We start from the raw sequence: 144,179 nt of genomic DNA, 5'->3' as shown, positions 1-144,179 counted from the left end.
GGGATACCCTTGAACACACAAAGCCACATACACAGGCAAAAAGACATTTAGTAACTGAACATGGTCAGTGGTTCCATTTTTTTTCTCCATTTTTACTTCTGTAATTGGCATCATTATCACATCCACACGAGCGTGAGGCGGGAGCACCCCATCATATCATTAAAATTATATTGTACAAAGTCTATATATATATATTTATATATATTTATATAATATATAACTCATTTCTCGTAACATTTTTTTTTTTCAATTTCCATTTCATTTGTTGGGGAATGCATTATGATGATTTAGAGAGTCCAAGATGTGCAACCTGGGAGAGGGCAAGAAGGGTCCATTGGGGGTGCCCGCAGCCACATCCTTGTTGCAGTGCCTGGGATAGACGTGGAAGTCAGAGCTGGAGCAGTTTGATTTTTAGGTCCTTGTACATAAATCATTGCTCCCGAGTCCACATGTTCTCCTCTGGAACCATAGCAAGGGGATAACCGTGTCCTAAACCAAATCAGAGGCAGAGAGAAAGGACAAAACTCTCTACCATCAAGATTACAGATGCCCCCTCCCCTTTCTGTATAGGCTTGCCCATTAACCACAAGACCGGAATAGGTGGACAGGGCCTAAGAGACATATGTCCAAAACATTGTAAATTTACTCCCATTCCTATGTTGAGGGGTAGTATCCTGGAGTGTCACCTTTCTCCCTTCAAATGTTCCACCAGTCTGAATAAGAGAACGAGGGCGAAAAAAAAAGGGGAAAAAAAAAAAAAAAAAAAAAAAAAAAAAAAAAAGGGACTTGTGTGGGTGGAGGTCCCCACCTTGTCTGTAGTGGACATGTGTGCGTTCTTACATACAATAAGGAACCCTCGCTCCCCCTACCATCACCTCAGCAGGAAGCTGGCGCATTGTCTTGTGAATGAGTCCACCTCTAAACCCACACAGGTCCGGTGGGGGGTCCCAAAGTGTCTTTTCTCATAGGATGGCACAGCATCTGCAGAAACGTTGCCTGCTGCCCCCTACTGAAGGAGGGGGTGTGACTGGAGCAAAGTAGGCATGGACTTTGATATTGGGGAGATGTGTCTGGAAAAGGAAGGAGATGGGTACAAATTTACATTAGAAAAAGATTAATTAACAATATCTATCTATTGAGCAAATAAACGTTTCCTCTCACCCGCAGCCTCTTGATACCAGCCCTTGAGATTTGTTGGCAGTCATACAACTCAATACGTTCCAAACTCTGGCAGCTTTTGAGGTGCTCCAGGGATGCATCGGTAATGAGGGGACAGTTATCTAACTCAATGACCTCCAGCCGATCATGGGCACAGGCACCATTACCAAGGTGGCGGATCCCATCATCTGTTATTAACTCACAATGGGATAAGCTCTGTGTGCAGAAAACAGAAGGTATGGACACAGTTATTACTTGTAATAGGCCATGGAAATAAGCTGAACATTTCTTAGACTCTAGACCTCAGGGGACGGTCACACTTGCGCTCCTGTGCACCCTGTGTCACTCCCTGGGTTTCCGTCCTATTCCCCAGAGAAACTGCATAGGGGACGGCTTCCCAGTGGTCAGTTTTAAAACCCATTCAAATGACACAGGGTTGTGAACATCCCTGAGCTTTATGGAGCAACAATAGTGCTGACATTGCTCCCAAGAGGTAAGTGGTAACCAAAAGCAGCACATCATCACTTCCATTCTGCCAGGGCTAGAAAATGGCTGAAATCGACTAGAACAGGCAAGTTTAATCGCAGGCATTGAATCTTTCAGATGCTTCGGTCACATCTGAAGGATCACCTTCACCTTTCCCTAAGATATTAAAAACTCAGCACTGAATATTACCTACCTGTGTGATATTTTAGCTTGGGTCTTCAAAACGTCAGGTCTTCTGCAGAAGTTTCTGCTACTGAGATTAGCAACGATAACTTTTGATACTTACCAACACCTGCAGCCGTGGACAGTGTATGGAGAGCTGGATGAGGGTGCTGTCTGTGATCTTCAGAAAAAATAAGTGAATAAGGAGGTTAGTACTTTTACAACGTGTCCTCAGAGAATCCAAGAAAACTTCAAAGTGTTAGTATAGACATCACAGCTCACCTGTACACACTCCTCGAGATCCATCTTCTCTAACTCATGGCAATTCTTAGGAGGGAAATAAAAAGTGAGGTTTAAGTGAGCTATGAAGATTTCATGGAGCCTCGTAGCAGTGACAATGTGACTATGGGCAAAGAGATAATGGTAGTAGTAATTGCTAGGGACTTGTACGAGCTCCATGCACAATGGGTTCAAAGTCTAGAGAAACCAGCCTGTCTCAGGGGAGTAAAACTGTTTAACAATATAGGGGCCTATGGAAACAATAGATCAAGATATGTAAAAATCAATTAAAATAATTTTCCAGGCCTATAATATTGATGATCTATTGTTAGCATAGATCATCAATAGCACCTTGGTAGGAGTCTGACGCCCAGCACCCCTACCGATCAGCTGTTTAAAGAAACTGCAGTGTACTGGTAAGTGCCAGTGTGAAACAGTAGGGGTAGTGGTGTGGGTGCTACAACCAAGTCAATCAGATATTGATCTATTCTAAGGACAGCTTATCAATATCCTAGTGCAGAGAAACCCTTTAAAAAGACATCCTGACATTTCTCAGATACTACAGAGAGATGAACTGACTAATGAATCTTAACCTTTTGTGAATTAATCCCCTGGGGGACTTTGGAAAGGTCCAGGCTTGTAACATCCTTTACATACACACGTTCATGGCACAGACTGTGCAGCATGATTTTATTCATGGCCAGATGGGGCAGATTTATGGCGCTATCAATGCCAGTCTTCATAACCCCACTGTCGGGGGAAGTTTTGCATGCCTGCTCATATATGAAGCGCCTCGACAAAGACTCATTCATTTCTACAGCCCCATACATAAGACCATGGTGTTCATGGATCCATGTGGGGTCCGTTTTGCTGCCTGGCCTCGTGAAAGTGTGTGTGTGGAAAGCACAGACAATCCCTGGTTGGTATCCAGGTGCCATCGGTTCCATTATTTCACTGATCCATACATGCACACAAGATTGTGTGCATTTATCATAACATTTTAGCAAATATATAACAGTGACATGTTATCTTCCACCCTGGCTGATGCAAAGACAAAAAACAGGTAAAAAGTCACATACAATTGTAAAAATCCGACCAGCCTTACTTTAGCAAGAGTGGTGAACCCCAGATCTGTAAGTTGTGAACATCGAGCTACTTCAAGTATTCTGCAAGAAATAAATGCAATGGAGTTTATGGCCAATGGCAATGGTGCAATCCTGTAATCACAATTTTCATGACATTCCTGACTCAGGTACCATCTATGTTTTGTCTCTGTGCTCGGAAAGAAGTCAAATCTGCATAAGTCAACCTTTACTGCAAATTCCAACATTTCTCATACATCTCAGTCTCATGGCACGTAAAAATACAAAAATTTGTTTGAGAGTACATCATCATTTTACTCTTTTGTAGATTTAGATTTTTTATGGGTACATTTAACTTTTCTACTTTCCCTCCCATATCAGTACCTGGGGATCACCAGAAAGCCAAGACCAAGGGTTGTTCTAGAGTGCTTCCTCTTAAATATTCATTACACCACCCAATGCCACCAGGTATGGGTGGTGTAATGAATACCCAATGCCACCAGGTATACCTCGCCCATACTTTATACCATACCTCTGCTCAAGTTCAGTGCAGTAGTGTAACCTGCACACAGTGATAAGGGTATCCATATAGATGTAGGATAAGGGTTCATTCCCTTTAAATGAAGCAAATGAACACATTTATCCCCATCAGGAATAGGTAAAGTCAATAATGTTGGTGCATGTGGGACAGGGGGATCTATACATTTCTGCCTCACTGACTGTCTATAGTAAAATGCAACCCTGCCCGTTACCTGAGCCGGGGGCAGTTCTGTCCCAGTGCATTAAGAATGGAGTCTGTGATGTTGGAGCAGCCGGAGGCGCAGAGGGATTGCAGCTTGTGGCATCCACGGCAAATCGTGATGAGACCGTCATCCGTTATTTGCTGCTGGGACAGAGGCAGTGAGAGCTGGGACATGAGCTAAAAGCATTGCTGCCATGGCTTGGGCCCAGGCGAGTGGCCAGGGATATAATAAGCAGGTGTCACCTGAGTTACAGTTAGAGAGTGGGCAGAGGTTATAAGACAGACTCAGAGGTTATAGATAGGAGGTGGAGTCATGGGATAGATTAGAAGGACCTCAAAATTGGGGGAGGAAGCAATACCAAACCTGATAGAGAGGACAAATACAATCACTGAAAAATTGTGAGTTATAGAGCACATACTAATGAAGACATGAAGAGATTACTCCCAGGGATAGGGCCTGGTTTGGTGATTTCAAACATTTGGTAATAAAGTAGCCCCTGCGAGTTCACCATCTAAAAACTGGGGGTCTACTTTATTCCTCTGTAACCATTATACAGGGTTACACACATCCCTTCAGGGGACTACTGTGCTACAGAGACCAGAGCAAAACAAAAGTGGAACAAGCCTTCCTTAGTGATCAGATTGCAAATTTGTACCCAAACACAGTGGTGTCATAAAGGGAAGGAAGATACTACTGAAAACTGGACCCATTTTAGGCTGGATTTACGGACCAAGCAATAATCATTAGGCTTATAGTCTAGAGTAGTGGTCTTCAACCTGTGGCAAAACCACAGGGGGCTACAAAGACATGCTGGGAGATGTAGTTGTCTATCACATACCCACAGAACTATTTGGACCTGTGTCCAATGCAATCAAAGTATTAAAGTGATCAGAAAGGGAATTATGGATTAAAATATCCCCGTTTGTTAGCCAGTTCAGCTTCTGTGTTGCCCTGACCAGAGGCATTACCATAGTGGGGTGCCGGGGTAGTAAACATACCTGAGGGGGACCATTACTATAGTTGGGGGTCCCATTACAGATTCTGCATCCAGAAGCTGTTACTTACACCAGTGGGCCAAACTTACCCAACCACACCCATAAAAACTAGACAGCTCCTTACAGATACGGAGATGTCTTGTTTAGGGATTCTTCAGGAAAGAGCTAGCAGACGGTGGCAAATACACACAGAGTCTTAATCTCAAGTCCACTTACTGAACACGCCTGTAGATTTAATGTGACAAGCTCTGGACAATGTGATCCAATGTACTTAAGAGCTTCATCTTCCAGCTATACAGGAGACAAACACAGAAAGAAAGATGTAGAGCTCATGTTCATATACAAAGTTAGACAACATTCACACTAATGTCCACTGCCGTTGTCCATCATAGGAGGACCGCAGCAGACAAGAACAGAAGCAGGGTAATGGACACAGAAGCAGCCCCCTCAATCTGTGTCCCTTTCCATTGACTCTAATGTAAACAACATGATGGATGATGTCGTCTGTCTAAACTTCCATCATGTTACTTTACACTGGGGCGAATGCAAGCAGATAAAGGGGGGGGGGGGAATCCATCTGGATCTGTCATTTAATGTTCATCACTCTCAACTTGCAACAGATGAAAGCAACATGCACTAAACCCACCCTTACAGAGACCCTCCTCCAAAAAACAGCGTTGTCACTTTTGGCCAAAGAAGCGATTTACTATTATAAATGGTTACAGAATGTTCTAACTACCTCCGAATTTCATCAAAGGTTCTGCTGCTGTTCCCATGCTAACACTTCCCAGTCTCTGCCCACCCAGATTCAGCAGTGACATGTCAACATGGCATGTAACTGCTGCAGGGGTGGCCTCAGGGGGTCAACAAAAAGCTGCTACAGCCAGTGATTGGTTGCAGAAGTCGTCACTGATGGAGCCAGATGAATAGAGCCTGGCGAAGGACCAAGTACTATTACTTTTGTTATTTTATTACACTGTAAGAGGTTAAACAAAAAAAAAAAAAAAAAAAAAAAATCATCTTTACATTTCTTTATGCTGCTTTTCACTCGTGTAGATTATTATAACTTGGGTCATTAAAAGAGGTTTTCCAGGCAGAAAAGTTACTGCAGACCAACCCATATTCACTTGACTGGGAGCCAAGCTGCAATGATTCGCTTCAGCCACCACAGAGGTCTGTATGCTTTCTGTTCCTTTCTCTGTATATCAGCTGCCAAGTACAGCTGATCGGTAGTGGTGCCAGGTGTTGGACTCCCACTGATATGGATGATCTGTAGGTCACCAATAGCATATTTTTAGCCCAGGAAATTCCTCTAACCTATATATCTGCATTGCTCTAGCCTTAATCAGCTTGCCGTGCATGAGCCCTTTGTTACATAAGTAGAGACTGAAAAGGTAGTAACCCAACCTAGCACCTGAACACCATACCTATCCCGGCAGTATTTCTGTCAGTCAGTGGAGCTACTTTTATCTAAAAAGATGTAACGATTTACAATAAATTGCTCATAGATCAAACCCACAGAAATCTGAAACAGACATACCTGAGTGCATCCTTTGAGGGATAGAAACCGAAGACCCCCACAGCCCTTAACCAGAGCCTGGATCCCATCCTTGCTGATTTGATCACACCAAGAGATGTTCAACTGCTCCAGGAGGGGGCAGCCCTCACTAACAAAAAACAAACAAAAAACCTCACAAAATCAAAATGCAAAACAGTAACTTTTACTTTTAACTATTTTATGATTACTTATTACTTTACTGCTAGCTTTGACTGTAAAGTGGAAGATGCCCTGATAAGTGAAACTTCAGCAGCACTGACTAGGTTGAATCAACAACATAAAGTTGTTGTCCACAACTAATCACCCCCCCCCTTCCAAACCCCCCAGGTCTATGGTCTATGTGTGGGGTACTGCAGTACTGATTGAACGAGCATAAGCCCAGAATGATTTACTACATAAAACACCCATTGAACATATTTTCTTCTTGTTTTTTTTTTTTTTTTTTTACATCGTGGGCATTACGATATTGTGTAAAAAAACACAATTACAAAAGGGGGAAGATGTAATTTTGGTAGTCCATTTATATTTGTGAGCATCCAATAGTAACCACGTGATCGAAGAAGGATCAGAAAGGGCATAATGCAGGCATGGGATGAATCTGTACCCTGCCTAAAAGATAAAGAGCCCTCTACAACATTTGTCATCTACCTAAATAATCCTCACCTGAGAGCCTTGAGGGAAAGGTTGGTAATGGATGTGCATGAAGCCAGGTCCAAATGTTTCAATTTACAGCAAAATTTACTGAGGCTAGAAGAGGTTCTGGAAGGAAAAACAATTAGAGTCACTTGATGCCCCTGCAGACTCCAAACACTCTGTGAGGAAATCCAAGCAGAGATTTCTATTCCATGCCGGCTATAAAAACTCCCAGAATCCAACAACAACCCGCAGACAAAGTCGCGCGCAGAAGCTAGTCTCCAATAAAAGATAAGGATCCTTTTGTATTGGACATTGGGGCACGTCCTTGCCGATTACGCCCTGTCATGCAATACATCTATCTTAAAAGGGGACAAATCCTTTACATTGTAAACCATACAGCTCACGCTAGGTTCACACTAGCGCCTGGAGTCCGTTCTCAGCAGAACGCTTGCAGAAGACGGAAAGCTGTCAGACCGGGTCCAGCCGTTTTATGCTCTCCGTCGCGAAACCGTTTTTTTTTTTTAAATCGGACACAGAGTACTGCATGTCCGTTTTGTTTTTTTTTAAAAAAAAAAACAAAAAACACGGTTTCGCGGTGGAGAGCATAAAAACGGTCACCGGCTCTCACGGCCGGACATCTTTCAAACCCATTCAAATGAATGGGTGAGAAAGAATCCTGCAGGTTTCCGTCTCCTGCACAGTTTTGTGCAGGAAACGGAAACCTGCATGAATGGAGACCGGGCGCAGATGTGAACGAGCCCTAACAACCCCCCTGCACTCTCTTTTATCACAATGCCAAGCTATGAAGGCACTGAATGTATTAGGGCAGGTTCACGCTACCTATATTAACCCCCTCTCACTAAAATTTCAAAAATGCTCCCGAAATTGTCACGTTATTGCAGATTTAGAAATTATGGTTAAAATTAATACAACTTCCAAAAATCACCTGTAAACACATCCCCAGCAGTGCTAAATACACACTGATCCTTTTTGCACCCTTTGCTTGGCTTCATTTTACTTGCTGCTCCTTGTATCACTGTTATTTACACACAGTGAAACTACATTTCCCATGAGCTACAGACTTGAGCCATTTATAAAGTTATGGTGTCTCTGAACTTGCACTTAGCTCAAGTCTGGAATCCTGCTCGTCCAAAACTGTTTGGGGGTTAAAGGGGTCGTATAACAGCAGAACATTTTTGATACTGATGAGCTAGTCACTGGTTAGGTCTTCAGTATCAGATCAGTCGGGGTCCAACACCGGAACTGATCAGCTGAGGTGCCTGCCCCAAGTCCCATACTAAGTATACAGCTGTAAGCTCCCCTGCTTGTATTCAAGTGAATAGGAGCGGGACTGTAGATCCAGGTGCCACCACTCCAGTGTATGGAGTCCTGTACGGAGCTGTGGGTCCTTACAGTGTAGTGTTGGCAACTGGAACAGTTACATTATGGGAATGCAAATAGGATGCAAGAACAGTCGAAATTCATTTTGGTTGTGAACAAACTTTACAAAACCCAAAAAGACTAGAAGGATTCTTGGACAACTTGTATGCTAAAGAAGATGACCAGGATTAGAAAACAGCAGAGGATGAGCTGCAATACCAGACGAAGTCCTTTTTCTAATCCTAGAAGGCATCTATAAAAAGATCTCTTCATTATGAAAATCCAGTCCAATTTGGAGCACAATGATACGTTTCAGGTCCGTTTAGCGGATGACATTCGTGTGCAGTCTGTGCCATTCAATCACGCCTGGCGACACTCATACATTCATGTGCATATTCCCTTAAGCAGAGAGCCTTCTGCACACTTCAGTGTTTTGGTCAGAGGAAACTACAGAGAAGGTATAATAGAAAGATTTACACCTGGTCTGTGTTTTAAAACCATTTCTGGTTTTGGCTTACCATTGCTGATGCAAATCACTGATCAAAACAATGATGGGTGACAAATAAAGTCAAAATGGTACCATGCAGTGGTAAAGAGGCTACAGATCATTAAAGAGGACCTTTCACCACCTCCTACAATTCTAGTTCTTAGCATATGTTAATAGGTGCAGCTCCACTGAGTCCAGCACAGTTGGAATTTTTTATCTAGCGCCAACCTTTCCTGAACAACAAGCGCAGTTAATTTTGATACATAATATGCTTGTTCAGCTTTGTAATATCAGAAGGGCAGTGTCAGGCAGGGGGCGTGATTCAGAGCTTCCATCAGAGGTAGCCAGTGTCAGAGTTCAGAGTCACACCCCTTGTCTGCTCCTGCTTGACACCGCCCCTTTGACTTGAATAGCATATCAGGCACCAAAAATAACAGCATTGATTGCTCTGGAATGATGGGGCTAGAGAAAAAAAAAATCCAACTGTACCATAATCAGTGGAGCAGTATCTCTTAATAAAAGTAAAGAGCTGGTCTTGTTGGAGGTGGTGATAGGTCTGGTGTCAACAATATACTATGTCTGGGATAAATTTATTTTCTGTGAAGCAGAAAGGGAGACCTTGACAGGGGTTATATGGGCAGTTACATTTTGTGCAGTGTACATACTACCCAATTTACATACTGGCTCATCCCTATCACACCAATCCTTAGACTTGCAGAGCACTGAGGGAGGCTAGAAGTATCTACATTGTGTCACATGACCAACACAGCTCTACTCTAAAGAAAGCAGGAGTAGAGCTGGGTTAGTCATGTCACTAACCAGAACCAGAGGCAGAGTGCAGAGACGTATAGCGCTCCCCAATAGTATACAGAGAGGCTGCAGTGGTGCCTTCACTGTATACAAAGAGCAGCAGAGATGGAAGAAACAGCTGTAGAGAATATAGTGAATATTCTGCCCCAAATATGTATCTGCTCTATCATGTTGCCAGCAGATAGCATTACATGTTCCTTTGGACAGGTACCAGAGCACATTACTACATGAATACTCACGTGTCAGTGATTTTGGTGCAGCCATTTAGATTTAAAACCTCAATATTCCTACAGTTCTGTGCAAATGTTCTACAAGGCAAAATTGAAGACATGAATGGCACTAGAAAATAATTCACCATTTAGAAATATTGCAGATAATACTGAGTCTGTGGTTCAATATCAAAACTGAGGGCCACCTGTACACTGAGAGCAGCACTTGCCCGTCAGGAAGCCATTACTCACAAGCCAAATCTGGCCCGTTGTGTAATTGTATTTGGCCCAACAGAACATACTGATTGTCTACTAGAGTAAATCAGAGTGCAGCAAACTGTAATAAGCTTATATGTTTAAGCAAAACTTAAGTTCATTTCTATACGAAAAAAAATCATCATTATATCTGACGAGCAGGAAAAACTTCCTCAATTGTAGGGGGGGGGGGTTGTTTTGTTCTTTTCCAAATAATCAAGGTTGGCCACGACTTTGTCCGCGTTTAGAATTTTGATCCACAGTATATTTGAGTTTGACATCCCTACATTAGAGGGGATCTGTTACCAGGCTGGAGCATACTAAACCAGCAACACAGCTAGATATATCAGGCTCACCTGAATGTAACGCCCCCCACCCCCCTTCCAGTATTGCTTTAAAATGCTACTCCCCACACTATTCTAATTTGCTCTTCCCCCTTCTTTCAGTGATAGGAAAAGGGAACTTTGATAAAATAGGATAGTAGAAGGGTTAAGGATTGTACTATGGCTGTCAACTGTTGAGCGAGTCAGGACAGCTGGCTCTGTTCAGAGGTGGGTATAGACACACAGCCATAGAAGCGACCTGCAATGAGCTCTGTGCTGACTCAAGAGGCAAAAGGCCATATTGATGGAGGCATGTGCAGAAGGTTCAAAAATATCTTCTAAAGGCATAGGAGAAAGCACCTGTCCCCTCAACACCCTAGTGTGGATCTACAGTACTCTCAGGGAACCTATGAATTTCTCCTGCAGTCCTACACCACATAGGCCAGGTCGCTAACTGGAGCTATTCATTTTATAAGACTATAAGCAGGTCCACACCTACCTTAGAGCATTATCCCCTACACCAAGGCATCCACGTAAACTGAGCTTGCGGAGGAATCCCCCACACCTCTTTGATATATTCTCTACCACACGACCCTAGGATATAACAGACAGTGGTGGAATGAGTGCAAAAAGTTAAACAGGCAACTTGATGAAGGTAAAGAACCTGAAGGATTACTCAAATACCTCAATGTCCCTTTGGAAGTCAAACAAGTCAATTCGCTGCCAGTTGCTTCCATCGAGTGCAAGGACATTCCAGGCCTGAAAAAGGAATCAATGAACTTTAAGAACAGATCATAGATCTTTGGTGGTGTGCAGGTAAATCTTCACCAGCAGCAGAAGCAGAATGTAACTACACCTGGGGCAACAAGTCATGGATGGACAATACCTGGGCCTGGTGAAGTCACTTACCCTGGAGACTTGAGCACATCGACATAAGGTTACAACATCTAGGAAGGAGAAGATCCTAGGAACAGAAAAAAAAAAAAAGTGGTCACTTTATGAACTGTCCCACCAAGAAAGACCCAAGTGATGTGCCATCATTAAAACTTGCCACTGCCATCCCAAAGACAAATTCTCACCTGAGAAGAAGCTCCTTAGGAAGCTTCTTGTTGATCAGAGCCTCATCATTGTTTGAGAACATCTAGGAAAAGAAGCATAAAATGAAGAGTTAAAAAGTAGAAGAAAACACAAAAAGGAAATAAATCATGTAAGACAGCAGAGCAGAGATATCGCACAAAACGCTGACACATCTATATGGACACCCATTAACCCCTGATAAGCACCAGGAGGATTTTTGACATTGAAACACATGGAGGGGGGCAGGGGGAGGCTTTTTGTATTTCTCTTTTGTTAATCCCTGCAATGCGTGAGGATTTGCCTGATCTATGATGAAGCGTATCCATGTGAATGACAAATTTCACTGTACTGATGGCCACCGCCATGTCACGCACACTTCAGCAAAGTGATGACTGAGGAATAAAAATGCTATTTGCTACAAAATTTTGTCACAAATTGTGTTTAAAAAGTCGCAACCTTAAAGTTTGCAACTTGTTAAAAAAAAAAAAGTCTTTTTTCTGGTGTAGTGACTTTATCTCTCTATAGTATTTATGGAGAGCGCTAGGTTCACACTAGCATTCGGATTTCCGTTCTTCGGGTCCGCATTAGTATCTGAAAGATGGAAACCTTGTCTGCTTAAAGAAATAATATGCGGAAACCCGCAGAACCCATAGAGGACTTTTCTCTCTACCAATTTTAAACAGAATCTGCGGGCGGAGACTCATACGAGCCCAGCCTTACCCTTTGTTTGTTCACATCTGCGTTCGGTATTCCGTCCGGGGGAGTCCGCATGGAGATCCCCTGAATGGAATACAGAACACAACTGCAAGCAGTGTGCAGTAAAAGCACACGGACCCCATAGACTAGAATGAGGTCCATGTACTGCCCGCACGAATCATGCAGACGGGAAAGTAGATTGTAAAGTGCTTTCCTCTCAGCTTGTTCTGTGCGAAGATCTGGTGGCAAGCACATGGACCCCATTATAGTCTATGGGGTCCGTGTGCTTTCACTGGCACACTGCTTGCAGTTGCGTTCGGTGTTCCATTCGGGGAACTCCTCATGTGGACTCCCCCGAACAGAATACCAACGCAGATGTGAACGAGGCCTTAGAGAATTTCTTCACCTTTCTGCGGCCGATTTTCTGAAGGAGGTTCAGCTTGTCTGCCTAGCTCAGAAGAGGTAAGACATTACCAGAAGTGTCGGACAGCACCTTATTCACATTCACAACACATACATGCTCGACTGAGCTGAGCATGTGATAGGATCTATATGTAAGTATTCACACTGTGCTTTTTCTTAAGTTTGCCAACCATTTTAATGTTGGCAAAACACTTGTTTGGATGACAACTATTGCAAGTGTTCCATACACGTGTATGCTTGGCAATGGTGGGCACGTTCTAACAGGGTAGAGTGGAGTAAACAGCTGCCAGACACCAGTGGGTGTGCCATCTCTTCAAGAACTAAAGGATCAGGCATGCTGAAATCCAGCTTGAGGATTCTTATCTCCCCTGACATAGAGGAAGGGTTGGGACGCTCCCATACATATCAGATGGTTAGCTGATCCTGCTGAAATTGGCAGATTCCTCCAACATTAGTTTAATCTGTAGAGCCAGCTTTAGACTGGAAGGCACAGGAAATAAGATTTATTACCTCTGTAACTGATGAATAAAGCTATCTAGAGCAGGCAGGACACCGGGTCCGCAGATCTCAGAACAAGTATTAGAATTGCCTAATGCAACATGAGTAACAAGGAATGGGGTGTTTCTGTACAGAGCTTGCACACTTACAGCTTTACTGCAGTCCTATTACCAAGCATCTGAGCTGATGGTCCTCGGAAACACCAAAGCGTTACTTTCCATATACCTGTTGTCAAATGGCAGCAGGACAAAGCAGTCTCCATAAGAGAGGCTTCTCCCCAGGACTCCCACGTAACACAAAACTCCAGGGCTGGACAAATGCCAGTCACCATGGAGACTACAAAATCATCCCTGGTGGCCGGATCTTCTGGCCAGTCACATACATTACTTACACCTGCTTCCCAGTGCATGGAGCTGGCCTGTCGTAGGTCTCAGACGGCCCAAAAGAGATGGTTACAGCATAACTAGCTGGCGCAGCATCCAATGACTGGCCTCCTGGCTGCCCACAGAGGGCGCTAGCACTCTCGTACTTATGGATAGGGCTACTATCGAGGCACTGCTGGGGCTACTGTAAACCCGCACCCAGCAATCTGCGACGAGACGTCAGGACCGGAAATGACGGTTGTAGAAATTATTTGTAATATTCATCACTTGGATTAGTAACACTAGTGAAAATATAAGGTACTGAGGTCTAATAGTGGCTTTTAGTAATTGTCACTAATTACATAATTATAGTACATAGAAGGAATGAATTGATGTGAAGAATAGTCCTTAGATCTGTCAGGACTGCAGGGTGGCTAGTCTGTGTATTGGCATAATAAATGGGTTGGTTGTGATAGACCCGATGAGTCTGCTCTTTAATGTGCGTCAGCTCAGACTTTTTTCTACCATTCCAACAGTTCTAAAAATTAAATAAAAAAAATAAAAAATCTAACCCCTGTGATCAGCCACTGTCAAGTAGGGAAACTCATTTAGATAAATGGACCAGGCCTGCCAGAACAAGAGCCCCACCTTTGATAGTACTCATATGCCCAATATGGCATGTTAAAGGCGGCTGTCTTCAGGACTTAAATGGTCATTAACTTAGTGTATTACCGGTACAGGTTTGTCCAGAATCACTAATTAAAAATATGGTGGCAGCCTGGAAAAAAAAGATAAGACAAAATACCTCTCTAATGTTTATGCTACTCGGTGTCTCCCTTCTAGCCAATTTACTGTTCGCCCTTTTGTTACTAAGGATGTCCGTCACTAGATACATTTCCATCTTGCGTATCTCAGTGTTGCTAAGTTCACACTAGCATTCATGTTGCCAATATTCGGGTCCACATGGGGACCTGAAAGACAGAGACCCTGTCTGCTTAAAAAAGTGGTTACACATGGAAAATATATACTATAATGAGATATAAAACTGGCAGAGAGAAAAGTCCTCCTTTAAAGACAACCTGTCACGTCCTCGGGCACATGCCGTGTAATACACCACTAAATTCAGCGTACTATTGGCTTTCCCGTTCTGTGCCCCCGGTGAAGAGCTATTGGTGACGTTGCTGTAGCTCTTCAGTGTCAGAAGGGCGTTTCTGACAGTCTGTCAGGAACGCTCCCCCTCACAGTCACATCTATTACAGTGTACTATCAAAAGGGGTGTTCCTTACCGCCCAGTGATGACACTATGAAGGGTCCCATACTAACCAGTACCTCCCATGGGGGGCCCTGCAGATCAGGGCTTCTTTATGACTCTCTCTGGTCAGACGGCTGTAAGAACCTGGAGGGCACCTAGAGAAATGAGACATTCCTTGCCATCCTATATAATGGTAATGAAATTATCCTAACGCTTGTCATATTAGGTGTATGTCGGCCGAACCTGGTGACATCTGATGTGTATGGGACCTTCAGGGATCTTTTGTTCTTGGGGAGACAACCCATTGCCAGGTGTCCGGCAGCTGCTTTCTCCCCCCTCCCCACTCAGAGCATATGGAGCCTCAGCCAAGCCAAGCATGCAAATGTATGGGAGAGTCGGCAAGATAGACATCAGTAACATGGCCAAAAAACATCCCTCCCCCCTCTGTTCACCAGGAGATTTCTGACGCTGTATCCACCTCTTTATAGGACCACACATGGACACGCACACTTGAACTGATACAGAGGAGAGGTATCAGCGTTTCCTTTATACTTCCCCTTCCTTTTGGATATACTTCTAGTTTGGGTTCAGATATTGGACTTAAAACTGCATGTGTGATTCCTGCCTAATAGTATATTCATATTTCGCAATTTGTTATAGAAAGTGCTACATGTGGTTGCGTTGACACAAAGCAGATGGATTTCTGTTAGTCCCATTTCGATAAAAGGAGGAGTCATGCAACAAACTTCCGGTGTGTGAATATAGCCAAAAAGCATCAGTCTTTGTGAGACATTTCCACTATGATGTGATTAGGATGTTATCAGATTAGGGATTTGCTAGATGTGTACAGTTTTTTAACCCTTCATATTTCTATTGAAGATGCTGATAATAGACAGATGGTGCGACATATATGGCAGGTTACAATTGCAGCGTCACTACCTGACAGGTGCGGGGACTTTTGCATACCGGCTGTAAGAAACAACACACAGTGCTCCTTGTGTTATCTACGAGTCAATAAGTCAGTATGCAAATAACATGTTGTCAAAGGCACAATAACCCAACGTCTATGCAGAAAGCTACAAAGCATCATTCTCTTACGGAAGCCATTTCAGGCAGACATTGAAAATAGAAGGTACAATACACCTTCAACAGCTATTCCTCCAGACCCCCTCCCCTTACACATGCAAGCTCATATCGGGCGAGAGTAGTGTAAAAGCTATGGCATATCTCTGGTGCCAGGTTCTCTCTCTGGAAAGAGAGGAATCAGAATGTCCGAACCTACTTATTCCTCACCAACATCACCTGCTATAGGGGTCAGGACAGGGTATCCAGATTGTTATCTGGTCCCCAATGTGTAGGGACAAAAATATCCCTGACCCACGCAAAAACTTCTCACATATGTCCAGGGTATCTCCACATCATGTGAATACAGCCTTATGCACTTTTAGCAGCTGTAAGTATATTGTCAGTGACCCTACTAAAAGAGAAGAGTAGCAGAACATTCAGCAGTGGGATTTCTGGCTCCACCCACATGAGGGTGACAAGGGCACTGGGGCTTGTACAAGCTTTTATGTTCCAGCTGTTATAAAAGTCCTCTGATCCTCACATAATACCCACTGGCTGTCTCTATCCGCACTGAATGCAGGAGACACAACGCCCGCCTGGGTGGGGGTGGCGGGTTTAAATAACCAGCAGCATCATTCTCAGGGAAGTTACACATCAGTGGCATGAACAGAATTCATCGCAGTTGTAGCCTGAGTACATAGTGAGCCTCCCAGAGCAGCCATGCTACCCCTCCCTCCATGACACATACCAGTACAATGACAGGCTTCAATCTCGTGCACTATATGACCCAGAAAGTCCTGCAGAGCCAATTTATCTAAGAACGGACTGAGGCTGGAGTGCTGGCATCAGATGGTACTAAGGTGTTAAAGGGATCAGGTAGGACTCAGACATTTCCAGGCCAGTCCTTTAAAGCTGGTGTTAGGTAAGAGATTACCAAACTCACCAATAATGGCTAACTGAATGGCAATTGTTGGGGGGGGGGGGGGAATTGGACCAACTTTATATGGCCAGCTTTAGCGTTGACCATCAATTTTGAGTCAGAGGGGTTCAACTTCCAGACTCGCAGGAGTTAAAGGGATCTCATCATTGAAACTCAATTTTTTTCTCACTAACTCGTCAGAATAATCTTAAGAAAGGCTATTCTTCTCCTACCTTTAGAGGTCTTCTCCTCCCCGCCGTTCGGTATAAATTTCGGTTTTGATCGGTATGCAAATGAGTTCTCTGGCAGCACTGGGGGGCATCCACAATGCTGCGAGAGAACTCTCCAGCGCCGCCTCCATCTTCTTCAGGAACGTCCTCTTCACCCATCTTCTTCCGATGCAGGTTTCAAACTTCTTACAATACTGTGTAAGTGGCCATTTTCTTGTGGCCAGCAGGCATGCACAGTCGGCTTTGCCCTAGGCCTAGAAGTTTGAAGCCTGCGCCGGAAGAAGATGCGTGAAGAGGACCTTCCTGAAGATGGAGGCAGCGCTGGAGAGTTCTCTCGCAGCATTGGGGACGAGAAAACTCATTTGCATACAAAAGAAAACCCGGATTTATACCGAACGGCAGCGCGGAGAAGACATCTAAAGGTAGGAGAAGAATAGCCTTTCTTAACGCTTTACCAACATGTTCGAGAGAAAAAAAATTGAGTTTTAAGGATAGGATCCCTTTAAACATGTAAGTATATGCCACAAAGTCCTGGAAAAATTCCTTCAAATAGGATTTCCCATCACAGATATTTAAGGTGTATCAATAGGACTTCAGACCCCTCTTACCAGTTTTTCTAGCTGCTGTGACACTACAAATACCAGCATGATATGAAGGGTACCCTCTATATGATGTGACTTGCAGTTGGTGAATTAGAGGTTATAGACTACGGATGTAAATGTATAGTCATCCTATAAATAGTGAAATATATAACAAGCAGATAATGTGCACTAAAATAAAGCATATCACTTGTACAGTAGTTCATGGACGCCGACCTCTAGGCCCTGCCATACAGCCGACCTCTAGGCCCTGCCATACAGCTCCTGTGACCCACCATATTACCACTGAAAGCAGAGCCCAGGTACAATATGGTACATACACTCAGAATTGGGGCAACATACGTCATGAACGCAACCTAAATCTTTATTACAGCTGTACTTCTTCCCCCTACCTATCGTATAAGGCTATGTCCATACAGCCACAACGTGAACACAGAATTACAGGCTACAGTGCAGTTGCTACCTCTTGTGTCCCCCCTCTACCTCATAGATTGTAAGCTCTTGCGAGCAGGGCCCTCAGTCCCATTGTGTGAAATGATTATCTTTGTAATGTATCTGTCTGTATTTGAACCCTACAAATTGTACAGTGCTGCGGAATATGTTGGCACTATATAAATAAAATGTATTATTAATTTATTACAGTGTCTATTAATGGCAGCCACCTAAATACTGACAGACTGATACTATTAATGAGGCCATATACAACAAAAATACATTGGTTGATCTAATGCAGGGGTAGGGAACCTTCGGCCCTCCAGCTGCTGTGACACTACAACTCCCAGCATGCTTCATTCACTTCCATGGGAGTTCCAAGAACAGTGGAGCAAGTATGCATGATGGGAGTTGTAGTTTTGCAGCAGCTGGAGAGCCAAAGGTTCCCTACCCCTGCTCTAATGTATATGAAGGTGTTCTGATGTTCCCCCAACAGCATGACAGATGGTAGATTTATACATACTGGCTTCCTCTTTGTTCTCACGGAAGATAAGCAGAGTACTCCCCTCTCCCAATTTAGATCACATACACTCTCTGCTAGGCCAGGTGTGCACAGCTAACAAAAACTGTGACATTTTGTTAGAGACAGGACACAACAACATTGCAAAATTACTGCAACTCCAATGCACCCTTATGATTAAAGGGCTGGGAACTACAGAAAGAACATAATATAATTATATATATCCCCCTTCTGAACCAGGCTTGTTCTGCAGCAGGGGCTTACTCAGAAAAGAGGATGTTCTGATGTGATAACCACTTTATCACACCAACTATAGACGGAGTCTCACTGATGCTGCCTTCTGGTGATCAGTGACTGCTCAGACCCCAAAATAGAGACCAGAACCCAGCCCCACAGATAGATAGAATAGGGTCACCTGAATCTAACAGTGTTTCTTCCTCAGATCCTCTATTACCGAAACATCGCTGATTCTGTCAATATGTAAATTAGTTCTTTGGAGCAATGAGGGTGTTGCCACTTACTTTTTTTGGAGCAACAGCAATACTCTCATTGCTCTATAGAAGTCATCTGCACATTGACTAAAAAGGTGATATCTTGGCAACAGAGGATCTGATTCAAAAGGGGAAAACATGGATTCGGGAGACTAACCCAGGGATCCTCAAACTGCGGCCCGAGGGCCACATGCGGTCCGCCAAGCACTTCTGTCTGGCCCCGCCGACAACGCCGGCAGGAGTGCATTTATAATGAAGCCCTGGGGAGCTCGGGCCAGGCCATGGAGCGCACTTCACTTTACCTGTTGGAGGGCACCGCTCCCGATGTCTGTGCGGCCTGCTCTGCCTCCGGCCCACTGTTTAAAAAGTTTGAGGACCCCTGCTCTAACCTATCTGTGCGGATGGGTTCTGGAATCACACTCCCTTTAGGCAGGTTCCTAACATGAGCTTCTATGTACAAGAGAAGCCTCTTGTTCCCAATCATAATGCAGATGACATTCCTGCTGATATTTCATAGGGCAGTGACTGATGTAGGAGTGAATCTCCATAATAAGTGTGTCACACATCCTACACTCGCATTACTAGAGCCAACACAGACAGAATTACACACACACACACACACACACACACACTAGACCCCAGAGCAGCACATCACCACCTAAAAATGGAAAGTAAAATCCACTCACTTCTCTGACACTTGTGAGTCTTCTACACCAGAAACATCCCAAACCTAGACCACCACCCCCTGACCCCACCATCCACTGCTGGCTCTTCTCCATCAATCTGGTCTATTTTTAGTGACCAGCAATGTCCACTGCAGTCCAATGCCATACTACTGGCATCATGGCTCCCACCATCACACGTAAGCACTGCAACCAAGTGCCATGCTACTAGCGCCATGGCTACTGGCATCATGGCTCCGACACTGGTTAACTGGGGAATACGAGGAAAGTATTGTTCCCTTATACCATTAGCTAGTGGAGAACTCCTTTAATAACCCAATGCAAGCAATTTAAAGGGGAAACAATTCTGAAGTGTGGGTAAGAAGGCAGAATGGGCTTAAAAGAAAGGCTTCCTGTCCACACAGCAGGAAATGCCTGCCTAGCTAGTCAGCGGTCACAGCAGTGACTATCTCTAGACACAAGACTAGGAATTACCTGCTAAGGGTCCACAGCACTCAGGGACATTGTACTGCTTTGGAAGATACCTTCAGCACATTCTGCCCACTTGTTACAAAACCTCTCTAGGCTTTGTTGACATAGAAGTCAGCCACCATCCCCCCAAACACATGCCAATCCAGCCTGGACAAGAATACATGAGCAGCCTTCAGTATATGAGAGACAAGCAGCTGCCAGACACCTCCAATGCCGCTGATCTCTTCACAGAATATAGGATCAGAAAGAAATGTCAACATATCAGATCCTTGTTCCCTTCCTAGGGTAAAGTCTATGAGATTCAGCATCTAATGTTTATGGGGAAGGGGATAGAACCAGTGACAGTCTCAGGATCAGAGCAGCCACCAGAATAAGATTATTTGGTGTAAAAGATGACTTCACATCAAACCTGTCTGACATCTCTGATTAACTGTTGCAGTGCTGAATGATCACTGACAACTCATCGTATTGCCACATAACAAGGCTGTCCCAGAATTTTTAGGATTTGACATAATCCAGTAGATTCATAGGGCTGGATGTGATGGTGCTGGTGTGATCATCACAATGGGCAGCCATGTAGGATATAGATCTATTGTGACAGATCACTATGTCTGTGACCAGCCCTTAGATCATAACAATCCCATCCCCCCACCATCATCATCATCATCATCATCATCACCTTCCTCCCTCTCCATACAGACCTCAATCATCATCCATACACCCCCCGACCCCACATACCACCACAATCCCCCCCTCATATAACACCCAGATCTGAAATACACCCGGATCACCCGCTGCAAGAAGCCCCCAGTACAAGTGTCGCACCTCAAACCGGCTCTTGGTCACCCCGTTCATCTCTCTCCGCATGGAGGCGGCTGTGGGCGCTCTCGGGGTGCTGAGCCCCTTTGTGTCCTGGATTCGCCGAGTAGTGACAGGGGTGTCGCCTGTCCCAGCAGCCCTGACCCAGTGACCCGGAGCTCGGGCAGACTCAGCAGTCCGGCTGTGACTGGAGTCCCTCTCCCCGGGGTGTGTCGTGTGTTGTCACCGGGGGGGCCCGGGATCCTCTCCAGTCTCTGAGGCCTTTAACTTTAGCCCAAAACAATAACACCCGCACCTGCCAGCATCAGCGCCTGCGATTGGCTGACGGAGGCAGAAGAAGGCGTGGTCACAAGCTGACAGCTGATCGTAGCCCCAGGGACTAATGGGAAAACCGGCACCGGGGACTGGAGCAGAGACCGGAAACTCCCGCCTACTGCCGGCTGCCTGCCTTACATTCCTCAGACAGATCGGGCCCTAGGGGCCCCTGAGCCCCCTGCCCGATACACAACAGTCCTAGCCAATAGGAAAGAGAGCCTGGGCATTTAAACGTGACATCATTATCGCGGGAATCCTTAGACTGGGCGTCCAGAGATTTAAAGGGCCAGTACCCCTAATAAAGTCTATGCAGCCTGTGCAGGGTGAGGCTGGCTGTAGTGTCTTCTATGGTACCATAGACCTATAATTCAGGAAGAATTACTGCCTAGAGATCGGTACTTTCCAGACACATCCACATAGCTACAGTATAGGGGGGTGATACTAGCAGCTGTATAGTATATACAATTCTGCATCCTGCACAACTTATATCAAGCGCTGCTTTAAAGCGACAGAGACGCCATGGCCGAGTGTTTAATGGGTTAATCCGCTTTGTCTGCTGCGTTTTTATATCTTAAACCCGTGAGTAAGAAGATTTAGCGAGGGATTTCAGAGAGAGAATATATCAGTCACCTGGAGGATTAAATCCTTTTAGGGAAGTGGGAAGAGTGTCTCTCACAGCAGGCCATGGTCCAGACTTGTTTCTCTACAAAATACCAATGATTGTAGATTCACGAGGAATGGAAGAAATCGGTAGCGCCATGACGGATTATCATAAACTAACAGGTTGCTAAGGTTTCCCATGATATATCACTAAAAACCTAAAGGGAATATACAGGACTAAAAAAAAAAAAAACATGGCTGCTTGTTCCAAAAACAGCCCCATCCTGTTTGTAGCTTAGCCCAATTCATTCTCGCTATTGCCACATGGCGTCGCATGACCGAAAGAGACTAATAATGTAATGAATGGAGTCACATTGGGAACATGGGACTGCTGCAAATGTGACTACAGCTGCCAAAATCCTGAATTTCTGGATTTTTTTTTGGCTACTAGAAATCACAGTACGGCTTGGTTCACACCTGCGCCTGTTCTACATTTGGGGTTTCCATTCTTAAATCTGCTTAAGGCTAAGACCCCACATTGCGGAAACGCAGCTTTTTTTGTTGCAGGTTTTGTTGCGGTTTTATGAGCCAAAGCCAAAAATGGCTACAAGAGGAATGGGAGATATATAAAGTACTTATACTTCTCCCGTCTACCCAATCCACTCTTGGCTTTGGATCAAAAAAAAAAAGCAATAAAATCTACAACAAAAAAATGCTGCGTTTCCGCAATGTGGGGCTTCAGCCTAAAGTAGGATTTCTCTCTCCGCATTCTTCAGGCAGAAACCAAACGGAATAGTCTATGAGTCCGTGGGTTTCCACAGGTAAGGCCTGGTTCAGTCTGCCCCCTTTTCTATCATAAGTACTAATGTTCTGTCTACATGTAATTCTGTGAAGAGTAACTGTACAATAGAAAACAAATACATAAGAAAAACCTAAATGACCATAATATATGAGATCCAGGGACTCTACAAATATAGGGCAGATACATGCAGGTACCCACCACATTCTAGCATCTGCCATAAAACATGAAAAGAGCAATTTATTAGCACAGTCAAGAAAGCTGCTTGCGGTCAGTGAATAATATCCCTTCTGTAACCACACAAGCAGCCATAAGCACAAAGAAGAATTTTCTTACATTGCAATCTATGAGATGTACAGAATCTTCAGTCCTTTGCACACAGTAGTTTGTGGGCCTGTGTGTGAAACTGTAAGGACAACTAGCTGCTCCTATCTGGATTCACTGTGTAAGAGATCATCCCCTCCCCCCTTCCACTCATTGTGATCCGTCTCACAACTATGGAAATGAAACTAGCCTTGCAACAGAGAATGAACTGTACATTAGTTATAAGGGAGACACCTAGTAATAGGAAGTTTAGAGAGATTTTTCAGGAAAAAAGCTGCAGTATTTTTAATTAAAGTGCATTACATTTTGGTCCAGAATCACATTCTACTAAATGAGAATAAGTTGTCAGTAGTTAGTGACCATTTAACCACCTGAATTATAAGTCATGTAACCCATAGAGTAGAAAAAATACAGCACCAGAATTGCATTTTTTTTTTTTAATTATCCTGTCTAAAAAAAAAAATGAATATTTTTTTTTAGCCAAAGCCAGGAGTGGATTTAGCAAAACGGAGAAGTATAAGCACTTCCTTTACATTTTCCATTCCCTTTTGAAGCCACTATTTCCTTTGGCGCAAAAGAAAAAAAACTAAGTCTGTAATGAAAAAACATGTGGCCTCTGCCTTAGTATATCAACCTGTAGAACAATCAAAGGCTCCGTTCCCACGGAGTAACGTGCCGCACATTCAGACACATATACACGTGTCAGAGTGTGAGCGCTCAAAACAGATCCCATTCACTTCAATGTGTGCCGGCTTACGGGCGCTACACATTGAAATCAATGGGTTAAAAAGTCTGCCATACGTATACGTGTCTGAATGCGCGGTGCGTTACTCCATGTGAACGGAGCCTAAAATGTCGTGCACACTGCAATTGTTTTATGTTTTTTTGTTTTGTTTTATGGTGGTGCACAACGTAATAAAATAAATTAAACGGAAAACAATTGCAGTATTGCTGGGAAATTTATCTCATCCTACAATAAAATCCTCTCATAAAAAGTTATCGCTCTCAGAAAACATTGATTCCCAACATCCACTGTAATAGTATGGCACAGTGGCAGAACTACCGCCTTAGAGGCTGTAGTGGCTGAAAAGACCCCAGAGTATAATACTAGGCTGTGAACCCCAAAAATTTCAGGTTAAGCCAAACCTGAATTGTTTGCAATATTTGTAATGAGGGACATATAACTGTGTGGAGCGGCCACTATGGGACATTATACTGTATGGAGGAGCCACTATCGGACATTATACTGTATGGAGGGGCTACTATGGGACATTATACTGCATGGAAAGGATACTATACTGTATGGAGGCCACTATGAGACGTTATATTGTTTGGAGGCAACTATGGCACATTAAACTGTGTTCAGGCCAATATGGGACATTATACCATGTGGATGGGCCGGGCCACTATGGTACGCTGTACTGTATAGAGGCAACTATGGTATACTATACTGTGTGTAAATGGGGAGTTATACTGAGTGGGGGCTAGCAAAGGGAGTGTTTTACCATTTGAGGGCCAGGAAAGATGGTCCTATGCCACATATGTGGCAGTGGCAGTCTTGCTAGTTACGTCTCTGGCACAGCGGATGTTTGTACTTTAAATATGGTGCCTGCTCAGGAGTACACAGCAGAGATCCGGAAGTAATGCTCACAATTAGAGTCTTCTTTGATCCTGGGTATTAACCATTCAGATGTGACTGAGGTTTCTGATCACTAGCAGCATGTGGGCGCTTCTATGTTCTTTTGGATCGCTGTTCCCCATAACAAGAAGTGGGGATTGTGATCCATTTGTATGACAGCCAGGAGCTTATTGAAGGCTCCCAAGGCTGTCATTACTATACTTCTACTACAAGCTGCTATAGTACTGCAATATATTGTAGTTGTGATAAGGGGTCTAAAAATAAAAGTTAAAAAATAAATTAAGTTTTTCTTAAAAAAACAACAAAAAAAACATATCAAATCTTCCACTTACAGAAATGGCCAAGCTTTAAACATATAAAAATATTTATCTCAGCAGCATTATATAGTGAGGAGAAACTGTGGAGTATTATACGGTGTGGGGACACTGTGGAGTATTATACGGTGTGGGGACACTGTGGAGTATTATACGGTGTGAAGACACGGTAGAGCATACTACTGGGTGGAGACACCAAACGTGTATGTGTTTGACGTGTGTTTTTGAATTTCTATATGTGGCTTAGGGAAAGGGGGGTGATTTGAATTTTTATTTATATTTTTTACTTTTTTTTTTGTTCACTGTAATAATTAGACCCCCCTAGGGGTGTTGAACCCCAGGGTGTATGATCACTAATGCAATACATTACAATGCTAATGCAACATATTGCATTTGTATTACAGGCTGCATAGAGCAGCTTGTAATACAAATCAATGCCAAACAAGTCTGTGAGCCATCAATAGGCTCCCGGCTGTTGTGGTGAAGGGTCGCTTGCCCCGGATCTCATTCTGGGGGATGGCAATCCACAAAAAAAAATGACAGCAGCCATGCACCATCACAAAAACAGAGTATTGGTCAGCTTTAATTGAGGTGCCAGAGGCCTTGATGCCAGCAATCAGTGCAGGCAGTGATTGGGGGTATTCGCACTGGGCTATGGTAGCTGCTCTTAAGGTGGATGCCAGGAATGGGTTCAAAGGGGCTCCAACTAGGAGCCAAATAGCTGGTTTGAAATGGAAAAGAACAAAAGTTTATCTTGGCTGATATATTGCCGGACCACAGGTTCATACACAAGGCTCTTCTGGAAGAATTGTTAGACTGTCTGCAGAATGCTTGAGGGCATCAATGTGAGAATCACACAAAAAATCAACTGCAAAGTTTACCCCTTGGTGTCCATCAAGTAATGAATTCTAAGAAATGCCATCCTTAATGTTTCTAAACAGCTGACTTACCCAGGCCCGGGGGGCTCTGGCTACTGGAATAGAAACTAGAGAAGATTTGCAGACATGCAAAGTACTAGAATAACTTTTCCTAATAAAGGAATCTGCTTTTCTCTCTTTTAACAGTGAAGGTTCCTCTGCAGGAAAGACCGACTGCCTCACTAGTTTAGCCACTTTAGGCAATGAATTCCACTCCTATGTTACTTTAGGATCTACTTTATAAACTGCCTTAAATCTGACACCTTGGTCATGCTGTTTATCAGGCTTCTTCCATCCTCTCTCCATAATCTTACTAAGATCTGGATGTATAGGGAAATCCTTAAACTAATTTCACATCTGTTATGAGGTCTCTGTTGGAGACTCAAATACAAAAATCTGCAAAAATCGGAGGAGAGAGCTACTTTCAGTATGAAAATGGTGGACAGCCTGCGGACTCCATTATAGTCAATGGGGTCAGCCGGTGTCCACAGCTCTCTGTCGTTCCAGTTCCCCAGCAGTCACAAACTATGGAGAGCACAGAGCAGATGTGAACCTAGCCTTAGATTTAGGAAAGAAGAATAGAGCTTCTTTTTTGGCAGATCCTCTCTATCTTTAGATGACTCTAAGGTCTCTTTTACTGTTTTAATTCATTTCCTTGTTTTATCCATATGAAACAAATATCATCGAGATCTCTCAAGAAATCATCTGAAGTGCTAGTGTCATCTGTGCTCACATGAGGAAGATCCTGATATACAGGATGAGGGGCATCCATCCTACTAAGTTTTACTTTATGAGACTGAAACACCTCTGAAAAAGCTTCACTTAATTCAGTCTTGAACCAGGAAACAAATTTTCTGGACTCTTTAAGAGTAGGAAATACATCCATAGGAGTGGGGCAGATTTCACATGTATCAAATTCATAATCTTCTGGTAGAAGTTGCTGAAAACTAATGTGCTGCTCGTATCTAGATTCACTGCAGTAAGGCAGCATAGTGGCTTGGTGGTTAGCACTGTAGCCTTGCAACGTTGGAGTCCTGGGTTCAAATCCCACCAAGGACAACAACTGCAAGGAGTTTGTATGTTTTCCCCGTGTTTGCATGGGTTTCTTCCCACACTTCAAAAAGACATATGATAGGGGGAAAAATAGATTCACTGGAGCATTTTACACCATAAGCAGGCATCTGGAACACACAATAACTACATATATATATTGCTTAAATCACAACAAAACAGCCGTTAACACACATACTGTATATAGATGGAACAACCAGGTAGTAGTGTGCTGTGCTGGCATATACAGGACTTCCCATAGTCCAAACTTATAGCAGATAGCAAAACTTGTGCACCCAAGGTTCCATCCAAGGAGGAAGTGGTGGCATATGTTTCACATGAATGCCAGCTCCCTTATATAAGTAAATATAACACAGAGCATACCTGTTATTTACAGGACCAAACTGCACAAAAGTCCAGATGATAGGGTGCTTTTTCTTTTAGGCGCAGTTACCATATCCCCACCACCAATAGCCAGAAGGAAAGTCTATCTTGATAAGATGTCCAGAGAATCAAAAATATATCTGTCTCCAGGGAGTCTTTATAAGGAGTCAACAGGCCATTAATTAACAACTAATTGCTTGTTGGAGGTCAAGATAAACTTAAACCTTCATGCTGCCTGAAGGACATACAGGGATGAACCACTTCCAATCTGATGTTGATGACCTGTCCTAAAGATAGAATTTCAATATCTAGAGCCCAGTCAAGTCATATACCGTAAATGGGTTGGGGTTGCAAATGTCATAGCTAGTGAATTAATGGTGAAGTAAAGGTTAGAATAAAAGACACATCTGGTGGACAAGAAAGGCGTGGTTTCTGGGCAAATACAAACCTTTATTCTAATGTCTTATTGCCCCTTTATATACTAGCTGCATTTTAACCATCTCTATTTGGCAAGTTAGGCCAGGTTCATATCTGCGCTGGGATATCCTTCAATTGGTTTTGCCAGGGGACCCGAACGTTGGAGAGACTGAGCGACTGAGTTACCCGTGGATACCAGTGGACACCATAGACAATACTGGGGTTTGCTGGATGTCTGTTAAATGTCTATCATTTTTATACCGAGCGCAGATGTGAACTTAGCCATACCTACATTTCCTAAATTATATTAGGCTGCGGCAGAACCTACCTGGCAGATTAAAGGGGTTGTCATATCCAAAGTTTTACCATTCTATTTGTTCCCCAAAACACACACAAATTAATTTGAATATGGATTACTGCTTTTTCTAACAGATGTATTTTATCTTCTGTATCTTCCCCCTTTACTTATAAATTGTGAACTCCAATGATCAGGGCTCTCAGGCTTCATATAAGGTTACAGATTCCATCATATTTGCCTTAAAAAGATATTTCCACAAAGATAACCGTATTTAAATTTGTAGAAAATTAAAAGGTAAGAATGATAACATTTTCAACAATATTTAAAAAAAAAAATTTCGTTTTTTTCGAGCCAAAGCCAAGAATGGCTACAAAAGGAATAGGATATATATATAGGAAACTCTTATACTTCTCCCTTGTGCTCAATCCACTCCTGGTTTTGGCTAAAAAAAAACGTAACAAAATCTGCAACAAAAAAGCTGCGTTTCCGCAAAGTGGGGCCTCAGCCTAAAAGTCTGTAAATTTTTTAATTATTTATATTTGCAAAAATGTTTAACTTTTAATTGCCTACAATGTTACATATATATATATATATATATATATATATATATATATATATACTAGCTGGTACCCGCGACTTCGTCTGCGGTGATTGTAGAAGTGGGTATATACAGGCGCGGGTAAGGTTTTCGTACTGTGTATAAGGTATGGGATATGAAATGTAACTTTGTATCTTGTTTTTGCAGAGAATTCAGAGAATACGTGAGACTTTTGTGTTGAAGTTAATTTGTATTTGAGCTGCTATACGGTTTTGTGAGAAACTTTACATAGTGACTTTGGGACAGAAGTATTTGAAGTTAACCCTTTCCCGCTGATGGCATGTTTTGATTTTCATTTTTGACTCCCCTCCTTCTAAACCCCATAACTTTTTTATTTCTCCGCTCCCAGAGCCATATGAGGTCTTAATTTTTCCTGGGACAAATTTTTCTTCATGATGCTACCATTATTTATTCTATATAATGTACTGGGAAGCAGGGAAAAAATTCCGAATGGGGTGGATTTGAAGAAAAAATGCATTTCTGCGACTTTCTTACGGGCTTTGGTTTTACGGCGTTCACTGTGCAACCAAAATGACATGTCCCCTGTATTCTGTGTTTCCTTACGATTCTGGGGATACCAAATTTATATGGTTTTATTTACATTTTGACCCCTTAAAAAAAATCCAAAAGTGTGTTTAAAATTTTTTTTTTGAAAAGTCGCCATATTCCGACAGCCGTAACTTTTTTATACGTGCATGTACGGGGATGCATAGGGTGTCTTTTTTTGCGGGACCGGGTGTACTTTGTAGTTCTACCATTTTCGGGAAATGTTATTGCTTTGATCACTTTTTATTCAAATTTTTATCAGAATCAAAACAGTGAAAAAACAGCGGTTTGGCACTTTTGACCATTTTTCCCGGTACAGCGTTTACCGAACAGGAAAAATATTTGTATAGCTTTGTAGAGCGGGCGATTTCGGACGAGGGGATACCTAATATGTATGTGGTTCACAGTTTTTAACTACTTTTATATGTGTTCTAGGGAAAAGGGGGTGATTTGAATTTTTAATCCTTTTTATTTATTTTTTTATATTTTTTTTTCCTTTTTTTTAATGTTTTTTTTTGCATTTATTAGACCGCCTAGGGGTATTGACATGGGTGGGGGGTGTCGCGGATTGTCAGAGCGGTGGGGGTCGGCAAACATGGCTGCTCCGGAGCGTTAAAGAGCGCCTCCTGGAGTATCATTAAGGTGAGGGGCAAAGTGGTAAAGTATATGTATATGTGATTGTGTGGGGTTAGGGGCGAGGCTGTAGAGGGTAATATGAATTTTGTGGCTTGCTATGGTCCAAAGTGTGTGAGATTGCAGAGATGGTGGTGTGAGTTTGGGTTTTGTGGGGGTCCTGGCACAAACGTATGTGCGCTATTGTGACGAAAAGTAGCCTATTGTTTAATCGGGTGTATTAACTATGTTTGTGGAAAATTTCAGCCGAATCGGTCGAGCAGTTTTTCCGTGATTGAGGAACAAACATCCGAACATGCAAACACACAAACTCACAAACTTTCACATTTATAATATTAATAGGATTCATATTCATGAGAAATCTCCATTAAATAAAGAACACAGCAGGCAGCATTGGTTTAGTTTTTTCTGCATAAAATGACTGACAACATGGCAGAAGCCAAAGGAGCCCAATATTAATCAATGTTGTCCATTGTGGGGCAAATCTATTGCTGCATAAATTTATTTCTATCTGCTCCTACAACTAAAATACCAAACTTTTAATTCAGATGGAAACTCAGCCTTAAGCTGTATTCACATGAATGGGTTTCATGGCCGTGTGCGGTCTATGATTCGTGAAATATATAGGACATCTACTACTACTTGAAAGGTCACACTCTCAGTTCTGTTTTTACAGACCCGAATTGCCTACTGAAGGCAATGGATGCCAAGTGTTTTTCATGGCTGTTGTTGAGAATATAGTCTAATTCTTCACTTCTTGTCGTTCCTTTATAAATTGTGAGCCACTATAGTCCAGTGAATATCACTTCAAATATTGGCTTGGATTAGCAGGTGATGTCAGGGTATGGTACTGTAGTTGCAATGAGTGGGGTCTGTAGGCCACCTCCTTGGCTTGGGGATTTGGTCACAACTACAACTCCTATACCTAGGACACTGGACACATCACAGACAATTCATTATATCTAAAGCCAATGACTAGTTCAGCTCATCTACTATAGTATGATCTTTGTAAATTACCTCTTTTTTTGAGTAGGGCCTCCTGATCCCATTCCATGTAATCCATGTACATTGTCCTCTTCAATGCGAGGACTATCCCTCCTATTTGTCAAGTCAGTGAGATTTCACTGTATGTAACATACAATATTACAGAGTCAGAAGATCCAACCCTTCATGTAAAAGTGATAAGGGTAGATAAGTAACATCAAATATTCAGATATTACCCATTTTTTGCCAATACTCACATATTCATTTTTAAATGATCTTGTCTTGTCTGTCAGTGATAAAAATCATCTTTGCATGACATTTTAAGCAACCCTGAGTCATCCATGGATCCCATGGCAAGATAGAGCAGCTCACTTATTTTTTCTGCTACTAGCTAGTGGAAAAAAGAAGCGTGCGGCTCCCATTGAAGTAAATGGGAGCCATTTTTTGAGGCAAATTCCGCGTCATAATACGCTCCAAAAAACTCCATGTGAACATACCCTAAAAGGTCTTAAAACCTTAGATTATCAGCAACAAACAACAGATTCCACCGTTTTATTATTTATTTAACAAGTATGAAACAGAAATTGAGAAGCATATGTAAAAAAACTTACTACACCCCATGAATCAAAAACTTAAAGTAATAGTTTTCTGCATAATTTTATATCTCTCACATACGGTCATAAACTTGAACACTTAAAATGAAAACCGAAACCTGAAGAGCATTAGATTTGGCACTTGTTTTTGTTTTAGCAATTTTTCTGAGCATTGACTAGTCTGACCATGGGGTAAATTTGTTGGGACACCCATTCCTGAGAGGATCCTGAATTCTCCAGAAGGGTTTCCACGTAAGAATAATTTTTCACTGTAGAATGATGAAATTGTTTGAAAATGCCCTTTCAAGATTGATGGGCAGCAACAGTTAATTCTCTAAAATCATTGCTGATGACTTTCCTCCTTGGCATTGTATTAACACACACCTCAATGCTTCAGATCAACAAACTACTAAAACTTGTGCTTTTATAGAGTATTGAGTATGATCAATTAAACAACAACATTTGATTAGCAGCACCTAGCTCGTGGCCACTTTAACCATAGGGCCTACGGTGCACTTGCAGGGCCTCCTTTTGGACAGCAGGACAGTTCTACATTTGCTGTCCCGCTGTCCAGGGCAGTAGGTCCTAGCTACCCCAAGTAATCAGCGTCCTCTGGATGCTGATGAACTGAAGCCACTGATGAAGTAGGGAGCCATCTGTTCCCTGCTTCACCACTCGCACACTTTATTTGCTCCAAGTGTCCTGGGAGCAGGAGGCGTGATGTAGTGGGGGGCATGAAACTGTGGGGGCATCTGGGAGGGGAGCATGACACTATAGAGGCAACCAGGGGAGACATGATACTGTGGGGCAACCTGGGGTGAGGACATGATATGGGGGGTGTCTGGACATGACACAATGAGGGCAACCAGGGGTGAGGACATGCTATGGGGGGTGTCTGGACATGACTCTATGGGGGCAACCTGGGGTTCAGACCTAATACTGTGGGGGCGACCTTAGGGGAACATGACAAGATGGGGGCAACTTGGGGGAGGGTTACGGGGGGAAGCCTACTTATGAAATCTTTGCACAGGGCCCATCAAAGTGTTAAAACAGCCCTGACCTAGCTACTAGTTACCTTTATAAGGGTAGGAGTGTTTATTTAATAATGCATATAACAGAATGCATTTCTTAAAAGGACAAATGTGTTTTGCCTTTTAAGTCAACAGTAACTGATTAAAAATTAAGTTATCATTGACTAAAAAGGCAAAACATGTTTGTCCTATTGAAAAATACATGCCTCCTTGCAAATGTTTTTCAATCACGTTTTGCAATCCATCTGAAAAACACATTGTGTAAGGACACCCTCACTCCTATGGATGCAGTACTCGTGTATTTAATTTTTCACACGCTGCTTCTGGATGTTGGCCCAGTTCTTGTTAAACAAATAATGACAGTGTAATCTGTCATGTCTCCTTGTTCATCTGCAGTTGTAGTTACCCAAGTCTAAGATCTTAGAGTACGGGAACTTTCTAGGGTCTGGTACTTGTCAAAAGCCTGTTCATGATTTCCTTATTGTGGCTGGGTTATCTTCTTGTGCATGCATTGTCCTTCAGTCGGTTCAGTGTTCCTGCGTGAGATAAATACGGAACAATGATGAAATTATGGATGGGTTTCTGACAAGTCCGAGGCCATAGAAAGTTCCTGCATTCATGGTCCTATCTATTGTCAACCTATCAAAAGACCACTAAGATCTTAAAATTTTAAATATCTGCATAATTGTTAAATATTCATATTTTTTTAATAATGTTCAACTTCTAATATGCTACAAATTTAAATATGGTTAAGTTTGTGGGAAAACTCCTATAACGTTCCCTTATACTTTATGAGAATGTATAGCCACTTTAAGGTAAAGGATGGAGTAAGGTTTCAGCACTGCAACACATTTGAGCGTAAAATACTTGGCCAAAGATTATAAATTGTCATAATGCAGTTGGCAACTAAGGCAGAAAAGAAAAATGATAGAAAAGACTAAGAGCCAAATACAATTCTATCAAGTGTGATGAAGCTGCGGTTGGAAACAAATGAATCAGCAGAAAAGGTGCTATAAATCAATACTAGATAAAGAAAAGGAATATATGAGATCATAACAAAATGTGCTATTAGTAATCTCACCAGATGACAATCAAACAATTATGCTAATGTTGGAAGTGGACCCTCTAAGCTGTAGGTCAACTGGCACTGGCTAAAACTGAGATACACAGGCTATGGGAATCCAAGGTAGTCACCCTTTGACCTATATACAGGGTTCTGGACTTGGCTATAGGAAATCCAAGGGTTTCAATCCCTGGAGTAGTCCTGAATTGGCGACAGTACAGAACATTGTGTGGAACTACACAGGAACTGTCCACAATAGAAGCAAGGCATCATCAGGCTAAGGCTTATCCATAAGACCAAGTATGCAGCCCAAGACTCTTCCAAGGTGGGTTCCGATGCTTCATTTTGATTTTTATAGAACAGGTCCATTCTGTTAGGAGTAGGGCCGGAGCCTCTGCAACGCTATACAGAGGTTGCTGGCACTCTCCTCTCTGCGCTCCTGGTCCCCAGCTTCTAGGAAACAGACTGGAACCTCTGTGGCAATATGCGGGGGTTGACAGTCACCTCCTGAGCCAGACCAGGCACTTCTGGTATTTTAGGCCTGGTGGCGAGACGGAGCCTATTTAAGATGGCTCTTGCTCCGGACTGCTGCTGGCTATTCAGTAATCCCTGGCTCCTGATAGCGTTTTCTCCTTTTGTCTGACCTCTGACTCATGCCTCCTGATTTTGTGCTGTGCCTGATCCTTTTGATGACCCCCGGCTTGCCTTTAGACCTCTGCTCCCTGAACCTGATTTTGTGCTGCTCTGACTCCTATTACCGACTTGGCCTGTTTGACGTCCCTTCCAGATTACTTACTTACTGCACTGTCATCACGTTGACGACCTGGATTGGATGACTACGATTTGGTACTCTATTGCACTTGTTGACTACTGCTCACCGCTGCCTTCTGGTTCCTTGGACCTGCACCGCTACTCTGAAGATCTGCTGGTAAGAGTTCCCAGTTTCTGGTTCAGATTTGATCTGTGGTGTGTCCAGCGTTCTCTGACCTGTACCAATCTGCCTGGCAGTGCCGCCAAGTCCATCCCCACCATCTGGGGGCTCTGGTGCACACCACTGTGGGGTTGGAGTTGGTGCGGCTCGGGGGGGGGGGGTGCTGGACGCTCAGTGCCGTGTTCTCCAATTTGATCAGTGTGTCTAGTACTGATTCTCTCTATTGACTTGGAACTGCATCTGCTATCCTAACACTATTCTTCTTAGTGACACATAAATGGAGGAAATCAAAGGGAAATTAAAGGCACTCGAATATCATGCAAGTGCATTCTGCTAAAAAACAAGAAACCCCCCTTGGCCTGCACACTCTATCCTATGCATCAGGCCACAGGGAAAGGTTAGTGTCATTCAAGGTAAATAAAGTAGCATAATAAGAACCAAGTGTATATCCAAGGAAATGAAAATGGGAGCCAAAGACAATCAGAGGACAGGGATTAGATCGGAATCATACACTGAAACAAACAAATAGCAAAACCTAAAAGGAAATACCGTCAGTCATTGTGAGATCTAAGAATGGCAGGCATAAAGAGCTCCGCCAGGACACAAACCTGGGGATGAATTTAACGGTATCCTCATTCCATTAGGGATACTGAGAATGAAATCTCTTGATGAGCAATGGAGCATTACCAGCCTTCTTAAGAATCCAAGATGTTTCTTATGAACCATATCTATTCCACGCAATCAACGATAATTCTCCCATGAGCCATGTTGCTGTTCAGGATCTGCCCCACCTCATAATCTGGAGTGGATTCAAAGACAAGAGAAGGAGATGTGCGAAATTTTAAATAACCAGAGCACCCTAGAAAGAAATAAGTGGAAATTTGGAGAGAAGTTTGCAATGTACGATGGATTATAAATTCATCTGTTTCAATACCAGGAATGGTACCTATAAAATATGGACCGAACTTGTAAGAGTAAAACCCCTTAATAAATGTTTTTGGTAGTTAACCAGACATCATCCTCCAGAGAATTCCTTGGACATCAATGCTTATCTGTATTCCTCTTAGACTTGTTGGGGCAAATTCTTCCCAAGGTAACAGTTTGGGCTAGTTATCGCAGAACTTGGTTCATCCACTGTGACCATTATCGTGAGGATGATAAACTGATGTACAAAAAAAATTTCAGAGATATATACAGTATAATGCTCTTTAAAATTTAGAGAAATACTGCACACCATAGTCAGAAACGGTGTGAGTGGAAATATTATCAATTCTGAAGATATTTCTTGAAGTAGTCCTGAGTCACTTAAGGGGCAAACTGTAGTTCTAACAAAAAGATGTTACCCAAATGACAGCAAAGTAAATAAGTAATATCTATAGGAGCTTTATGTTTTGGCTTTGAATCTTTTCTATCATTTTTCTCTTATGGCTTATTTGGCAGCTGTATTTGCAAACTCTGGCCAAGAACAAGACTGAATTCTGTGCACAAGCTAAGAAAATATGGTGCATAGTCTCAAGTGTTCCAGCGTTAAAGCCTAACTCCAGCCATTTCTTAAGATGTTTCTGCAGATTTTCCTATGATGTACGCCTTAAAGCTGGTCCTAGACATGAGATAAAAGTTTACCATTTTACCCATTTACCAATATTTCCCATTAGCAATACCTAACAATCTGTGAAGGGATTGATCCAAAATGTGTAATAGTCACAATAGTATCTGTGGTCATGGGTAGTTAAAGTGGGATCTCTAGCGTGTGCATGTAAATAAAACTGTTGCTACCAGTGCTTCTCCCAATGAACCCATTGCCGATGGGGGCATTCTCCGGCACCTACAAAGTGTTGTCTTCATCTCATTCTTCCAAAGTCTCTTGGCATCCTGAAGTTGCACATATTTGTAAGCTAATCTCTTGCTTACTTGTGGTGGTGGCACTAGAGACAAGACGTCAAAGGATCTGTAGTATCCTGTTTTGTTGGTGCACAATTCAAGTGCTCTTGGCTGGTAATGTCGGGTCTTCTACAGCATCTGCCCATTACATAGTCAAAACAAAGAAAAAGAGTTCCTTTGTGCCTGGCAGGGTACAATCTGTTGATGCCTTTCTTCCGCTGTGAACTTCACCACCAGTGTACACTGTGGTGTTCCCCGATTGAATAATTCTTCTTGGCAGAGGAGAATTTATTTGAGAATGATGAAATTAACTTCCCTAACATTGTTGGGACAGTACTGCACCAACACCAAATATTGTGGCATTGACCATTGAGAAAATTGGCTTGTACTAAACTGTATGATGATGGTAGTTGTGAAGAAACATGACTCAAGTTAGTTGAAGGGATGTATCGCATAGACAAACTAGTATTTTTGCCTTTCATGGTGAGATCTGTGAGTGGTGAGTATTTCTGGGTGAATTGTCTGTAGCAATTTGCAAGGCCCTTGGGTGGGCATTGAAGTGTACAGGTTGTGGCCAGTTCAGGGTTCATATGCAAGCCTTTTGGGGAGATTATGATCCATGTGGGATAGTTCTTGACATTTGAATAAGTATTTTTCCAGCTTAGTATGAAAGGAATTCTCTTGCAGACAGAATGAACATTGAGAAGAATGGTTTTCAAGTCTTTGGCATAGATCAGGATTCATCAAGATACAGAAGAACATACTATTTTCTTTCTTGACCTCCTACTTAGCAGCCAAGTGTTTGAAGCCCCAGGTTGTAACCAGTCAGTGATGCTCTCTTGCACCTAAGACAGATGACGCTCAAGGTAGGACAATATGCCTTCATTCCAAACCTTAGCATCTGAGATATCTTATGGACTACCTTCTTTATTAGTTCATCTGGATGTATTAAGCTTGAGATCTCCCAACCTATTAAGACAAGTTGATCTCTTTGGCAACTAGAGTGGATTTACATTTCAAGGACACAAGAAAGTATGGGACTACCAATTTCCTTGCTTGGCAGCGGTTTTCAATTTTCTTCCTAAAGAAATTTGTTGAACACATACAGCTTGGTAACACTTCATAAAGATCCTGTTATGCATCTCTTAGACAATGCCTATTTTGTAGGCAAAAGAAGAATTCTAGAAAAACTAACGACTGCTGCAGTAGGGCCAGAACAAAAAGAACAGAATCCCAGTGGAACGTTTGGACGTATACAAAACAAACCTGGATTAAGGGAGCACTCACAGTAAATATACTACTGTTAAGTCTACTGCAGGGCCTAATTATGTTATTGTTATATACTAGCCCCTCAGGCCCTGTACTAGGCATAACATTGCCAATTTTTCCTATATGTAATTCACAATAGTGCAGAACATGCAGTGTAACTGCTATATTTTCCTGCATGCACAAATTATAATTTTTTTGTGTTTTATCACTATGTAATTCTTACAAAAGAAACATTTCATTTTCAAGTTGCCAATAGTCTCCTAACCCGTTCCCGTCACCCAGCGTAATAGTAGATTGCAGATGTCAGAACTTCTAACATGGTGCCTGCTCAGGAGGGTGGATGCCATAACCGCCAGGGCTCCACCCAGAAGCATAACTTACACTCCAGAGTCCAGGGCTTGGTTGCACAACCTATAGCCATGCCCCTGTCTCTACCATTTTTCTACCATCTTATTCTCCAGATGCCTCGATCATTAGTGAACTTCTACAATAACCATATGTTTGGATAATCAGACCCCTTAGGCCCCGTTCACACGGGGCAAGAGGGGGCAGATTTTGGCGCTGAATCCACATCATAAGCCGCCCCGCTCACGGAAAAAAAGAAGCGAGCTGCCCTTTCTTCAGGAGGATTTCATGGCTGATTCAGCCGCGGCGTCCGCTTCGCAGCAGCACGCTCAGCACTAGGCCCATTCATTTGAGCCTACTCCGGAGCGGGAAGCTGCGACTGTTGGAAGTCACGACAGTTGCATTTTAGTCTTATTCTGACGTGGCTTCACGTGTCAAAATCAGAACCAAAATACTCCCCCCCTGCCCCTAGGCCTTAGGGTTCAAGTCTCCTAGTGAGGTCTAAAAGTAAAAAATAAAAATATTTAAAAAATGAACAGATACAAATCAAATCACTCCCTTTCCTTATATCACATAAAAAAGTAAACAAAAATAAACACATTAGGTATCTCCATGTCCATAAATGCACAACCTAAAAAATATTTATCCCATACAGCAAACAGTGTAGTGGAAAAAAGTAAAAAAAAAAAAAAAATCAAAAGTGATTAAAACATCAGACATTCGCCAAATGGTATAAATAAAAACTACAACTTGGCCCACAAAACATGACTCCTTACACAGCCCCTACACAGAAATATAAAAAAGTTATGGATGTCAGAATATGGAGAGTCATATCAATTGTTGTGTTTCTCAAAAGTTTTAATTTTTGTAAAGATAAACCCATAACAAAATGGTGTAATTGCCCTTTTTTTTCTACTTCCACACCATTCTGATCTTTCCTGCTCCTCAGTACATCCTAAAGAATATTAAATGGTACATTTAGGAAGTACAATTTCTCCTGCAAAAAAGTCATCATATGACTGAATGGAAAAATAAGGTTAAAAGTATTGGGAAAGTCATTTGCAAAAAATTTAAATTTTCTGGGGCTGCAAGGTGTTATGTATCAAGGAAATGCCTCACTGTATATCAGAAATACATGAATGCATGTAAGTCTAGATTTTGCCATGAATTTCACTATACGATCTAAATATTAAAAAAAAACCCTGCATGAATGATCCAAATTTAAAATTTTCAAAACATGCTCTAAAGTATCTGGCCCATTTTATTTTGTTTATTGGATTTTTATGTGAAATCAAAATAATCAGTTAAATATTGTTCATGAAATTTTACTTTCAGAATACTTTCACTAATCAGAACCCACCACTATGCCTTCAGTAAGCCTTTATAGAGCTTTTACACACATGGACAAAATTGTTGGTCCCCCTCGTTTAATGAAAGAAAAACCCACAATGGTCACAGAAATAACTTGAATCTGACAAAAGTAATAATAACCAAACTATATGTTGACAAGCCACAAAGCTTCTGGGAGATTGTCCTATGGACAGATGAGACAAAAATCTAACTTTTTGGCAAGGCACATCAGCTCTATGTTGACAGATGGAAAAACGAAGCATATCTTGAAAAGAATACTGTCCCTACTGTGAAACATGGAGGAGGCTCTGTTATGTTCTGGGGCTGCTTTGCTGCATCTGGCACAGGGTGTCTTGAATCTGTGCAGGGTACAATGAAATCTCAAGACTATCAAGAGATTCTAGAGAGAAATGTGCTGCCCAGTGTCAGAAAGCTTGGTCTCAGTCGCAGGTCATGGGTCTTGCAACAGGACAATGACCAAAAACACACAGCTAAAAACACCCAAGAATGGCTAAGAGGAAAACATTGGACTATTCAGAAGTGGCCCTCTATGAGCCCTGGCCTAAATACTATTGAGCATCTTTGGAAGGAGCTGAAACATGCCGTCTGGAAAAAGCACCCTTCTTACCCAAGAGAACTGGAGCAGTTTGCTCATGGGGAGGGGGCGAAAATACCTGTTGAGAGGGACAGAAGTCTCATTAACAGTTACAGGAATCGTCTGATTACAGCGATTGCCTCAAAAAGGCTGTGCAACCAAATATTAAGTTACGGGAACCATCATTTCTGTCCAGGCTGTTTCATGAGTTTTATTTATTAAAAAAAAATTCTGTTGACGTGAAAAGCAATGTCTGACTTTTATTTGTTCATTTTCATAGAATTTCTATATATGATTACTTTTGTCAGATTCCAGTTATTTCTGTGACCATTGTGGGTTTTTCTTTCATTAAACAAGGGGTACCAACAATTTTGTCCACGTGTGTAAATCCCAATTTACAAAGAACGTCCTCTTCAAAACTCAACTGTATAGCTACAGCCCTGTCTTGGTTACTATCTATATAAGCTTACTAGCTGACATTATTGTCCTCCCCTTGCATAAAGCAGCGCCTATGCTGCTGTGATCACAGGACCTCAAAAACAGCTAGCAAACCAATCTCAATACTATCAATATATTTTATAGCTCACCACTTCTCTCTCTCTCTCTGTAGGAATAAAGGGAAGGGCTGCACTAATTCACATCTCCTCCAATTCCGCACCACAATTAAGTAAACTAAAGCAACAAAGAGTATTGATCAATATGTTCAGAATGCATTACACTGCCCAATCTGTATTAGAAAGTGAGCAGCTTATGAGATGCTGCTTTGAATCTATGGTCTCAGATTAATATCTATCCATTTACCTAAATCTAAAAATAATATCCACTTAAAGAAACCCTACAGTAGTTTTCTAGAAATATGGCCTTAATGGGTTAGTCAAAGTAAGTCTTTTGTTGGCCATGAATACCTCATTGGTTTTTACTTATTTTGCAGTATTTGCCTATGGATTGAGTTTTGCATGAGATTACACTGAATGCTCCAGTGAATAAGAAGCACTCTACATCTCACATTAGTTTTCTGAGGGGCATTAAAGGGTAGTTGTCCAGGGAATTTTAATATAATCATTACCAAGGAATTTTTTTTCATGCTGGACCTGGAGGTTTTGGACTCATTCCAACCCCCGGTCATGTGATTAGAACTAGCACCCAGCTCCTGGGTTGCTCCGTGGTCACCAGGCTTTTTGGCTTTACTAGTCTAGCCCCCAGAGCACAGATAACTAGTAAAATCAGAAGGGGAGGAAAGAGGTAGAGCAACCTGAGCGCAGGGTGCCAGCTCCGATCATGTGACTCCAGGTCAGAACCCGCCCAAACCTCCATTTCCAGTAAGAACTAATCCAGTAGGTGGGCAACATCACATTGGTTGTCAAAGTTAGGTTTTGAGGTTGGAATTAAGACATTTTGATTGCAAATTTGATTGGAGAAGAAGCAGTCTATATCTTACATCAGTTCTTAGAAAAAAAAATTCCCTAACTGGCCATCATGATGGTACAGTAAGGTTCACAAGGCATAATTTGGAAAAGAATTGAAGGCAGTCTTCAGCTCAGATTCCTCCTAAGGTTGCCTGCTGTGAGACTAATCATCTTGGGCCTCATGCCACAGGTTCTGAGTCTGAATCAGTCAAAGTTTACACAAAAGGATCGAGCAGGGTTCACGTCTCTATTGGCCACCACCAATGGATGTTTGGCTGAAAACAATTGGCTGAAATGGCCAAAACTTGACATCTTAACCAACTTAAGTCTAAAAACAGCCAGAATTCATCTGCTTATGTATGGCAAATTTTTTTTTTTGGTCACACTTTTTATTATAAAAACCAATGGAGGCATCAGAAACAAAGATTGGCCCTCCAACTTTTCCACCTGAAGAAAAGGCTACAACAATTACAAAATTTGACCGTTCAAATAGAATATACTTTGAGTCTACCCCAACAGACTCTAAACTGTTCTTTAATGTTAGCCAGTAGGATTTATTGTCATTTCACATTATTAAAACCACATGCTCCAAAAATATGGAATATTCTCAGGATTGAAGATCAATTTTGTAAAAGGAGATGAACTACTTTAAGATCTATGTCCTACTTGTCTTCCCTCCACCTCCGGCTGATAGATTTTTGTCTACAGCCAGAACATCAATTGTAGTATACAAAAAGTGCATAATAAGGCAACATCTCACTCCCACATTGTAGAAGTGGTACTGTAACAATGGCAAGATCCTAAAAAAGCAGTTAATAAATGCAAATTATATGCAACTACAACAGTAAACATTCATGAAATATTCCTACAAATCACAGATTATAAAAAAATAAAAATGTTTTTATTAAGTCTTGTCAGTTACTAAAACCACAAGTGTTCGTTTCCGAAGTGAACATGGCAAAGTAGATATGGTTTATATAACTATATAGCAATAACATGTAAACAAACTGCTGTAAAACAGCCATATACCACCTATACATATTACTTTAATAGCAATATAAAAGTCTCTACGTCAAATCCTTAAAACTCCACTGCTGGTTCAGAAATAAAGAACAGTAAAATACAGTATGTACCCAGGCATAGAAGTCCTAATGCTTTAACACACATGTATTGTCTCCACTTGGACCATCACAATATCCACTTCTTTAGTGGCCATCATCTTATGTTCTGGTGTATCCCAGATTGGGAGGAATGAAAACTATATATACAACTATAGTCAATCTGTACATTTAGGTGCAATTGTAGTGTTTGGACCAACTTGCATATGAGCCACGTTTCTAAAGTCCTTTGGCAATTACATGCCAACCTGTAGGTCCACATTATTATTAATGCATAAACCACTTGTGATACAAGTCGACACAGAAACCATCTCTGTTAATGCCAGACAACGGTCTATCTCTATGCATCCACCAGTCGTTGAAATGTTTTGACCTATATATATTCTTCTTCAAGGAGTTTCTTATACAAGTAGATTGCTTCTAGCAAAAATAGAATGAGGCCCGTCAAGTCTGACTAGGTCTTGTACCCGTACATTCATTCTTGCTTGTTGAGATATCAAATAACTAGATTTTTGTCTGGTCTGACTTACTGTTCTTAGTTGTCAGAACCGGTAAAGACGTTTTAGTTGATTCATTTTTCTCTAGTTTTATAAAGAATATTCTGGTCTCTGGGTGTCTTCGTCAGTCCACGCGCTATTAAAAGAGATTACTATGCAGCAGAAATGCGTTGGGCTTGTCTGGAGTGGTAGGAGGAAAACGAATCCAGTGATCGGTCTCAGCAGTTTTCCCCGACAAACTTCCAAGTTCCATCGCTCTCTCAAGAAACACCATCTTCTGAAATGACTACACCGTCAGATTTTCCACTCAATGGTGAATGTCTTCTCTCCTTCTAAACTGGAGTACACAGACATGGGGGATATAATATTAAACAGCTTAGTTTTAAAAAGCCAACCACATCTAAAGTGGATAGTTACACTTAACACTAAATATAATGGTATAGACCTGTATACAGCACAAACCAGTCCCCACTACAGCAAGCCCACTCTAAGAATCTTACATCCCTTAACATCTTCCTACCTAACTTCTTAACTCTTAATCAAACCTTTTTTGGAAGTTTTGTTATGAGTAATGCCAGCTTGTATTTTGATCCTGGTGGTCTTTCCAAATATAGTGTCTTGGTGTTTTTTTTCCTCAAAGTTCCTTAGATCATAGTAATGATTATTATAGCAATGTCGTCTTCTGTCATGTGGTTGATTTTTTTGTAATAAGAATAGAGATAAGATTTGCTGTGGTCCTTGAAATGCCAGTTTTTCATAGATCTTCAAAATTACTCCTTGTCTGTGTCAACTAGCAAAGGTCTGAATAGCCACCATAAGTACACACATCATACACACACGCACAGTAACCAATAAAAATAAACAAAAACAAAAAAAGATAGAAAAAAAAGTCTACAATACCAAGGTCTACTATGGGTCTTGAACCTTTGATGTTAGCAAGAGCCTAACCAATACCAATTCAATCACTTTCAAGCATAAAGTAATAATATAATATGGGTTATTTTTTTAACTGTAATGGTCAACTTTTTGTAATCAATTTGGAGGCCCAAAACACCCTCCTACTGGAGATAAGACATCAGATCACGTTCTGATCTCAGACGTCAAGTATACCACTTGGCAGACATTTGCTCTACCAACGTGTGTTCCCATAAATTCAAACACTATTCCAGTTAACAGATTAGCCCTAAAAATATAACTATAGTATTGTCTTAAGTATCATAAAATATGGGATTCTCGTAGGCTCTGAATTTTAAATATTCTAAAACAACAGGCAGTCTGTAGATTTACACTTGTACAGGTCAACAGGGGCAACAGCCACCCCATTCTTCAGAACCAAGCATTTTGTTTGGTTGTGTAGGAACCTCTCCCATTGGTACATGTCCATAACACGTACAATAGACCGAGTTCGATTCCTAAAGTACTTAATGCCATCTGCTTATTAATTTAACCCTTACCAGACATGATATTAGCTTTGTGTAACAAAAGTTACACTCTATATTGGTTTCTGCTCTTAATGGAACCATGTCTGAGTGGTTAGTGGGATCTGGATATCCCACATGCTTAATGGAACCATGATATATCAGTTTTCCTACAAATTTGAAAGGATGCTTATGACTTAGAAAGAGTTATTTATGGGAACAAAAGCTGCAAACTACAATGTTTGCCGCCAAAAAGCAATGAAAACTCCAAGAATGGAAAAACACCTAATATTTCTCTTAATGAAAGTGCATAGATAACGGATATATCTGAGATTATTACGCTTATTAAGTGCCAAAAGCCAACAGACCAAAATACTAATATGGTAGTTCCACGCCGCCCCGACCCAGACTGAAATTACATTTCTAAGTCATCAGGAGACTCAATGTATTAAAACGTCAAAATGCCAAGTACAACATACGCAAGAGTGATCTACCAATTAAAAGAAATAAGTAAAAGCACGCTATCCTACTATATATTAAGGCTACTCCAGTACCTTCTTCATTACTTACTAGTTAACCTAACAGTCATGATGGTGTATCAGAGGAGATGCAATGTCAGAGCGCCAAAACCTACCCTCATATGTCTCGTATTTTCGCATTCCCTTGTGGTCACTTAAATGGCTACCAACTATGTTTTTGCTCAGCCACGGTATGGAAAACCATAAAAATAAACATCCTTCCTGTAACAACTTTTTAAGACTTTAATGGTGATTGCCAACTCTCGCAAAGCAACCCATATCCGTACCCAACAGGAAATTCAGGATGATGCTATACAGCAGTTAAAACTACTGAAGGCAAACGCCCAGAGATATTTGGGAGTTTACAGCTTAAAAAATAAAAGTATCACCGAAACAAATTTTATACCAAACATTTTATTTCCATAACAAACATTTCCTGAACTCTTTTCAAAAATTCTTTTGAATAAAATGACAAAAAAAAAAAAATCAGGTCAATTATTTACATATAGGAAAGGGGTATTTACACAAAATAAAATGTAAACTTTTTAAAATATAATTATTACAAATAAAATCAGAATTACAAAGAGGTGAGCGGGATGCTTTAAAAAAATAAGGCATTTTTTTTTTTTTTAATCACAGCTGAATTGAGTTGGTGTTGAACACGCAACTATAGAAGAAAAGCCTTACACATGTATCTATATGTGTAACGCATACAGATCTTTATCAAAATCAGTTTCATTATGTACATTCATTTAACACATTCTCACAAGCACTGTACTTCCATGAACGGATTTCTTAAAAGCTACACCAAAACCTGGTGCTTTACTTTTTTGTTAAAATACTGATGTGTATTTTTTTTTTTTTTTAAATCTATTTTAATGTGAACACTTCACTTACACATGGTGGACGTAGCCATAATACAACTAACACATAGTAGGGAGAGGATGAGAAGCTCAAACTGATACACAGCATTCTAATGAAAAGAAGCATAGCCCATATAGAACAGCTGCCTCCACTGTGCATAGGTGAGAAGTCCACTTATAGAAGTGGTAAAACGCCTTATAATGCCTTTCTCCTCTGTATAACTTAGATTTAAGATGGGACAGATACAAATAAAATAAAATAAAATGGTGGATCCTATCTACTGCCAGATAAGTCTACACCTACTAGCAGAAACAGGACAAACCTAGAACTGAAACAGCACACATAGCCACCGCACTCGATCTAGGTCTTATTTTACAAAGTTCAGTTCCCTAGCAGAGCCACATCCATTAAGTCATCCTCTTCACCAATTAAGTAACTTGGACTCGGACGAGCTGCTCTTTCGGACGATAAAAGGGAGCCACCACCCATGGATAAAGTAGGGTCAGAAGATATTGGAGACTTGGACCAACTTTCAGGCTTCATACTATAGGACTTCTTCTTTTCTCGATCACGATCCTTGTCCTTCAACCTCTTCTTTTCTTTCTTATGCTTTTTGTGCTTCTCCGCACTGTACTCTGGTTGAGTTCGGCCACCTCCACCATCATCTGAGCTTGGACTATTCTGATAAGATTTTTCAGCAATTGAGGAAGAACCTGACTCACTTTCACTATCAAGGGTTTGTGGGGTATATGCTGGCGATTTGTTGTGGCTTGGTGAGCAGCGCTCATGCTTTGGGGTCGAACCACTGATCAAGGGTGAGCCATAGCTCTTGGGTATTTGTGACCTCAACCCATCCCCGCTGCCTTCTCCAGGCTTCTGCAGGGTTACTTTTGCTTTGATACTAGGTGAACCGCCATCATGCTTGCTGATAATAATTTTGGCTACTCCAGTACTTCCTGAACCCTTCGAGTCTCCCTTTTTGGATGAATCAGAGGATCCGCCAGAGACAGAAACTTTTGATTTGTCTTTCTCACTCTTCTCACGCTTAACAGGAAATTCCCCTCCTACAAGTCCATGTTTTGAGGACATTACATGACTAGATGTACCAGTGTTTGCTCCCCCTCCAGAAGCCTCCATCGGATCCTCTGAACCAGGACCTCCAGTACCCACCCCATGTTTGAGTTTATCTATAACAGCTGTTAGTGAGGGTTTTTTATTCCTGCTTGGGGACTTCCCTTTAGAGGTACCATGAAGGTTCTGGGAGACATTTGAGCCACCTGAAAAAGAGGATGATGATGATGAAGAGGATGATGACGAGGAGGAAGAAGATGAGGATGAAGAGGAGTTTGGCTTCTGTGAAAGAGATCCTGAAGAAACTAGACCAGATGATGACTTCATAGTGGAGTTTGAACCTCCCCCTGACAAATGGGAACCCCCAGAGCCAATAGGTGACTTGGCTTTTGAAGAAGGTGGTGTCCCTGGCATTGGTTTCATTGGGGAAGATAATTTGTCAGAGTTTCCAGATGGTCTAGAGTGTGAAGGAGAAATGTTTGGCTTGGAGAGTGAGGGGTTCATTAACACCGATGGTTTTCCCTGTGGCTTAGTCTTGCTACTTCCAGAACTACTGCTGCCACTTCCTAGCCCATGTTTTGTGATGGGAGAAGATCCTTGCTTGCCTATTGACTGAGAGCCACTTTTGGACTGGCTACCCCCTGATCCAGTTGGACCAGTGTACATTCCACTCCCTCCACTGCCTATCTTCATTCCAGAAGATCCATCAGACTTGCTGTTCTTAATTTTTCCTGAGGCCGATGAGGAAGATGATGAGGAGTGGCCATGATGGCTTTTGCTACTTGACGAGTTTCCCGAACCACTGCTTGAATACTGACTATGAGACGTTGGCTTCCCAACACTCATCGTACCTTTGGGAATTTGAATGGTGATTTTGGGTATTGGGGGAGTGGCCATGCCAGGGGGAGTCTGAGATCTTCCTGACGTTCCTGGAGATTTTGAACCACCAGTACTAGTAGGTGGGGTAAATGGACGATTGGCAATGTGTGAGGGTGATTTTCCTTCAGACTCTTTCTTACGTTTGGGTGGCTTTTCTTTGCTTTTACCATCACTAGAAGGTGTTCTGCTGCGCTTTCCAGATTTTGTATCTAGAACTGTACCCTGAATCCCACTCAAACCTCCTCCACCCCCTCCCCCATTGTTTCCCTCTTTCACTCTCTGTTTTTGTTGTCTATCTTTTGTCAAATCTCCAAGTAATGGGCTCTGACTTCTACTATGTGGTTCAATAATGTCCACCCCACCCAAACCCTTACCACCTCCAATAATACTAAAATCTACAGTTTCAGCTGCTGGCCCTACCTTGTACTTGCCTTCACTCCCATCAACAGGAATTCCTGAAACTACACCCAGTGATAGCCCCTGCCCAGAAAAGTCCTGCCCAGAAAAATCATGATCGTCGCTCTGGCTGCTGTCTTCATTGAAGTCATCTGTAAAACCACTTTGACTGTTCAGTAGTTCTGGGTTAAAATCCACACTGTTGAAGAAATTATTAGATGAGTCACTATTTGGGCTTCCATTTGCCTCTGCAATGAGATCAGCAGCATCTGCATAAGGGTTGTCTCCACCACCTCCACTATCGACAGGAAAGACATCCGTGTCAAAAAGAGTGCTTTGAGAGTGACCGGAGCTAGAGGAGTCTCTGACAGGAGTGCCAAGATTAGGACAATCCTCTCCAGTCCCTGGAAGCTTTGAAGCTTCCTCTGCAATGTCTGAGAGGATATCTGTAACATCTGGGATAATGGTGTCGGTACTGGGTAGCCTCACAATTCTCTGCATACCAGACTGTGTATGAACCATGGGCTGCTGGTATACGGTAGGGGGTGTGCCGCATTGGCTAGGTGCTGGTGTTATATGAGGTGTGTCCAGCGCATCACCAGCCATGCTTACATCAAAAATTGGATTTTGTGAGTCCACATCCATGGAGAAAAGCTCCCTCTGAAAGTCATCTTCAGTTTGATTTTTCATCTTTTCTGTCCTAGGCCTCTTTTTCTTAGGTTTTCCAGTTCCTGATGGACCTAGGTCTGTTCGAGGAGATCCAGAAGAGTTCTGTCTTTCAAGGGGACTACTGCCGTACAATGTTGAGAAGTCCTGTGCTGGGTTGTCCTTGAGCAAGTTCATCAGCATGGGATGATTTTTAGTATTGCTCGCTGGAGAGGAAACAGGAGGTGGGGTATGGTGGGGTGGGGTGGGACTTGAACCTATGTTTCCACCCACATTTCCTGTTATTTGAAGCAGGCTGGTTAGGATGGGATTCTGGGTTACTTTGTTGTAGTCTTCCCCATGACCTGTGGAATCATGGCGCTCTTTCATACCCATGTTACCCATGTTATTCATGTTAAAAAGAGACGTTATGGGTCCTGAAGGATATGAGTTGGTTGGGGTGGTAATTAAAGTTGAGGTGCCAGTGGTCATTCCATAGCCTGGGCTACTTGCTGGAGGAAGGTTCTTCTTTACCATATCTTCTACGGTCTCTGCAATAAGTGACAGTGCAGGTGTATCAGCTTGGATGGTCTCTGCTTTCCTACGAATAGCCCTCATGGTTACAGGAATGGACATGCACCTATGTAACAGAAGAAAAAAAATATGTAATGACTGAAGTAGACCAATACAAAATGAAACATATCAATACCACTTATGCTTGCCATCAGAGTACAGTATCATACACTATTTGTAAAGAGGATTTAAACCTGGAATAAAAAAAAACATAAAAAACAAAAACAGTATATCATCCGGCTTCATGCATGTGGCTATAGAAGAAAGAATTCTACCATCATGCATGAAAAACAGGGAACAAAGCCTGGTCAATAAGTAGATTTCCTAAATGCCCTAGTGACCATGTCTATCTTAGGCCTTTTATAAGGTATGTGCTTACCTGTCTTGAGAGAAAGGCTTCGAGAAGAAATTGTACAGCAAATAGTGTGATGAACATCTTTACAAAATTGTATGACAGTAGACAGAGTTGTTAAACTGAGGCTTTATATTCACAATAGGAAAGACTAATTTTGCTATTTGGTAAAATGCTATATTGTCATTTTTACCTGAGCTAGAAAGCTAGTTGCGTGCTCCAGCCCATTGCAAGCACCAATAAAATGCACCGTAACATATTATTACAGACTCTTTCCATCACTCAGGATAAACCTGTATAACACCCTTTCTCGGTAGTGCTGACAGGTGAGTAACAAGAACGGAATGTCAATAAGTGACAGACCCGAACTCTGACATCCTGCAGGTCATAAATACCAGTCCAAAGAGAGATCACAAGTCATTTTTCACTTTCACAATTTCTAAAATGGAATGGAGTCTACCACCATATTTATCTGTACGCAATTTAAAAGCACTGTTGGATAAGGCAAGTTATTAGACTTTCGTACATACCTTTCAACTGGATAAATGATCTTTGAGAAAAAGTACTTTTATTCCATATGCAAACAATCAGTCACATTATGCGCATATGCAATACTGTATTGGAAAACGTGGCTTTGGAGGTACAGTGCTGTACATGTGCCTTTTTTAAAGAGCTAGTCACTAAGTTGTGGGTTTACAATGCACTGGTTGAAAGTAAAGGTAGATCCATGGAGACAAAAGAGTCCCATTCTGGGCTTATACACAGCAGTGGCGTCCAGACAAACCCAATGCTGATTTTCTATGCTGGAATCCATTCATATATGTGGGCGCAGTGTAGATGGCTGGTATAACAAAAACCACTTTTCCACTAACCACAGGATACTTTTAAAGGAGCTCTCCAAGGATGCTGTGCACAGTTCTTAGGTGATGTGTCTAAGAGTTCTGGGCTTGTTCTGACACTGGCTCAAGTGAACGGAGTCAGCACCTAGCCTCAGAACTGCTTTGGCTTGTCCCTCCACTCCAGTGTTCACCTGTGCTATGGGAGCTGGGAAACTCAATAAAACCAGCCCGCACAGTGCAGGTAACTAGCAGTGAACAAGAGAGAGACTGACTTTGGGACCAGGTGCTGGTTTACTATCAGGTGACCTAAAGGTGGAACCCAAACCCATGGCTACTGTGCCTAAATTCCTGGGTGAAGTAAGTATATACAGACTCCTTGGAGAACCCCTTTAAGTATGTGACTGTTGGGGGGTCTGCTGAGGGCCTTCACAAAAAAAACCCAAAAAACAACATGACCCCAAATTAAAAAAAAAAAAAGAAAAAAAAAAAGCACAAAGTAAAAACTTTGATGTTCATGAAAAATGGGTGCAGCATAACTACTCTAAATATGCAAAACACAAAAGATTAAGTGCTATGTGTACCATCATTTTTAATGTACAGGCTGAACACAGAACAACAAACTTACCTCTGAACCACTTTAGTGATAAAATCATCCGTACAGATGAGAGCGTCTGAAAGGCATTTGTACAGCTTGCAGGATACATGGGTAGAGTCCTGAACGTCCATTACAACTGTATGAAAAACAATGACAATCAGTAACAAAGTATAGAAAAAGACTTACTAAGAGTGGCCCCCATATATTGTGCTGGTAAAGGTACAGAGAATAAATTCTTATTTCTTCTTATTCACTGAATTACACCTGTTTACCACTAAGGAGAGCAGTAGCACTTTAACACACCAAGTCCAGTCATTGATCACTGATAGAGGAGTGCCTAAAGGGTAGACAATCCTTACTCATATGCACATTATTAAGATGCTTCAACTTCCCGGGCCAAATTAGAGCAAATTACACGGACAGCCACAAAAGGAGGGAATGTTTGACTGGTTTGTACATCCCAGTACAATTACTAGTTTGGTTGGGGATATTGGGGTCTGACCCCCATTATAGGAGTAGCCTGTGGTCAGACAACCTCTTTAGCAAAGTCTGAATTCATTCTAAATACACCTGAGAATACAGGTCAATAGTGGATGGGCAGCAGCTCTGAAACTGGCATCACTATAGCAGAACAAAGGACACTGTAAAAAAGGTGACAAAATAGTAATAGATAAGAGGTCATTTTTTGTTCAGTAAAGTGGCTAACCTTTCACCACCTACTGCATATCCCTCTTCACCATTCAAGGCACTTACCACAAACCAAAGAATCATTAACCGGATGCTGGAATGAGATACTGATGCAGGAGTCTGAGAGTGGAGAAACCTCAAACTGCAAAAGGTTAGGGCAATCTATAGGATAAAGCAGAAAAACAATGCAGTTTATAAGACTATTAGAACTAAGTCACCTATCCTATCTATTGCTGTCAACTTAGGAGAGTTTTCCCAAATAATCCTCCGACAGGTCCTTAAGAGTAGGAAGAATATGGAGTGGAACAACAAAATAGCACATGTATCAAACTAGTAAATGGAAAATCAACGGAGTACTTGCCCTTAGCAACCAACTGGTATGTGTAACTTGCAACCTCTCCGCCTTTATACAGGTATTGATAAATCCCAGTGTATATGATCACATGCTGTGTGTGTGTGTGTGTGTGTATATATATATATATATATATATATATATACACACACACACAACAAACATGTTCCCACATGTTTTTGTGTGTGTGTGTGTGTGTGTATATATATATATATATATATTTATATATATATATATATATATGTATATATTTATTTATTTTTTTCTTATTTATTCATTTATAATGATTTATGAGTAAAAGAATTGCACCAAAACATATAAACTAGATTAAGAGTGATGTCATTTTAAAACAAAGAACTAGGGAAATCTGCAGGCTGCTTATAAAATTCCCTTAGCACCAAGGTGGTAACATACCCTCCTTTAGCACAGTACGCTTCACACAACTTCCAATCAGTGTATTACAAGCCATCTGATGTCGGATAAGGTTGAGAATGGTGGGGACACGTCCAGGGTGTTGAAAGGGTATCTTACTCAGTAGGGTCCCCTGCAAGCACCTCCCATCAGGAAGAGGAGCATCTTTATTCAGAAAATAGCAATGCTGCTGACCTGGTAAAGACTGGAATGAAATAATAGAACATATGATTTCAATGAAATATATTTTCCACAAACTTCTCTATTTTTTAAGCCTTGTACATCAATATCAAAAGCATCAGGGCCCTTTAAGTCTATTGATCAGTGGATGTCCTGATGGTCATATTCCCACCAGCCAATCCCAGAAAACCCCTTTAAGACTTTACAAGAAAATGTATACTTACCGCATAAAATCGCATGTTGTGGTTCATAGGTGCTGGCTCCTTATCTTTGGCTAGTTCAAACTGAGTGACCAGCTCGTAGTGAGGTGAGAAGTTAGGTGGGGTTTCAAACAAAGGAATACCTATAGAAAGGTCAAGAAGATGAGTGACTATGGGCCTATTTACACTGCCCAATGCTCCCATAGAGCACTGATCAACACTATAACACTGTGTCCGGCGCTATTTTGCCTCAACATTTTACAAAGGTCGATGTAAACTATGTGGGGGAAGAACAATCAGTAATGGGATTGTTCATCCCCCTATACATTTTGATAGCTTGTGTGCAGCACATCCATTCAGGTTTAGTTGATGCAGTTTTTGAAGCCAAAACCAGATGTGTATCATAAAGTGTGAGAACCAGAACATATTCTTTTTGTTTTTCATACCACTCTTAGTTTTGGCTTCAAAACCGCATCAACAAAACCTGAATGTGTGTCCTTACTCTATGCCACATAAAAGACGTGATCAGCCAACAAAACAGGATTTGCAGGTTAGTCAGCTGATCAGAAGCACATTTTGGGTGCAGACACATGATGCTCAGCCATGCTGCTGGCCCATTTACTGATAATAAATGTAAGACTGGGATCACATTATGCTTTCTTACTTTTTAAAAAAAAAAAACAACAAAAAAAAAAAACGAAAATTGCCTGAGTAGCACATATTTTACTATTCACTTCAGTTACGTAGCACAATTTTACTATGGCAGTTAAGTTGGAGCTACAACATGTACTTGATGGAGCAATAGCTGCAGTCAGTTCCTGGGCTACCAATGCCTTCACTTCATTTTAGTTGTTATCATTACTGGCCGCGCGGTTTTGCTTTTACTGAGTGACGAGAAATAAGCAGTGAAAGCACCAGTGGCCCGATGACTGCATGCAGATATACCGAAATCAGGCACTTGTAGTAGTAGCCTTAACCAGAGATTTTCGATTTAATGGCCATCAGCATACAGGTAAAATGCACAGTAACATTTGCTACTCTTTACTACAATTAAAAAAGCAAGCATTTCATAGTTAAAAAAACACAATGTGAGCCCAGCCCAATGTAAATCCACATAGTCAATGATAGGAGAATAAGCAATAATCAATAAATGTGATTGAAAATACCAGCAGTAAGACCCTGCTTGCAGCTAATGCCACATTGTATATCGGTATTATTAGCCAGCCTAGGACCCATCAAGAAAGTATAATAACTGCAGCTCCACTCACCTGTACAGTTCTGGATTTTCTGAATAAAAGCACTAGAGACAGGAATAGGTTGTGGAAACTTCAGGAAAAAACAGGCAGGAAGGTCCACACTGTTGGTGTTAGTGACGGAGGAGAATGATGGAGTTCTACAAAATGGAAAATCACTAATTGTTATTAAGACCAAATGTAAGCCTACAGTCACACAAATATGGCGCAAAACAGCCGTGAAAAACAACCATTGTTCAGGGCAGTTTTGCAACCGAGTGCAGTGTATATAAGCATCTGTGAAAATGGACATAAGAAGGGCATGGCCCTACAACGGACCGTCAAAATATCAGTCGGGATAATAGCCCTCATTCACAGACGGTGAAATTAATGCTACTACATCTACTCATCAATTGAAGCTCATGCTATATTTATGTGAGACAGATGAAAACGTACACCATACATGGCATACATAAGTGTATCGGGAAATTTCATAATGCACTTCTTAGTCTTATAATTTAGCAATGGGAATGTTTCAAAAAAACGCTTGCAGGACAGCTAATGTTATAATAAGGCTAATCTGTGATAGATCCCCAAACCTACACAACTAGCTTTTGATGAGACTCTCAGCTTCCATATGACTCAAGAGACATAAAACCAGAGATCCCACTATTTGAGGTGACACCTCCCCTTTGACAAGTGTTACAGCCATACATACTGGCAATGCACTATGAATACAGACTCCCCCTGCCTGCTTAGAGTGTTACTAGGGAGAACTTTAGAGCTTGCTTTCTACTAAAAGGTAGTAAAATAGGTTAATGAAATACAATCCAAAAACTTCTACAAAAAACAACCTCCACACAATATTTGAAAAAAAAAGTGAAAATACTTGTATTTCAAACTTCTTTTTAGCCCCCTCCCTTCTTTTGAATCACCCAGTAGGGTTATACAGGCAGGATCTGAGTTATCTTTGATCTTGGCTACTGTAGCAGTCATCTGTATGTTACAGACAACGCATTCTCTTAATGGCACAGCTTAGCTTTTTTGCACATATCATCACAGTGATGTACAGTACATGTACTATTACTTTAGAAATAGCACTGTAAATGTAAGGCAAAGACTGGGAAGGGGTTAACAACCTACTGTCAAAGACTTTCCTATACTGTCTCCCACTCCAAGTCTTAGCATGAAATATTCAGTTCTTACATTATCTTGTTCAGATGTGTGGATATTGCATAGCAAACACAAATAAGAACAAACAGTGTCTTGAATAAGGTAACCTAAAAAGTATCTGCGCCTGCTCTGGCTCTATGGACTGCAGATGGGAGTGCTTACCCCTTATTATCAATAGGATGGGAGCCCATGATGAGAGGAGCAATGGGTAGTTTGTACATTGCAGATGTGGCTTCAATGGTAACTGATACATTCAAACCAAGTGATCGAGGGAGTACTGAAAGATAAGAAATGTACATATTAAGTTCATTCAAAAGGATATTAGCATCTGTCATAATTTAAAGAGGTTTTCTGAACTTAAATTGAAATTTCATAGTGATGAGCTATCCACAAGCTGCTAGTGAATGGGTTGCACTGTAGCATCACTCCTGTTCAAGTAATAGGAGCAGCACAAGAGCCCTGTTCACAGCATAGTGGTGGATCCAGTGAGTTGCAACACAACTCCTATTATTTAAAGAGGACGACCTTTAACCGATTTGGGCACAGGCAGTTCTATATACTGCTGGAAAGCTGACAGCGCGCTGAATTCAGCGCACTATCGGCTTTCCTGATCTGTGCCCGGTGTAAAGCGCTATCGGTCCCGGTACCGTAGCGCTTTACAGTCAGAAGGGCGTTTCTGACAATTAGCCAGGGACGTCCTTCTGCCCAGCGGCACCAATCACGCTGTGCTGTGGAGCGGGGAGGAACGCCCCCTCCCTCTGCTCACACAGCTCGTCCATAGACGAGTATTATCAGGAGAGGGAGGGGGCGTTCCTCCCCGCTCCACAGCACAGCACGATAGGCGCTGCTGGGCAGAAGGGCGTCCCTGGCTAACTGTCAGAAACGCCCTTCTGACACTAAAGCGCTACGGTACCGGGACTGATAGCGCTTTACCCGGGGCACAGATCGGGATAGCCGACAGTGCGCTGAATTCAGCGCACTGTCAGCTTTCCAGCAGTATATGGAACTGCCTGTGCCCAATCTGATGAAAGGTCCTCTTTAAATAGGAGAGCCCTGCACACACTTCTCATCCATTAGCAACTTCCAGCCCTGGGGGCCACTAGAACAGATGATCTGTGTGAGGTCGGTTGTCAGACCCAGACAGATCACATATTGATTGCCTATCCTGTGAGCCAGAAAACTCCTTATAGTATGTCAGGAAACACTGTACAGCATACCAAAGACACGTAGATACACAGGATGTCAATTAATGTACTTCTCGGCTTATAAGACAAATCTTTAACAAGACAAAGCTTTGCTAAAAAAGCATATGCATCTTATAAACTGTAGTCAAGGGCTATGCTACTCCAAACTTACTCAGGCCATTTCATTAATGATCATGAGTGCTACACTAAATCATAAAGAGAACTGTGCAGCTATTCACAGTCCTCTGTAGGACAGGAAAGTTCTTTGAAACACAATCGCCATAATCAAAAAACACCAGGGAAGCAGGCACTATCAGAAATGGTGTATCTTCAATATCACAAAACGCAATGGGTAATGACATAAAACCTTCCAATATCATAGACCACCAGGGTTGCCTATATCACCTCTCTGTCCTAGACTAGGAAGAAAGCTCTAAACCCTCACTTACCCAAGGTTATCAGCATTAAAAGGAGTCTGTCACTTCAAAATTGGTATTAGATAAAGTAAAGCCTAGAGCAGGGATACTCAACCACCAGCTGCATGGAACCCCTGCCTCCTGGCTCTTTCATTAGAATAGTGGCCAAGAGAAACCTTCATCTCCCTGCCACTGCCCCAAGCCCTGATCTATTGCACTGGTGGGAGCAGAGATTGGTAATCATGCCTGCTGCCTTCACACGTTGCAAAAGTAGTTGAGTACCCCTGGTCTAGAGATTAAGATCCCTTGGTTATTCTACAGTTTCTGTTACAGACTCACCATGCAAATTTGACTTGATAAAGGTCATACCTGACTGAAACGCTGTTCACATTGATCTGTATTAAAGATTGCCTTTTCCTACTGCATTTGATTATTTATTTATTATGCTTACTTGTATAGCGCCATCATATTCCGCAGCGCTTTACAGACATTGACAGTCACTGTCCCATATAAAGCTCACAATCTACAGTCCCTATCTGTATGTCTTTGGTATGTGGGAGGAAACCGGAGTACCCAGAGGAAACCCATGCAAACATGGGGAAAACATACAAACTCCTTGCAGATGTTGTCCTTGGCAGGATTTGAACCCAGGATGCCAGCACTGCAAGGCTGCAGTGCTAACCACTGAGCCACCATGTTGCCCATTAAATATACTATGGATTATGTTACATAGGAATGAAACCGCTATATACAGCAATTTCCATGATGGGACATATGGCTTTAACTCTACACTTACAAGATATTCTTCTTGAATAAATCTCATCATAATACCGAATTTGAAGCAGACAGACTCCATTTAACCAATATCCTCCTTTTTATAACTCACCTTGCCCTTCGTTGAGTGTTACTGTAGCACCGGTGGCATCATCAACAAGGTCATATGGAGTGATATAATACTTTAAGTTCATAACATGGCCTAAAATGGAAAAAAAGAAGTAGGAACATTTTGTTACAAACCACGATCCTCTGTATATCAGACTACTAGAACTATCTTTTTTTTTATGTAGAGATTACCTCCACTTCTTGGTGTAAGATGTCCGACAGTTCCCTGTAATATTTTGTCCAAAACACTGGCATTGGTTACCTGCCTGTAAGAAATACATATCACAATAAGAAGTTATTAAATGTATGTTTATACATTGTAGATTATTTTATCAAGCATTGAGGACTGCTAGTGCTGTTCCGCTTACCAATACATTGCAGCCATTTTGGTGAGGTCCATTTCCAAAGACTGAAGGGCTAAAAACATTTTCCTGTGTAGAAAAAAACAACAGTCAGATACATTTCTACACTGCACAGCCTGTGCCTGATAAAAATATAATGGCGACTCACTTATCTCCTGGCATCTTGTACAGGTTTACCAGGCTCTTCAAATACTGAGAGAAGTCCTCAAAATTCTTATCCCTGATGAAAAATAAAGGAAAGTCAGCAAAGATTAGCGTTTACCTTCACTACAAATATATTAAAGTAGTTATCTCGATTTAGAAAAACATGACTTTGTTCCCCGCCAGTCCATGGAAATGTCTGGTTTTGCAGATCAATTCCAGTGAAGTGAATGGGGACTTAGCTGCAATACCATACACAACCCAAGGACAAGCGTGGAACTGTTTTTGTGAAAAAAGCAACCATGTTTTCCTATTCCTGGACAACCCCTTCAAGATTTCTAGATCTTCCAGGCAAAGCAGTAGCAATAAGAAGTTTAGGTAATAATCAACCAAAAAGTATGTCGGCATATGAACCCTATGACATTGCAGCAAATGACATGGAGAACAGCTATGTATTCTTCTAACAAGAAAAAAAATAAAAATAAAAACCATACATATAATAAGATTTAAAGGGGCTGCCCCATTAAAGACACCTATCCCCTATTCGCAGGATAGGGAATAAATATCACATTGCTGGTTATCCAACCACTGGCCCTGACAATAAGGGGAAAGGGGGACTGAAAGTATCCCATACCTCCTCCATGTGAATGAAGCACCTGTGCGCGTGGTGACTGGTTCTCCATTCACTCAGGATTTGTTCACACAGAGTTTTCTACAGGCGGATTTTGACACGGAATCCGCCTCAAAATCTGCCTGCAAAAATATCTTCCATTAATTTCAATGGGAGTCACTCGCAGTTTTTTTTCTGCTAGCAATTTTTTTTCAGCTAGTGGGAAAAAAATTGCGACACAACCTATCTTCACGCGGATTCCGCGGCTGAGTCAGACACAGTGTCCACGGCTCGAGACACCCTCCTGCTGAGGCTCTACACAAACCTCTACAGGGGCTTCCGAACCATGCACAACAGGATCTGCTCTAAAATTATCTATGTCATCGGAAGAGAATGAATCAGAAGCCCCCATAGAGGCAAGTGAATCATGGAATGCACTGTGACGTCACTCTAAGTGCACTCCTTTGCCAACTCGGCCATACACTGGAAACATGCTTATTCCTCTGCATGGGTCAAAGGGGTAATTCACACGGACTAAACGCGCGCTCATTTTGGCAAAATATATGTGTAAAAAATACACGTGTAAAAACTTCACACGGAGTAAACGCATGTGTATTTTGGCAAAATACACGTGTAAAAATAAGACTCCTATTGACTTCAATGACATTTTACACGTGTATTTTGCCGTGTTTTTTTACAAATGTAAAAAAAATGTCATTGAAGTCAATGGGATTCTAATTTTACACGTGTATTTTGCCAAAATACACACGCGTTTACTCCTTGTGAAGGGGCCCTGAGACTCCCACTGACTTTAATGACATTTTTTTACACGTGTAAAAAAACATGTCAAAATGCACGTGTAAAATGTCATTGAAGTCAATGGGAGTCTTATTTTTACACGTGTATTCTTTACACGTGTATTTTGCCAAAATGAGCACGCGTTTACTCCGTGTGAACTACCCTTAACTGGGTGAAAGCTGCCAATCAGCAGAATGAAGGCAAGGGAACCTACCACTCATGAATACAAGACTCCAGGTTCATAGCACTTGGCTGGATAAGCTGTTATTTTAGGAAAGCTGCTGCCTATTGATAAGAATCACACCAAGGTGTCTTTAGGATCTAATCCTTTAACATGTATCTATGATAGATTGGTACTAACGTAGGCATGGCTATGTGTCGGTGCACATAATAGCTTATTTGTATATGAATAAAAATTGATTTTCCTAGCAGTAACAAAGCACTTACACAAAATCAAAGGTACGATCATTATATGACTAATCATCCCTGATTTACTAATTTGTGGTAGACTCTCTGTAACAACTGCAGAATCACAGTCAAACACAGTATACAACTAGAGATGAGCGAGTACTGTTCGGATCAGCCGATCTGAACAGCACGCACCATAGAAATGAATGGATGCACCTGGTACTTCCTCTTTGACGGCGGCCGGCCGCTTAACCCCCCGCGTGCCGGCTACGTCCATTCATTTCTTTGCGAGCGTGCTGTTCGGATCGGCTGATCCGAACAGTACTCGCTCATCTCTATATACAACCCCTCTGGGGGACATTGTGGGGCAAGAGGGGAATGACATTAACAGCAACATGGCTTACATATACAAAAGGAAAGGTGGAATAAATCTAGGTGAATTCTTTCTACTAACGTCTGTAGTTTAGAAACTACTACAAAAAAGTAAACCCGCCCCTACTTAATGAAAGGTAACCAACCTTAGTTGCTGAACAAGTTCTGGACTGCTCTGTAAAAAGAAGAAGACAACCAGTTATAACCACACCTATATTAACTATAGTAATGTCGAAAGTAAAGATGCAAATACTCAAATAATGACAGTCTGAGTCAATACTACTGCAGACAGACAACTAGTTCTCACTACATAACATACGGTAGTCAGGTCACAATTTATTGTAGTTGTAAACCCAGTGGTATGATTAGAAATAAACCTTGGTCTCAACCACTGCACCTACATTACCATGCACGTGTGTGAATAGCCAAGGATAAACATGGAAGTCAAAGAGAGTCTGCCGCCAGAGTTGAGCTTAACAACCCAGCACAGGTTAGGGTCACCTGAATCAAACAGAGTGGAACAGTGACTTCATTGCCAAGATATTACTGATTTTGCAAATTAGGTATTTGGAGCAACAACAACACCCTCAGCACTCTATAGAGTTCATTTGTATGCTGTACATATGTATGTACAAAAACAGTAGTATCTCAGCAAAAGAAGCAGCGATTCACAAGGGGAAACACTGCTTGATTTAGGTGACACTAACCTATCTATCTGCAGGGCTGGAATGATACACACTACTATAACCAAGGTCTAATTTTTTTGCATGTACGTATTGTATATTGAAAGACCACTAATGCCTAATGCACAGAGATGTAATGAGTCCACATTTTTCAGACTATATTACATTCCTCAATCGCTTTTCCAACCTCAGGTCTAATGACCCAAACTTACCACATCACGGATTCCTCTGATGTTGTAAGGTTGGGTCATTTGGCCCAGTTAACAGGATGGAACTTGCTAGCACAATACTGTCCTGAAAATCTGAATGCATTATAACCATGTGCAGGAGGCTTTGGGCTGCACCTATTTAAATATGTGCGTACACTTACCATTGGGCTTTCTCCCTGATGAGCAACCTTGACATCAGACAACTGCCCCTCTGGATCTAGATGAACCTCTAGGTAGAACAGGTCTGAGCTGATGTAACACTCCGTTCCATTAGGACTTAAATGTGATGTAAGGCTGAAGTTAACACAAAAATACACGTTAGAACTGCAACAATCTAACGTACTACAGTGAACAATAATAATCATTGAACAAAGGCTAAACCATTTTATTATACATAACTGAAACAGACTAAATGATATCAAATATGTGAAAACTCGTATTAATAACTGGGATGGGTCACATCAAATTGCAGTTGAATAGACTGTACTGCAGAGCTTATAGCTTTCCATAGTGACACTGTTCTAGAGTATCACATTCCTACCTGTGAAAGTGGAAACTAATAGAGTTATTATGGGGAATGACAAATAGAGTGAGCGCATTGGTCATCAAGTACATACAAATATGATGTTCTGGCAAGGCTGTGGCGTTGGTAGGTCAAGTCACCGGCTCTGACTCCTCTAGTTTTCTACAGCCCAACAGATCCCATTGATTTCAATGGATGCTGGCTTACGTGCGTAACACATTGAAATCAATGGGATCTGTTTTGAAGCGCCGCGCTCTGACACGTGTATACGTGTCTACTTGAGCGGCGCCTTACTCCGTGAGAACGGAGCCTTACTTCATTAAAAAGCAGTGACTGAATTTTTAGGACAGTACATATACAACAAACTATCTGGTAAATTTTACAATATTAACAACTGTGTGATATAACTAATCATTTTATTGTAAAGCCAAAGTCAGAAACTATTGTCTGACTCAACCCAAAATTGATCTCCACCTCAAGAGTTCTGTGTCTTAAATTTCATACAAGATATATAAACACCTTACAGCCAGCTTACCCATTTTGTCTTGCTATAGACTCCAGGCGGTCCGTCATGGCAGACAGGGAAGACACTGAAAAAAGAACTGACTTATTAATGTCATGTTCCATAAAAAAAGTAATCTTCTACTGAAGTATTAGAATACTGCTCACCTTTTAAAGCTTTCTGTAGAGTTTCCAGACAACTCACTAAATTCTGGTGCCCTCCTCCAGTCATTATTCCAGTCCTCTTCTCCTGCAAAATAAATGAAAAAATAATTAAAAAGCGTCCAACAAGCATGAAATAAACCTACTACTAAAATATAAACCTAGTAGACTGGAAGCGTAAATTGATAGTAAAGGGATTCTAGCATTAAAATTGTATTTTTTTTCTACCTACCACGTCGGAATAGCCTTAAAGGGTTCTTATCATTGGATACCCTTTTCTCCCTAACACGTAGGAATACGTGTTAGGGAGAAAAAGAAAGGGTATCCAATTATCGGATCCCTTTAAGAAAGGCTATTCTTCTCCTACCTTTAGATGTCTTCTATGGGCCGCCGTTCGGTAGAAATCCTGGTTTTCATCGGTATGCAAATGAGTTCTCTTGCAGCATTGAGGGCGGGCCCCAGCGCTCAAACATCACTGGGGTTGTCCCCAATGCTGCAAGAGAAATCTCCAGCGCCGCTTTCATCTTCACATCTTCTTCCAGAGCTGGGTTCAAACTTCTAGGCCTCGGGCAAAGCCAACTGCGCATGCCCGAGAAAACATTCTGGCAAGTTCCCCCAACTCTTTGTTATTGTCTTTACATAAATTGATTTTATCTTACCATAATTTGCCGAACCAACTTAATTGTTTCAGGCCATGGTCGATTCTGGCTGTACTTGGCATGGAGGCGTTCCAGGAGGGAACTCATTTTGGCTGGGACCCTGTAGTAAAAAAAAAAAAAAGAAATGATTACATTAAGTAAAAAAAATTGTAAGAAGCAAATTCAGTCAAAACAAAGAGTTCCACAACAGCAAAGAGCTGCAGCTCCAGACAAGGTATACTGCAAGACAAGAGCTGGAAAGGGGCTTACAAAGATATGCTTTAAATAAGGGCATCTATAAGATAAGATAATCTATAAAATAATGCAGCAGTTTTATGATGGACATGAATGGTGCCAATGAACCCCACTGAGTATAATGGGATCTTTTGCTTTCACATCAGGGGATCCAGCACTGTATTAGAGACAATAGGTTGACACACTAGTCTATTGTGTCCAGCTTTCTTGATAGAACTTGAAAGACGCCTAACAAAGCCTTAGGCTCTATTCAGACAACCAAGGTGGAAATGGCCATGAACCATTTTGTGTTCGTGAGCACCGGTGAAAATCAGGCAAAAATAAGACATATCCAATTCTTTAATGGACCATCATGAAATCGGTCTCGTAAACAGCCCAAAGGAAATGAATTGATTTTAATGCAGCTATACGAAAGCCTTTAATATTGTTCATGTGAACAGAGCTTTAGAGGTACACGTGAGCCTTAAAGAGGACCTTTCACCGATTTGGGCACAGGCAGTTCTATATACTGCTGGAAAGCTGACAGTGCGCTGAATTCAGCGCACTGTCGGCTTTCCCGATCTGTGCCCCGGGTAAAGCGCTATCGGTCCAGGTACCGTAGGGCTTTACAGTCAGAAGGGCATTTCTAACACTTAGCCAGGGACGCCCTTCTGCCCAGCAGCGCCTATTGCGCTGTACTGTGTGAGTGGGGAGGAACGCCCCCTCCCTCACCTGATAATACTCGTCTATGGACGAGCTGTGTGAGCAGAGAGAGGGGGCGTTCCTCCCCGCTCCACAGTACAGTGCGATAGGCGCTGCTGGGCAGAAGGGCGTCCCTGGGTAAGTGTCAGAAACGCCCTTCTGACACTAAAGCGCTACGGTACCGGGACCGATAGCGCTTTACACCGGGCACAGATTGGGAAAGCCGATAGTGCGCTGAATTCAGCGCACTGTCAGCTTTCCAGCAGTATATGGAACTGCATGTGCCTGATCTGATGAAAGGTCCTCTTTAAGATAACTCTCCTACAGTGACTGGAGGAGCACTGCTCAATGCCAGATCCCTTCATCTATAGTACTAAACACATGCTCTTTTCTGAACTACAGAAGCAGCATTTAGCACCCCCAAACCGCATCATCACCTATCATCATCTATAGGGCACTGTATATGTCCTCTATAGCTAACTATATATCTCCTTACTGTGCTACCAAAGTCTGCTCTACTCAGGCTATGTTCACATCTGCACCTGCAGGGGGCTTTTTAAAACGACAGACACTCGACAGACCCAATTACAGTCAATGTGGTCCGCTGGGCTATTTTAGCACTCCACCTCTCATTGTGAACAATGGACCCAACCAGTGGATAGGCAATACTAGTGTAAACCTTGCATCAGTCGGGTTCTCAAGGAGTAGTCAAAATATATTCGGAGGATAGCCAGTGAAGTGTCCATGCCAAAATGTCTACAAGTACTGTCTACATGACTGTTGAGATTAGTTCAGATCTGGACAGCAAAATGTATTAACAAAGTGATGGAGAATATGTCTGAAATACTGTCTGATATAGGTCAAATACAACTGAAAAGGGTATTCTCTTCTCCACAGGATATGCTAGAAACAGCCAATAGGTGCAACTCTCAACTCTGAGATTCACACCAGTGTTGAGAATGGGGGTCCCCTGACTTGTGGCTACAGTCACTGGAGACTAGAGGTAGCTGTGCCAGCATGGATGTTTCTATTCACATATACTCCTATAAACTTTTTTTTTGGTGAGCCCCATACAGGGATCACAATGTACATTTATTTTCTTATCAGTATGTCTTTGTAGACTGGGAGGAAATCCACGCAAACACGGGGAGAACATACAATTTACTGCAGATGTTGTTCCTGGTGGGATTCAAACCCAGGACCCCAGCACTGCAAGGCTGCAGTGCTAACCACTGAGCCACTGAGTTGTTTAATATACTCTTATAAACTTGACTGTAAGCCACCTATCCAGTCGCAACAATCGTGGATGGAGGTCCCTATTCTCATGACAGATGTGTGATTCAGAGGTATGACCCACATCTATCGAATATCTATGAAATATTCTGAGGATATAACATAAATGTCCAAGACGGGAACACGCCTTTATTAAAAAGGATCATCACTTAAAAGATTGAGGGACACAATAACCCATCCCAAACAGCTCACTCAATAACATCAACCTATGGTAGCCAAACCTGTAGACTTCATCTACACCAGATCTTATATATCACTAAGTTTTATTGACACTGTATTGACAATCCAAATTAAAGGGGCTGTGTGAGATTACCAAAAAAAAAAAAAAAGTTCTCAAGAAACCGCGCCCCTCTTTTGTTACCATGAGTCTGGTATTGCAGGATATGTCCATTAAAAAGCTGTAATAGCAGTATCAGGAACTGAACTCCCTGGGCCTTGAACCCTTGACCTCTTGACTATGTTCTACAGCCTTAACCATTATACCATTGAGAAATCTGATTGCCCTGTGCCTTGCTTAGGGCTTGTTCACATCTGTGCCCGGTCTCCGTTCTGCAGGTTTCCGTTTCATGCACAAAACTGAGCAGGAGACGGAAAGCTGCAGGACTCTCTCACCCATTCATTTGAATGGGTTTGAAAGATGTCCAGCCATGAGCGCCGGTGAGTGTTTTATGCTCTCCACCATGAAACCGTTTTTTTTTAAACCGGACACAGAGTCGGACATGCAGTACTCTGTGTCTGGTTTTAAAAAAACGGTTTCGCCTCGGAGAGCATAAAACGCTCACCGGCGCTCACGGCCGGACCCGGTCTGACAGGTTTCGAAACCTGAAAACGGAGTCCGGGCGCTAGTGTGAACCCAGTGTCAGTCTGATCTTCTCCATTGTAGTGACTGGCTTATGGATCTCACCTGCTCTGTGGCCAATCACAGTTAAGCTAATCCCATATAAACCCACAGCCTTCTCCATTTTGCTCCTGATTATTATGGCACTTTATTCCTTGCTGACCCTCAGCCTCACTGCTGAGCCCCTGTGTACAAACTCTGCAAACATCTGACTATGGCTGATCCACTGCTCCTGTGTACCAAACTCTGCAAATGACTGACCACGGTTTCTTCTACTCCTGAGGTATTATCCCTATATCTCCTACCCTTAAAGTACTGTTTGCCTAACTAATTGGACTCCAGATCTGTCAACTAGCAGACACAACCCAAAGACTGGAGTGCTGCAGTTTCTAGAAAACAAAAAAAAGCCTAAAATCCTCTTCTATCCTTGCACTTTTAGGCTCCATTGACAAGGAGGAAAATGGTAAGGAATTTGGCGTGGAATAGATCTTGCTAGCAGAAAAAGGAACCCATTGAAGTCAATGGGAGGCTTTATTTCAGCTGAAATTCTACACCAAATTCCTCACTATATTCCTCTGTGTGAATGGACGCTGAAGGATTTCTCTAGGCTTATAAATACTTGATCTAATCTACCGGGACTACTAATCTTGCTTTCAGTAGGGGACCTTAGTCCCTCGGGGAGGCAGGGACTCCAGTCATCATAGTAGTCCTTGCTTCCCATGAAACAGACATTAGGCTACAAAAAGACTGCATTATTTTTAAGAAACAGCTCCAGTTTATTCATTAGATGTGTCTGGTTTTGCAACTCTTACTTATTGAAGTGACTGCAATACCAGTCTATGCACAGGAGAGGTGCTGTTTCTGGAAAACGCAAGTTCTTTTTTCTAATGTAAAAAATTCTTCCGGGGACTCTTTGTAATCTACTCATTGCCCAGATTCTTAATATGTTGAACAATGTTCTTCCAGTTCAATTCCAACATCAGGTCATGTGATCAGAACCAGCATCTGCCCCCTTCCTCCTTATGTTCAGTAGTGTATAGGCAGTCTGGCATTACTATTACAATGACTGAGTTTAACTGCTGGTTTTGAACTCATGTTGGAACTAGACTGGAAACCAAAAGCTCAACACATAAGGATCCCAGGCAGAAAACAAGAAAGTGTCCTTTTAAGGCTAAGGGTCATTCACACGGAGGAAAATGGTGAGGAATTTGGTGTGGAATTTCAGTGCTGAATAAAAGCCTCCTATTCACTTCAATGGGTTCTTTTTTCTGCTAGAAGTCAATGGGAGGCTTTTTTTCAGCGCTGAAATTCCACACCAAATTCCTCACCATTTTCCTCCATGTGAATGCACCATAAGGCCCCACGTGGTGTCTGTGCTGCAGCAAAAAAGAACTGTAGGAAAAAATGTGGCAGCAACGCATTGCGGTTCTTCCCGCAGCACTTTAGACAGAAAGATCGTAGAGTTTTCTTCTGCGGACTTTCTGCTTCAATTATACCTATGAGGAAACCGCTGGTGTTTACGTAGGTAAAATTGACATGCTGCGATTTCCTAACTGCACCAGTCTTGGAAATCATGGAATGTCTGTAGTGTACTTTGCTCTGACTGTAAAACACTAGTTTTTTTTTTTTTTTTTTTACTTTTTGCCACGGAAACGCAACTTAGTGTTGCAGATTCTGCAGCATTTTTTTTTTCTGCAGCGTTTTCCTCTGTGGGCTTTTTGCTTTTCTTATATCTATAAGAAACTGCCAGCCTTTCCGTAGGTATAATTTACATGCTGCAATGTACAAAAAACACAATGCTTTGAAATGGCAACATTTCCACTGTGGATATCTTTCTGCAATGTGTGGATGGGATGAGTTAGAATCTCATCGACTTTGCAGGTACTGTAAGGCTAAGGCCTCACGTTGCGGAAACGAAGCTTTTTTTTGTTGCAGATTTTGTTGCTCTCTGAGCCAAAGCCAAGAATGGCTACAAAAGGAATGGGAAATATATAGGAGGCTCCTATACTTCTACCTTCTGCTAAATTCACTCCTGGCTTTGGCTCAAAAAACTGCAACAAAAAAAAGCTGTGGTTCTGCACCGTGAGGCCTTAGCCTAAGGGTGCATTCACACAGTTTTGTGGTGCTGATTTTGCCACAATAACCCTGGGTGTTCACAACGAGGGCCCTGGTCTAAAGAGATTTTACCACTACATACACTTCGTCTCTGTCCTGTGGAGAGGGGATAAGGTGAGAGCAATGGAAGCCCTAGAAATAAGGAGAACAGGGACCGAGAGAGTCCCCCTGAATCATCCCTGTGAATAAAGCACAAGTGAGTGGCACGCCATTCTCTTCAAAGGGTCTCCAGAGATTGCAATCCTGGCAGCCCCACAGAGGTGAATGGAGCGACCAGGCTTGTATGCAGACTGGTGCTTCATTCACAGAGAAGATTTGGGGGCTTCCTGATCCCTATGTTCCTAGTTCCAGAAGTCAGATCCTCAGCGATCTGATACTTATTCCCTACCCTGTGGAGAGGGTATGTGTGCGATGGCACAACCCTTTTAAATCCAGTCCCTTAAGGTTTTGCTTAGACCTTATGGAAACAAGGTGCGTGGTCACACAGCTAAGTGGCAAAATGTCAGATCACTGTGCAACCATTAAAAATTACCATAGTTACAGCAGTACTCATTTGAACACTACAGCACAGTATAACACCCACCAATAAGCTTTCACCCTTTCCAGTATCCCCAATACTCACTAACTTTTCAAGCTTAGTCTTATTTAACCAATTCTGGCCCGCCCATAGACTATATCAGACAGGGAAGTGGTTGCCTTGTTCTGATAGGACATGCCGGTACGTCCTGTCAGAAGACAGCTATTGCACAAGATCATGCAGCTGCTGATCCTGGGAGCTGGCTGAAACCTCAGCTGGAGCTAGCTGAGAGATGGCAGGGAAGGTTTATTCCCTTCCCTGCCTTCTCGATCGCTGTGTATACAGCGCTCAGTAAGCACTATATACACAGCTATGGGCGCCACCATGATGCAGCCGCCCTCTGACCCGGCAGTCACATGATCTGCCGGGCTCAGTGTCATGCAAGAGCTGCTGGATCCTACAGGACCCAGATCAGCCCTGTATACTGTATGCTAATGTACAAGCCCCAGTTATAGGAGAAATCAGCCTCCTTAACAAAGAGAAAAGTGATCAGATGTCCCCAAAGGTCTCTTATGACCTTATGGGGGACACCATCTGAAATTTTATTTTTTTTTAAGTTAATAAAAAAGTAAAAAAAAAAAAAGTAAAATACGCCAATAAAATTCATGCAGGGCAGAAGCATAGCGATGGAGGCATCTGTGCCGGCTTCTGTGCATCTGTGCCGGCGTCTACACTCCCCAGCATCTGCCTCTCTATTACAGCGGATACCGGGTCACATATTCACATATGCATAAGCCAAGCGGCGAGATGCCGCTGGCCCTGCGTGCGCACTCATAGACCAATCTAGCCTTCACAATGCGAATACAGACCTGGCATCTGCAGTAATGGAGAGGGGCGGATGTCGGGTCTGTATTCGCATTGTGAAGGCTAGACTGGTCTATGAGCGTGCACGCAGGGGCAGCGGCATTTCGCCGCTTGGCTTTGCATATGTGACCCCGCCAACCAATGACGCAACAAAGCCGGAAGACAGAAGATTTTTCAGCAACGAAGACTGGTGAGTATGCGATGTGGGACAACCCCTTTAAGGCTGGATCCACACGTTACAGAAACACAACTTTTATTTTTTATTTTACTTTTTTTGCTGTGGCTTTTTGAGCCAAAGCCAATAATGGCTACAAAAGGAATGGGAAATATATAGGAAGTTCTTACACTTCTCCCTTCTGCTCAATCCACTCCTGGCTTTGGCTCAAAAAGCTGCATTTCTGCAGTGTGGGGCCTCAGCTGAAGGGTCTAGTCACATGGAGGAAAATGGTGAGCAATTTGGTGTGGAATTTCAGATCAAATTCCTCACCATTTTCCTCTGTGTGAATAGACCCCAATAGGGATTTCCAGGACCTAAAGGCAATGGATATTGATGGCCTATCCAATTCATCAGTATCAGATTGGTTTGGGTCCAACATTATGACCCCTATCCTGATCAGGTGTTTCAGCCTCTGTGAACCATACACTAGGAATACGGTCGGAAGAAGCCCTGCACATATTAAAGTGAAATGGGGCTGCAATTCAATGTGCCATCACTACACTGTGCATACTAGAGGCTGTATAGAGTATATGGAGCAGGGCTGAATACCTAGAATATGGCTTTAGGTGGCCAAAACATCTGATCAGGACAATGTCGGACCCATGAGCAATATGATACTGATGACCTATCCTGTGTATAGCTTCAGGTCCAGGACAAGCCCCTTTAATAAATTATGTAATATACTTCACTAACAAATTGTCTCCTTTCTGTTAAATCCCCCCCCCACCTTTACCTTGATTATGATTGATGACGATTTAGGCCACACCCCTTTTAACATAAGAGTAAGTTCTGGGCAAACCTTGTGAGAGTCGTCTAGCTGTTTCACTTGGAATAAACATGTCTGAGCTGAACCTGCTATTATACTTTGGGGTCCCTTCAGACCACAGAGTATAATAAGCAGAGGCCCAGGGGAGGTGATGAAACATAAACTATCCTGGGCTCAGGTGTGATTCCCTCTTCTCTTCTGACTGATGTCAGATTTGAGACTATACATCAGTCAGAAGCCCAGAAGAGAAGAGTCTTGCCAGAGCCCAGGAGACCCCCTGGACCCCCACCTATAATAGTATGATTAGTATGTTAGTATATATTTACTTACTAGTATAATAACAGTTTTGGTTCAGAAATAGCAGTTTCAGCTCCAAACAAAACTGCAGGTGGAACCTTGCAAATATAATAATGAAACTGATTTTGAGACTGGTTTTGTTCCCGTTTATTTCAGCTATCATTGTTTTGTTATCCAGGCTAACATTGTTTTTCGCTTAATCGCCTGAGCTTGTGTATAACGAAGAGAATATGAGGGTGGGGAGGGGGATGGTCACTTCAGTTATAATATTGTATATAATAGCGTATTTGGCATTATAAAAAGGTTGTAGTTCTATCTGTACTATTTCCAGAGAGATCACTGGTTGACAAGACAGTTATGACTGGAATATTTATATGCAGGTTCCCATGTTACTGAAGTATAGTATAACATTTATTAATAACGCAAATACTGCCAGAATATACATGGCTCTATGAAAGTTTGGGTACCCATAATAGATCATGTGACTCTGAACCAAAATGTAATGCACTTTATTTAAAAAAAAAATAAAAAACTGCTGTCATTTGCTTGGAAAACATGGCTAAAGTTGCTGCCACTAGGTGACTGCCTCCTTCCTAACTTGCTATTCCTTCCCTGTTGATAGAGAAGGAAGGCTTTGGAATACAGGAAGCTCAAGATTGAATCTAGGAAGTGGTGGGGGAGGTCAACCCACCCTAAGTTGCCCCCATCGTGTCATGGCCCCCTCAGGTTACCCCCACAGTATGACTGCTTGAGGGATATGGGTAAGTATACATTTTTGATAAATTATCACTGCCCTACACTTGCCTTGTTACTCTAGATGCCTCTACTGCAACTACCAATAAAGCATTACTTGCGTAAAGGGGCCAGTTACAGCAAAATTCTTTTAAAGTGGCTCCATCACTGGTGAAAGTAATTTTTAACTAATCACATCCTTGCATCGGCTTTAGAAAGGCTATTCCACTCCTACCCTTTGTATGTAAATTGCCTCAGTAGTGTTTGAATAAGTCTTTCATTCATATGCTAATTAGCTAATTATCCTGCACACATAACCGTGTAATTCACGGATAGCACACTGACCCATAGAAAAAAATGGGTCAGTGTGCTATCCTCGAAAAACACATATAGCCCGCTGATACCTGCAACAGTTGTGTGCAACTGGCCTTACTCTTAAAATAGGTGTAAAATTAAAGAATTGCAGGGGTCCCAGGTGTGACTTCAAACAACTGATCTATGGGGGTGTGGAGGTCAGATCCCCACATCTTCAATCACTGACCTAGCTTAAGAACATGTCATCAATTAAGTCCAGAAACCCATTTAGGCCCCACAGAGTGAAGCCCAGCCAAAAAACATGGCAGAAATGTTGGGGGGTTTTTGTTTGTTTTTTTTCTGGGGGGGTTCTGCATCATTTTTTTGTTGCATTTTTGCAGAGATTTCCTCTGCCCTTATAACTATATAGAAAACACCAACATTTCCACCAGTACAATTGACAGGGTGAGATTTTTAAAAACATAGCTTTTCCACTGTGGATTTTTTTTCTGCAATATGTGGACTGTATTACCCAAAATCCCATCAGTTTTTCATGTACTGTGAAACTGCTGTTTTTTTGCCACGGTGTAAACACTGCGTATTTGCAACTTGAGGCCACAGTCTAAGGCCGGGGCCCCACGGGACGTAAACGCCGCGATTTGCCCACAGCGGAGACGCTGCAGGAAAAATCGCTGCGTTTTACAGTGCAAGCAAAGGGGATGGGATGATTTATTATTGTTTGTTTATATAGCACCATGGTGCTTTACATTTGGGGGCTTACGTACAAAATACACAGGTATCCCATGCCCACTTTGCGGAAAAAAACAGTGCGGACACGCTGGGATATGCAAAGCCGTTGCAGCTTTGCAAATCGCAGGATGTCCATTATAGCTATGCCGACGGCTTTTCCATAGATATAATTGTAACAGAAAGTCCGCAGAGGGAAAACTCTGCAAACTTTCTGTTGAAAGCACTGAGGAAAGAACCACAGTGCGTTCACACCGCGGTTCTTTCCGCAGGGCCATAGATTTGTGCTTACGGCCCATGGGGCCTTAGCATAAAGGAAGTATTTTACCTAGTACATATAGTCAGCATTCAGAGGATAATAGCGGAGGGATTATATGTGAGCAATAAGATATTTAAAAAAAAAAAAAAAGTTGCATATGAGATTTCTTTGCTAGAAGCACCAGAACTATGCATAGAACTGGAAGCCAATGACTTGAGAAGCTACAACAGATAGTAAGATCCGCTCACAGCCATAAGCTCTTTCACATGGAGCCTGCCAGGAGGAACTGTATCATCACATAAGCATCAAGAGTTATGATCAGGGCTATCCGTGTTATAGAACGAATGCAGAAAGGGTTAATGGTCTGTACAGCTGTAGTACACACAAGCAGCAGGCGTCACCCCATACACACACCCGCCTCCATTCATAAGGAGGGCGCTCATCTCCCAAGGACTGGATTCTCTACACCCGTAATGGCGCCTAGAGTACTGAGAGAGCCGAGTCCAGGCCTCTCCTTGGTCCTCTCTTATAGAGGGGTCCTCTCCACTCACCTTGTGCCTGGTTACCCCGGGTCTATCTCCAACACGGGTGGCCGCGGCCTGCTCCCCTCTCCCAGCACCCGGAACCTCCGCCGCAGCCACAGCGTCGATTGCCCATTGATCTCGCGAGACTGCGACGAGATCATCGTAGTGATTCGGAGATGAAACGCGAGAGCACAGCAGAGCAGGCCTCCTCCGTGACCATGGCAACGAGTGTAACGCAGGCCACTTACGCTAGATGGCAGTCATCTCCTTCCCCGTTGAATTTAGCAGGAAACCTATAGAGGTGGCTGAGCTCACGTAGGAAAGGGATATCACCCATTGCAACCAACCACATGCAGATTTATTTTTTTCCTGTGTTTTTTTTTTTTTTACTATTCTTAGTCGTACAAATAGTGCAGGCTAAAAATTTAGAAAAAGTATAAAAAGAAAAAAAGTATAAAGAGAAACAAATGGAACATAATGTCAACAGAATCCCTTAGGATCCCCATTCTAAAACCTATAGGTCATAGCCGCCATGGCTACATTATAAGGAGGCGATGAGGTTTACCCACTAACACCAGGTTCACACTGCTGTTTGAGTCTCCCATTCCATTTAAAATGGGCAGAGAGAAGTCCTGTAAGCAGGACCTCGGCGGAAATCCAGCGGACCCAATTCTAGTCTATGGGGTCGGGGGGGTTCCACAGGTAACCGCTTTTTAAGCAGATAGGATTTCTGTTTTTTGGGTCCCAAAGCGGACTTGAGAAACAGATACCCGAACATTAGTTTGAGGCTTATGCCCAAGGTCGCTTTAACACATTGTAGGACCCAGTGCAAAGGTTTCATCACCACACCAGACGTACCTGATCCACATACCTCCCAAGTTTCAACGGGTAAAAAGGAGAGAATGTGGCACATTGTGTGCCCTGCTGCGAATTACGTCCCACCTACCTCCACTTTGACTCCACCCATCCATTTCTCTTTGTCCCCCCTTAGTGCCCCTACAATCACCCTAACATAATATGCCCACACATTTATAATGTCCTTCTAGGTGCCCTCACAATATAATGTTCCCTTGCAGCTGCTCCAACGGTTTCATGTCCCTCTCCAGTTGCCCCCGCAATTTAATATCCACCTTCAACTACCCCTATATATAGTATAAAGACCCCTTTCAGCTACCCCCACGGTTTAATGTCCACCCTCTAGTTCCCCCATTCTGTCCAGCTACCCCCTGCAGTATAAAGTCCCTGTCCACCTCTTCCCACAGATTAATGTCCACCTCCAGCTGCCTCCACAGTTTAATGTCCCCCCTCCAGCGATCCATCAGTTGTTTTTTTTTCTCAACTTTAATTTTTTTAGAATTATTAGAACTTTTATTATATAAAAAGGTGCAAATGGGCTCACTATTGAATGATACAAAGAATATTTGACAGTCAGTAACAAAATAAAAAGAAAGAAGACTAAGTAGTGACATAGAGAGAAAGCGGGGAGGAAGAAAGGGATCATAAGGTGGTTCAGGGGAATCATCAGAGGGCCTGCAGTATATAATTACCTCATGGTGACGAAATCGACTAGAAAGCCTCTATTTACAGAGGACCTTTCATGGTTTGGGGCACAGGCAGTTCTATATACTGCTGGAAAGCCGACCGTGCACTGAATTTGGCGCACGGTCAGCTTTCCCGATCTGTGCCCCGGGTTAAAGAGCTTTCGGTCCTGGTACCGTAGCTCTTTACAGTCAGAAGGGCGTTCCTGACAGTCTGTCAAGAACGTCCTCCACAGCAGCGCCTATCGCGCCACTCACACTGTACAGCACGATAGGTGCTGCTGAGGAGAAGGACGTTCTTGACAGACTGCGAACATCTTTCATATGGGTCAGGGGGTCCGCACTCGATAAAGGGCAAAACTCTTTCAAAGTAATGCTATGAGGGTCTTTGCTGCTGTGAGAAATAGTTTAACAGATTTCTTATCCTGGTGTTTGGGGGGTAAATAAAAGGTGTTGTCCAGGCAAAAAAAAATTAAAATTTTAATAGGATGGGGGGAAAAAATGTTTTTTTAAAAAAACATACTCTCCTTTCCCTTGTTCTCTGGTGTCGTCTCCCAGTGTGGTCAGGTCCTACCACATGTGTCCACTGAAGCTGCTCATTTGCACTGGAGCACCTGGGACATGTATGACACTTTTTTTTTTTTTTTAATTAATCTTTTCACGTCCCCGGCCTATTATCTGCCACTGGCCATGAAAAATCAGGTGACCGCTTCTTCCCATTTAGACATATATCTATGGGTAGGGGAGGGTGAGGAGAGGATCTGGTATATAGTGGTTATAAGACCTCTCATGGAGGTACCTGCTGGACACAATTTCTCTAAAGCGGATGGAAGGGAGACCTTCAAGGAACCAAACATAGTAAAAGTGAAGTTGGAAATCTACCTCCGCTGGTACCAAACAAGCATTTAAAAAAACCCGGTGCATGGTGGGTGGTCGTGCACTGTCCGACGTCATCTTCTGTCACGCCTTCCTTTTCTTTCTTCTTTGGCGACGCCGGCGGCCATTTTTGGGAGGCCGCTCTTGCTCTTCAATACAGGAGCATACTGCACAGGCGTCGGGAGTTGGACCAAGACGGAAGACAGAAGAGGCGGGGTTGCAGCTGAAGATGGAAGCGGCGCTGCAGTGAGCTCTCGGGGAGAAATCATTTGCATACCGGTTAAAACCGGTATTTCTAAGGAACAGCACCGCGGAGACCACGTCTAAAAGTAAGAGAGGAATAGCCTTTTTTAAGGCTTTTCCGACGTGGTAATTAGAAAAAATGTTGCTTTAGTGGTAGAATCCCTTTAATCCTAACAGGCTTCAGGCCTATATGGTACTGCTAGCACAGGCTTTGGGCCTATATGGTAATATACCAGACCACGTGACGTCTGGGCATTACCATATACGCTCGAAGCCAGCTAGGATTAACATTGGATCCTGGAGAGGTAAGTAACATTGTTTATGTTCCCTCACCTCCCCTGGTGCTCCGGTTATTATACTCGGGGTTTATAATAATAGTGGCAGTGGGATCGCGGCCTGGCCCGGGCCTATTCACTCCCGGCCTCCGCGGCCTATAGTACAAGGAGAAGCGAGGGCGGCAGTGATCAGGTCCGGGGAGGTTGGTAAATAAAACCAAAAAAAATATACTTACCGATCGCGCTGCTGCTGCTCCTGCTGCCTCCACGGTCCTCTTCTCTCATCAGACGTCTACGTATCAGCGTAGGCGGCATGATGATGCGGCCTACGCTGATACATAGACGTCTGAACCAGCGCACGGAGAGCGGCAGCTGGTTCAAAGAAAAAAAAAAAGTAAGAAAAAAATCGCCCGGGCTGCCGCCCCATTAGAGGTGCAGCGCCGGGCCCCTGCTGTAGAGTATCTGAGAGGTGCCGGGTGTCGATAGCATGCAAATTCCTATATGTGTAATGGATCGGGGTGTCTTGTGAAGAGGAGAGAGTACTGATGGTGAGAGATAGAAGATTATGATCAGAAAGTGGCAGAGAAGAGTTAATAAGTGGTGAGGCATATCTAAAAAGTTTAATTACTGTACATTTCAGATGATATGACATGTATGATAAAAAACAAACCCTAGATTTAGGCAAAAATAAAAAAAATTGAGGAACACCCCCCCCCCCCCCCCCAAAAAAAAAAAAAAAAATAATAATAATAATTTAACTTTTTGTGGTGTTGGAGTGTTACTAACTAGTACGCTAGAGAAGATATTAGAAACGTTTCTTTCATTCCTTTTTCGTCTATAATATTTGTACCGCTTTAACCTTAATATACAGATTAATGAAGTAAAAAGAGGGGTTATTAGCTAACTGTTAAGTCTCATGTACAGAAAGGTCCATTATTGACCTCTACATGGTATAATGTCCCATAGATGCCTTCAGGGCTCATTCACATCTGCGCCCAGTCTCCGTTCTGCAGGTTTCCGTTTCCTGCACAAAACAGAGGCAGGAGACGGAAACCTGCAGGACTCTTTCTCGCTCATTTGAATGGGTTTGAAAGCTGAGCGGCGGTGAGCGTTTTATGCTCTCCGCCGCAAAACTTTTTTTTTTTTTTTTAATTGAGACAAAGTCGGACATGCAGTACTCTGTGTCCGGCTTAAAAAAAAACGGTTTCGTGGCGGAGAGCATAAAACGCTCATCGCTGCTCATGGCCGGACCCAGTCTGTAGTTTCCGTCTTCTTGTATGCAGAAGTCGGAAACCACAGAATGGAGACCTGAACGCAGGTGTGAACTTAGCGTCACCAATATAAAGGAGAATTATACTATATGGTGGATCATTATATTGTGTGGCGGCACTAATGGGGACTTAGACGGTGGGGAAACAATGGAGCATTATACTATGTTAGGGGAACTAAAGGGCATTATATTGTGTGGGGACATTAATGATGGGGTAGTTTCTGACCTCTACCCTCCTCCCTCTTGTTCTTCCCTCTCTGATTCCCTCACATTTCCCTTGTCTTGTCTTTTTTTCCTTATAACATTTTAAGGGGTTTGGTTTACTGCCTCTCCCCTCCTCAGATGTTTCTTTTTTGTTTGATTTTTGCATCTTGTCTGTAATTAAAAAAAATTTTCATAAAAATTACAGTTTAAAAAAAATGAAGTATAATGTTAGAGTGCACCCCACACTATATAAACACTTTACCCCAGTACACACAGAATTAAGATTTACAGCAGTCATGAGAATACTCTCCTTCCATCCTGCCCTTTTTACACTATTGCGTTACAATAATGGCAGCAGGGATCAGTAACTGAAATGTATCAGGATAAAAGGGCAGTGGTCAGAGGATGAGTGTTTCTTGCAGCTGCTCTCATTAAAAGATGCCAGGGTCCAGACAGTTGGTGGCTAAACGTGGGCGTTCAGACCCCAGTCTGCAAGCTACACTGTAGAGAGGGCAGCTCTCTTTCTCCTGCCCTGCACATAGTACGGTTTTACACCACAAATTTTCGTAAAAGGCTGAAAATACTGTGATTCTAAATATGGCTTTTTTTTTTTTTTTTTTTTCCTTTTTTTTTTTTCCTTTTTTTTTGGTCACTCACTTGGGATGTAACTAGTAACTATAGGGGGTGCAGCAATAGCAGTCACTACCAGACCCTGATGGAGCCCCAGTGGTCCTTCTGCCACATCAAATATACCAATATTCTAAATGGCACAATGGAGGTAAAAGCCCAATTACAGATTATGCATTGGGTCCAGAAGCTTCGTCACACATCTGCTGTCATCTCCTGCTGTCACTGTCTGTGTTCTGAAACACTCAGGAGTCTTTTCCATTACATTTCTAACTAGAAGTCCCAGGTATATATTCAGCACACGTACCAGGCTGACTGCAGGGGGATTGCAAGTAGCAACAAGATACAAATCGCATATTCCAAATCAGGATCTTTTTACCTATCAATCCATTCTGGCAGTTTGTCGGACTACATTACCCTTTAAAGGAGCCTTCACACGGAGTAAATGTTCCGCTCATTCTGAACGTAAACTCGTTCAGGGAGCCTTCACATGGAGTTTACGCTCGTACATTCTGACACATAAACTCGTTCAGAGTGAGCGCTGTAAAAAAACAGATCCCATTGACTTCAATGGGTGCCGGCATACGCGTGCTCCCCATTGAAATCAACGGGAGGCTTTTTTACCTATTGCTTTCAATGTGATACGCACGTATCACATAAAAAGCAATAGGTAAAAAAGTCTCCCGTTGATTTCAATGGGGAGCACGCGTATGCCGGCACCCATTGAAGTCAATGGGATCTGTTTTAACGCCGCTCACTCTGAACGAGTTTACTCTGTGAAGGCTCCCTAATACTTTACCATTTTCCTTCACTATAGATTAGTTGTAGTCAATGACCGAAGTTGTTATGACCAGAAGATGGATTGTTACCCCATTACAACTATATGTACAGTACTATGGACAATACTTACATATTTGAAGGTATTGAAAGACACTCCAGATGACCATTTACTTATTATAGTTCTAAAGTGGCGATACTGTATATTCTTGTGCTATATAAGCAATGAAGAATAAATAACTAATGACTATTTTTATGATTGGGTGATCAATTTTCCAAAATAAACTTTATTTTGATGATGCACTGAGTGAAGGTCCCTTTCAGTGTCATTGGTGCCATGAAATAGATATTACAATGAGGTCTTTCTATTATTAGAGAAAATGTTACCTCTGTGGTCAGTTAGTAACCTATCAATATTTTACACGTCTGCCACCTTCACATCTACGTCAGCCAAACAGTTTGCCATTAACAATGTAGTAGACTCCCTGGTAGACCAGAAAACAGAAGTGTTAGTGATGCGTATAAATATTCCCCCGCCCCCCCTTCTTTTTTTTTTTTAGTGGTGAGTTTACATAGCAAGTACTTAAACAGTTAATGGTATGTTCACAAAATCTCAGGCAGAATGATCTGGATACAGATTTCAAAGACTTGAGGCTTCACAGGATGGATGATGAATGTATGATTGCTGGGACCCCAACTGATTACTAGAATGGGGGTGCTGAGTCCTCTGTTCCTCTCACTACATAATTCAAGACATGAGATTCCCGGCAATCATTTATTACCTGTCCTTCCTGTGTATGTCTGAATAATCTGCAAGTAAATTCACATATAAACTTTTAATGCAAATTTTCTTGCAGATTTCATCTCTGGCTGCAGGTGAAATCCACAGCAAATTCCAAAAAAAGTTCTCATGTACTTTCTATAGCTCATCTTCAGCTAACTCCTTGCAGTCAGGTGCTGCAGGAGGAAGCAAGAGGAGCCAAAGGGGTATGGTGCTCAGTGAGATGCATCTTGTGAGGTCCCACACCCCACTGCTCTGAACGTCAGTGTTCGTCTATGAGTATATACGATAAAACTATATACACTGGGGCAGATTTAATAATCCTAAATAATAAGAGTGTAAATGTGAGCTGGCCGGATTCCTTAGATATATATCGTCAGAGGCGGCTGATTTCAACAGATGCAGCTGACCATCTAATGTGAATGGGGGCCTCTTAACTTTCCCGATGTCTACTAAGTTTGGCAAAAGGATTTCAACTCTCCAATCCACAGCTATCCAATACAACTACCAAATCGACAAAGCTGGGGAAAATAATGTCCAATGGGCGACTGACAGCCAAAGTGTATGGCTGGCATTAGACTAGATGTGCAAAATTTACCAAAGTTGCTCATCCTGAATGATAAATTTGCATTTCAAAACACTTTTGTCTAGTTTTATACTTCCTATTTGTTGAGCTATTTTGTCCACAGCATAGAAAAAACACCAGGTCTACACAGGTACCAAAATATATTAACTTTTATTAGATAAAATGCACATACATAGACAAATACAATAAGACTCAATTAGAATGGGGGAATAGATAAAACCCAATGAGCACGATGAGGGAGAGGCATAAAGGTACATGTAAGTACCAAAACGTAACCACAATATTGTATATTATATGTGCATGAAATGTAGGAATAGGGGCAGAGTCACAGTGAATAATATATATATATATATATATATATATATATATATATATATATATATACATGTGCTAAATACGTGAACTCACCACAAACCCCACAGATAACCCCTACACAGCTAATACACCATACATATAGCACATATATACTTCATATGGGCATAAATTATACCATCATACCGGGCTGTGCTCAGACCCAATTTTTTCTATGCTATGGATCTATATATACACCTGGTGATTCACCAGTTGTTGGTGTTTCTTTATGTAATATTGAGCTATTTTGTGACAAAATTCTGTCAAATATTTTGCACACTGCGGCACATCTTAAAAAAGGACATCACCAGGTCTGAAAAACCCAATGGCATATATCATCTGAATGGCACTGTCACCCTGACAATTTTTATTGTTTTACTTATCCAAATCCGTTCAGACATTCTAAAGACATGAGCCCCTTTAGGGTGCATTCACACGGAGTAACGTGCTGCGTGACCTGGCACATATACGCCGTGTGAGATTTTGAGCGCCATATACGCTCCCATTGATTTCACGGCCGCAAAATCACGGCCACAAAATAATGCGGCGTATACGATCCAGGCTCCCATTGAAATCAATGGGAGCGTATATGGCGCTCAAAATCTCACATGGCGTATACGTACCAGGTCACGCGGCACGTTACTCTGTGCAAATGCACCCTTAAGAGTTGATGCAAATTAGCGTATACAAGTTGGTGGTAATGCTGAATGATCTACAACACACAGAGACCCCAACCCCAGAGTTACCCCAGTATGTCATTGGGCTTTTCCAACTTGGTTATAGTTTCTCTTAAAGCCATGCCCTCATAGATGGGTCACAATCTTTATTGCCAAGCCATGGCCCCTTGCCAGAGCTTGTATGTATATGATGAAACCCTTAGTTGTCAGCAAAGAAATGTATGTGCAGCAATAAGGCAGTGTACTGTACATATTATAGATTGTAAGCTCTTGCCAGCAGGGCCCCACTCCTATTGTTTAATATTTCATTATTTTGTCACATTGTATTATCTAATATGGTCTAATTATGTACCTTCTGACTTGTAAAGTGCTGCAGAATATGTTGGTGCTCTATAAATAAACTTATTAGTAGTAGTATTATATCCACATTACTATAATATCAGGAATTCCTAGTCTATCAATAAGACATCCTTTACACTGCCATGTATTATTAAAAGGATTCCAGGCCATAAAAAAAAAAGTTAAGGGCAGACTCTGGTTTAAAGTAGAAAATGACTCCATTCCATTGGTGGGCCTTCTGCACTGAAGTCATCTTCTCCAGCCTCCATGTCTGGGGCTCTGGTGGTGATGTTAGCAGCTGGTTACGTAATTGATGCAGACTTTCCACAGCGATGGTATGCTGCAGTAGCCAAGTGGGGAGTCATTTATGTCATCAATGGAGTGCTGGAATCTCTGTAAATATCCCCCGATTTTTATTTTAAAAGGAGGCTGCCTGGTCTCAAATGCCTCCCAAACCAACAATAGTGCAGTAAAGGGGCCTCTAATAGGTGGAGAAACATACCTTTGGGGCCAAAAACTTATGAAACAATGGAGAGAAAATAGAAAATGCAAGTGTATCGGGAGTGACTGTATAGGAGATTTACCTACAACTGGCTGTAAGTGCATTGTGATCTCCTCTGGAATAGCAGCCCAACAATGCTCATGTAACTCATGTTTACGAATATTTTATTGGTGATTTCTGTATAGTATGAAAAAATTTGTATGAAGACACGCTCCTATTGGGTGGGGATGGCTATATCCCTTTTGGAGCCACAACCACTTCTTGTCCTCTGGGCACTAAATGGCCAGAGCCCTTTTCAGATTTCACCAATGCATGATGTACCCAAATGACATATAAAGTCAGATTCTCAGAGCTTCCAGGAGAGCTGGCAAGTATGCTGTAGCTGTGAATGACATTTTTCAGATTCTGTTTGTTTCACATCTGTCTGTAGGCCAATCTACTCAATCAAGACCTGTCCCTGATGCAATTAAAGCTGATTTGCATATCAATAAAATATTATTTTTCTCTGCATGACATCATTGGTTTGTTCCCACAAAGGTATGTTTCTGCTCCTATTAAAGGCCTGGATGATGGTTGATGTTTCTCAGTAGACCTCTGTTTTGACTCATAGAGGGGCACCCTGAGCAAGGAACCTTCCTCAAAGACATTCATATAACCTGTAGACATATAGAAAAAGGTTTGTCCTGATTAACCTTCCCTTTTAATTTCACATGAATAGTCTTGGCAAGTTTTTTCATCATGAAAGCAGCCAGCATGAGTTCATGCACAAATGAGACCTTTGCCCTTATAGTGCGGGCATAAATCTAGGTTTTCATTTTCCCCGAGCAAGGGCATTAGTAAACAGACAGCCACTGCCCGGTACCCACTAGATTTGACATGTTCTTTATTTTTGAGCAGCTTATCAAAAAATCAGTCTGTTAATATATATATATATATATATATTTTTTATGAGTGAAATGGAAAGCAACTGTGAACAATAAAGGTTACACGAGACATACAGCCTAGAATACTGTATTGACATAATAGCCACATTCATTCTGAAGAGTAAAGTCATGCCTGTCAACTTTCCTACGTTGTGGTTATTATTATTTTTATTGTTTATTTATATAGCACCATTAATTCCATGGTGCTTTACATTTAAGGGTTCACATAGGGTACACAAAATGTACAAACAGATATAATACTAACAATGACCGACTGGCACAGTGGGATAGAGGGCCCTGCCCCCAAGGGCTTATAATCTGAGCGAAAGAGGGGTACAGACAAAAGGTGAGGGGGAGACTGTACAGATGGTGGTGTAGTGGCAGTAGTCTTATTGGAGGTTGTAGGCCTTCCTGAATAGGTGAGTCTTCAGGGCCTTCTTGAAGCCTGTGATTGTGAGGGTCAGTCTTATGCATCTTGCCTGAGGGCTGCGTACAGAGTGCACTGTTTTCCTAATTACATCCTGGAGAATAGATTTGCATGTTGGCCCATACAATACATCCACTCCCTGCTTCACCATTAAGCCCCTCTGTGTTTCTTGAGCTGTAGATGTGTTGTGATGACATCACTCACAACTCACCTAGAGATCCCTGAATACTACCTGAAAAGAAACTTCAAACAGAGTGGCAGAGGGGGGAGGGGGTACAGGAGCATTAAACCGTTGGGGTAGCTGGAGTGGACATTAAACTGGGGACAGCTGGAGTGGGATATTAAACTGGGTACTGTTGGATGGGTACATTAAACTCGGGGCAACTAGAGGGGGACTTTAAATTGCAGGTGCAGCAGGAGAGAGACTTTATACTGTGGGGGCAATTGGAGGGGAACATTATAATGTAGGGGCATATGCTAGGGTGACTGTAGGGTAATTATACTGTGTGAGGACACAAAGAGAAATGGATGGGAATGGGTAGAGTCACAGTAGAAGAAGATGGAGCTATCGTGGGATGCCATGTGCACTGCCTGTTCTATTCCTGTTTCTGTCCTTTGAAAGTTGGGAGGTATGCATCATCATTCTGACTCAAGGTTCACATCTGCGATTGGATTTCTATTCTTTGGGTCCAATAAATGGAATCCCAGTCCACTTAAAAAGTGGTTATCCGTGGACTCCATAGACTATTACCTGCCCTGAAGAATGTGGTACTTTTCTCTCCACATTTTTAAAGCAAAATGGGGGGTGGAATCTCAGAGTGCTCACCGAGTGCAGATGTGATCTTAGGCTGAGTTCAGACAGGGTTTTTTGGCCCAGAATTTGACATAGAGGCCGCCTCAGATTTCTGACCAAAAAACGGCTAAAACCCCCCCAAAAAACTGCAGCGCACTGGCATCCAGTTGCAGCATTCTGCTCAGGATTAGGCTCCAATAAATGGGCCTAGTCGCGAGGGAGGTGTTGCGAGGCGGACATCCACGGCTGAATCAGCTGTAGCATCCGCCTGAAGAAAGTGCATGTCGCTTCTTTTTTTCCGCGATATGGAACAAACCGCTCACGGAAAAAAGAAATGACCGACTCCCATTGATTTCAATGAGAGGCGTTTTTTGAGCAGGATTTTGACGCGGATTTTGCATCAAAATCCTGACCTAAGAACCCGGTCTGAACTCAGCCTTACCCTTTATCTGAAAAGATGCTAGTTACAGGCCAAATAATCTGTATATTGGCATAGATTTTGAGGCGTTTTCCACCTCAAAAATTTCTGTAATCTGACTTCCATTTATTTAATTCATTTTTTAACTTCAGAGAAAAATCTCTGAACTGGTTGTTTAGTTAAATTTTCGTGCTACAAAAAAAAGGCCCCAAAATGCTGAATTTTTACACTTTTTTTGGGGAAAATTTAAGGTATAAAATAATTCACATCCATTTTGCCTCATGGACTGTAAACACATGGTCATTGCTGGTAACACTAGTACCCCAGGACAGTTCACGCAGAAAGCAAGCAGGGATGTTACTGGCACTACTACAAAATACATTGTATTTTCAGCAACAACCAACATTGTTAAGGCGGAATCATTATCCTTCACATTTCTTTCAATGCATAAAATGTGGCATGTGGTCTGTGTCTGAAAAATCAGGAATCAATAAAGTTAGCTGACAGTTAAAAAAAAAGAGAAAAAAAAAAACAACCGTCCCGTGGTCGCGAGATAACCACCATGTGCCGCAAGTAGGACACGAAGTCTCGCGAGATCAGACTCCACAGCTCTTCATCACCAGGATGAGCGATTGTATGGGGCCCGAGCTATCGCGGTGTTTGAGGAAAAACGACGAGAGCTCGCGAGATTTCGATAGAGGCCGCTACCTGTGGGAAGAGCAGCTCTCGCGAGGTTTGGAAGAGAGGGGTTACACCGCTGCCTGTGGAAACGCAAGGCGGCCGTTTCTTGTGGGGGGCAACCTATTTCTTCCCGCCGGATTCCCGTGAAATTCGTCCCCCGTTGCCGACACCTTGTGACTGGAAGAGCCTCACACTGTGACTAGCCGGACAGAGCGCTTCGTGAGCCAAAAGTAGAGTACACACCAGTGAGGGAGGAGAGGCCGCACCGTGCTGACAGTCAGGACAAGACGAGAGGCCTTTAGTCATCCTCTCTGTCAGGGGAGACCCTGGTCACTGGTGTCCGAGGAGAGGACACTTATTGGCGGAGGGCACTGCGAGCTGTGTCCACATTGGACTGTATGGGAAGCCTTACCAATGCTTCGTCAGGAGAGCCCTCATCTACTGGAAGGGAAGAGCGAGAGCCCACTATGGTGTAGGGATCCTCTCAGCAGCCTGTAGGAGGCCCAGCACATCCTGACCTTTCTGGACTAGTGACCACCTCAGCTCCTTATCTCCTCCTACATAGACAACTGTGAGACACTACACAATGAACTTCTACAGGACGATACAAACCTTCATGAACTAATGAACTTCTTAAGACTCTGATCATTTTAGATCTGGTAATACGTGGCTGAGTGATCCTCAAAAACGGCACTTTCTTCACATACAGGGAAAAAGGTGAAACTAAGTAGATCTGCGAAGGTGAAAACTTCTGGAAAAGTCATCAAGACCTTGTTATATGGAGGGAGGGTAGTCCTGTTAACCTGATATTTCATGCTGGTGACGCATTACCTTTATGCAGAAGCAGCGACGTGTCTGTGAATGAAGGAAGAAGCGAGTTAAAGAGGGGCATTGTCATCTTCTACTTTGGCAGAGTTTGTCCAAGTGAACTTATTGCATTTTTGTGGGGTTCACCCCTCCCCTCTCCCCTTCCCCCTCCCTTTTTTTTGCGGCAGAGGAATGCCAAACCCAGTGCGGCATGGGAACAAGAAGGATAGCGGAGGGTCTGCAACTAACATGCCGCAAAGCAGTGGGAGCAATAACAAAGACCGTCAACGAGTGGGCTCCAAACACAAGCGACACAAGTCCAAGCATCTCAGAGATTCTCCAGTAACACCAGAACCTTTGGTGCCCACAACGCTAAAGCTGGTGGAGTATGATGACATCAGTTCAGATTCTGATACCTTCTCTGATGACGTAGCTTCCAAACCTGAGAAAAGAGACAGCGATGAGCGCCGAGCTTCTGAGAGGAGCGATAAGACTCATAGATCACGTCATCGCCATCAGCACAAGAAGGTTAAAGAATCAACCAAGACTAAGCTGTTGGAAAGGGAACGTAAACCTGAGAAAAACCAGGAGACAACTGTGAGCAAGGTGGTTAGCGGTAAAGAAAGGACCTCAAATGTGACCAAAAGAGTGGTTGAGGAACAAGATGATCATGGACGCAGTTCAAAGTCCACTAACAAAGAGATTAGATTGGCAAAGATGCATAGAGAGAAATCCCGTAGGGAGAGGGAGCTTAAATCTACACACAAGGACCGGACTAAAGGCCACCGCAAAAGAGACTCTTCTAAGCGTTACAAAACTTCTGACAGTCCCAAGAGGAAAGGACGAAGTCCACGAAGAAAATATGGCAGCAGCCCAAAGCAGGATGACAGTCATTCTGATGCCTCAGGTGGGCAGGACTATGATGGAAGCCCACCTCGGTCACACGCCTCTGGTAACTATGTTGAGGCATACAAGAAAGGCATGGACAGTCCCAACTACAAAGAGCCTTCTGCTTATCAGACGAACACTCGCTCCCCTAGTCCATACAGCAGGAGGCAGCGTTCTGTAAGCCCCTATAGGAGGAGATCTTCTAGCTATGAAAGAGGAAGTGGCTCCTACAGTGGGAGATCTCCAAGCCCATATGGGCGCAGGCGGTCCAGTAGTCCTTTTGTGTCCAAGCGCTCAGTAAGCCGTAGTCCTTTGCCCAGGTAATTTTTTTTTTTTTCCTTTATTGTTTATTTTAATTTTTATCTTTTGATCATATTATGTTTGCTACTGATTTGTTGAGAGAAGTGGTATGTAAAATTATATTAAGTTACAGGACAAAGGAGGGTCTAGTGAAGAAGTCCTTTGAGGCTCAGTCAGATCTTGCATATTGGGTTATATGGACACCAGAGAGGGAGATTCACTGTTTGGTTCTGCAGAACAGAGATCTGCCTCAGGAACAACTCCCACTCTGGTAGACTCCAGCAGTCCTTGGGTTATATGGTCAGCCATTAATCTGAATAGCTGTCATGTAACACTGCAGATAAAATGCCTGGTTGGCTCCAGTTTCTCTTGGCAAAATTTGTGGTTTTGAGGATGTTCTGGATGCAGGATCCGAGGTGATCACCTGATCAACCTAGCGGCTGCATTATGAAAGGGGTTGTCTTTTAAGCGACAGTCCCTTTAATATTGCTCCCGCTACAGTATTCTGCTGCTGTCCTTCTGAAAGAACGTGTAGCGGGTACTTGAGAGGTAGAGCCCTGTCAGTATGTCTCTTCCATTTATAGTGCCATGCATCCTGGGGACCCAGATTATTGGAAGGCACTGACTGATGGGATTCTCTTTATCAAGTACACCTAAAATGTCCTATTTTAGAAGGAAGCAGCAGTGATCAGCACCCCTAAATTATAGTAATGAGAATTTTGTTTGTCAATTACATGATCAGATTAAGTGAAAACTAAAACCTTTTCTGATTTCTAGATCCTGTTTCAGTTTTGGCATGTAATGTACAGTAAGTCCAAATGTTCAGAGATATAAACACCCTGTTGTAAAAGGGTTTAAGCTGCCTGGAGATTGGCCTGTATATCCCCCAAAGATTGTGTGATGGGACTGAGAAACATTTGATGTAGCGTATACAGTGACACCTCACAATCAATAGATAGAGGTTGCAGCCAATCACAGTGCAGCTTTCTTAAAGTACTCTGGGACAAAATAAAGTAGAGGGGCAGTGAATCCAGTTAGCTTGGACAATTCATGGCAGCAACCATCATTGTTCAACCTATTGTAAAAGGAAATACAATTACTAGCAGTGAATGCTCCCATGATAAGGAACCTGAAGGGGCACGCCACAAACAAACACATTTTGTCCAAAAAACATCATTGGTTTAATACTACTGGGTTTGTGTTATTAATCCATTACTTTCTGGTGCCCCAGAGGTGCAGTCTGTTCACATCAGCCTGGTTAGTTTTTGTTCTTTTTTTATGCAACTGAGAAATCCCTTCTGCACATCTGAGCTTGATTTTGCTGACTGAGCATGGATATTTGCAAACCGCATTCCCACTTGCAGGCCAGACTTTTTCAGTCACTTAGACCTCATTCAGACAGCAGCATGATGTCCGGTATTTTTCAGCAGTATTTGTAAACCCAGCATGAAACTTTTTCACTTTTCTTTTCCCGGTTTTACCTCACATATACTGATGGAAAATACTTGCTATAATTCTTCTGTCTGAATGAGGCCTATGGGTGCGTTCACATACACTGCATATACTGACGAAATTTGTTATTCAAAGTCTGTACACATCTGGGGGGGGGGGGGGGGTTCTGCAGTATATGCATTGATCTCTATAAGTGTCAGTGTGCTGAATGGAACTTTAGAGAAATTTCAATAACAATTGCGCTGCCTATGAGTTTACCCTTTGCAGCTTTTCCCTAAGACTTGTATGTTGAGGGTTTTTTTTTTTTTTTTTTTTTTTTTTTAATATAAATGAAAGGTACATATTGGGCAAGAACACATGCAGTACATTTATGGGGGTCACATCAATTGGAAGTTCTTAGGAAATATGTCGGCATTTTGTGGTGTTGATATATTTTTGTCTAAAGGTGGCCATGCAGCCTCAATAACTATCATCTGAATGTGTGTGGCCAACAACTGTTCTTCCTGACCCCCACATACTGTTTTGAATGGGGAGAAGGAAGTTAGCCAATTCTAGTGGCCTCTGGCAATGGCTCCATATAAGTCATGGTTACATTATAATGTCTACTCTATATGAAGGTCCAAAGCTCCAGTTGACCTAGTCAGATGATCTTCTATCGGCAGTCTAGTGTTTTTTATTCTACGGCCAAATGTGGGGGTTTTCTGTTGAACATCCGTAGTTTGATATCCTGCAGTAGACCTACCCATGGCATAATACCATGTGTGTTTAACCCTTGTGGCCAAAGTGGTTTTCAACTTCTAGGGCAGGGGTCCCCAACCACTGGCCCGCGGTCCAGTACCGGTCTGCGGCTCAAAAAAACTCAACAAAATCTGCAAGGATAAAGTTTGCATTTCTGCAATGTGGGGCCTCAGCCTTACAATGCAAAAGTGGTGAGGACTCCGCAGCAATAACTGACATGCTATGGGTTGCAAACCAGCAGCACAGAACATTTGGCACTTTTTTCCCCACACATACTTTCTGGTTGCGATTTGTTGAAATCTGTGGCTAACCCGTTGCAAACTCACAATGTGAGTCCTTGGGATAATGTTACATAAGCAATGTCATTACACAACATTTCTCACGTACAGTCTGATTCTTCAGTCAAATTATGGTCTTTACTGTGATTTTTGCTAAATCATGAAAGAAAGCCCCAGGTTTTGCCATGATTTTGTACAAATCAGGGCAACAGTTGCAATATGTCCATGCTCTATGGATTAACTGCTTTTGTGAACGTTTTTGATGCTTTTTTTTTTTTTTTTTTTTTTCCTTTTATGGAGCCAAAGCTGGGTGTGAAGGAAACTTAAAAAGGAAAGCAATCTGTTTTATTTTGTTTTTGGTTTTTTTTGTGTTCACTCTTGTATTTTGCTCATCAACAATGCCAAAAAACTGCTTTTTTTGCGATTTATTCATTGGCTGTAGATAAAGTGCAACTTTCCAAAATCAAATTAAAACCAGTACAAAAAAATGTTATATGCAAGTATTCCCTTAAGACTGCGATACAGGATGGTTGTGACTATATTTCTTGGACTGCAACATGGAGAACCAGCATTGTAGTCAACTATGATATTGGCTATGCCTTACATGGCTCTACTGTCCTGCACTGAAACATGATTCAAGCAGCGGACAGTAAGGCTGGGTGAAGGGACTTAGAATCATAGATGATTGATACTGGGGGTTTGGCACTTGTTTCGGCGTTCACTTTGGCGAATATGACCCAACATCTTATGGATGTAACGCACCCATCTGGAGCATCCCTAACACACTGCACATGGTTTCAGAAAAAAATCTGATGCGTAGTAATGAGCCATACACCTTACTGCAAAAAGCTGATCTGTGTATATATGGGATTTTTGTAGCTTTAGAGTTTAACTTGTAGCTTAAATACTCATTAATGTAATCTTTGGATGTATATACACAGCGATATCATATTGTGTGTGTGTATCTATATATTATGACTTTGTTAAAATACCCTTTGACTTTTTTTACTTTTTACTGATGCTTTTTCTTTTTTCTTTTTTTTTTTTTTATACAGGAAGTCTGTCAAGTCTCGTAGCAGGAGTCCCATATACTCAAGGAAGTCGTCATCTTCCCGCAAGAAGCAAAAGTCTCAGTCCAGAAGCCGCCATTCCAGTATTTCACCTGCCCGTTTACCGTTAAACTCTAGTCTAGGTGCAGAGCTTAGCCGAAAGAAAAAGGAGCGAGCACTAGCTGCTGCAGCAGCGGGTAGAGACCCCAAGAGCAGTCCGTTAATAAAGAGAGAGGCTGGAGATGGGAAAGGACTGTCCATCATGGATGCCAAAAAGATAACCAAAACTCTTAAATTAGAAAAACCTGTTTCTGATCCAGAGCTATCAGTCACAGCAAATGCAGACAAGACAATATCCAGTACCATCAAGACAGAGGAGGTTGAAAAGAAACCATTGACAGTGACCAAGGACACGAAAAATCAAGGAGTAAAAGAAAACAAATGCACCACCATCAAAGAGGAGGTCTTAACGCCAAAAGAGGGGATAACAGACAAAGAGAAGGAGAAAGAGATTCCTCCCCCTCTGCCTCTTTTGAAGTCTCCCCAGCCTCCTTTACCCACTTGTTCACCACCACCTCCACTTCCACCTCTTCCTCCTTCACCTGTTGTTCCTCAACAGCCCCCGCCACCTTTACCTCCTCCACCCTCATTGACATTCCTGCCTCTCCCTACTATTGTGGCTACATCAGTGACTCCCTCGAGTCACACTCGGGCATCAACTCTGTCCACTCAGGCAAATTCCCAGCCACCAACTGTGTCCACTTCTAAGCCACAGCCACTTGTTATCCCTCACTTGAAAACCTCTACGCTTCCTCCATTGCCACTTCCGCCATTATTACCTGGTGAAGACATGGACATGGAAAGGTGAGTGCAGACACTGATGGAGAAAATAAAGTATGTTTAGATCATTTTTCTGTAGCACTTTATATTGTAAGATCATTTATTATTCCAACCTAGATAGGTTTCGGTAAAAGATTAAGGGTAAGTTCACATGGGTTTTCTTTGGACCGAAACCTGAGGCGGAGGCTGCGTCAGGTTCCAGTCCAAAATACGGGTAGCTGCGACTGAATGCTGGTGCAGTGCACTCCACTCCGGATTAGGCCCAAATGAATAGGCCTAGTCGGGAGGGAGTGTCTTCAGGTGGATGTTGCGAGGCGAATCCGCCTGAAAGAATGAGCATTTTGCTTCTTTTTTCGGGATCCGGAACAAACAGCTCCCAGAAAAAAAAGAACTGACCAGCTCCCATTGATTTCAATGGGAGCCGTCTTTTTGGTCAGGATTTTGAGGTGGATATGGCCTCAAAATCCTGACCAAAAACCCCATGTGTATTTACCCTAATGTTGTCTTTTTCCGTTTAACTTTGTTAGACATAATGTTGCTCGGCAGCTGTGGAGATTTCCTAGGAGTAGTTTAGAGACTACTGACAACCTCATCCTATTGATTGACTTGAAGGGATTATTCATATTTAGTTTCCTAGTAATATAATCATGATAGATTTTGACTGTTATCATAGTTTAGACTTTAAATTTCACCTGTCATAATTTCTAGCAGACATTTACTAAACTTGGTGTATTATGGTGCGCAGCCAGTAATGCACTACTTTATCCATTTTCTGACTTGCTTGCCACCTTTTAGAAAAGTGGGTGGAACATGGCAGAGGTAAAGGAGGGCAGAGGACAGACTTAATATTATGCCAGAAAACTGGCGTGAGCTATACTTAAAATCTACACCAGTTCCTGACTGATGTAGATTTCAGTTTTGGCACATGGTTCCTCACAAAATGCGGCAGAATTATTAAATGTTCAGAGCCTCTTAATAATTCAAGAGAATCTTGTGCCGGTAGGGGAAATATGTTAAGACTGGTTTAGGAAACGCCAGTCTTAATAAATTATAAATTTTCCCCCATTGTTTGTAGGACAACTGCTTAGGGCTCGTTCACATCTGCGCCCAGTCTCCGTTCTGCAGCTTTCTGTTTCCTGCACAAAACAGAGGCAGGAGATGGAAACCTGCAGGACTCTTTCATACCCATTCATTTGAATGGGTTTGAAAGATGTGCGGCGGTGAGCGTTTTATGCTCTCCGCCACGAAACCGTTTTTTTAAAATTGGACACAGACAGGTCCTAAAATAATTGTGTATGCTTGGGTGAGTTTGCATATCCATTGGACGGAGCAGCTCGCTGTCAAAGACTAGTGATTGAACAATGTGCTTTATTTCTGGATCTGTCCATAACTGACCATCTTTGATGACGTGACTGACCACTTACAGTGCTAAAAGTATTTTCCAAGAGATTTCATACGATGTAAGGGTCCCGTCACACAGAGGAAAATGGTGTGGAATTTCAGCGCTGATTAAAAAAAGCCTCGCATTGACTTCGATGGGTTCCTTTTTCTGCTAGAAGCCAATGGGAGGCTTTTTTATCGACGCTGAAATTCCACACCAAATTCCTCACCATTTTCCTCCGTGTGAATGGACCCTAATCAAAAATTAAAGGAGGGCAGTGGGGCAGCAACTCTTAAAGGAAGTTTGTCACCTGAGACCTACATATCAACCCACCCCACAGGTGGATAACTTAGGGTCACTTGAATCAATGTTTTCGTCTTGTAAATTGATGTCTTCATTGCAGAGATATTGCTATTTTTGTCAGTATACAAATTACCTCATTAAAACAGCGAGGGCATTGACGTTGCTCCAAAGAGAGATAAGCGGCAACATCCTTGAAATATCGGCAGCGGCGCCACATATTCACAAGGGGAAACACTGTGCAATTCAGGTGACCCTATCCTACTTATCCTCAGGATGTCATCAGCATGTGAGCTATGGGGGTCTGATACTCGGACACTGCACAGATTACCTGTCCAAGCAATAGTAGCAGATTGCACATGCTCCCACTTCCACTGCAGGGGGCTATTCACATTGCAAAAATGAAAAGAAATGGAGGTGGGCATTCAGCTCAGATTTCTCTTCAGTATCAGGCTTTACACAGCTCTCAGTCACTAGATCACTGGATCACAAACTGTAAAGCCTGCAACGTTTTAGGGAGCGTTCACATTACCGTCTGTGTCCAACAGGTAGTGTCCGCTCCTAGTGTCCGTGACACCTGTCATTTATTTAAATGGCGATCGGGTGCGTTCTTTTGCACTCCGTGCCCTTCCTTCACTGTCCGCATGTAAAGATGTCCGAATTTTCAAGTGGACAGAAAAACCCTACACGTCGGGTTTTTCTGTCCGCTTGAAAAGTCGGACATCTTTACATGCGGACAGTGAAGGAAGGGCACGGAGTGCAAAAGAAAGCACCTGATGCTCATTTAAATAAATGACAAGTGTCACGGACACAGCTAGTGTCCGCTCCTAATGTCTGTGCCGGATTAGGAGCGGACACTACCTGTCGGACACAGACAGTAGTATGAACGCCCCCTTACTTATCCGAGCTGTTCTTTCTATCTATCTATCTATCTATCTATCTATCTATCTATCTATCTATATCTCATATACCACGGGCTATACTAAGAGTTTCGCTATGGTTGAGTATGAGAGTTCCAGTGAGTAAGGTGGCATATAGTCTGTGAGTCACTGCCTACCAAACCAGTGGTGCCGCAGGAAAGAGTTTTGGCACTACTAAAATGAGAGCACGCTGTGAGCAGCGCTTAGTCTGCATCTTTGTACCCTAAGATGGTCCAGATAGAACCCATTCAGACATAATTGGTAAGGCATTTTGGTTGTGAAGCTATAACATTGTCCCCGGCAGTCCCATAAACTGTTGCTGGCATTGCCAAGATATCTGCATGTTGTATTTGTACATGTGGTAGCCCCTAGCCAGTGTAATGTATGATCTGTATCATATTTGTAGGTATATTTCTTGAAATAGTGTGATTAACAAGGCCCATGAAATGCATCGTGGTCTTTAGAATTAGAGATGGGATAATCTCTGTGCCATCTTGCCATTTGTCAGACCTGATTTTTGCTTTAGAGAGGCAGGGTTGCTCTCCAAAGTGGATTTCCAGGTCATTGACTATACAGGCTGTTAAGGCTAGTGATGCTTTGCGGTGTCAGGCCAGGAAATTCTCAAAGTTTGCTTCAAGTTTTGTCTTTGTGGTAGGTCCTTCATTTTCCTGCTGTTCTTTTGGAAACACAGTAAAATCAGTATTAAATTCTAATTTTAGGTTACAGCTCTTCATTTTTTTTTTTCTTGTGTATTAGGGTATGTTCACACATCAGTATGCCATCCGTCTGTTTGAATTCAGTTTGACACTTCAAAACGGACTGATGCGCATACTGATTGTATACTGACACCTTTTTATGCTGATAGCAAACACTGTCTGTCGCCTAGAGGACAGATAAGGGGATTAAAAGTAGAAAATTGTAAACAGAGTAGAGATAAGGAGGACACAGGGACATTTATTATATCTCCTTATCTCTACTCTGTTTACAATTGCTACTTTTAATCCCCTTATCTGTCCTCTAGGGGGAGAGTGTTTGCTATCAGCATAGAGAGGTGTCAGTATACAATCAGTATGTGCATCAGTCCGTTTTAAAGTCTCAAACTGAATTCAAACGGACTGATGGCATACTGATGTGTGAACACACCTTTAGCTTGTTTTCCTGATTGACATTGACTTGTGCCATCTGCTCTAAGTTTAACTAAACGCTCCATTGTTTACAGTGCCATGGAAGTTATCCCTACCAAACCTGTCAAAAGGAACAAGGAGCAAAGGCCTCGTCATCTTCTCACTGATCTCCCACTGCCTCCTGAACTACCAGGAGGTGATCCATCTCCACCAGAATCTCCAGAGCCAAAAGTAGTAACTCCACCGCAGCAACCAATGAAGAAGAGACCAAAGTAAGTATAGATTTTTCATAATAGATTTCCTAGTGACGTCTATAAAGGTAATCTGTCTTTAGTTTATAATTTTAGTTGTAAACTTGCTTTGAAGTGAAAGATATATAAAAAAAATTAATAAAATCCCTCAATAATGGCTGCACAGCTTCACACACACATTCCTCCAAAAATAATCTTGCTACAAGGAGATGGGAGGTGCTCAGCTGGTTAACAACTTCTTCATATCCCAAAAAATCCAATAATGGTGGCACTCATCAATTCCTCCAAAATTCCTTTATTACATGCTATGGTGCAGGTATAAACAGAGAAGCTTTAGCCTTAAGGGGTATTCTCACAAAATTAACCGAAATTTTAATTTATAGGCAATTAAGGGATTTTCCATAAATTTCTTTTCTATAAAAGTATTGCTAACGTCTCCTAAGGATAGGTTATCAGTGTCAGATTGGTGGGGGTCTAACAGCCCACAGGACAGCTGTTCATGCACAGAGAATGGAGCAGACAGCTATGTGTGTGTGTGTAGTGGCCAAGTTAGGTACAGCGGATCAGGACCCATTTATTACCCACTCGGTTCTGCACTACACACAAAAGAGAGCTATCTGCTTCCTGCTCCATTCTCTCAGCATCAGTTGCTTAAAACTGCTAATCGATGCAGATGGCGAGTGGCAGACCTTGACAAATATATTAGTGATCTATCTTTAAGATAGGTCATCAATATTTTTAGCCCTGAAAAAACAATTAAACGTGCTTCCCTTTGTAGGATCTTATGATCAAAATCTCCTCCTCTTGGAGCGGGTCGAACCGCTTTCATTCCCTGGAATTTGATCTAAGAAGTAGGAGACCCTTAATAGCACTTTATCAATTGTAAGACTTGAGGAGTAGATTATCTTGTGAAGTGCTCCTGCAGAACTCAATATGTGGGTTAAGACCATCAGGGAAATCTGCAGGAGGATAAGGGATGTAAATGACATTGGCCGACCAGAACAAGCTCCTATTGCACGCCATATATGGGGAAAATCATGGTGGGGATGCCTCTCATATCAAATTCCAGGGAGTGGAAGTGGTTCAGCCCTTCCCCAGGAGAGAAGGAGATTTTGATTGTAAGACCTTACAAAGGTAAGCGTGTTGAAAACCCTTTTAAACATCAAACAGTTTAACAAATTTCTTTAACCGTTTCAGTGCTGACCATCTTTTATATTTTTGATTGGTTGCTAATGCCTACGACCATGAATGCTCGAATTTTCTATTGTCTGCAACTTTACAGAAACCCAGCCATCATTTCCATATTGTGGACAGGTTATCCATCGCACTACATGCATAAGAAGATAACCGGTGACAAATAAAAAAAAGAACTCATGGATGGGTTCCTGACAAGTGCCAGACCATAGAAAGTTCCTGCATTCATGGTTATATCCATTGGCAACCAATTAAGACAGACAATTGTCATAACTGAGTTAGTTACAGAAAATCTTCAAAACTCTGTAAAGAGCGTTATTTATATTTTCTAAAATATTAACCATATTACAATTTGTAGACAATTAAACCTCTGCACACTTTCTGTCTAAAGCGCTGACGGAAGAACTATGATGAGTTGCATCACGGTTTTTCACGCAATAGTTTTTTGCTGCAGGACGCCCCCTTTCATGTCCTCATCAAAATGCGGTATTATATACCGATAGAAAGCTGACAGTGCACTGAATTAAGCACTCTGTTGTCTTTCCCATTATGTGCTCAGTGCTGAAGATACCAGTGCATTAATTTCGCAACCGATTTCTCTCCACTGTCAGAAGGGAAGGCCTTACAGTTTAGTGTCATCATTGAGTTGAGAGGAACACAACTACCTCTCTCCCCCTTCCCGACTGTATTCTAACTTAGCCTTGTACTGTCAGCGATGACACTAGGCTGTAATCCCGCCCTTCTTACAGTGGGGAGATATTGGTGCCAAAATTGAAGGCATCGATCACTCCAGTGCTGGGACACATACTGGGAAAGCTGACTTTGTCGGCTTTCTAGCGGTATATAATACATCACATCAATGAGGACACGAAAGGTCCTCTTTAACAAACTAGTTATCTATGTGAACTACAAGGTGTGTGTGGGTGGTGTTTTGTTTTTTGGGGGGGTTTCTTGCCTTTGGAAAAATTATTACATAGTCACCTGGTAAATTTGTTCTTCATGGTGTATATTTCTTCAAGTAGTGAACACTGTCGTTCTAAATTTTATTTCTGTGCATGACGACTGAATATTAATTTGTGGTCCTGCCATTGACTAGACTAGCAGTACATATTAGACAATTGTCAACTAAATATGACAATTTAAGCGTGACTGGTTGTCCATCTAAGTTGTATGGGGGGGGTGTCTCTTGATTCTCCCTTGATGTTGGTGAGTATATGGATTGTGCTTTTGGACTTCAACACGGGAAAAAATGTTATGGAATATACACCACTGCCAGATGTTTGTCCCTTCCCTCTCCAGACTCAGAATACATGCAGACTTGGCCAAGTATGTATGCAAGTGAGTCAGGAAGGAGCTATAGAATATTTATGGTTATCCTTTTAATACAGATTTGTTATGACCTGTTATAGTTAGTTAGTTGAGTTACACTAACACTGATTGAAGCTCGAAAATTGATGACCTACTCTTTAAAGTTGTAAAAATTCAGTTTTCTCCTCTCGACAAGGTCCTGCAGTCTAAGTAGCCATTATAATAATCTTACTTGTGTTTTGTACTTGTCAGAATTTGCTGCCCTCGCTATGGTGAAAGGAAACAAAAGGAAATTGATTGGGGTAAACGTTGTGTGGATAAGTTTGACATTATTGGCATAATTGGAGAAGGTACCTATGGACAAGTGTACAAAGCCAAGGACAAAGACACTGGTAAGAAATAAGTAGGACATGGTTACGAATCTGTCATCATCCTGGATAATAGGGTTAGGCCTAGTTCACACAGGCACGGAATAGCATATTTTGGTCCTGATTTTGATAAATCGGGACCAAAATACGCCTGCCACGACTGTCAGTCTTCCCGCTCCGGAGTAGGCCCAAAATGAATGGGCCTAGTCCGTAGGGTGCTGCTTAGAGGCGGACGCCGCGGCTCAATGAGCCACAGAATCTGCCTGAAGAAAGAACAGCTCGCTAGTGGTCTTCATAGACCACCATTGTGAGGGGGCGGATTATGACGTGGATTCCGTGCCAAAATCTGCCCCCTCTGTGAACAAGCCCCAATTCCTCCTGACATATTCCCTCTGTTAGAAGACACTGATCATCGGTCATGAACTGTGACATTTAGGAATATTTTCTAATGCAGAAGAATTGTAGCTAAAAATCCAGTGAAAATGTTATAGCATTGGTTTGAGTGAGAAGAAGTTTGCAACTGATATTGAATTTTAAAATGAAAGAGCTTTATAAAGCGCTATAAAATCATCTGTCAGAGATTTGGTGCAGTAATCCTTCAATTTTTCTTACTTGTATCATTTAAGATTACTCGCTCTTAGCTGAGTATTATATGGAAATGAATTTATTGATAAATGTTTCAACCCAATCTATAATTTTACTCTACCAGGAGAACTTGTTGCCTTAAAAAAAGTGCGTTTAGATAATGAGAAGGAAGGCTTCCCAATTACTGCAATCCGAGAGATTAAAATCCTTCGACAGCTCATCCATAGAAGTGTTGTGAACATGAAGGAGATCGTCACTGACAAACAGGATGCCCTGGACTTTAAAAAAGACAAAGGTGAGAGCAGACACAATCCCAGCCATAATTCTCACTGGAGAGTAAGGAACTTATTGTAACACGGCTTCTTTTCCCTTTCTTAGGTGCCTTTTACTTGGTCTTTGAATATATGGATCATGACCTCATGGGGCTACTAGAATCTGGTTTGGTGCAGTTTTCCGAAGACCATATAAAATCTTTTATGAAGCAACTAATGGAAGGACTTGACTACTGTCACAAGAAAAATTTCCTGCACAGAGACATCAAGTGTTCCAATATTTTATTGAATAACAGGTATCAAACAAAGCTTTTACTTTCTTTGTGCACTGTGGAGTTTCTGAGGCCTAAACATTAACATTATATTCTTGTTGTAGTGGGCAGATTAAACTGGCTGATTTTGGACTGGCACGGTTATACAATTCAGAAGAAAGGTAAGTGGGTCTGCAGCTTTCAACAAGGATTTTGGTAACCGTGAAATGTGTAAATTTGTTGAAACACTTTCTAATATATCAGGTTTCCCTGCACGTTTTCTCCTTCGTCATTTCTTCTTACTCAGGCAATTGGGTTATATATAAACTATTTTAATTTTTTTTTCTTCTATGGCCTATGAGACACTCATGTCTTACTGCAATCTGTATCACATTTATGAATACGTCTATGCTCTCTGGCTCCTTCCTTGCTGCATCCTCACTGAGGAAACTGTCCCGCATGGTCAGGCTTATGGAAACAGTGTTGCTCTCTTAGGGCGGGTTCATACCAGCGCCCGATCTCTGTTTTGAGGTTTCTGTCTTCTGCTGACAGGAGACGGAAACCTGGCATTCAGTGTCCGCCTGTGAGCGTCTTCTGCTCTCTGCGGCGAAACGTTTTTTTTTTTTTTAAACCGGGCGCAAAGTCCTGCATATCCGACTTTGTGTCGAGTTAAAAAAAAAAAAAAAAACAGTTTTGCTGCGGAGATCAGAAGACGCTCACGGGCGGTCACTTTTCAAACCCATTCCAATTAATTTGTTTGAAAACTACCTGCAGGTTTCTGTCTCACGTCCAGTTTCTGGGACAGGAAACGGAAACCTGCAAAGCTGAGATTGGGCGCTGGTGTGTACCCGCCCTTAGTGACTGGGTGTTATAGAAACATTGTAAAATAGTGAGCTATGTTATTTCCGTAACTTCCTTTCAATGAGGTCGTAGTCAGGTAGAAGCTAGGACACATTTTAGGGATAGAAGTGAGACCCACATCTATCACATTTATGCCTTAAATTTATTTTCTGGGGAAAAAACCCTTTAACCATACAGCGAAATGTTTGAATAGATGTTCAGCGTAAGAGTGAAGACCTTAAGCAGAGGCTGCCCATGACACTGTACAAGAAATAACTGACAGCTATAGTAATAGTTGATCATTAATAATATGCTACAGTATAACTTAATTACCTAATATTTGCTTTTGTTTCTAGCCGTCCATACACAAACAAAGTTATAACACTCTGGTACCGACCTCCAGAACTGCTGCTAGGGGAAGAAAGATACACACCAGCCATTGATGTGTGGAGTTGTGGGTAAGATGACGCTGCTAATGAATTGTCTTGTATGATTACAAATTTTGTGAAAACACAAGTTTAATGGGTTTTCTAGCTGTGGAGACATAGGTGTCAATCTGCTGTAAATGGACTAAAAAAAGCCAGCTTGTCACAGCAAAAATGACTGTGGATGGTAACTATCAGGGGATCAATGAGATGCATATAGGACTGACACAAATTTGTCTACAACTATCTAATTCTTTTAACCCCTTCCCGACATGCGCCGTAATAGTACGGCGCGTGTCGGGTCTGTAACTATGGCGACCGCCCGGGAGCCGGGCGGCCGTCATAGCCGCCGGGTGTCTACTGCTTTAAGCAGTAGACAACCGGCTCTAATGCCTCCGATCAGTCCCCGGACCGATCGGAGGCATTAACCCCTCCGGTGCTGCTGTCAAAGGCGCCGGAGGCGCCATCTTCCCGGCGGCGCATGGGCGCTGCCATTTTGGCAGGGATCGCCGGCTCCTGGAGCATGCTCCAGGGCCGACCCCCCCCCCCCCCGTTGCCATGACAGCCGGGAGCCTTGTTAAGGGCTCCCAGCCAGTCTGCAAATTCTCTCTTTTGCAGGCTGGTGTATACAGCCTGCAAAAGGGATGATGATTTTTTGCAATGCATTGCAATGCATTAGCATTGTAATGCATTGCATTAGTGATCAGACCCCCTGGGGTTCAACACCCCTAGGGGGTCTAATAAATGCAAAAAAAAATTAAAAAAAATAGTAAAAAAAAAATATAAAAAAATATAAAAAGTATTAAAAGTTCAAATCACCCCCCTTTCCCTAGAACAAATATAAAAGTAGTTAAAAACTGTGAAACATATACGTTAGGTATCCCCGCGTCCGAAGTCGCCCGCTCTACAAATCTATAAAAATATTTTTCCTGTTCGGTAAACGCTGTAGCAGGAAAAATAGTCAAAAGTGCCAAACCGCCGTTTTTTCACTGTTTTAATTCTGATAAAAATTTGAATAAAAAGTGATCAAAGCAATAACATTTCCCGAAAATGGTAGAACTAAAAAGTACACCCGACCACGCAAAAAAAGACGCCCTATGCATCCCCGTACACGCACGTATAAAAAAGTTACAGCCGTCGGAATATGGCGACTTTTAGAAAAAAAATTTTTTAACACCGTTTTGGAATTTTTTTTAGGGGTCAAAATGTAAATAAAACCATATAAATTTGGTATCCCTGGAACCGTACCGAAACACAGAATATAGGGGACATGTCATTTTGGCTGCACAGTGAACGCCGTAAAACCAAAGCCCGTAAGAAAGTCGCAGAAATGCATTTTTTCTTCAAATCCACCCCATTCTGAATTTTTTTCCTGCTTCCCAGTACATTATATAGAATATTTAATGGTGGCATCATAAAGAAAAAATTGTCCCGCAAAAATTAAGACCTCATATGACTCTGGGAGCGGAGAAATAAAAAAGTTATGGGGTTTAGAAGGAGGGGAGTCAAAAACGAAAAACGAAAATCAAAAAATGCCATCGGCGGGAAGGAGTTAAAGAGGACCTTTCATGTCCTCCGATCTCTTGCATTCAGCAATCTGTTTTGACAGTATCTACACTGGTTACAAAGATATTGTTGTCATTAGTTTTGGCACTGATATCACTGCACTGTCAGGGGCTGGATTCGCAGCTCAGTGTCATCACAGGGTGATAAGGAACACCCCCCTGACCATACAAGCCTATAAAAGTGTATCGTCATGGGGGTCTTCCTCTGACCAATTTCCAGACCCCGACAGTGCAGGGATATTGGTACTGAAACTAATGGCAAAGATATATCTGCAACCGGGGCAGACACTGGCAAAACTGACATTGTGCTAAATCTAGCACTGCAGCAGCATATAATGGACAGTGTTACTGAGATGAAATGTTGAATTCCATTACTATTTCATTTAGGATTCTTGGTGTAATTCATGTCTGCTTTTATTTATTTATTTATTTTTTGCAGCTGTATCTTGGGTGAACTTTTTACAAAGAAGCCAATATTTCAGGCAAACCAAGAGTTGGCTCAGCTTGAGCTGATCAGGTAATATTCTCTTTCTAGAAATTTGCACCAGTGCAGCAGAACAATATATTACTGGAAGGAATAATGTTACTGAGGGAAAGACCATCTAACTGCTGTGCATGAGAAAGGCAAAGAGCTGCTGCGTACAGCTGTCAGATGCCCATAGCAAAATGACTCATTATTCCTATGATTCGCTAGATTTGTTCTAGTGCAGAAAATGTGCTTTGCTGCTCTGTTAATGTTGGATTTGTTCCAGTGTAGGAGAATAATCTGTGTTGTGTGTGGGTGTAAACTAGTCAGACGTTTTATGTAAATGTCATAAATGGCTCAATAAAGTCTAAAACTGGGTATATTCAAAAAAGGTGAAAACTGATATCGCGGTGCATGTCTCAAACCCTGATTCGAAGGGTCAGTAATATAAAATGGAAGTAGCACTCTACTAGAAAAAAAAAATCCTTCTATATGCCCAATGCAATGTTTAAGCTCTGCGTGAGCCCTTCTCAAGCAATGTTGCATTGGGAATAAAGAAGGATATTTTTTTTTTTTCTGGATATAGGCTTAAGTCATCACCTTCCCCAAGTGTGCCATAAATGTGCCATTTTGGGTCTGTCATGTCCCGTATGTCGTAGATTTGCACCAAATGTCCCTCTATACAATACAAAAAGAAAAGTCTGCAGGTAACTCAGAATTTATTGTACATTTGCTGTTTCAAAATTGCAATTGCATCATTTGATAATGTCTCATTAGAACATTCACTTTATGGTCAGAGATTTAATACTAGAGACAAAAGCTAATGTAGAGAAGATTTTAACAAAATGACTTCTGTTTGTTTTTTCTTTTTCCAGCCGTCTTTGTGGAAGTCCTTGTCCAGCAGTTTGGCCAGATGTCATCAAATTGCCATATTTTAACACCATGAAACCTAAGAAACAGTATAGACGGCGGTTACGAGAGGAGTTTTCTTTGTGAGTTTAAGTACTTTTTTTTTTTTTAATTCTGCCCTCCTCCCTCTGTCAAACTTTTAAAGGTGTTTTAAAGTAAGTTTGAAATGGCTATAGTAACTTAACAAAAATGTTACCTTCTGCCAATTATTCTGGTCAGATGCAGATGTGGCATTAAACTTCCTCTTTTTTTCTGGCACAAACAAGAAATAGTTGGAGATGAGTATCTATAGCCTGGCTGAGGCAGTTCTCTGCTCTCACCGGTCATTCGCTAAATCGAACATCTCCAAATATTTCTTGGGTTTCGGTAGACACCAGGTAATTTTAAAGGGATCTTATCATTCAATCACTTTTGTTTCTAACTAACACGTCGGAATAGCCTTAAGAAAAGCTATTAGTCTCCTACCTTTCATTGTCTTCTCTGCGCCGCCGTTCGCCTAAAATCCAGGTTTTTTTCGGTATGGAAATTAGTTATTTCGCAGCACTGGGGGCAGGCCCCAGCTCTCAGACAGCACTGGGGGCGGCCCCAATGCTGCGAGAGAACTCTCTCCAGCGCCGCCTCCTCTTCTTCTGCAGCGAGGTCTTCACCGCATCTTCTTCTGGTGGCGGCTTTTGACTTCTAGGGCAAGCCGACTGCGCTTGCCCGCCGGCCAAGAGAAAATGGCCGCTTACAATACTATGTAATCGGCCATTTTTCTTGTGGCCACAGGCCTGCGCAGTTGGCTTGCCCTAGGCCTAGAAGTTACTAGCCGCCACCAGAAGAAGATGCGGTGAAGACCTCGCTGCAGAAGAAGAGGAAGTGGCTCTGGAGAGAGTTCTCTCGCAGCATTGGGGCCCGCCCCCAGTGCTGCGAAAGAACTCATTTACATACCTAAAAAAAAACAGGATTTTAGGCTAACGGTGGCACGGAGAAGACAGTGAAAGGTAGGAGATGAATAGCCTTTTTTAAGGCTATTCCGACGTGTGTGTTAGAAAAAAAACCAAAAAACGATTGAATGATAAGATCCCTTTAATGCCCTTTTGAATTTAATTTGTATGTGCTGGAAAATCCCTCTATCTTAAGTGAGGAAATACTGTTAATGTTTGGGGTTTTTTTGTTTTTTTTTGTGATCAGCATCCCTACACCTGCACTGGATCTACTGGACCACATGCTGACCCTGGACCCTAGTAAGCGTTGCACTGCAGAGCAGGCTCTACTGAGTGACTTTTTAAAGGATGTAGATGTTCACAAGATGCCACCACCAGAGTAAGTATCGTAAGAAGCAGGGTGTTTACAACTACAGACGTGTCAGGGTCCTAATAAACCCCCTTTTGGTAATCAATATCTTACAAAACAGCACATTTTCGGTGATCTATAATACAATACCTGTACTCTTGCAGAGAAAATGATTGTTGCCCCATTGTAAATTAGGTTTATTAGCAGAATTTACAATCTTGTGGTTGTATCCAAACAAAAACCGTTTTAAATAATTCAACATAGGGATATAGACATATATATCTTTTGATGTGGTTTGTGTACACCGTTTCTGTCCTCTCTAAATGCATTTTGCTTCCTGGTCTTGAAGTGAAGGTAAAGCTGCCAGACAGTCATTGCTTTGCTGTCAATTCAGGTTTCCACCAGTTAGTATTGCTAGTGTTTCTTTAACCTATGAACTATGTTGCCATCTACATCTCTAGGAACATTAAGTGCATTACTATCTTTCGGTAGGTTTCTTGTTTGTGCAAGGCAGTGATCTTTTCTTTCTTATATTTTTGGACTACTCCTTTTACTTAGACTGTATTGTGTAGTGTGAATACAGTCTAAGGCTGGGTTCACATCTGCACCATGGGTGTTGGAAAAACAGCACATAGAATAGCGTCCTACAAGTAGTATATTGTATTTGGAGAAACTACTTGTGTTGAAATATCAAAATTGTCCCTCCAGCTAATGAGCGCAATAAAAGAATAAAGAACTTAAATGCCCTTTAATTCTTCATGGTGCTTTTAAATACCGCGTTTCCCCGAAAGAAGTTCAACCACCTGAAAGTAAGGCATGGGGGGGAGGGGTTAGAATTGCCTAATATAAGGTACCTCCCCCCCCCCCTTCCCTGAAAATAAGGCATGACAAAAAAATCATTGCAGCCAGCTGAAAACACTGTGTGCAGTGCTCCGTGTGCACAGGTATGCCGACTGCTGCCTCTTTTGTTGTATCCACTGTTCTGGCTGCTGTAGGGTGAGTGGCAGGAGCAGCAGCCGGCTTTCCTGTGCACACGGAGCACAGTCCACAGCATCCAGCTGGCTGCAATGCCAGTGAAGTGAGGCTCTCCGGCGCAACCGCCAAAAGCCTCGCTAAGCCCTGCCCACCACTTCTGCTGCCAGCACGAACAGCAGCACTAGCGCTGCTACGAAGAAGGGGAAGGTGAGTAGGATACCTCCCCCTCTACACTACACTACCTACAACCGGCAGTCATGCCACCGCTCAGCTAACGAAGTGCCGGCATGACTGCTGGTTGTCATAAGACGTACCCCGAAAATAAGACCGGCCCTATATTTAGGACGATAATTTAATATAAGACACTGTCTTATTTTCAGTGAAACATGGTAGGTTATAAAGCCCAGTAGAAGTCTTCGATAGGCGAGAGTCCCTGGTGTCAGCCTCTATCCCTCATCCACTGATTGAAGAATCTTCAGTGCTCGAGTGTTGTGACCCTTTCACGGTTTATATCGTAGACTGCCTGTTTTATAGTGGCTGTGTAATGTAGCTACAGCATCATCCCATAGAAGTGACTGGAATGAGGCTGTATATATGTGGCATACTGCTATGAAACAGGCAGCATGTAATGTAAACTGTGCTTGCACTAGCATTACAGACCTTTCAAACTACTTTTACTGAGGTTATCAGTAAAAATCCAACTGAACTGCCCCATTAATTTTTCTTACTGTAATTCATAGACCCATCATCTCCAACTTTTTGCATTCTTTACTAGACCTTGCTCCACTTAATCCATAACAGTTAGAATTTTTTCTCTAACTCCCACTATTCCCACACAGTCATTTGTTAGTTTCAGCGCCCAGAATGCTATTTTGGGGTCCGTACTGGGAGTTGGGAGTTTTTTCTAAGGGGGCGTTCACACTAGCGTCGGTGTCCGATGCTAATGTCCGCGGAAGATTTTAGCATCGGACACTAGCTGTGTCCATTCACAATTTGCATTGTTTTAAATGGGACACCATGTAGTGTCCGTAGGTGGGTCATTCCGTGTCAAGTGAACCAATGATTTTTCCCTCTATATTTTTAATTCTTTTGAGATTTTGTCATTTGGTAATAGTGTGTCAGAGAATGCAAAATGTGAAGAAAAAAAAATTCTAGAAATTTTTTTAGATTTTTAATTGATTTTCAAAGTTCAGAAAGTGCGAATTTCGGTGTTTCCTGCCTTTACATTTCTCCTCATAACTTAGGCTAGAAAAAAGATAGAGAAACAAAATAAACGCCATTCTACTCAGAACTATACAGGCTTTCACCAAATATGTCACAAGAGTATCTTCGTTAATATTTTACCCATGTGAACGCAAACGCAAAATTTTAAAACGCATTTCCGAAAAAAATGTTTTATTTAAAAATTTCAAAAAAATGCACATGGGCCTGCTATGCCCTTAGCCACATCTGTACCAAAATTCAAGTTGGGATCGCGATGGGATAATATTTTAAAATATAACTATTACAGTGTCATTCCGAAAATCTTGAATTCAGATCTGTTCAGCCTGTGGTCTAAAATGACAGTGAAGTCCATGAAGTGGTAGAAGGCGGCACAAGATTGGCAATGGATGACATAACTGGTTATGTGACCTGTGAATATGATCGGCGCTGGTGGCTGGCTACTGTACTCTCCAAAGATTGTGAAAATGAAGACATAAAATGGACTTTTTTGCATCCTTCTGGTCCAGCACCATCCTTTGTGTATCCAAGAAAACCAGACATCTTACAAGTCAACAAAAATCAGATATTAACTCAGGTGGAGCCGAACACCATGACAGGCCGTACATACTCTTTGACACAAAAGGAAATGGCCATTGCTAGTAAGCGCTTATGGACAAGATTACATTTCACTCACTAGAAAGGACAAATTGATGATAAAAGGCCAGTAGTTTATAAACCTCCTATTAATTGTTTGATTGGTTCATATTTTATAGAATGAGGATTTATCTACTGGACTATTTTTCTTAATTAATTACATGTTTAGTGATATAATAAAAAACAATTGTTACATGTAGAAATAGGTGTTATAAATATTGGTTCTTGTACTCTTGTTAACATATAATTAGGATGAGACTATTTAGAAAATCGCACTTGAGGATATGAGCAGCTTTTTTCTTTCGGTTTGTTCAATGCACTCAGGTTGAAAATGCTGAACAAGCTGTGTTCTGATGATAAGATGTATTTATTGTGGCACTTATGGGATTTGTTTTTTGTTTCCCTTTATTGTTGCATATAAATGTTGAATTCAGCAAGTTGTAATTTGAAAAGAAAAAAGGAAGAAGCTCACACAAACATAAAATCAGATGATTCAAGGCTTAAAAAATTTTTTTTAAAAAATTGATCCCAATTTGGTCCCAAGTTGAAAACCTGTACAAATATAACCAAGAACACAAGTAACACAAATGCACTTTTTCACAATTTTAGAACATACGTTTTTTTCACAATTGCGCATCAAAATTTTGAATTTGATTTCTCCAAAACAAAATATAAAGAAACATCGTCTTGTGACATATCAAATGAAAGCCGGTACCGCTCTGAGAAAAATGATGCCTCTCCCACCTATTTATCTTAATTCTAGCCCAAGATATGTTAAAAAATGTAAAGCCATACCAGGCCAAAATTCACACTTTTTCAAAACTTTAGAAGTCTATAAAAAATTAACTGATGAAGAAAAAAATTCAAAACTTTTTATTTGTAATTAACTTAAGTTGTACTTCATAAAAAATAAAAATAAAAAAAATCTAAAGACGTCAGGTAAAAAAAATATTCCTATTTGGATCACTTGATATGGAATGACCCGGGTGTCCTTAAGTGTCCGTTTGCAAAGATGTCCGATTTTTTTCAAGCAGACGGCAAAATCCTACATGTAGGACACTTACATGTAAACGGACACTTAAGGACACCCACAGACACTACATGGTGTCCCATTTAAAACCATGCAAATTGTGAACGGACACAGCTAGTGTCCGATGCTAAAATCTTCTACAGACATTAGCATCGGACACTAGCTGTTGGACACCGACGCTAGTGTGAACCCTGCTTAAGTGATCATTGTCTTTAGCTTGGGAAAGCCCTTTAATGCTAGTGTTTACGCCGTCTGTTTGTATGTTAATGAGCTATGTTATGGATAATTCACCAGTCTATTTAGTCTGGAAGGCCCGTTAATGCCAATGGCTATGTCTTCTGTCTGAAAATGTCATTTATTTATTTAATTTTTTCAACTTTTATCCTGCAGTCTCCCACATTGGCAAGACTGCCATGAGCTTTGGAGTAAGAAGAGGAGAAGACAGCGGCAGAGTGGCATCCCTGTAGAGGAGCCTCCTGCCATAAAGGCTCCACGAAAAGAAAGTGTATCTGCCCCTGCAGCAGACCCTATTAAAAATAGTAGCCCTGCACCTCCCGAACCTGCAAAGGCTGAGACTGGTACTGCAGACTCGGGTAAGTGCCTGAGTTAGGTTTTATATAGAATCTGTAAATCTTTTGAATATAGCCTACATGAGATTTTAACAAGCAAAGGCAGCCACACATTACGACAGGCTGTATAAAAAAAAAATAGTAATTTTCTTTTTTTGTTTCTAGCTGTTTTAGCAGATATCACACAGCATCTAAACCCAAGTGAACTGGCTATTCTTCTGAATCTTCTCCAAAGTCAAACAGACCTCAGTGTTGCCCAGATATCCCAGCTCCTAAATGTTCAGGCCAATCCAGACATGCAGCATCAGCTGGAAGTTCTCAACCAGTCCATTAATGCATTGACTACCACTGCGGTGTCATCTCAGACGGTGGAACCCCAGAAGGAAAATACAGCTGAAGAACAGGTGGAAATGGAAGGGCTGGCACCTCAGGGAGATGTGCAGAATGTTCTTGCTGTCCTGTTGAGCCAGTTCATCAAACCTCAGGAGGCAGCGGAAGCCCCTGGGGAAAGCAATGGAGAACAGAGCGGCGCAAATCCAACTGTACGGTTAAGACCAGAAGAGGAGGAAGAAAGTGCGGTGTTGGAGGAGGATGACGCAGGTAAATTCTGCTCACCCTGAGTCACCCATCTTGTCCACACTGCATTTAAGACAAGTAGGCATGACAGGGCCTTTTTTAAAATAAACTAAGGAGGCTGTGAAGACTTGGTGTAAAAACTGTCTTTGCACTCTGTAGTTTTTCTATGCAACAGGGAGAGGGTGGCTATATAGTATATTGAGTGGAGAATCCAGAGACCTCACACTCATGTATTTTGGTTTATAATAAACTGTAAAATTGAAACCATTCTCTTTAATCTTTTTATTTGCACTATTTATTGCACCTTGAAAGATCTGGACTGCAGATGGCATGTGTATAACAGAGTAAGAAAGCCTAACTGTTCACATTGCTTGCTTAACATGTTTATTTTCATCTGTTTTGCATCCCCCCCTCTTCTTCTTTCTTCACCCTTTATTCACACAAATAACAATAACTTACCTCTCATTTCTGTCTTCTCTCATGTTTTTACTAGGGTGACTCTCAACCTACACTGTTCATATAATGTATTATTTTATGCTAATGCAAGGAAATATACAAATAATGTAGGCCCCGAGATCAGTTCATCACCGCAACTCCCAACTTCTTGAAACTTGCTAAAACATCTATTGAAGTGGAAGTTGCATCTGGCTATACACATCCCATGCAGCGGCTGCTGAAGGGGAATAATACTATTTGCTGACCATTCATTTTGATAGTAAGGCGTGGCTAGACCAAATCCATCCATAATACTGCAGAAAACACAACTTTATAAAAAAAAAAAAAAAGCATGTACCATATTTTTCGGACTATAAGACGCACTGGACTATAAGACGCACCTAGGTTTTAGAGGAGGAAAATAGGGAAAAAAAATTTTGAAGCAAAAAATGGTAAAATATTTAATATATGGGAGTTGTAGTTTTGCAACAGCTGCAAGGCCACATTGACAGGTGACCCTGCAGCTGTACGGGGATGCATAGAGTGTTTTTTTTTGTGGGGCCAGCTGTACTTTTTAGTTATACCATTTTGGGGAATATCTATTGCTTAGATCACCTTTTATTGAAAAAAAAACCCGGTGGTTTATGATATATATATATATATATATATATATATATATATATATATATATATATATATATATATAATTTTTTTTTTTTTTCTAGGGACAGGAGGTGATTTAGAACTTTTATTTATATTTTTAAAGCTTTTTTTTTTTTTTTTTTTTTTTTTTTTTTTACTATTTTATTCCCCCCCGGGGGCTTGAACCTGCGGTCACTTGATTGCAAGTCCCATAGACGGCAATACAACTGTATTGCCGTCTATGGGACATTCTGTCTATTAGTATTACGGCTGGTCATAGAGACCAGCCGCAATACTAATACAGCAGTGACAGGCCTCGGAGCCTCATTAGGCTCCCGGCTGTCACCCGAACAGGTCGGCTCCTGCGATATCGCCGCGCAGGAGCCGGCCTGCAACTCTACAGGTACGGGGCTGGTGGGGACCGGCCCCGGGGGAGAAGGGGCCACCGATACTGACCCGGCATCCGCTGTACTAGAGAGGCGGATGCCGGGGAGGGATAGATGCCGGGGCCTGAGACATCGCTGCCCTGCCCTGAATGAAGCCAGCGGCGGGGGGACGGAGGAGCGGAATAGCAGCATCACTCCTCCCGCTGCTGGCTTCATGCAGGGCAGAGGAGCGCAGCGATGTCTCAGGCCCCGGCGTCTATCACTTGCTGGCTTCCGCCTCTCTAGTACAGCGGGTGCCAGGCGCCACATTCAGACTATAAGACGCACCCTTCTTTTCCCCCCAAATTTGGGGGAAAAAAAGTGCGTCTTATAGTCCGAAAAATACGGTAAATTTTACCTGCAAAAAATACATCATTTTGCTTGTAAACTTTTATGCAAAGGGATAGTAAATCTGTGCTTAAAGCTTATCTTAATCTTAAGACCTTCCTGGTGTACTCTGCAAGTGTTAAGTTCTAACTGGAGACTATTAGTACAAACCATCATACATTACTGTTAAAGCTTAGAAGCTGCGGCCTGGACCATCAGTGACATTCAGTTGATGCCCTGCTGCAATGGCCTGGATCAAAGCTAGCTATGACCCTGGCTGTTTAATCTAGTACATGCACAATCCGTAGTGACGGAGTTATCTCAACCAGCAACGACTCCACAATGTGATCATTTCATCTAACCCCCATTAAAAAGAATAAAAACTAAACAAATGGCAAAATGAAACCAATAAAAACTGCAGCTTTCCCCCCATGAAATAAGTCCTCATACCGTACTGATGATTGCAGAAAAAAAACAAATTATTAAATTTCAAAACGGGTCAAAAAAAAAATTGTTAAAATAAATTGTATGAAAATAGTGAATATTAAAAAGAATGTACATTGCGTTGACATGTCCATTATAACACACTGTGATCACTGTAAAAACAAAATCCATAAACCCATTTTCCCTCAAAGTTATACAATAGATACGTGTCCCCTTATGATGCCATATAAAAATACTAACCTCTCGTATATTTATATAGATAGAAGAATCAAAAAATAAGTTTGCACTCTTGTAGTGTGGCAATAAAAAGCACACATAACTCAGTGTTTAGAAGTTCAAGAACGATATAGAGGTGGGGATAAGTGATTTGGGGGTTATGTTGTAAAGGATATTGGATATATGGAGTGCTAGACGCCCTTATCTGTTGTGCATCTTTTTGAGATGGCCAAGTAATAGCACTTTGCTATATTGTCAGTCCCATAGAGTTGACTGGAGCACAACAGACATGTGCTTCTGTCACTTCACCCTCTTTATAGATGGTTCTCATCTATGCATATCCATAAAACTAAATACAGAACATCTACATCCAATTTTAGATAGATGGATGTCAACAAATCATTTGCCCATTCAAAGTCAGTAGGTTTTTTTTTTTTTTTTTTTTTATTTTGTTTTTAATATCAAGAGAACTTTCCCTTCACCTCAGTCTTAATCAGTGCAATGTGTATGTAAGATTTGTTATGCTGTCTTTGTAGGGACAGTGTATAAATGGTTTTTCAGATGTAATGGCGTAGTGCTAGGATATACCTTCTTTTTCTGATTGCAGGGAGACCCTTTCCACTGTGTTTATGGATTTTTCCTCAGTGGGTGGCTGAGTGCACTGCCATGCAGGAAAAAGTTAGAAAGCGGTCTTAGGCTCCCATACACATAGGAGACCAGTCATATGAACTGGTGGATTTCAGCAGGACTATATGACTATCTTGTGTGTATAGGGAGCCTACTGACTTACACGTATCGGGCGTGTTTCATTTTATGATCCCTTGTCTACCCTGTTGATAAGCTGCTGCCAAAGGTGTCTGTTAGCGATTGATCTCTCTTTCCTCATTGACAGGACACATCATGTGTGTGTATGAGGACATAGGGACGAATAGTTGTCAGCTAAGTATAACTATTGAAGGTGTGTAGTCACATTTTAGTTTCTTGCCATGTCTTCCAAGACGGGAATTAGTTTTTACTGTACTAAAGTCTACTAAACGCATTATGCATACAAACCTTTATTGTAACCCAGATTGTAGCGCCACCTCTTTGTGTCCAGGTGATACATATGATGATGCATTTAATATTTTCTGACCCTACTAATGAAAAGCAAACAAATGTGATCTTTTGACATGTCAGAACATCATGGCTTTGGAGCCTATGACCTCAAACTATAGTACATTAAATCCCTTTTAGGCCACCCAATTATCCCTATATTTTGATGGGATATCCTAAACTTATCAAAACTGTTTAACTGAAAAAAATACCCCTGTTGCCCATAGCATCCGCTGGAGCTCAGCTTTAATTTTTAAGCTCCTCTGCAGCGTGACGTACTCTCTGTGGTTGGTTGCAATAGACTGTAAGGCCAATCTTATCATATTCTCAGGCTTTTAGTTCTTTGCAGTGTCACGGTCCCTTCTTTTTGGTTCAGACTTGTAGGAACATCATTTTTCGCCCCAAGAATAGGCTATTAATTTTTAGCCTTGGATAATCCTTTTAAAGTCTGCCTCCATTTATGCGCTAGGACCATAGAGGTTTCTGGACATGCACGCCTTGTGCCTTGTTCCGTGTCCTGGAGGCCACAGCCTGATGGACCCCACTGACTATCAATTACATCCTGTAGTGGTCTTCTGAGGTGTCTGCTGTTCTGTTGTCTGCAGTAGCTGCTGCGTGCAACCTGAATATGTTCCTAAAGGGGTTTTCCATTAGGTTGTTTTATAGATAGATAAATAGATTATATAATGGGCCTGCACTGATCCAATATATATGGCTTGTTCTATGGACAGGCTATAAAAAAAACTCCCAGAAAATACATATTCACAAATACAGCACCAGATCTATTGGATGAAGCAGTCATTTGAGAAAATCATGTCGAGAGAGTTGTACTGTGTCTATGGGTGGGTAGGAGGGGCGATGGGGCATTACAATAGTCTGTTGGGTATTCTCATTGACACCAGAGGGGAAAAAATTGCATTAACACATGTATTTTGTGTAGTAGTGGTGTACTGACTATTAAGGGAATTGGTCCAGCTGTGAATAGAGTATTATAGAACAAGAGCCCGGCAGATTGATATATAGTTTTACAGGAAAGGATTTAGTCTAACTTGTATTTCATCCATTTTATCTCCTCTTGGAGTCCAGTGGGCAGACTTATTAGTGAGTGACCGTATTCCCTCTGTAAGTATCACGCAGAGATCTCGGGTACTGTTTAGTACCGCCCACTGGACTCCTAAGCACAGGACGAACTACAAGTAAATCTTTTCCTATAAAACTATATGGATCTTCTTGGCTCTTCCTACGGTGTAACATGCTGCCTATAGACCAGACTTGCCTTAAGTCCCATAATAGGGTCTATTAGCTTAGAGTGAGGGATGCGAGCTGTGACTATTCGGTGAGATAAACCTTCTCCTGGATTATTAGGGCTACAGGTAAGGGTCATTGTATCACTATATATTGCCCTCCAGCAGAATTAGTTGCAAATTGTTTTCTTGTGCACTTTGTATTGTATTATACATTGTTCTTTTTTTCTATCCGCAAGTAGTGTGTGGTCCATGTGTAAATATGTTTTTTTTTTTTTTTTTTTCTGTTACCTATATGCATTTTTAAAGATGGTGTCAAAGGAAGTAACCTTTCCCCAGCCTCTCACCCTCGTATCCTGCCACCAGAAAAGAGACCACCTGAACCGCCGGGTCCCCCTCCACCACCACCTATTCCAGAGGGAGATGCTACAGATGCAAATCCAGTGGTAACGACTGCCCTGATGCAACGTTTTACTCACTCTGAAGTGGACCCAGACCCTGTGAAGGGGGTTAAAGACACTCACAGACAACCCTCAGACTTTTCCCGAAAACTATCCTCCAGGACTTACAGCTCTGAGGGCCCCGAGGATGTATATAATGTAGGGTCCGATGACAGAGACTCAGGGCAGCTACTTGGGGAATGTTCTCCTCAGTCTGTAGCTAAAAGCAGGACATTCCCAGCACAACTGGGGGAAACAAGTGGTTACCAGGGAACAGGATCCCTGCAGTTCCCAGGGGATCAAGACCTCAGGTTTACAAGGGTCCCACTAGGAATGCACTCCGGCACCGTGCCTCCAACTGGACAAATAGAGGCGAGCAGTAACAGTTCTCACCTTTACCAAGAAGCCAAAATCTCTAATTACAGTGAGTTGGGGTCAGGGACTGCAGCGGCAGGAACAAACCAGGCATGGGTGGCCCCTGCTCAGGCTTTCAGCAAGGCATACAGAGCACCAACCCGTGCACCTCAAAGAGGGGGACGGGGACGAGGAGTTCCTTACTGAAATCCAGTGACATTGCCATGAAACCTCCATCCTTCCGATCTGCTTCCCAATAGGGTGACAGATACATTGTGGCTGATTGTAGCGGCTGCACTTATTCTATACCCACAGAGCCTTGAAATTTAGTTGGGATTGCAAAAAAGAAATGGGATGTGTGAGAAAAGTGGTACTGACTTGAGAATGGTCCATTGCTGCTCCGCCAATATGTGTTGGACACCTTGATCTTTTGACTTAAGTTTGTTCATCCTTTATTCATTTTTCTATTTTGGCTATGTGACGGTTCATCAGAAATGGCAAGTATCCATGTTTTAAGACGGTTATAAGGCAGGCTGTATAACACAGGTTATGTGTTCTACGTTATCTCTTCTGGCGCTAAAGGGCTCATTCTGTTGCATATAGAGCCTTATGGAAATTAAATTGGTAAGTGGCATTGCTCAGGAAACTAGAGAGATGCCACATGAATGCAGCTGGCTGTGTAATATGTTTTTTATTTTGTCTTTTTTTTTTTTTTTCCTCGTGTCATAAACTGCTGGATTCTACATACAACTTCACTGATCTCTAATTGGCGCCTCTTTGTTTTTTTTTGTTTTTTTGTTTTGTTTTTTTACCTCAAATTTGGCAGAGAGTCTCCTGACCTTAGGAAAATCTAAGAAAACAGACTGGCAGTGGGCAGGTATTATTATTGTAATGCCCTATTGAGTTTATATAAATCTATACTTTTTTAAGTTTTATTTTTTAGGACTAAGTAGGCCACTGTGACAAAAATTCCACTTTTTTTTTTCCCTCTTCTCCCTTTTATTTCTTATATACTGCAGTTGACACCATGAAGTTTTTTTTTAAGCTGTTAAAGGGCCTAGCTGAATAAATACAAATGACAAAAGAGAAATCTTGTGTTTTACATAGTTACTGAGGGGTCTTGCTGCACTATTTATTTACTGTAATGACAAACCGCATACATGGGGTTCATCTATTCTCATTTTTCCTAAAATTAGAGTGAACCTCTTATGATTGGGAAGATTTATCAAAATCGCTGCAGAGAAATTTGCAGCAGTTGCATATGTAAAACTTTGTATTGTATCTTTACTAGAGATGAGCGAGTAGGTATTCGATCGAATACTACGGTATTCGAAATATTCGTACTCGATCGAATACTATCTCTATTCACAGTAAGTATTCGATTCAGAACCAGCGTTGATTGGCCGAATGTTATACAGTGTATAGTATTCGGCAAATCAACACTAATTCTGCAGCAGGCTCGTCCCTGCTAGTCGGGAGAGCTGGCAGCTTGCTGTTACGAGGGAACTGACTTTTTCTCATAGGAATGAATTGACCAGCGTTGATTGGCCAGTGTACAGCATTCGTCCAATTAACGCTGGTTCTGCCGGAGGCTCGTCTGCGAGGAGGCGGAGTCTAAGATCGGACCACAGCAGTCTCCATTGTGGTCTTAGACTCCGCCTCCTCACAGACGAGCCTCCGGCAGAACCAGCGTTGATTGGCCGTATGCTGTACGCTGGCCAATCAACGCTGGTCAATTCATTCCTATGAGAAAATGTAAACTGCCTCGTAACAGCAAGCTGCCAGCTCTCCTGGCTAGCAAGGATGAGCCTGCTGCAGAACCAACGTTGATTGGCCAAATGCTATACAGTGTATAGCATTCGGCAAATCAATGCTGGTTCTGCAGCAAGCTCGTCTTTGCTAGTCGGGAGAGCTGGCAGCTTGCGGTTACGAGGGAGCTGACTTTTTATCAGCGCAACTGCAAGCGCTGTGCAGTTAAACTGCACCGACCCCATAGACTTTAATGGAGTCCGTGCACTTTAACTGCACAGGGCTCCTCCTAAACACTCTCCTCCTGCTATTCGTGGACTTGGTGACTCTTTTTTAGTCGAATAGTGATTTCCCCTGAAACAAGCATTTTTTCCCCATAGACTATAATGGAATTCAATATTGGATCGAGTAGTCGAATATTGAGGCTCTACTCGAAACGAATATCGAATCTCAAATATTTCACTGTTTGCCCATCTCTATATCTTATTAAAGAAATGTTTCCTTCTCCACGTGTCAGTCTGAGTTACTTTTTACAAAGAAGTCTATGGCGAGAGGAAGGGGAGGAGCTGGCTGCTAAAAAGGAAAGAAAAAAAACACTCTGCTACACAAGTGAAAAAGCTCTCTTGATACTTCTGTATCTTCAAGATAAGACTCTACCACTGCACGGAATAAGACAATAAATCGGTCATCAAGCCTTCCCCCTTCTCTTCTATAGACGTCTATGTGTGGGATGACTACAGAGTTTGATTCTGTACAGATAGGGAGCAGCCTAATAAGTGGAGTAGGAAAGGGGTTTCTTTAATATAATATATTAGTTTCTTGTATTCACCTGTTGTTCATTTGTTAGAACAGGTGAATATACTGTAAATGTTATATTGTAATTGACCTATGGTTTAAAAGGGAACCTTTGGCGAGGATGTTGACGCTGAATCCGCCTCAAAATCAGCCTCCAAAAAAAAGCCTCCCAACAGACTTCTATTGGGAGACTTTTTGGAGGTGGATTCAGCATCAACATCCTTGCCAAAAAAACTCTGTGTGAGCTGACCCTTTCAGTGACCTGGGACACTAAACCGCCTGCAGGGCCCTTTGGACCAAGGATTTAGCGTACCTGTTGCAAAAGTCATCCGTGCCTGCACAAAAAAATACCCAAAAACCTTCTATATTCCGCGTGCACTTGTGCTCCCTGTGCTGGCACGATCCTTGTGTGAAGCTAGAGGAGTACACCTTGGGCACATGTGTAGTAAAGCCCGGGTCTACTTTTTTTTTTTTTTTTTTTTTTTTTTTGCTAAATTGATGCATGGATGGCATTACAACTGGCTGATTTGGGGAACTAAACCCCTGGTCCTTAGGAATATGTGAGTGGTTTAGTGCCCCAAATTGCCTTGACATGTTCCCTTAAAATGATATAAACAATCATCACTATGTTAATGGACAAAATGCAGTGATCTATTCTATATGGGACATAAACAATGGTTTGGGGCTCAACTGATGTTATTGGGCTAAGGACATACTAGTGAAATTTTGTAATGCCGTTGTTTTTTTGTTTTATTTTTAAAGGGATGCTCCTGTAATAAGTTGTACCCTATACACTGGATAAGTAATAACTGCTAGATTAGTGAGGCTTGACCGCTGGGATTCTCATCAATCACAAAAAACAGGGGTCCAAAGTTCCCCGATTTAAATAAACATTTTACTGCTGTCGATATTTGGGCACTTTACCAGAATGCCCCTTAAACTACTAAACAATAACTGCTATTCAGAGGAGTAAATTAGGTTGTCCACAAAACTAGGTAGGGTCCGACACCTGGGCCCCCGGCCAATCAGCAGTATGAAGAGGCTGCAGTGTTCACATTAGTACTGACTCCTCTCCACTACTTACCAAGCATGGCACTGTACAATCCTGCAGTGGTTATGCTTGGTATTGCAGCTCTGTTTACTTGAATGGGACTGAGCTGCAAACGGACCATTTAACCAATGAACATGACATCATGTGATCTGTGAAGTGGAAGGTGTTCTCATGGAGTGCCACTGCAAATGGCTGGTCCACAGGGGTTCCAGGTGTGAGACCCCACAGATCTTTGTCCTCACTGTACAACTACAGTGTTGAGGAGTTAGATAGGAGTAGTGGTCACACATGTTCCCTGACACTCCACTGAATGTAGAACCAGCAGAAATATCCGAGTTTTTCACTTGACTGTTTGGCAGCCCTGTAGTGCACGTCTGACTGCTCCTCTGAAGACCCCTGTTCTATTGATAGATGGGAATCCAAGTGCTTGGACCCTCGGAGATCTTGCATTTACCAACTTTCCTGTGTATAGGTGATGAATATCTTTTGTGGGGAAAATTAAAACCCTTTAAATGGGTTGTCCAGGCTAAAATAATAATTTTTAAATTAGGCTGGAGGATGTGAAAACAAAAACCATACTCGCCTGTCTCCAATGCTCCGGTGCCTTCCCGGCGTGGTCCAGTCCTTCCACTCAGCTGACTTCTTGCGGTGAAGTTCCTCGCTGGCTGTGATCTCCCGAGTCCCTTCCACTAAGGACTGGTCACATGTGATGGGGGCTTCTGCCGGCAGACCACAACGGAGCTGCTGGGGTCAGGCGAGTATGTGTTTTTATTTTTATTTATTATTTTTTGTTTGATTTTCACCTCCCCAGCCTCATTAAAAAATAACATTTTAGACACTACCCCTTAAAGCCTTAAATATTGGGGGGCAATTTATGAAGCTGTCCAAAAGGAAAGCCGTTTATAAAGGTTCAGTAGCAAGTTTACCTACTTCTGGGTATCGTGATCTATTCTGCAATGCCAAGACAACTGAGTTATGAATGAAAATGCTGAAAAAAGTGCAAAAGAATCATCACAAACGATAGCTATTACTTACAGACATGTTGGAATTTTCTGACAAACCACCAAAACCAGATTTTTCTTTATGATCTATGTAATAAAATGTGAATATACCCTGTCCTGTGTAAGATCTACATCTCTCCAAAAAAAGGGGTTTACACATACTCCAGTTTTCTCTCTCTAATTTTAGGATTTTGATCTCATACGTGAGGTGCGGGATTCTGGTACACAGTACTAGTGAAAGGGACAAGTTTCTTATTTTTCCTTATCTACACAACTGTGTTATAGATCAAGGTTGTATAGATTTGTACCTGAAGATATCTGTACAGGAATATATTCATGCAAAATTTACTTTTTTTTTTTCTTTAGATTGTGAGCCCCACACAGAGCTCACAATGTACATTTTTTTCCTATCAGTATGTTTTTTTGGGAATATGGTAGGGAAATCCATGCAAACACGGGGAGAACATACTCCTTGCAGTTGGTTTTTTGCCCTTGGCAGGATTTGAACACCAGGACTCCAGTGCTGCAAGGCTGCAGTGCTAACCACTGAGCCACCGTGTGGCCCCACAAAATTTACTTAAATCTGAAAAGACCTTTGACCACTGAGGGCGGGTTCACACCTGCGCCCGGCCTCTGTTTTAGCCAATCCGGCGGGTTTCCATCTTCTTCTCCGAGAAACTGGACAGGGGACGGAAACCCAGCAGTCAGTTTTCAAACCCATTCACTTGAACGGGTTTGTAAAGTGACCGCCTGTGTGTGTCTTTTGCCTCTCCGCGATGAAACCATTAAATTTAGCTGAACACAAAGTCAGACATGCAGGACCTTATGTCCAGTTAAAAAAAAAAAAAAAAAAACTTTTGCTGCGGACAGGCAGAAGATGAACACATTGGCTAAAGCGGAGACCTTATCATTATCATTATGCGACATGAAAGTTGTAGAAAAGCCAAACTTATTTGATTTTGCTGGTAAGTCACATGTAACTTTTTATTTTCTTTTTCTTTTTTTTTTTACCTAGACTTCAGTAGTACTCGTATGTGACATGTCTATGTCTTGACCGTGTTTTTACAGCTAAATCATAGCTCTAAAAAGTTGCACACCTGTTTTAGTTGTATGGCTTTTTACCATGGGAGATATGTTGTTGTGTAGCCATAGTCTAAAAATCAGTCAAGTCATAGCTTGCATGTAACTTCCATTGAATTTTTTTTTATTTTTTCCTATCAGTATGTCTTTGGAGTGTGATAGGAAACCCATACAAACTCCTTGCAGATGTTGTCCTTTGTTGGATTCGAACCTAGGACTCCAGCGCAAAACTGCGGTGCTAACCACTGAGACACCGTGTTGCCCCTTCCATTGACTTTGAATACGACTTATGACCAAAACAATATTGGATTTTTTTCCATCTGTGTTGTCACACGTTGTGATGCGATAATATAGACCATATGTTAAGACCTGACACCCCGTCCTCATTGTGTCCATGTTCCCTTTGACCCCACTTTGTGCCCCTATATAATGCCCTCCTATGTGTAACACACAGCATAATGCCTTCTACTGGCCCCCACTTGGTATAATGGTCTTATTGGTGTACCCACTCAGAATATTGCCCCGTTAGTGCATCCGCATGGTACATTGCCCCCTCTACCAAACCATGTGCACAGGTCTAGGGGGGTCTGCAGGAAACTCTCTTTGCTCCATAATAACACAGACAGTAGTCGGTAGAAAGACTGATCTCCCAACCACTGTCCCTTTTGCAACTATGTAGCACAGTAGTGGTGGAGCAGGGATCTGCAGGAGTATCAGGATGGCTATGCTGCTGTGCAGGCAGCGGGATGAGAGCTGGTCCCAGTTTTGTACTACTGCTGTATAGGCAGCGGGGGCGATAGCTGACGCAGAATGGAATATGGTTGCTATAAAGGGGCAAGTAGACACAGACAAAGTTGTGGGATGGAAAGAACATTTTATTTTACCAAATCATACTGAATGCATGGATTAACAGAGTTTAGGCCGTAATCTTCTCTCTGTGACCTGAAGAACTCTAGTCCCCCAAAGATGAACTTCTTTAAAGATGGTGGTGTTAATATGAGTAAGGGAAGCTTAGTCATTGCCTATGAGATGTGTAAGAATAATGGATTTGCTTGATTTGTCTTCAGATCATCCTCCAGGTGGCACTGTTGCTTGTTACTTGGTGTAACCTGTACTTTTGTAGATATGGCTTCTCACAAACTCTCGGGTCATGTTGCTGTAGGGCAGTCCTTTGTAGCTGGTAGATTTTATGGTGGTTCTTTGGTAGCGTTCTGTACATGATGCCTTTTATAGAAGATAGGGGTAAGCTTGATGCAAAGTTAACTGTTCTTTAAAGTGTTTAATTTCAGGAAACAGATTCTTTTTAAGGGTCTACTTCTACTTCTTTCCAAGGGTCTTCCATCATGGATTGATTGTAGAACATTGATATCTCTTGGAATTACTTCTGTAAGGTACCTGTTAGTGGAGAAGCTCAGGTTTAGACCTAGTGCATATGGGTACGTCACGTTATAAGAAGCTGATATCTGGGTGCCTGACTGCTCAGGCCTACAGCAATTTCCTATAATCTTTGCAGTGTGAAGGTTAGGTCATAGAAACAATTGTTCATTCATTTTCAATACCACCGCTGGTGAAATGAAGTATTTCACAGTTTCTATTGAAGGGGTTATCGACTTTCTTTAGAACTATTAGATCTATAAGGGTACAGCACCCAGGACCCATGCAGATCATCCCATACAAAGTGTAGCACTAGCTTTAATTCTGGCAGTGGTTTCATAGACTTCAATAGGATGAGTAAGCAGTCTGGCTCTTTGCATGTGAACATTACCAGGAGCCATATTGTCCCTGACAGATGATCAGTGGGGGGGTCCCAGGTGTTTGGACCATTGCACATCTAATATTGACGACCTATTCATAGATATTAGAAAATGAATGGCCTGTCCATGTTATTCATGTCCTTCAGAGCATCAGGTGCTCTTTGTAAGCTTAGTTACTTGTAAGCCCCTTTCACACGGTCAGTAATTTGCGTCAGTATTTAGAAGTTACAACCAGAAGTGGCAGAAATCTTTCCATGATAACTTTTCTCAGATAAGATTCCACTCCTAGATTTAGCATAAAAATACTAATGCAAAATACTGACTTAACCTGTCTGACCTGTAGCCTTACCTTTCACCTTTACTATGAAATTTATTTATTTATTTTTTTTTTTTAGGAATTAACCCTACTGTTGCTATGCATATCAGTTTCCTTGGTCATAGAGGAGATTGATGGGAGTCTCTGGTATTGGACCTCCACTAAACTCTGAGGCCTAGATTTACCCAGTATTTATCACCTACCTGTATGTTCTTCTCAGGATATACAGAGCGGTTCTATGAACTCCGTTTAGGAATAGGTTTAAATCTGAGACAACTTGGGGTGTAGGCAGGTTTTATGTTGTAATAAGATGCCGAATTCCGTTGATTAAGAGATCTGAGTCGTCGGTATTCGTAGTATCCATGTGCCCCATAAGAAAAAATGTAAATTTGAGGGCTCCAGGTATTCGGCGAGGCTGACAAACTTGTGCTTTGCAGGTTTTCTTGCGGTGGTATCGCGTTTTCTGGTGGACTGTTTCTCTCTTGGATGTGGGATGGTGACGTTCCCTCTTCTCCAATTCCTCTGACTTGGGGAGAATTCATTTTCTCTGACCTGGTTTATTTGTATCTGAAGTAAACAATAGTGATATCAGAATTATGAAATGTTTCATGGTAAAGAACAGGGATCTTTCTTATAAGACAGAGCATTGCCTGCAGCAGTCTTGGCTTGATGTAGATTGTAGTTCTGAAACACTTGAGTCACAGGTCAGAAACCCTGCCTTTTGGCCAATATGGCCATGTAAATAAGCCCTTTCAAAAGTCTGATACTGTTCTTATGAACAGTGGGGACCCCTAGTTATCAAACCCTTAAACTTATCTTACAGATATAGGATATGTTAGGACTGTGGTAAAACCTCTGTGTTGTGGCCACCTACTACACAGGGCACTGAGCCATTTTCTTCTGGCTCTGTGTACAGTATCAGACGTCCATCAGATATCAGGCCATACATTTAAAAAGCTGGACAGCAGCCTATCAGTGAGGGTACTGCTGTAAGACCCCCACTCATCTCATATTGATGTCCTATGTTTAGGATGGGTTATTAATATTTTTAGCCCACAAAACACCTTTAGTAAATTAGCTGTCAGCAAGTTCCCATCATGGTGGCTGCAGGCGGCCCGCATTATGTCAGATTAAAGGGAACTTATCAAGATGATTGGGATACTAAACCACGCACAGATCCTTATGGAATGGTGTTTTAGTCTCCCAAATAGCCCTATTGTAACATTATCAGTACCCACAATAAAAATAATAAACCTCTAAGCTCATCCAGTCGCTGTACTCTGGGTCACAAGCTAGGTGTACTAGGTAAGTAAAAAGGTTTAAATGTCTCTTATCGCATTAGCAGAAACTGTTTCAATAAGGCTGGTTGGGTCACTAAACCCTTGTTCTATAATGGCCTGTGCATGGTTTATTCTACCGAATTGACCTAACAGGTTCCCTTTAAGACCCATCTTGTGGAAATGCAGGCGCTTTTTTTTTTTTTTTGCGGTTTTGTGAGCTAAAGCCAGTAGTGGATTGAGCAGAAGGGAGACGTATAAGAGTTTCCTATATATTTCCCATTCCTTTTATAGCCGTTCTTGGTTTTGCCTCAAAGGGATTGTATCTTTAAAACTTTTTTTAAGACGTCAGAATAGCCTTAAAAAAGGCTAATCTTCTCCTACCTTTTGTTGTCTTCCCCGTGCTGCCGTTCGCAAGAAATTCAGTTTTTCTCGGTATGTAAATGAGTTCTTTCGCACGGCGGCGCGAGAAGACAACAAAAGGTAGAATAGCCTTTCTTAAGGCTTTTTCGACGTGTTAGTTAGAAAAAAAAATAAAATTTAAAGATAGGATCCCGTTTAAAAAAAAAAAAAAAAATCAACAAAATCTGCAACAAAAAAAGGACTTGCAGGACTCCAGGACTTGCATATTAATAATTAAATTTGATAGGTCACAAAACTTGATCAGTGCAAACTCACTTCAGCAGCACATATACTAAAACTGGAACAATACATAGAAGATTAGCATGGGCCCCTCTGCAAGGGTGACACGCAAATTTGTGAAGCGATCCATTAAAAAAAATTTTTAAAGCAGAATTCTGGCATCAAAAAGTCGCAAAATATAAAGTGTACAGTTTAATTTCCCCATGTCCCATCACTTCCTTACCTTAAATCTTGTCTTTGCTATCCACAGAAGTAATGTTGCTGCTGGGCTGAGTTCAGTATTTATAGGGATCTGGTGGAGCCTTTATATTGTCATGTAATGTGATGATGTCATCGGTAAACAAGAGCACATTCACAGGTATTAAGTAGATTCACAGGTAGACCTTGACCAGTGAAACCTTTTATCTATCTATCTATCTATCTATCTATCTATCTATCTATCTATCTATCTATCTATCTATCTATCTATCTATCTATCATTAATGGGGTCTCTCCTTTTAAAACTGAAAGTGGCAGAGAGAGTTCTGTGGTTTTTGGTGTTTTCTATGAGAAATCTCCAATGGAAGATACTGCATTTCAAAAACATTCACTTCTGCATTTTTTCAGGTTCCCCCTCCCCACCATGTGTAGATAACATTAAATAGCCCCATTCACTTTGCCAGAACTGTAAATTGCTTTTTTCCCCCCACTGACTTGGCAATGTGGGGCCTCAGCCATGAAATAGTTCTCAGGACTGTTTTTAAGGCCTGTTTGTTTAACTATCTGTTTTTGCAGACTAAAGAAATAGATGTTGTATATGCGGGGTTTTTTTTTTTATTTCCATGTGCCATGCGTGTCCTTTCCATGAGACGTCTGGGTGTCGATTTTTGTTTAAATTAGTTTAGCAAGTTACTAACATTAGCACATGTTACCCCCTCAGACTTGTGTCTTCAGCCCCATTGTCCTCCCCTATTATTATTCTATAGGGTCTTGTCATTGTATTTAGATTACAACCTAAGTCTTGTCAGACCACCTGGTGAAAATCTTGTAAAGGCATGAGCCGCCTTCAATTGCATCTCTTCATCAGTCATTGATAGTAGAGGCCTCATGTAAATGGGGGGCCTGTATGGGTGAGAACTGATCATATTATTGGTTACCCCTCCCCCATGCAGTTTTCATTGATCAACTTATTTGCTCCTCCCGTGTATAGGCGTCCTGAGATAATTGTTAGGGCTTATTCATACATCTACATTTCATTTTCATTCATCGTTTTTCTTTTCACGAACCATGGGTCTGTAAAGAATAAAAATAAGTCCAGCTCTCCATGTATTTCCACATGCTCATGGTTCACATCAATGATGTAAGTCTATGGGTCAGTGAAAAATAAGGACAACACCCGTGGCATCTGTTTTTCATAGACCCAAAAACTTGAATTGAAATGTGAGAATGAGGCCTTATAGTCTTGTTTCATTGCTGCGAACACTGCGGAGGCGTTTACATGGCCCAATGCAAACGGTATAGAGAAGACCCAACATTACTACAATTGTATGACCCCGTGTGTACAGTTCTATGGCAGCGGCAGGGGTGTACTGTAGGTTACTGGCTCTTATACACGTGTTAGACATTCTTATTATCGGGGGCCAGCAGCCATATAAGCAGAGCTGTAGAGTCTGTAGGCCAAGCCAACACCAACTCCTCTTCTCATTTTCCACAGCTCAACTCTGGCTCGTTTTTTCATAGATGGCTGACCGACCTGGCCAGACAGAATCAGGAAAGCTCCTCTAAGGGCCTATTTAGCATGCTGGATTTTGGAAGGCTTAGACTATTGAGACCATTTTCACCAACCTGATTCACCTATTGAAGTCAAGGGGTCTGTGAACAAATGCATGTATTAGTGCCCTAAGGCTGTGCTATCAATTATACCAGAAAAGTGACATGAATATGAGAATTTATGTATTACCTACCCGACTGGATAGGTAAAAAATGCTAAACGGGTAAGGATCCAAACACTGGGGTCCCCACTTGTCAACTGGAAGGAGGACACAAAGTCCCCATTTTCCCTAGCCATAAGGCAGGGGTAGGGAACCGCGGCTCTCCAGCTGTTGCAAAACTACAACTCCCAGCATGCATACTTGGTCTGCTCTTCTTGTAACTCCCATGGAAGTGAATGGAACATGTTGGGAGTTGTAGTTTCACAGCAGCTGGAGGGCCAAGGTTCCCTACCCCTGCCATAGGGGCGTGGCTAGGGAGAGTTTAAATTGAGTATCAGCTAAGTAAGCGCCTGCCTCTCCATTCCAATTTAATGTATAGCATTGTATATTGGACTGCAGTAATGGTTTCTATGGCACTCCTAGGTTCAGGCTTACTTCATTCCCGTGGAACATCTTTGCCACCCAGTCTCGTCGTTTTGTTGCCTTCCTCTCCCTTTAAGGGGGCGTTCACACTACCGTTGGTGTCCGTTATGAAGGTGTCCGTTTAAAAGAAAAAAAACGGACACCTATCATAACGGACATTAACGGACACTAACTGATCCTAACTGATGTTAATGTGTCCGTTTTCTTAACTGATCCATTTAATGGATCAGTTAAAAAAAAAAACGGACGCATTAGTATCAGGGCTCGTTCACATCTGCGCCCAGGTGTCCGTACTTGAGGTTTCCGTTTCCTGCCTAAAACAGAGCAGGAGACGGAAACCTGCAGGAGTCTCTCTCACCCATTCATTTGAATAGGTGAGAGAGATGTCCGGCCGTGCGCGGCGGTGAGCGTTTTGCGCTCTCCGCCGCGAAACTGGGTTTTATAATCCGGACACAGAGTCGGACATGCAGTACTATGTGTCCGGATAAAAAAATCCGGTTTCGCGGCGGAGAGCATAAAACGCTCACCGCCGCGCACGGCCGGACCCGGTCTGTGGTTTCCGTCTTCTGGCATGCAGAAGACGGAAACCATAGAACGGAGACCGTGAACGCAGGTGTGAACCTAGCGTCAGTTAGCATCAGTTAGTGTCCGTTTTTTATACTGTCCATTTTTTCTTTTTTGCTGTTTATGCTTTCTGAGCATGTGCAGAAAATAAACGGACAGAAAATAATGGACTGTAACTGATGGCCATCAGTTACTGTCCGTTATATGTCCGTTGCCCATAGACCTCAATGTTAAAAAAAAAAAAAAAAAAAAACGGACGCTTTCTGTCCGTTTTTTCAAACGGACAAAAAAATCCTGCATGTGTGATTTCACTGTCCGCTTGAAAAAACTGACATGGTTGTTAACGGACCCTTAAGGACACAAACGGACAACAGATGAAATCCCATTGAAATGAATGGAAGTTGTAACGGACACAGCTAGTGTCCGTTGCTAAAATCTTGAACGGACAGTAGCAACGGACACTGCAATCGGACACCAACGGTAGTGTGAACGCCCCCTAAGCCGTGTTCTCAAAAGGCATTTTGTAAAAGTTTTTCCATTGTTTAGTAAACGCATAAAGAAACAATGCTACACATAATGTAAGACAGAGAATGCTAATTTTGTCATTGTGCGCATTTGCTGCTTGCTTTGCTTAATTCTTTTTATTCAAAAAGCATGCATTTCTGAAACACAAGTGTTTTTCATATGCATTTTCAGCTAAGTTTATAAAATGGCAGAAAAACGCCACATGAGAGCTCCTCTGTAGGGATACCACTAAAGTGGTTTGTTTGAGTCTAGATGAAATTTGATTAAAAGACAGGAAGTGGCCAAAAAAAAAAAAAAGAAGCCTATATGTCTCTTCTAATTCCCCTGTTGATACACTGCCACTGCTCTGATGGTCCCTGCATGTCTTTGTTGATCTTATGGTCATGGTGACATATATTGTATTAACACCACTATGGCAAGGTTCACACATCTGTAAATGGATTTCCGTGGGGGGGGGGGGGGGGGGGTTCGCTTGCAAATCCCCAATCGGAAACCTAAACTGCATTAAAAAGTGTTTACCTTAGTAAACCCCATAAACAGTAATTTGGTCCGTGTGGTTTATGGGCGGAAAATGCGAAGAGCAGCGCTTTTCTCTCTGCATTTTTCATGCAGGAAGGGGAATGGAATCCCCATATGGGAGTACAAACACTGATGTGAACCAAGGCTAAGGGCAGTGACTGTCACGTGGCTTGTCACTACTGTAGGAAGATCAACAAATATGAGTGGGGATTATAGGTTTCTATTGACATTTTATGATATTTAGTGATCTTTCTTCTAAACTCAATTCCTTACAATTTTAAGGTAAGGCTATGTTCACTTTGTCAGTATTAAAGAAGACCTTTCACCACTGATTCAACTTCTTAGCATCCGTTAATAAGCACTGCTCCACTGATTTTGGCACCCACACAGCTCCTGAGCAACAAGTACAGGCAGTTTTGGTGCCTGATGTGGTATTTAAGCTCTGTAAAGTCAGAAGGGCAGTGTCAGGCAGGAGGTGTGATTCAGAGGCAGCCGGTGTCAGAGCTCAGAATTACACCCTTAGTCTGCTCCTGTCTGAAACCGCTCTCCTGACAGTACAGAGAATAAATAGGCACCAAAACAATAGCATTTATTGTTTGGGAATGGTAGGTTCTAGAGGAAAAACAAAGTTACAGGTTATGGACTATAAATTATAAGGACACAGGGTTTTTATACAGACTGCCAGATTGTATTCGGGAAGGAATTGACATGAGCCTCATGGGGTTTTTTTTGCCTTCCCCTGGATCAACACTGTAGGGATTGTAGGGTTATAGGCCGGACTTGATGGACTGATGTCTTCATCCAACCTCATCTACTATGTAACTATGTCAGTGAGAAACGTAGAAAAAAAACATGATGGAAGAAATCTTCAGATGCACTCTCGATGGAAGAGGCTCTGTCCGAATCTGTCATTTAATGTCTGCTCTCATCTTGTGAAGGATGAGAGCCACAGACATTAAATATTGGTAGTGTGAACCTAGTCTAAGGCCCCATGTAGAAAATCTGTCAGCAGCACTGCAAGTTTTCTGTGACAAATAGCACCTGAAGTTGTCTTTATTCCACATGATACGCGTGTATCACATTGAAAGCAATAGGCAAAAAAGCCTCCCATTGAGTTCAATGGGTAGCGCACATAAGGCTGAACCCATTGAAGTCAATGGGATTTTGTTTTACTGTGCTCACTCTGACACGTGTTTACATGTCAGAAAGAGCAGCGCGTTACTCCGTGTTAACACAGCCTTACTGTTGAAGGGAACTAACACTATCCTGATACTAGTGCAACCTGTACTGTCGCTTGAGATAAAGTGTTCATGTGCAATCCTAGTTATGACCACAAGGAGGCACCAGAATCTAATAGTTTGCCATTGTAATTGTCCTGCAGTTTTGGTAGCGCTGTTTTTTAAAATGGTTGAACCAGAAGGAGCTAGCATTCTATTAGGCGATAAACTTACTGACAAATAACTTGCAAAGGCCCATTGTATTGATGAACACTACAAGCCAGGGTTGAACACAGCAGGGTATATTTGAGTTTCCTGTGACACACTTAAATAGAATATCTACAGGTTAAGGTCTTTTGTGATGAAACCCCTTTAAGTAGCAGCTCCTGGATATATCGGTATTATCAGAATTGTTTCCACTAATAATAGGATCCTTGTAAATTTCACATTCTTCTCTAATCTGTCTGCGGACTATGAGCTGCTTCTCTAAGAGGTGACAAGCGTCTGTCCTTAGGTAACCAGTGCTCTGCTACAATAATCTTGATCATTGGTGAACACCAGAGTCTACTTATCTATTGAGAATTAGCGATGATCAGGCCACCATACATATGAGTGAATAAAGTTTTCGTCTCTTTTTCATTTTATTTGCTTTGGCTGCTGGTTTTTTTTTCCCCTTGCTTTATACTACCCAAGATAAGCTTCCTAAGTATGTATGCTTTATTGGGGGTCTTCCAGACTAAAAAATATTGCTGATCTACCCTGTGGTCATCAATATCAAATTGGTGGAGGTCCAACTACTCCCCCCCGCCTCCTTCCCTTGAGCAAGAAGCAGACACATTCATTTGAATGGTAGCAAAGCTGCAGTAACACAGTCTGGCCACTACACAGAGAACAGCGCTATCTGCTTCCTGTTCCATTATCAGTGTATCAGTTGGTGATAGACATAACCAATCTGATATTTATGGTCTATCTTTAGAATAGATCATTATATTGAATGTTTTGGGATAATAGGACACAAAAAAGGGATGGCTGAGGAAAGTTTTTGTTTAGGTACCAGCACTGTATCTGAACTGCTAGCGTGATTCTTCACAGCACTTAACCAATACCTATCCCCCTGTGCCCATTTGCTTGTTTTCTTCCATACTTTGCATCATCCTTGACCTTGTATGACCGCACTTACTATTTCAGTGTACTTTACGTCTTGTCTACTCTCTCCTTACTATGCTGTTGTTTCTGCTAGTAACTATTACCAGCTACCATGCTAAGAGGTTGTAACTGATGACAAGATGCTATATCTTACATGCAGGAAAATTGACTGTTAAGAAATGTGAGAGATAGCCGACTGCTGTGTTCAGATATTTTTGGCAGACCCATAAACTTTGAGTGGAGCTCACATCAGGAGACCTAGGACTCCCACTCTTATGATCAGTGGAGGTCTCCGCTGTCGCACCCCCACCATTCTCGGATTTATCACCATTCTTGAGGGTAGGTAATAACTCGCAATCTTTAAGTCCCTGTCTATGACCAATGGTTACAGCCTATTCAGCTTCATAATATAACTTTTGACCAAAGATGATTTTTTTTTTTTTTTTTTTTATTCCCTAGCTCCAAATTCTCTAACTAAACATATTGTTTTAAGGGATTTTCCATTAAATTAAAAATATAATTAAAAGTGTGAAGAACAGAAAAACTGGTCCAGTTCTGATGCTGCTGATCTTTACTTCTTGGTGACTTAACATACGGAGGAAGCGTCTGGAGATGCCTTCACAGCCTTCTGTGGCTACTGATGGTTGAGTGGGGCTCGATCGGTGTCCATTGTGTAGAGAGACACCAGGAAGTAGACATCAGTTAGATCAAGTAGACCCAGGCAACAGCAAAAACTGGACCAGGATCAGTGTTTTTTCTAACATGACCAAACCAATCCTTAGCTGTGTGTTTAATGGACCTGTGCAGAATCAGTTTTTTTTTTCACAGTTGCATTCACGTCCATGAAAACCGATTCACTAGACTTATCTGTGAAAAAAATAAGAGTATGCTCTATTCTATTCACAGACAGCCCATGGCTGCAGAAGTTGGTTGTGTGACTAGGCTCTAAATAATAAAATACCGACTACCTGCAGTCACCACTAGAGGGAGCTAACTTCATACTGTTTCAATAGGGAACGATTAACTATTGAAAACATGCCAGGTTTCTGGCTTAGTTTGCACCAAAATACTAGAAGCAAAAAAGGGCATTAGTAGGGCTTAAAATCCGATCGTGTGACAATTTACATGTCACAGTTTCAGTAGAAAACAGTCATACACCATTATAGTCTATGGGGTCCATGGGTAACCGCTTTTTGTAGCAGGCAGGCTCTCTGTCTTTTGGGTCCCCAAAAAACTAATCTGCTCTCGATGGTGGCATTGTTTGTAAGAGGAATTCCATCATCAATTGGACAGACATCCAAAATCTTATATGTCCGGTTGGCTTTACACTGTTGTACTTCTAGATAGTATTAATGCATCTGCTCCGACGTATAGGTTATATGGAGCAAACTTTTAGCTTGCTTTCACACAACTGTTCCGTCCAGGAAACATGATTCATGTGTTGGCTGGATTTTCTGCACAGACTAAGGCCATGTGAATGCAACTTACATAACTCACTATGATGCAGTGAGCTGAACAGTCGGAGAGCTACTGTATGAAACAATAAATCACTATAATGCAATAAGATCCTGAGAATTCTATTGTTTCATATTGTACAGTTGTGGAACAAGATAAAATGGACTAGAATTTTGGAACTATTCATGTGATACGTGGGCTTGCAAAGGGGAAAGACAGATGTGATCCCTTCCGGTCTTTGCCTACAGTTCTTGGAATCCTCTTTCTGTTAGCAATATTACTTTGCTAAATATGTCTTTTTTTTTTCTCCCTTTCAAAAATAGCCAGTGCCATTAGCAAGTAGCTGCCAAAGATGGGAAAGTAAATTGAAGAACATATGGCTGACATGGCACATAGGTGGATTTGATGCAACATTCAACTCTTAATTTATGCTGACAAGTCCACTTTATATAGGTCAGAATATTTCCAGTGAAATGAATGGGTGGCTGTTCTAATAGAGGAAACTGGTGTAATTCCACTTTTATGTTGGTTGGTTGATTTTATTTTTTTATAGCACCATTTCATGGTGCTTTACATTGGAGGGTTTACATACAGTACACAAAATATACAACCAAATATAATACTAACAATGACCGACTGGCACAGTGGGATAGAGGGCCCTGCCCACAATCTATGAGGGAAGAGGCTGTTCAGATGGTGGTGCGGTGATAGTGTTATTGGAGGTTGTAGGCCTTCCTGAATAGGTGAGTCTTCAGGGCCTTCTTGAATCCTGTGATTGTGGGGATCAGTCTTATGTGTCTTGGTAAGGAGTTCCAGAGTATGGGGAATGCACGGGAGAAGTCTTCGAGATGGTTGTGTGAAGAGCGGATAAAAGCGGAGTGGAGTAGGAGGTCATTGGAGGATCTGAGGTTTATTCTGTTATTTCTTAGATAAAAACAGTAGAAGTGAGTTCACGTTAAAGGGAGCCTGTTTTTGGGACACTAAACTACTGTCACATCCTTATGGACTCTTGGTTTAGTTACCCAAACCTGCCTACATTAAAGGGATCCTATCATTTAAACACTTTTTTTTGTAGTTGACACGTCGGAATAGCCTTAAAGGGGCTCTATCACTAGGAAAAGTCATTTTTAACTAATCACACCTTTGCATAGCCTTTAGAAAGTCTATTTCACACCTACCTTTTGTATGTAGATTGCCTCAGTGGTTTCTGAATAAGTCCGTTTATATTCATATGCTAATAGACTAGTGCACGATAGATGGTACACACCTCTCTCTGTTGTTTTCTATGGGAGGCTGCTGCTGGGGCTGATGATGACTCAGCTTCCTGTTTGCTTCTCACACATAGATGATAATGGGAGAGAGGAGGCTGCTGGGAACTTCCTGAGCTGGCTGGAGGCTCATTAGCATGTGAATTAAAACGGACTTATTCAGACACCACTGAAGCAATCTACATACAAAAGGTAAGTGTGGAATAGCATTTCTAAAGCCTATGCAAGCATGTGTTTAGATAAAAATGACTTTTCCCAGTGATAGAGCCCCTTTAAGAAAGGCTATTCATCTCCTACCTTTATAAGTCGTCTCTGGCCCGCTGTTCGGTGAAAAATCCGGTTTTTGTCGGTATGCAAATGAGTTCTCTTGCAGTACTGGGGGGTGCCCCCAATTCTGTGAGAGAACTCTCTCCAGCGACGCCTCCATCTTCTTCAGCAACTGCCTCTTCATCTTCTTCTTCCAGCTGGTGTCAGACTTGTGTGACTTGTGTGCACAGGAGCGTACTGCGCATGCACTCCGGCCTGTGCACTCGGCTCTGCGTGGGTCCCAATGGCAGAACCGACAGCGCAGACGCACAAGTCTGACCCCAGCCGGAAGAAGATGAAGAGGCGTCGCTGGAGAGAGTTCTCTTGCAGCATTGGGGACGCCCCCCAGTGCTGTTTGAGCGATGAGGCCCGCCCCCAGTGCTGCGAGAGAACTCATTTGTATACTGACAAAAAAATAATTTTTCACCGAACGGCAGGCCGGAGACAACTTATAAAGGTAGGAGACGAATAGCCTTTCTTAAAGCTATTCCGACGCGTCAACTAAAAAAAAAAGTGTTTAAATGATAGAATCCCTTTAATTCTGTCTGCCCCGGTGTTGTTTGAAAAACACTTGCTCTAAGGGCATGTTCACATGGCAAAATACCTATTGTAAAGAAATGAGACAAGTATCTTTGTGTAGAAACTTTAATTTAGAGCTACAGGTCTGTACCAAAATAAAGCTCCATTCAATGTGCCGTGTATGTGTGGAGACTCTCAATGAGGTTTCATACACTAAACCACTGGGCCATATGGACATGCTGGTGGTGAAGTGTCTTATTAGCTTAACAGAATTGGACTATAGAGCCATGGACATACCAATCTTTCTCTTATTTTTTTTATATCCTCTCTTTTACAAGCCTTTTACCAGGTTTTGTGACTCATTTATTTTTATTTTTATCCCTTATATATAATATAAGGGATATAAAAACAATACTTCTCATGATTTTCCACCTCTAAAAATACATATACAATAAAAACAAAGAGAGTAGGAGGAAGTAGAAAAAGAAAACGAAAATAAAATAACACATTTTCTGTATAGGTATGATAGTGGTAGAAAGTCTGCAGAGGAAATGTCTGCAAAAGTGAAATGAAAAAAGCTGCGAAAAAAAAAGGTGATGTGTTTCTGCTACATGGGGCCTTAGCCTAAATCCCCTTTCATATTTAGCCAGGGTATAAAGAATTTTGACCCTGGGGCAATACGGTGGCTCAGTGGTTAGCACTGCAGCCTTGCAGCGCTGGAGTCCTGGGTTCGAATTCCGCCAGGAACAATATCCGCAAGGAGTTTGTATGTTCTCCCTGTGTTTGTGTGGTTTCCTTCCATTCTACAAAAGACATACTGATAGGAAAAAAAAAAAGTACATTGTGATCCCAATATGGGGCTCACAATCTACATTGAAAAAAACGAATTTTGACCCTTGGTTTCAGATATGACTTGTTCCATCTTTATATTGGAGTCCACAGCTCTTTTCCACTTTAACCCCAAGTTCAGACAAGAGTTAATAAAATCTGCAGTTTGGACATCTCCAGAGTAAATCTATTAAACTGACTTTGTCCAGGCCGCATTGTGGGCATATAGATGTGCGTTTTATAGCAACCCCTTTAGGCTAAGGCCCCACATTGCGGAAATGCAGCTGTTTTTGTTTCAGATTTTGCTGCGGTTTTTTTGAGCCAAAGCCAGGAGTGGATTGACCAAAAGGTAGAAGTATAGGAATTTCCTATATATTTCCCATTCCTGTTGTGGCCATTCTTGGCTTTAGCTCAAAAAACAGCAATAAAATCTTCAACAAAAAAAACTGCATTTCCACAACATGGGGCCTTAGCCTGCGAAAGAAAATGGACCCTGTGTGAGGCCTTCAACGATATCCTTGAGAGACTTATTGTCACTCCATAGTTCATCTGAAATGGGACCCAAATCTCTAGATCATTTAAACATTACAAACCTCCACCATATTCCATACAATTCAGTTCAATTCAGAAAAAAACATTTTTACATATTCTATTAGTTCAGTCTGAGCAAGAAGAGAGGGGAGTGGGGTCACCTATTTCTAATCTCCATCTACCGATCGCAGTAGGAAGCTTCTGCAGAGAATGTCTTGCTCATTGACGGACCTGACACACCCGGCGTTACATAACTAGCCCATTGATTTCAGTGTTACTGTGTAATGCTTCATTTCCACTGATGAGTAAAATAGCACCCAGCTGAGCTTACAGATGTAGATGGAATATGCGTTTAATGCTTCACAATGTCCCAGTGGCAAGCGCGGTCAGTGTCACAAGGAATATGTGGCCGAGCAGTCATGCTCTTGGATAGCAAACTCAGTTTCTTGTGAAAAACAGCCTTAAGTTGTCATAACATCAGGACTATATATTGCTACCTGCTCACAGTGTTACAGGTTTGCACAGTATCCTTCACCTACAGATCAAACCTCTTCTTTCATCCACTTACACTCTATAGTCTTGGCTAAAAGTTTGGAGACTGACACAGATGTTGGTTTGGTGTTTTTAGATCTTTTAGGTTATGTTCATATTTGCGTCACAGTGTTCACCTTGGCAGACAAAAAGTTCTGCACACGGGCTTTTATGTCGGCGGCTTTCAGTATAAAAACAAGAGACCGCTGACAGACCCCATAATAGTCAATGGGGTCCATCGGGCTCCACATGTGACAGCTATTTTAACACCCTGCCTGTCTGTTGTTTTGGACTTCCAACGACCAGAACAACGGACAGCCAATGCTAGTGTGAACCTAATGTTAGACGTTTTTTATGGTACACTGAAGTACAATTCTAAATATTTCATAAGCTTTTACACTTTTATTAACAAACCTATCAAGTTATACAAAGACTCAATAATTATAGTGTAGACCCTTATTTTTCAAGTCTTGTGCTATTCACCATAACATGCTGGGTATCAGCTTCTGGGCCAAATCGTGAGAGAGGTCACTTCTCTCCAATGAAACCATTGAGGATGGACTGATATTCTGTAGGAAGTAGTTATTTTCTCTGATGACGCCCCCTTCAGACTGTATGGGACGTCTGGGAGAATGCCTGTCCATAGAAGAAAAGTTGGACGTTACCACCAGTCCTGTTTCATGCCAACAGTATCCGGAGACCATTCATTTGTGGGGTTGGTTTTCATCCAAGGGAGTGGGTTCACTCACCATTTTGCCTAAGAACTCTATAAATACTGAGTCTACGTAAACTTCATGGATTTGCCAATAAAGGTTTAAAAACTTCTGAAATACTTAGAATTGTACTTCAATGTGTATATTATGTATCATATATATATATATATATATATATATATATATATATATATATATATAATGTATATTATGTATCGTAGAAACATCTAAATAACAGATCTAAACACTGAAGCGGCTATCTTTGTGTCAGCCACTGGCTGTATCAGCAACACTACCCGGTTAGAGAGTATTCAGAAGGTTCTGCCATCTAGTGAGAGAAGAAGAAACTGCATCACATCAAAGTTATCGAGAGCTACAAGTAACACAGGAATACATGAAGGAAACTTTTTTTTAAAGGGATTTTTCCAGACTAAAATATTGATGGTGGGTTATCAATTCCAGCTTGGTGGAGGTCTGGCAATCGGCAACGTCACCGATCAGTGGTTTAAAGGGAGTGCAGAGTTTCATTTAGTCTTGTGGTGTCTTGACTGCTCGCTAAGTACAGTGCCATGTTATATTATTGTTATATTGTTGTTATATTGTAGACTGGTTGTGCTTGGTATTAAGGCTCAACCGCTTTTATTTGAATAGCACTGAATTGTACATGGGCCACATGGCTAATGAATGTGACATCACTGGTCGGTGATGGTGGACATTGGAGCACTGCTATCAGTTTATCTGTGCACCTACCAGGCATTGGACCGCCATCAATCCTAAGGATAGGTTATCAGTATTTAAATTCTAAGAACCCACTTTTAAGGCCATACATATATGGTACATAATATACATGCTGAGGGTTTTTTTCTTACTAATTTTATCTACTTTTTATAACAGGAGAGAATAATGGGTTCTGGCTATATTTGGTTTGATTTTATAATCCACAACAGCTTTAACACTAATGCAAGCTAGTACAATCTCCATTACTGGAGGCTAGCACAGGAGTCATTATGTCTGTGTTTTCAGGTGTGAGGGTCTATTACTGGCTAGATATGTACAAGTAGAGCATATATATTTGGTTAAAGAGGGTCTCATGAATACAGCCCCTACTCTGTAGAAGTCTGTCATGGCAAGTCAGACTCTGGTAATACCTCAGTGATCCCAAGGATGGCCATAATGCACTGACTGGCCAGGCCCACCAGAGAGACTTATAGTCAAAAGGCTGGGGGGTTCTGAGTGAAATGAGTGTCAAGAATGCACTCGGGATTAACACACTTTACATGTTAGTTTTGGCATGTGATTGGTTACAGGGCAGAATACATGGGTAGTCCCCATCTATATATAAATAGGGTTACATATGTTTCCCTCAGATAGATGGAGGGTATTAAATCAATCAATGCAAACCCAAATTGTACAAGACAAAATGACCCCATTGGTATCCATCTTTATCTATCTGTACTAGACCTGGTATTTATATGTAAGAAACCACCTTTAGGGTATGTTCACACGTCGGAAACCTTTTCTGTGGTGTGAACTGTCCACGCAGCTAGCCACAACGGGATGCCGATGCAGTGAACCGGCATCCCGCTCCTGATTAGGCCCAAATGAATGGGCCTAATCGGGAGTGAGTCTCGCGCCATGGACGCAGCGGCTGTCTCAGCGTGGAATCCGCAGGAAGATAGGGCATGTCACTTCTCTTTCCCACTAGTGGAAAAAAATGAATGGGAACCTTTTTTTGCAGGCAGATTTTGAGGCGGATTCCGTGTCAAAATCCACCTGCAAAAAACTCAGTGTGAACGAGCCCTTATTAAGTTATAGTAAAAAATAACCTAGTAAGAACCCATTACATCTGAAATAGGTGCATTCATATGAATAGTCACTGTGGGAGAGACAACACTGGGAGAGTCTACAGGCCTTCACATTATCTGTGCTGAGAACATTCTGGATCTAGCTTACCCTATCACGTGTGATCCATAGGCATTGTTAATGTTGAATGAGATTAGTAATTCTGGGGTCCACCATGCATGTAAATTAAATATGTACACATCCCCTATAATTACAACTTCATTGTCATAAACATATAGTTCATATCATCAACAAGGTATAATAGATTATTTGTGCACCATCCCATAAGAAATAGACCCTAGTGCAAGCGAATAGTTCCAAGTGGGGCTTCTTTAACTGGAACTTTGGGGGTGCATTATTGTGTGTGGGACCATGACAGGATCCTCTGGTACTGTGATAGACCGTTCTACTGTAGGTTTTGTGATAGTTGAACCATAAGGGTACCATTTTCATATTTGCCATTGGGCCCTCTGCCCTGTCCATAGCCATGCACAAGTTTGGTGGGATTTATAGCGTATGAGCCATTGTTAGAGGAAACATTGCATAAGAGAGAAGACAATAGTACATCTCCACTGTGATGATATGCATATAATTACTGTAGGTTTCTTCTATTACTGGAGACAACATGGTACCCCCATCATTCCCTGATGCCATGCTGTTTCTTTGATAGCCAGTCTATGCCCCCTTGGCATGGATTAGGTTCTTGGTATGGGGTTGAGGTTAGATATCATTCTAATGGCAGGACGCAGCTGATGAGATGTAATAATTCCAGACTGCAGCCGTGGGGCGTGGGCACTAGGGCAGATTGGCACAAACCCTCTCTGGCACACACATCTCTCTCTTCGTCTCTTTTTTTTTTTTTTTTTGAAGCACAGCTGAGCCAGGGAAAGGGAGGGGGTGGCACGTTTTCACCTGCCTTTTAATTGGATGTATTTTTAATTAATGGGGCTCTAGAGACCAACATGAGACCAATTTTATCCCTGAATAGGGGCTGGGGAGGAATTGGGAGAGGTAGGAGGATTGGACCACTGGGTGCGCTTAAACACAAGCTCTGTCATCAATCACATGGCACTTTCACTGTTTGCCAGTGTGAGAGGGACATGCAGCAGATAGTTGATGTCCTGGAAGGGCACAGTGTCCCGCAGCTCTGTGTGCCAACCTCCACACGCTTCTAGCATGAGACCGTCCGGATATCTCCATTGGCTCTCCTGTGCCCCAGTTCACAACAAGAAAACTTCTAACTTTGCAGCAGAACCATCTATGGTCCAAGTAACGTCCAGAGCCAGCCTGTCTACTTCTATCTGCCGGTGTTTGGAGGTAGCAGGTTCCTTCAGTAATGCGGACAAGGACATGTTCTTATTTCCCTTATTATATTTATTGCTTAGCTTGTACACAGATTTGATGACTATTGTGCTAATACTTTTCTGTGATCGATACATACATTAAGAATGCAGCAAATATAAATGGGAAGTGAGTGCTGACATGTACATACAGTAGCACAGCTGGTCTGGTGCCCTCTTCTTTTGCATCATTGCCTCTCTCTGCCTTCTGGTGGCAGAAGCTGCAGGGCCCGCTGGGGGTAGATTGCAGGCAGAAGATCCCACTGGCACCATAAGCTGGCAGAAGGGCAGCTGCCTGTGAAGAGAAGGGGGGAGGATTGAGCAGAAGGAACCCTCCTCTCTTCCTGGGGTCAGGTGTGATTTGGTGTATGTAGGGCAGTCATGAATATTTAGTGTTTAACTCCTCCTTGGCAATGGAGGCACTGTTTGGGCAGGGTGGCTGATTGAGGTATGCAGGTGACCTGTGGGTTGGGATGTGCCAGACAGTGGGTGAGGATTTAGGAAGCAGTAGTAGATGGGCAGCGCCAGGACAACAGCTGGTACATATGTATCAGAGGTATCTAGCTTGGTGTTTCCAGATAACTCAGACTCCTGGTGCCAGTCCTTGTTGTAATTCCTTTTCTGTTCCTTTCTTCTACAATCCACTTGGCTATCTGTAATGTATAAGACAGAGCACACTTCACAATTGTAGATTAAGACACAGATATGACATAGCAGGACGAAGTTTGTCAGAATGCAATAACTCATTGTAATTATTATTATTATTTTTATTTTTTTTATGCTGTGCTTTATTTACACACCCCATTATGGATCCTTGTGAACACGACATATTTAGCTCTAAATAAAGCAGCATCTATTATCATCAAGGGTTCAATTTAATAGGATTTTTATACAGAGCCATAATATAGCCACATAAATACAGCCTAAATCATTGTATAAAAGAAAGAGCCCAATGACAAATTCGGCTCTGCTGCATCTGGATGAAATGTTCTTCTTTGTTTACCAGACATAAAGCAAGCCTTTGTTATGGATTGGATGTTTTCTGCTTCTTAGCGTTGCTCTGCACGTGACTGCTCTGCTACATACTAACACACGGTGCTCTGCAGCACTGGACTCCACATGATATGTAGGTTTCTAGACACTTGGCAGTGGGGATGGGGGAACTGACACTTCCGGGCTCTGCTTTCCCACAATGTAGTGCGGCCTGCACTTGCTGTGCGCAATTAGTATTTTTCTGGCATTGTGATGCAGACAGAGTGAGAGGAACAGATGCTGAATCCTCATTGCGTTCCGTGTAACCTAGAGACAGCCTGCTGGCCCTGCCTCCCTCCCTACAATCTCCCCCATTCTCCCCCAAGCCTGACACCTTGAAGGAAGAACCCCCCCCCACCCACTAACACCACACACTTTCTCAACAAAATATGTTCCCCAGACGTCTTTTCGAAGTCAGTGAAAACTGAACAAAATATCGGCAATGTATATGTAATCCAAATCACACCCCCGAGACCAGCGGGTATGGAAGATTGAAAATATGAATGTGCGCGTCTCTCCTTGTCTACCTTCATACATATAGATGTAGACGTGTGTATACAATATAAAATATCCTGCAATGCAATCCTTATAAATGGTGAACTGTGATGTCACCAGAAAAAACTATAACAGAAATGTATAATAAAAGATGACCATTTCTTACAAGTATCCAAGTTTCTATTTGCGGTTTACGTTAGGCTCCATCATACATTACACAATCTGATCATATTCTTATAGAAGACCGTTCCCCATTTCAATTTTGGTGATCTCAAAGAGGTTTCACTGCATGTGTCTGTATTTATTGTTCTCCTTAGTAATGTCTATCACATTTGTAGAACTTTTACTTGTATCTATTGGTCCGTCAAGTAAACTGCGTCTCCCAAATCGAGATAGATTTCGGATACGTTTAGAGGGATGGTTTCTAGATATGGGATACTAATGTATAGACAGATAGGAGATAGATAAAATTAGATCTAGAGCGATAGATCATTCTGAGTAGAAACTGTGGCTGTCTGTCTTCGGCACAAATACTTGGACACGGGCTAGTGTTAGAACCATGTGGCCCATTAATTTTGCATTTTCATAACCGAGCGGATCTGTTATAATTGTGGTACATTCAGTCGTTCATGATCATCTCAGTCTGAACTTCATCCCATTTCCATTTGTTCTGATGTTAGATTCAGATAAACAATGTATGTGGTAAAGGAGAAACTAGACTCTCATGAGCAGTCATATTGTATTATATATGTTATATGGCTCAAGTGACACGTGCTATATCACCATAGAGTTGGTTGTAGTTGGATATTTTGGGGTCTCTCTGTGGAAATATTTGAAAGGGATTTCTACAGTTTTTCATGAGCAGCTGCAAAGACATCCAATAGAAGTAATATAAAGATTATAAATGGAAAATAGAAGTTTATAGAATATTATAGTAATTGTTCTATTTTCCAATATAGTATACATGGAGCAGTCTAGTG

The 144,179-nt window shown here is 42.0% G+C and overlaps 3 protein-coding genes and 1 pseudogene across 4 annotated transcripts in view; 2 read left to right on the top strand and 2 right to left on the bottom strand.

Annotated features, from left to right (window-relative positions):
* Window positions 1-21,404, bottom strand: part of FBXL20 (F-box and leucine rich repeat protein 20) — a 21,479-nt gene extending 75 nt beyond the window's left edge. Inside the window, exons 1-15 of one of the 2 annotated variants that reach the window (XM_075277193.1) lie at window positions 21,107-21,404; window positions 11,643-11,704; window positions 11,473-11,527; window positions 11,248-11,322; window positions 11,063-11,157; window positions 10,016-10,084; window positions 7,127-7,222; window positions 6,446-6,572; window positions 5,122-5,196; window positions 3,920-4,053; window positions 3,191-3,251; window positions 2,089-2,133; window positions 1,931-1,987; window positions 1,162-1,374; window positions 1-1,070 (exon numbers count right to left, since the gene is read on the bottom strand). The exon at window positions 1-1,070 is cut by the window's left edge and continues 75 nt beyond it. In XM_075277193.1, coding sequence (XP_075133294.1) covers window positions 963-1,070; window positions 1,162-1,374; window positions 1,931-1,987; window positions 2,089-2,133; window positions 3,191-3,251; window positions 3,920-4,053; window positions 5,122-5,196; window positions 6,446-6,572; window positions 7,127-7,222; window positions 10,016-10,084; window positions 11,063-11,157; window positions 11,248-11,322; window positions 11,473-11,527; window positions 11,643-11,704; window positions 21,107-21,148 — 1,314 coding nt within the window. In that variant the 5' untranslated portion in view covers window positions 21,149-21,404 and the 3' untranslated portion in view covers window positions 1-962. The remainder of the gene's footprint in view (window positions 1,071-1,161; window positions 1,375-1,930; window positions 1,988-2,088; window positions 2,134-3,190; window positions 3,252-3,919; window positions 4,054-5,121; window positions 5,197-6,445; window positions 6,573-7,126; window positions 7,223-10,015; window positions 10,085-11,062; window positions 11,158-11,247; window positions 11,323-11,472; window positions 11,528-11,642; window positions 11,705-21,106) is intronic. The other variant, XM_075277194.1, reaches the window with a different exon arrangement.
* A 24,380-nt stretch (window positions 21,405-45,784) lies between these two features.
* Window positions 45,785-73,801, bottom strand: MED1 (mediator complex subunit 1). The gene is made up of 17 exons (XM_075278238.1): window positions 73,698-73,801; window positions 63,293-63,392; window positions 62,640-62,721; window positions 62,506-62,560; window positions 61,609-61,741; window positions 60,702-60,730; window positions 58,375-58,446; window positions 58,233-58,295; window positions 58,057-58,130; window positions 57,869-57,958; window positions 55,545-55,659; window positions 54,246-54,370; window positions 53,002-53,120; window positions 52,601-52,802; window positions 51,901-51,996; window positions 51,178-51,283; window positions 45,785-49,428 (listed from the first exon to the last, which is right to left on the bottom strand). Exons 2-17 carry the CDS (start codon window positions 63,377-63,379, stop codon window positions 46,179-46,181), a joined length of 4,698 nt encoding a protein of 1,565 aa, XP_075134339.1. The 5' UTR covers window positions 63,380-63,392; window positions 73,698-73,801; the 3' UTR covers window positions 45,785-46,178.
* Window positions 73,802-86,028: 12,227 nt separating this feature from the next.
* Window positions 86,029-117,422, top strand: CDK12 (cyclin dependent kinase 12). Its single transcript, XM_075278245.1, has 14 exons — window positions 86,029-87,973; window positions 91,477-92,334; window positions 96,131-96,307; window positions 99,041-99,180; window positions 99,866-100,036; window positions 100,120-100,309; window positions 100,390-100,446; window positions 101,461-101,562; window positions 103,534-103,611; window positions 104,436-104,552; window positions 105,643-105,774; window positions 109,997-110,199; window positions 110,341-110,775; window positions 115,886-117,422. Exons 1-14 carry the CDS (start codon window positions 86,958-86,960, stop codon window positions 116,575-116,577), a joined length of 4,368 nt encoding a protein of 1,455 aa, XP_075134346.1. The 5' UTR covers window positions 86,029-86,957; the 3' UTR covers window positions 116,578-117,422.
* Window positions 117,423-126,059: 8,637 nt separating this feature from the next.
* On the top strand, window positions 126,060-126,179 carry LOC142211037 (U6 spliceosomal RNA; annotated as a pseudogene).
* Window positions 126,180-144,179: the final 18,000 nt, after the last annotated feature.

The sequence above is a fragment of the Leptodactylus fuscus genome, chromosome 6 (genome assembly GCF_031893055.1).
Source record: "Leptodactylus fuscus isolate aLepFus1 chromosome 6, aLepFus1.hap2, whole genome shotgun sequence".
Lineage (NCBI taxonomy): Eukaryota > Metazoa > Chordata > Amphibia > Anura > Leptodactylidae > Leptodactylus > Leptodactylus fuscus.
The sequence above is the reverse complement of the archived record's forward strand: the minus strand, read 5'-3'. Positions and strand labels throughout refer to the sequence as shown.

Bases quoted from the DNA above. Each gene is read 5' to 3' on its own strand.
- MED1 (XM_075278238.1), bottom strand. From the start codon at position 63,379: ATGAGTTCCCTCCTGGAACGCCTCCATGCCAAGTACAGCCAGAATCGA. The intron at 57,959-58,056 runs GTAATCTCTACA...TTTCCATTTTAG, and splicing joins TCTTACACCAAGAAGTGGAG to GCCATGTTATGAACTTAAAG. The intron at 51,997-52,600 runs GTATGTTACCAC...TTTATCCTATAG, and splicing joins GCGTACTGTGCTAAAGGAGG to ATTGCCCTAACCTTTTGCAG.
- CDK12 (XM_075278245.1), top strand. From the start codon at position 86,958: ATGCCAAACCCAGTGCGGCATGGGAACAAGAAGGATAGCGGAGGGTCT. The intron at 103,612-104,435 runs GTAATATTCTCT...TTCTTTTTCCAG, and splicing joins GCTCAGCTTGAGCTGATCAG to CCGTCTTTGTGGAAGTCCTT. The intron at 110,776-115,885 runs GTAAATTCTGCT...GCATTTTTAAAG, and splicing joins GTTGGAGGAGGATGACGCAG to ATGGTGTCAAAGGAAGTAAC.